The sequence below is a fragment of the Microtus oregoni genome, unplaced genomic scaffold (assembly GCF_018167655.1).
Source record: "Microtus oregoni isolate MIOR12 unplaced genomic scaffold, Mior012 000001F_ref0000356, whole genome shotgun sequence".
Classification (NCBI taxonomy): domain Eukaryota; kingdom Metazoa; phylum Chordata; class Mammalia; order Rodentia; family Cricetidae; genus Microtus; species Microtus oregoni.
The window spans coordinates 8,876,192-8,999,185 of record NW_024543060.1 but is presented as its reverse complement, the minus strand read 5'-3'; the positions used below and the strand labels follow the sequence as shown (position 1 = coordinate 8,999,185).

General features: G+C 47.6%; 3 protein-coding genes across 5 annotated transcripts; 2 read left to right on the top strand and 1 right to left on the bottom strand.

Annotated features, from left to right (window-relative positions):
* Positions 1–9,669: 9,669 nt before the first annotated feature.
* Chmp7 (charged multivesicular body protein 7) lies at positions 9,670–22,998 on the top strand. The gene is made up of 10 exons (XM_041668951.1): positions 9,670–10,041; positions 11,849–12,020; positions 18,555–18,740; positions 18,912–19,045; positions 19,818–19,866; positions 20,103–20,222; positions 20,485–20,583; positions 20,796–20,856; positions 21,246–21,425; positions 21,641–22,998. The coding sequence occupies exons 1-10, from the start codon at positions 9,743–9,745 to the stop codon at positions 21,691–21,693; spliced, it is 1,353 nt and encodes a 450-aa protein (XP_041524885.1). The 5' UTR covers positions 9,670–9,742; the 3' UTR covers positions 21,694–22,998.
* A 3,880-nt stretch (positions 22,999–26,878) lies between these two features.
* R3hcc1 (R3H domain and coiled-coil containing 1) lies at positions 26,879–34,457 on the top strand. Its single transcript, XM_041668934.1, has 8 exons — positions 26,879–26,916; positions 27,230–27,357; positions 27,748–27,885; positions 28,503–29,196; positions 30,051–30,223; positions 31,570–31,640; positions 33,234–33,329; positions 34,169–34,457. The coding sequence occupies exons 1-8, from the start codon at positions 26,908–26,910 to the stop codon at positions 34,300–34,302; spliced, it is 1,443 nt and encodes a 480-aa protein (XP_041524868.1). The 5' UTR covers positions 26,879–26,907; the 3' UTR covers positions 34,303–34,457.
* Positions 34,458–36,032: 1,575 nt separating this feature from the next.
* On the bottom strand, positions 36,033–119,234 carry Loxl2 (lysyl oxidase like 2). 3 transcript variants are annotated; one of them, XM_041675280.1, is made up of 14 exons: positions 119,099–119,234; positions 94,638–95,047; positions 83,672–83,847; positions 67,627–67,838; positions 64,678–64,900; positions 61,076–61,280; positions 56,672–56,823; positions 54,490–54,657; positions 51,720–51,882; positions 48,911–49,154; positions 42,424–42,539; positions 41,361–41,497; positions 39,122–39,233; positions 36,033–38,522 (listed from the first exon to the last, which is right to left on the bottom strand). In XM_041675280.1, the coding sequence occupies exons 2-14, from the start codon at positions 94,999–95,001 to the stop codon at positions 38,443–38,445; spliced, it is 2,352 nt and encodes a 783-aa protein (XP_041531214.1). In that variant the 5' UTR covers positions 95,002–95,047; positions 119,099–119,234; the 3' UTR covers positions 36,033–38,442. The 3 variants fall into 3 exon arrangements, with proteins under 3 accessions (XP_041531214.1, XP_041531222.1, XP_041531230.1); XM_041675288.1 differs by having other exon boundaries at positions 61,076–61,277; XM_041675296.1 differs by having other exon boundaries at positions 61,076–61,259.
* Positions 119,235–122,994: the final 3,760 nt, after the last annotated feature.

Here is a 122,994-nt window from a genome sequence, read left to right as displayed (position 1 = left end):
TCAAAAGTCTTCCAATAAAAAAAAAGCCCAGGACCAGATGGTTTCAGCTCAGAATTATACAAGATTTTTAAAGAAAAACTAATCCCAATACTCCTCAAATTGTTCCACACAATAGAAACAGAAGGAACATTGCCAATCTTTTTAAGAGGCTACAATTACCCTGATACCCAAACCATATAAGACATTACTAAGAAAGAGAATTACAAACCAATCTCATTCATGATCATCGATGCAAAAACACTAAATAAATTACTGGCAAATGGAATCCAAGAACACATCAGAACTATCATTACCATGATCAAGTCGGCTTCATCCCAGAGATGCAGAGATGGTTCAACATATGAAAACCTGTCATTGTAATCCACCATATAAACAAACTGAAAAATAAAAACCACACGATCATCTCATTAGATGCTGAAAAGGCTTTCGACAAAATACAACATCAATTCATGATAAGGTCTTGTAGAGAGTAGGGATACAAGGAGCATGCCTAAACATAATAAGGGCAATAAACAACAAGCCAACATCAAACTAAATGAAGAGAAACTCACAGTGATCCCACTGAAATCAGGAACAAGACAATATTATCCACTCTTTCCATATCTATTCAATATCATTCTTGAGGTGCTAACTTGAGCAATAAGAAAACAAAAGGAGATCAAGGGGATACAAATCAGAAAAAAGTCAAACACTCACTATTTGCTGATGATATGATAGTTTATATAAGTGGCCCCAAAAATTCTACAAAGGAACTTCTACAACTCATAAACACTTTCAGTAATGTACCAGGATAAAAGATTAACTAAAAAAAAAATCAGTAGCTCTCCTTTACACAGATGATAAATGGGCTGAGAAAGAAATCAGAGAAATGTTACCCTTCACAATAGCCACAAATAACATAAAATGTCTTGGAGTAACTCTAACCAAACAAGTAGAAGACTTGTATGACAAGAACTTTAAATCTCTGAAGAAAGAAATTGAAGAAAACACCAGAAAGTGGAAAGATCTCCCATGCTCTTGGGCAGGTAGAATTAACATAGTAAAAATGGCAATTTTACCAAAAGCAATCTACAGATTCAATGCAATGTCCATCAAAATCCCAGAAAATTTCTTCACAGACTTTGAAAGAATGGTACTCAACTTCATATGAAAAAGCAAAAAACCTAGGATAGTCAAAACAATCCTGGAACAATAAAGGAACTTCTGGAGACATCACAATCCCTGACTTCAAACTCTACTACAGAGCTACATTACTGAAAACAGCCTGGTATTGGCATAAAAAGATACAGGAGGACCAATGGAACCCTAAGAGAGACATACATGGATCTAATCTACATGGGAAGTAGAAAAAGACAAGATCTGAATAAATTGGGAGCCTGGGAACCATGGGAGAGGATTGAAGAGGAGGGGAGAGGAAGGGAGGGGAGTAGAGAAAAAATGTATAGTTCAATAAAATCAATAAAAAAGAGAAAAAAAAGAAAAACGAGAAAAAAGAAAAAAGAGAGAAGGGAGGGAGGGAGGGAGAGAGAGAGAGGAAAATAAAAGAATAAAAAAACAAAAAGCCAATGGGAAACTACAACAGTCTAATCCAGGCGGGGTAAAAGAGGGCACAAACCCATTAGGAAGGCATGAGTCACTCTGCCAGAACAAGAGCCAAGAGCTGCTGAGGTTCTTGCTGACGGTGGAGAAAGTACAGAACATGTAATAGAGGAAGGTAGTTACAAACACTAGATAAGGTCAAGGCACCAGTTGCAGAGAAGAGAATTATAATTGACATGAGTGTGTCTGCCATATTCTGTTAAGATTGTGTTTGTACAGATAGTTATGTTTTCTTTCCTCAATTTCTTTATCATGAGATGTAATATCAATTACGAGAATATCAATGGTTGTCATATTTTAAGTTTGAGATACTAAAATATCCCTGAAGGGACATTGCCACCTATTCTAAAATTATAATGCATTTGTGGTTGTACAAGGGATAATTCTGTCATGTTAGGCATAATTATGGCCTGGTTTAATATGTAATGAATTGTAACTGTTTATGAGATACTTATATTATGTTTAGGCATTTTTATTACCTGGCTTCTGTTTTCATTTGAAAATTAATCATGACATGAGGAGATATGATTGTTTGTTAACAAGAGGTGGACTTATGATGTCTATTCTTGGTCGTCTATTTGGATACTCTTGAAATTAATTAAAACCCCAAAATAGAGGGCACACCTGTGAGGGATTTATGCTTATTTTGAAGTGGGAAGATCTGCTTGTAATCCAGATCTTTGAGGTGGGAAGACACACCTTTAATCCGAATTGAATCTGGACCACACCTCTGCTGAAAGCCTATATAAGGACATAGAAAAAGGAAGCTTTTGCTCTTCACCTGTTTGACCTCATTTGCTAGTAAGTTCGTTCCTTCACTAGCATTAGAACCCATTTCTTCAGGATTCTGGCACCTACTGAAGACCAGTGGAGACATCCAGCCATGGACTGAGCAACTACTGGATCCTTGGACTTCCATTCATAGCCAGCCATTGTTGGACTAGCTGGGCTTCAGCCTGTTAAGTCATTCTAATAAATTCCTTTTATATGTAATATATGTTATATATGCTAAGAACTCTTAGCACATGATGGTTCCTACCCCAGGGCCCTGAAAATTATAATGAAACTACTAATAAAAGCTCACTGGAAAAGTTGGGGGAAATGAGGTAGAGAGCTATTGAGGAAGACATCCACTGTCAACCTCTGGCCTCATAAGTATGTATCCACACATGCATGCATGCTTCCACATGTGCACATATGGACATGTACACACACATACACATGTGCACATATGGACATGTACACACATACACATGTGCACATATGGACATGTACACACACATACACATGTGCACATATGGACATGTACACACATACACATGTGCACATATGGACATGTACACACATACACATGTGCACATATGGACATGTACACACATACACATGTACACATATGGACATGTACACGCACATACACATGTGCACATATGGACATGTAACACATACACATGTGCACATATGGACATGTACACACATACACTTGTGCACATATGGACATGTACACACATACACATGTGCACATATGGACGTGTTCACACACATACACATGTGCACATATGGACATGTACATACACATACACATGTGCACATATGGACGTGTTCACACACATACACATGTGCACATATGGACATGTACATACACATACACATGTGCACATATGGACATGTACATACACATACACATGTGCACATATGGACATGTACATACACATACACATGTACACATATGGACATGTACACACACATACACATGGGCACATATGGACATGTACACACATGTGCACATATGGACATGTACACACATACACATGTACACATATGGACATGTTCACACACACATACACATGTGCACATATGGACCTGTACACACATACACATGTGCACATATGGACGTGTTCACACACACATACACATGGGCACATATGGACATGTACACACATACACATGTGCACATATGGACGTGTTCACACATACATACACATGGGCACATATGGACATGTACACACATACACATGTGCACATATGGACGTGTTCACACACACATACACATGTGCACATATGGACATGTACATACACATACACATGTGCACATATGGACATGTACACACATACACATGTGCACATATGGACATGTACACGCATACACATGTACACATATGGACATGTACACACACACATGCACACAAAGAAAACTGCAAAGAATCATCATCATCAGGGCAAAACTGGCACCAGTAATGGGTTATAACAAAGTTTCAGGATATGATTTTTTAAAATAATTTATTTAACTTTATTTTATGTGCATTGTGCGAAGGTGTCATATAAGATACCCTGGACCTGGAGTTACAGACAGTTGTGAGCTGCCATGTGGGTGCTGGGAATTGAACCCAGGTCCTCTGGAAGAACAGCCAGTGCTCTTAACCACTGAGCCATCTCTCTAGCCCTCCCCCCCCTTTTTTTAAAGAGAAGCAATTTCTTTTTTAAAAGATTTATTTATTTATTTATTTATTATGTGTACAGTATTCTACCTGCATACCAGAAGAGGTCACCAGATCTTGCTATAGATGGTTGTGAGCCACCGTGTTGTTGCTGGGAATTGAACTCAGGACCTCTGGAAGAGCAGCCAGTGCTCTTAACCTCTGAGCCATCTCTCCAGCCCGGATAAGATATATATATTGCCTATATATCAACAGTGATTCTAAATAATCATTTCTCTTTCTTAAGAATATCTTTTATTTATTCTTTGACAATTTCTCGTATGTAAACAACGCATCTTGATCATGTGCACCCCAACTCCGTTTTCCTCTGTCTTCTCCCCCAAGACACTTCCAACACATTCCCCCTCCCCATTCAATGTCCTCTCCTTTTTGGTTAATAACCCATTGATTCCAGTTAGTGCTACCTGTTGGAATGTTGGCTTGATCTTGTGCAGGAAATTAGAGCTGCAGGGTGTTCATGGATGCAATGGCCATGCCATGTCCTGAAGACAGCATTCCTTCCCATCCTCTGGGTCTTACATTCTTTCCACCTCTCTGTCAGATCTCTGTGTATAGAAACCAGAGAATGTTAATACATAAGCAAAATGGATCCAGGGCAATAGCCACCCCAAGTGTTTAGCTTCTTAACAAAGTTTACAGAGAGCTGTGAATTGTTTTATTTTTATTTGTTTTTTGTTATTTGTAGCTGTTTTGTATATGTGTGTCTGTGGGTGTGTGTTCACGTGGGTACATGTGTGTATGTGGCTGTGTGTAATGTTACATGTGTGTTCATGTGGATCAAGGACAGAGGCCAATTGTGGTGTCATTTCTCAAGAGCAGTCTACCTTGGGATTTTCCTGTTTTGTTTTGTTTTTTTGTTTTTTGAGACAGGGTCTCTCATCAGCTTAGAGCTTGCCAAGTTGCCTAAGTCACCAGCAAGCCCTGGTATTTACATGTTTCTGTCTCCCTGGTGATAAGATTGTAAGCCTGTGCCACTCACTGCACCTGGATATTTTATGTGGGTTCTGGGACTCAACTCATAATATTACGCTTGCCTGGCACCCATTCTACCAATTGGGCTGCCTCTCCATTGCCTGCAAATATTGTTTTACTTTGTTCTTTTTTAGATTTATTTGTTTTACATGTCTGACTTTTGGCTGTCAAGGCATGCATGCCTGGTACCCTTGAAGGTTAGAAGAGGGTATCAGATCCCACGGAACTAGAATTATGGATAGTTGTGAGCCACCATATGGGTGCTAGGAACTGATTCCAGGTTGCAAGAGCAACAAGTGCTTTTAACCACAGAGTCAACTCTCTAGCCCGGTTTGTTCAGTTTTTAACTTAAGATGAATGATGGTTTCGAAGGCCCTTGTAGTAAAGAATGATTTGAAAGAGAGGAGGGAGAGGGAAGATAGTGATCTTTTATTTGTGTAATTATCAATGATAAATTATTTTAATTTCTTGTGTGTATGAGTGTACAACCATGGTTGTTTATGTGGGCATATGCATGCCATGATGTAAGTAAGTATGGAAGCCGGAGAACAACTCTGGTGTCGGCTCACCTTCTCCCTGGTCTGTCTTTATGTGGGAATTTGAACTTAGGTCCTCATGCTTGTGTGGCAAATGCTTTTACACCAGTTTACCTCCCCAGACCCATACTGAGATTTTAAAAGGCTAATCTGGACAGTCAGCTTCCCAAACGGAACGGCTGCTGTGTCATTCGAAGAAGTCATGGTCATAAGTGGGTGGGCAGTAATAGTGGTTTGAACACTGAATAAAAGAAGCAAGACATTTATTCCAGCTAAGATTTTCCTAACTGTCCAAGCATAAAGACAAGTAAATTTAGAGACATTTAGCTCAAAATGGCTGGTGGAGAAATAATCTATTCATAGAAATAAAAAATGCAACTGTTATATCAACATATTATACCTAAATGAATAGTCTTAATGTTATAAAGTATAGGCTTTGATAGAATTTTAAACTAATCATTTCATTAAATTCATCCATTTATCCATTCCATAGTCCCTACCATGTGCCTAGCAGTCTGCTGGAAACATACAATTAAGATCACCATCCCATCAGCAAAGACACATAAACTAGTCAGAGATACAACACATGAACAGAGATTTAGAAAACAGTGTTGGAAAGATAAACACAGAACAAAAAGCACAGGACATGACAGAACCAGGGTAGAAAAAGCTTCCAGAATACCATTCTATTCTGGCACCTGAACAGAAGGTTAACAAGCCTGGTTTCTTTCTCTGTAAATCCCATAGATGATGAGTATTCTATTTTTTGCTTTTTTCATTTGGCTAATCCTACACACTGCAAATCTCAGAGCAAGGTACTATTATTAGGGACAAGTGGACCTCAGGGCTGCTGATTTCTATGAAGATGAGGAGGACTTGCTGATGAGTGGGAGCGGTGGCCTGGAACATCATTAGAGAGGAGTGAAAAATCCCGGAGAAGCCTCAGGGCTGTTTATAGATCATGGCTGGAACAGGAAACATCTAGGTGTCTGTGACATTGATACATGTTACTATCACAGTAGGGTACATGAAGGTGAAACTGTGTTCTTCAGTCTCAGAATAGAAGGCCCCTACAGGCCTTGTACCTGTGGTAGATTCACAAGAAAGAATCAGAATGAATGTGTGTCCTAGGAAAAGCCTTATGGTTGCAGCGTAGAGACTTATTTACCAGAGGCTGAGGCTGAGAGGAAAGCAGCCTGCCTGGAGTCAGGCTGCTATTTACTAAGAGAGACAAAAAAGAAAGAAAGAAAGAAAGAGAGAGAGAGAGAGAGAGAGAGAGAAGAAAAAGAAAACAATTCTAGAAGAAACCAGTTCGGAGAGGATGTATTTAAGGCCAGGCCAGCTCTACTGATTCTGCTAGCAGGCAGCCTCCAGATACAGCAGTGTTCTCTCCTGCAAATGTTTTGGCTTAATCGGACCCTTAGCCGGGTTTAGAAAATCTAGTTTCTTTCAGGATACCGTTGATTTACGGGGCATGACAAATGGCATGGTACAAATTTGTTTCCTAGTGAACAACAATTGCTCACCTTCCACACAAATATTTTCTCTACTAGAGTCCATATTTATAACTCCCCCCCCCCTCTCTTTCAGAGAGTTGCTCTCTGTAGCCCTGGCGGCTGTCTTGGAACTCTGTAGACCAAGCTGGCCTCCAACTCTGCCATCCATCTGCTTCTGCCTCCTGAGTGCTGAGATTAAAGGCAAAGGCCAGCACACCCTGCTCAGCTTCCTCGGTAGAAACAGGGAAAGTGGGAAAACTCACCTCACAAACTTACTATGAGCATCAAATGAGATATTTTAAATACAGAGAACTACAACAATACATAGATATCAGTCGATGCACACACAACTAAACACTCTTGTCCACCTTTAAAAATGCTTAATACAATTCATTAAAACTTGGTGCTTGTGAAAATTCGCTTACACTGTTTCAACAACTGTAAACCCTGAAATGCATCACATTTCATCCAAGCAATCCTTTAGGAAATATTACTTTATAACAGTGACTGTTTAACAGAAATTACTTTTTCCTAAGCCAAAACTAACTTTTGCTTTACTTTTTATAACTTTTACACAAACTGCTCCTTTTAGATTATTTGTTTGCTTGCTTGCTTGATGGTTCTTTTTAAATCAGCATATTTCCAGGCTGGATCTGTAGTTTAGAGGACTTAGGTTATGTCACCCACAGTGTGTATATGTGTGTGTGTGTGTGTGTGTTCCCAAATGTAACTACAATTCTAAGGGATCCAACTCCCTCTTATGGCCTCTGCGGATCCTGCATGTACACGGTGCACTTGCACACAAGCAGGCGAAACACAAACATAAAAATTAAAAAAATATTTAAAAATCAGTATATTTCAGTGGCAGAGTGTTTGTTTGTTCAGCACGCAGGAGGTGCCCCAGCTCAGGAAAAATCACCGCTAATAAAATGAAAAGGATATGTTCACTAATTCCTGAAGGGACCTCAGGCTGATCCTTAGGCTTCTGTGCTTCTTAAGGGGACCATTATGAACCTGCATTGTTCTTGTAGGAGCCAGCCACAATAAGCTGAATAGAAACAGTCCACCCAAAGGAAGTTCTTTACTTCCAACCATTATCACCTGCCAGAGTAGGACTCAGACATCCATAATTTTAATGGAGACCCGAGTCTCAGTAATTTACCCTGAAGCGATACCTGGTTTCAGGAAGAACACAAACTGAGAATTCCCCGAGCACCTCCGAACAGACCTTCCAAAGGAAATGACTAACTTCCAACTATTGTAGTAGGATCTCCTGCCAGCACACTCACTAGTGCACCCCTAGACAAATGTCAGTCAATCAGGGGTCCTGAGCCTCAGAAACCCTTCACCCCCACCTTTACTACTATAAAAACCCAACTCTAACTGAGCTCGGGGCTCTCCGTTTATTCCAGTAAGTTGAGCTTGCGGAGAGACCGAGTTTGAAAACTTTCATAAAATACTCTTTCCTTTTACATACGGGAGTCGGTCTCCTTGTTGGTTTTGGGGGAGACTTCGCGCATCTGGGCATAACAGTTCTGCTTCTGTAATTCCAAGACTTTCTGCTCCCCGGGCAAACCGAGAAGCCATGGCAATACACCTGTGCCCCATTTTCGTTAAAAGTTCATATCCCGTTGTGCTTTCCAACAGCCACCGCGTCAACGGAAGTACTGAACCCATAGTTTATTTACCCTTATAATCCCGTCTATTCCGAGTCGGGGCCGCCTTTCTAGACTGGCTCCGTGTGGCTCAATAAAAACTTTAAATTCATAACGAGCTCGTCCAGGGTTCCTTTTGGGTGAAAACAACCCGGCTACAACACTACCACTATTACCATAACAATTTATTCTCAAGACCTAAGAGACCTTCAAGATTGCAAAGTAATTAAAGGGTATAGTTTAAGGAACTTTCCGTAAAATGTATTTTTCTGCTGCACCGCCGTCACTCCAAGATACTTGCATAGCTATCTCCTTGTGCGAAGGAGAGGAGTTGGAGATAGAAGCAGTACTGGAAGCCCGGACAACCCGGGGCTTCAGGGGAGAGTCGGAATGGTGCTGGCGGGATGCGGACTTTCGGAAGAAAACCGACACGGCAGAAAGTGCGCAGAAGCATATGTAGCCCTAAAACTGTGTGCGCTGTCACGGAGCTTTGGGGACCATTTCTGTTTATCGATTGATAGTCTAGTGAAAAGAAGGTCTCTTGAACATTTGTTTAATGTAAAAGTTCCTGGGCTAGGAACGGTAGACCAGATCCAAGGTTTAAGATCCACTTGCACGTCCCGCAGCTGCAGTTCCGCTACCTTAAACCCAAACCACCTGGGAAGACGCAATCGGTCGCCTCTCTAGGGCGCACCGCAGCGAAGCGCAAAATCCTTCCCGTCGCACAAAGGCCGGGGAAAAGGAAGGTTCTGCGCCTGCGTACTGCGTCTCTCCGGCGGGAACGCCCACATCTCCTGCTCCAGGCCAAAGGAATGCAGCGCTACGCCTGCGCCCTGAGGACTTGCGGGACTTTTGTCACACTGGCGGCGGCGGTGACGTAGAGGCTGAGGAGGAGGGCGTGAAGGAGCGACGGAAGCCGAGAGGGACCTGGGGCGGAAGGGGACCCGGGCCAGGCTTGTGTTCGGTTCCTTGGCGGGGCTGGGGTTCCGATGTGGTCCCCGGAGCGGGAGGCCCAGGCCCCGACCGGGGGAGACCCGGCGGGCCTCCTGCCGCCCGAGTGGGAGGAGGATGAGGAGCGCATGTCTTTCCTGTTCTCCGCCTTTAAGAGGAGTCGCGAGGTGAACAGCACCGACTGGGACAGCAAGATGGGCTTCTGGGCACCGTTGGTGCTGAGCCACAGCCGCCGCCAAGGGGTGGTGCGCCTGCGTCTGCGGGACTTGCAGGAGGCCTTCCAGCGGAAGGGCAGTGTCCCGCTGGGTCTGGCTACGGTGCTGCAGGACCTGCTGCGGTGAGGACCGGGGCGTGCGGGCCAAGCCGGGGGGCGGCTCCCCAGGGCTGACTTCAGACCTGCCCTTTGACAGCCCGGACTCAGAGTCCAGGGTTTGTTCAATGGGTGGAGGAGGAGGGCGGGGAGGCGGCTCCATGGATGTGTGGAGAAAGAGAAAGAGGGATCGCTGTAAAATGACCGTAGTCATGAATGGTCCGGACGAGAACCATCGTGGCAGCGGTGGCAGCGGCACACTTGGGCTGGGATCCCGAAGTGCAGTTATTTCAGCAGTTCCTCAGGATTTGGATTACCTCTGCAGCAGATCTCTGAGATGGGTACTTTGAACTGAGGAAGGAGGGAGTTCTTGTCGGGTTATAGACATCTTGACAAGAGAACTCTGGCACAGGTCATACAACTGGCATGCCCAGGACTGAGACTGGATCAGAGGACAGGGGAGTTTAACTGGTATCTGGGGCCCCGGAAAGGGCTTTAGGTGGTGAGTGTGTGAGGTGCAGTGTTCAGGCCATGCTTGAAGAGGTGACATATCTAACAGATGAGCAATACTTCATAGTTTCAGATACTTTCATACTCTAGTTTCTGGCCTTTTCAGTAATCCAAGGCAAGATAATACAGTTATCCTCATTAAAAATAAGAAACCGAGCCCCTCAGAGAGCAAGTAACCTATGCCCAGGTTACACAGCAAGAGTCATCCCAACACTGGTCCCTGGTCTTTGGATTCTAAATCATTTGTGTTTCACACTGGATGTATTATGCCCAGCCCAGCCCAGCCTAGCATCGTGCCTCTTTCAATGAATACAGAGAAAGTCAGGGCTGTTGTATTTAGCGTAATGCTTTCTCACTAATGGTCACACTTCTTTACTTCTGTTCCCAGTGCCTTTCATTGCCTGACCTTGACCTAAGAAACCTTTCTAAAATTGTCCTCTGAGAAAGTGTGCTGTGGAAAAAGTTTTACCTGTTGCCTGAAGTGAAAAGTAGTTGAGTCAATGAGGGACTAAACCAAAATAAGCCCCTTAATACAGGATAGTCATGACCCATGTCCAAATCCAGAGACCTTTAACACCTTGAAACCTCCTGTCCCGGCTGCTGAATCTTGAAGCTTCCTGGTACTTCTCCAGGTTTGCCATCCACACATCAACAGCTTTGCTTGAGGGCTGCACAGTTATGCCTGGGTCCCGGCATTACCTCTTTCTAAGCAGTGGCCCTGCATAGCTGACATGCCATCCGTAAGCCTTTGACCAATTAGCAAATTACAGTGATGGCATTATATAGGTTGGTTGTTAAATCTTGAGGATCTTTATATAACCCTTAACACAGTGATTACCTGTGCCAAGCATTTAGTAGACTTGGCCCCTGTTGTTACCACTACTAGGAAATATATTTCACGTCCAGCCCGGCTTAGAGACAGTATAAGACCCTGCTGTGTGTAGTTTTGCTTCCTTCCTTAGGTCCAACCTATTGCACAGGGTTTCATTTGATTGTTCCCAGGCCCATAGGTAGAAGGAAACCTCAGCTTGGGCCCAGTGAAGCCTTTTGTGCCTCTATTGTCTTAGTGGGACACTTGCAATTTTGGAGCCAGATGAATTTGGTGTCATCTGGCCGCCTTTACTGTCTTAGATCCTCAGTCTCCTACTTAGTTAACATACTGGTGACACCACCTATTGTGTGAAGTACTTAGGAGGCTGAACATGGAGTGCAGGTGGCCCTGCTCCAATAAGTGATGATGATGATGAAGATGATGATATGCCTCTGAGGGTAAAGGTCATTGCATTACATATCCCTACATGCCTTTGTCTCTCTTTCTGTGCAGTCGAGGCGAGCTGCAGCGAGAATCAGACTTCATGGCCAGTGTGGACAGCAGCTGGATCTCCTGGGGGGTTGGAGTCTTCCTGCTGAAGCCCCTCAAGTGGACTCTTTCTAACATGCTGGGGGATAACAAAGTTCCAGCTGAGGAGGTGCTCGTGGCTGTGGAGCTGCTTAAGGTGGTCATGCAGAATGGGGGCGGGGAGCTGGGTGGCATCAGGTGTGACAGGGTCACCACAAGCATCCTTAGGAAAATACTGTCTCTTTGCCAAGTCATGGGACTAAGACTGAGTCTGCATGATGTCTTTTGCCATGTACTTTGTCGGGCTATATACTCGTTGGGTTATTTTTACATTTCAAGAGTAAGCTTTGTCTGGAATTGTTGGTAACAGATAGTTGATCACGTCCTGGCAGTTGAGGGAATTAATGAGAAGCTATAGTTTAGGGTGTCCTCTGCCTTCTCCAGTTTACTGCAAGAAATTCCCAGTATTTAATGAATTCAATTAACTGGTATATTTATGATTGTACTTGCGATTGAACCTTGGCCCTTGAGTGCATTGGGCAAGCGCTCTGCTACCAAGCTCCAGCTTACTGAGCTATAATTTTCTTCCCTCCAATCTCTCTTCTCCGTCTAGCTCACCAGTGACTTGCTTCTCACTGTCCCCACTCTGCCTGGGTGAGGCCAGAGGCACCATCCCTTCCTACCCTGCTGCCCACTCACCTTCACAGCTACCTTTTCCTCCTAGCCCAGGCCATGTGCTGACTGCAGGACAGATGTGATCTCAGAGCCCTGAGCAGTCACACTTCTCAGCTGCTCCTCACTAGGAGTTGGGTGGGAACCAGCAGTCACTTTCTAAAGCAGTGTAGTCAGTCTGATCCTGTGCAGTAGAGAAGTGGGCCTAGAGCTTGACAGGGCACAGTAGTGATTCTGCCACCTCCTGTTACTACACGTTCCATTTGATGACATCTGATTTCAAATATGTGGTGAGTCCTGTTTTCTCACAAGTAATGGCTCATCATGTTGGGTTTTTTATTTATTTATTTTTATTTTTTTTATTTATTTATTAAAGATTTCTGCCTCCTCCCCACCACCGCCTCCCATTTCCCTCACCCTCTCACACTCAAGTCCCCCTCCCTCATCAGCCCAAAGAGCAATCAGGGTTCCCTGCCCTTTGGGAAGTCCAAGGACCACCCACCTCCATCCAGGTCTAGTAAGGTGAACATCCAAACTGCCTAGGCTCCCACAAAGCCAGTACGTGCAATAGGATCAGAAACCCATTGCCATTGTTCTTGAGTTCTCAGTAGTCCTCATTGTCCGCTATGTTCAGCGAGTCCGGTTTTATACCATGCTTTTTCAGACCCAGGATACATTGAGCCTATAATTCGTGATCCTAGAGAAGCTAAATAAGAAGGTGAACCCAAAGAAAAACATATTGGCATCCTCCTGAATATTAACCTCCATCAGGCGATTAAAGGAGACAGAGACAGAGACCCACATTGGAGCACCAGACAGAAATCTCAAGGTCCAAATCAGGAGCAGAAGGAGAGAGAGCACGAGCAAGGAACTCAGGACCGTGAGGGGTACACCCACACACTGAGACAATGGGGATGTTCTATTAAGAAGAAGGTGTTTATAGGGAGGAACATGTAAGGAACACGGATTTTTTTTTCTTAAGACTAGACAAAAAAATCAAGCAAAAACAAAATTTTCTTTTCACTCAGTAGAACATAGGTGTCCTGAAATCCACATTTTGACCTCTTGATGTGTTAGTAAAATATAGAGAATATATTTTTGATCAAACTGAATGCCTTTGACAGTTCCCAGTTCATGTTCAGTTTTTTCCACCCTGTACTGGGATGATGCCCTTTCTTCCAACCTTTCATTGTTCTTTCTGGTTTCCGTGGATTAGCATCTTTTCTGGATCTCCGAGCATGCTTTGGCAGGAGAGTATACCATGCCAGTAATAGTACCATTAGTGGTGTTTGCCTGGCCGCGGTTTCTCTCTCTCATCTGGGATGAGTTGACTGTAACACTTTCACCTTTGAATCAACTGACTTTGTAACAGTTACATTACTCTTTGTTACTTTTGAATCAACTGACTTTGTAACAGTTACATTACTCTTTGTTACTTTTGAATCAACTGACTTTGTAACAGTTACATTACTCTTTGTTACTTTGGGACTTCTAACTGTTCAATTACCACTGTTCTTCACTTTGGCCTCATTGTAATGACTTCAGCATGAATGTCCTTATATGTTGAGCATTAAGACTCAGACAGCTGTACCAAATTTCCTATCTATGGTATAAGCCCAAGTGAGATGAAGGGCAAGTTTCCAGACACTGGTCTTACCTGGGGAAGGACTATGGGAAGTTGAAGTGTTTCTGGTACATACAGTGTGGCAGGCCGTCAGAGGTAAAAGGGAAAAACAAATTTTTCTTATTAACCTTGCTACTCTTTCAATTTTTAAAATATTATTTAATGTACAAAATTTTCTTTATTGTTGGTATGTGTGTGTTTGCAGATATCTATCTGTCATGGTGCATATATGGCGATCAGAAGACATCTTTTGAGAGTTGATTCTCTTCTTGCACTTTGTTTTGAAGCAGGATTCTTTTGTTCCTGCTTTACTGTGAAGTTTAAGCTGGCTGACCCGTTAGCTTCCAGGCGGTTCTCTGGGAAGTGTGTGTGATCAGTTCTGGAAGTGTGTTCATATATCTACTCAATACGGAGTGCTGGGATTGCAGGCGCAGGCCAACAGATCTGGCTTTTCACTTGGGTTCCTGATGTCAAACTCAGGTCATCAAGCTTGGATTCAACCACTTTAACTTGCTGAGTCATCTCTCCAGACCATTGTGTTTTCTTGTTAGCACTTACTACTAACTGAAAAGCCTATATGTTTACTAATTTATTGTCTGGCTGTCCTACTAAAAGGGATTCCACGAACTTCAGGACCCTGAAAGATGTCTAGTAAATAGTAATCAGTAAATATTTGTTGAATGAATGAATATATATATATATATGTATATGTTTGTATACACATCTATTCTATTGTTTTTCTAGAAATAGAATGGCTCCATAGCTTGTTTCTCTTTCCACTTTAATGTGTTGGGAGTATCTTTCTGGGTCCTACGCAATCTAGTTCATTCTTTTTGACAGCTGTACAGTAATCTGTATCCCTGCCACTATGTGTCACTGGTTGTCCCGCAAGTGGACTTTAAGTTATTACAGTTTCTCTTGTTTTCCATCTTTACTAGGCTTGTGCATATACATCTGTGTAGTTTTGTTCCTTTCATATTCTTGACAAAAATAATTGCCCCGTTAGGGGCTGGGGAAACAGCCCAGTTGGTTAAGGGTGGACCTGAGTTTGGATTCATAGTATGAACATAAAAAGCCGTGTGCAAAGACTAGCACCTAGAATGCCAGTGCTGGGGAGCAGAGACGGGAGGGTCCCTGGGGCCTGCTGGCCAGCCAGTCTAGCAGAATTATACACCTGTCTTGAAAATATAAGGTAGAGAGTGATTGTGGAATATACCTATGTTACCTCTGGGCACCACATGCATTCCACACACATGTGAACACATTAACACACATACAAAATTATTACCTGATATTTTGTGGTGTTGACAGGTTTTCACAATGTTGTCTAAGTTGGTCTCAGTTTGTGGCAATCCTACCTCAGCTTCTTAAGTGCTGGAATCACAGACATGAGCCCTTACAGCACCGTTACTTTTCAGGAGCTGTACTAATTTTACTTTAATCAATACTGTCTTAAGGGAGCTGGAGAGATGGCTCAGTGGTTAAGAGCACCGTTTGCTCTTCCAGAGGACCCAGGTTCAATTCCCAGCACCTCATGTCAGCTCACAACTGTCTGTAACTCCAGCTTCTGGGGATTTGATACCCTCACATAGACATACATGCAGGCAAAACACCAATGAACATAAAATAAAAATAGTCTGTGTTGTGTATGCTCGCACATGTGCACATGGAGTGCCAGAGGAGGACGTCGGGGGCCCTGTTACTCTCTGCCTTATTCCCTTGAGACAGGGTCTCTCGCTGAACCTGTTGCTAGCCTGGCATCCAGCAGACCCCAGTGATCCTTCTGTCTCTGCCCTGCACAGCACTGGGGTTACAGGTGTTGGTTCTAGTCTGCTTTCTCTGTAAGTGCAAAGGGTCAAACTCAGGTCCTCATGCTTGAGCAGCAAACACTCTTACCCACTAAGCCATCTTCCCACCCCCAAAGATAGAAATATTACTTCTTAGATTGTTGCTTAATTTTTATTTATGATGTCCTTAAAACAAAAACGTTTGTTTTTGTGTGCGTGAATCTGTGTGCATGTGTATGGATGTGCTCATTGTGGGACACATGGAAGTCAGGGGACAACTTGCAGGAGTCACTTCTCCCTCCACCATATGGCACTGGAGGTTGAACTCCTGTGGGCAGGCTTGGCAGCAAATGCCTTTACCTGCCGAGACACCTCGCCAACTGTCATAACGTCTTTTACAGAAGTTTTCAAATGTCTGCAGTGAGAGCATCCAGTTTCCTTTGAAATACTAATTGCTGGTTTAGGGATACATCTTATGCCTCAAGCATACCAAAAATTGATTCTCTCTCTTTGCTACTAGGGAGTGAACTTGGGGCTTGTGTGTACTAAGCAAGTGCTATACCAATGTACTATACTTCTAGCTTCTTTTTTATTTTAAATACTGTACACTTTTACTTTTTTCCATTTCAATTTCTGTTCTTGGGTATTTGTGTACATGTGACGAGGGAAACCCCTGTTTTCCCTAGCCAGTCAGCCAGCCTGCCAGTTTTCCCCACCCCTTTTACTAATGCTGTGTGCTGAGTCTCATGTGTGCCGTCACACTGCTCTTAAGTATTCTCGATAGGAATGGCTGCTAATTCGGGGTGGGGCAGTCAGGTCTGACTGTAGTCTCTGTCTTGCCAGACTCCTGTGCGCTGTCTTGGATGTGATTGACTGCTTGCTTCTTGGTTCCTTCCCCTGGATTTGTTCACAGTGAACTGTGGGTTCTCCTTGGTACCCCCAAACAGTCGTGTGGGTCTCTTGTGGGTGACTTCACTGTTTCACCATTGGTCTTCCTTTCTGCTGCCTTCCCTTGAATCCCCTTGTGTTCTCTCACTCACACTTGGATCCTGACTGCCCTCTGTGTGCTGGGGACTTGAGGGCTCTCCTTGCTCTTCTGCAGTCTCCTTTGAACTTCAGGCTTGTACATCTGAGGTCTAGCTTGTCCAAAGTGGAACTTTGGTGTTTGAGATAGGCTTCTCCTGCATTCTTCTATATGAGTCATCCCAGCCATAGCCAAGTCCCCTTTCTCCATGAGTCTTTGTTCAGACACCTGGGGCTGCTGCTTTTATCCTCTAAGTTTTTCTGGGATCTAGCCCATCTCTCTGTTTCCTAAGTGTTCTCTTCAGAGAGGTAGTATGTCTCTTCTTGCATAAATGGCCTCCTGGTTTCTAATCCTAACTCTTCAGTCCATCCTTTCCAGCTGTTTGCTGACTCTCTGACAGCCTAGCCATGCAGTTCCTCCAACGATTGCTCATCCTCTGCAAGACAAAGAACAGGAGGTGAGATGTTCATTTTATACAATATTGAAGTGCTTCTCTTCTTGTACCCCCCCCCAGGGAAACACACACACACACATGTACACATGAGAACTCACACTTCTGTGCCCGGATTGCCTGTTGTTTTTAGACACCTCTCTCCATCTCTTTCCCTTAGTAATGATTGACCCTTCAACATTGTGATCAATGGCCCTTTGTTTTGCTTCTAAGAACCCTCTGAGGGACAGTGGCGTTGTGTCTTGGCCCTTCTGTTTCTTAGTCTTCTCATGGGTGCAGCCTGCCTATTCCTGCTGTCTATCACATGCTTTTCCTCCTGACTCTTATCCAGGCATAATAACATTCACTCTGCACTTTTGCCTGTGGAGATCCAGGACAGAAAAGGGACTAAGCATCATCTACTCAGTTCATGTGCAAGAAGCTGAGGATCTGTGAGACTGGCAGCTGCAGGGTCATGGGTTAAGTTGAAAGTAAAGTTTGGCTCTAGATTATGGCCAGTTCCACTCCACTTCCTTTGCCTTATTCCTCCTGTGAGGAGCCTCGGGCCAGGCAGATGCAGCAATGCGCAGCCCAGGTGGACATGCCAACATGGAGCTGCCACTTTCTATATCTTGTTTTATACAGTCACCCACTCTCCCAAAGTTTAAGAAGTATACAAATCCGTGTGTGTGTGTGTGTGTGTGTGTGTGTACACCATGGTGTGCCTGTAGGGGTCAGAAGACAATCTGTGGAACTCAGTTCTCTGCTCCACCTTGTGATTCCCAGTTGTCAGCCTTGGTGTCAAGTGCCCTTACCTGCTCAGCCTCTCACTGGCCCCACCTTATTTTTTGAGACAGTCTTTCACTGAATGCAGAGCTCACTGTCTGTCTAAGCTGGCTAGCCAGTGAGCTGTGGGTTTCTGCCTGTCTTGGCCACAGTGATAGAGTTACAGGCATGTGCTGCCATGCCTGGGTGCTGGGCATCCAAACTCCAGTGTTTGTGCTTGCCCAAAGGCTGCTCTTTATGCTGCCACTGGGTACCGGTTCAGTACTCTCAGGCCTTTCCTGTGGGCGCATGGCCTTGAAGCTCAGGGTCAAGGCTCTTGTGTCCTGAGTTGGTAACCAGGACATTGAATCTCTATGCCTTTCCTGCAGGAAAAGGCTGAGGAGGTGTATCGCCTATACCAGAACTCACCCCTCTCCTCCCATCCTGTGGTGGCCCTGTCAGAGCTGAGTACTCTGTGTGCCAATTCCTGCCCAGATGAGAGGACCTTCTATCTGGTGCTGCTGCAGCTGCAGAAGGAGAAGAGAGTCACGGTCTTGGAACAGAATGGAGAGAAGGTGTGGAAGCATGCCTCTTTATAGGTGTGTGCCTGCATAAATGAATGTGCATGTTTGTGTGTGCATGGACTCACAGGGACTTAGTCTGCTCTCATATGCCCACCCCAGGCCTGGTTGTGAATTTCTCAGCGTGTGTGGTAGAGACAGTATTAATTTGTCCCTTCCCCCTAGATTGTGAAGTTTGCCAGGGGGCCACACGCCAAAGTGTCTCCTGTGAATGATGTGGATGTTGGGGTCTACCAGCTGATGCAGAGTGAACAGCTTCTCTCTCGAAAGGTTGAGTCTTTATCCCAAGAATCTGAAAGGTAATCTCCTTTCTTACCTAGCTGCCATGGAGCCCCAGCATGGGTGGGTCTCTTCAAAAGACAAAAACAAAAAAAACACTTGGACTATATCTCCATTTGTAGAGTGCTTATCTAGATGCATGAAGTCATGGGTTTGTCCCCAGATCTGCCAAAAAAAAAAAAAAGGCTATGTATTAATTACACACGCGCTAGGTACTCCACGTGGAAAACAGAAAATAAAGGAGAAAAACGGCCTCTTGTCCCTCCCGTGATAACAGCTGCTAACATCTTATTTATGTTCTTCTGAAGCCTGGTGTTGTCCACAGGTGGGGAGATAGTAAGGTGGGTCCACGCCTTCACAGGGCCTTTTTAAGGATCTCTTGCTCCTTCCTTAGGGTGCTTCTGCAAGAGTCCACTTCCCTGAATGGAAGACTAGCACACTGAATTAGAGTTCTTTACTCTGTATCTCAGAGAAATAGAGGAGCGTTGGGAGACTCAGAGACATGGCCAAGGGCTTTAATGTGAAGGGCTCAATCCCATGTCTTAGAGTGGGAAAATGTGTATAATTCTCTCATCTTCAGGACAAGATCACCTTGACTTGCCACGTACAGAGGCTCAAGCCTCTGTTGAGACCCACTTCCAGAAACTGGCAGTGGGTAGCTGGCCCTCACTGTGGCTGTGGGCTTTAGGGAGTTACTGACCTCAGTCTGAAGCTACTTTCACTAAGTGCTCTCAAGCATACTCAGAGACCCTGCCACTGTACAGCCTTCTTCACCTGTCCTTCATTCCTCAGGTACAAAGAGGAAGCCCGCCGGGCATGCCGAGCTGGAAAGAAGCAGTTGGTAGGTTCTCTTCTCCTGCAGCCTAGGAGTGACATCCACAACTGTTGGATACAGGGACCCAGCAGTTCAGAGAGCAGCCTGACTGGGGTGCAGGGAGCAGCATCTGCAGGTTCTCAGAAACCACAGCTTAATTTATAGGACGAAGGCTGGGATGCTCTCGTGGTTTGAGCAGGGCTGTCTTGCTTATGCCCTGTGGCCTACCATGTCCTACTCTGATCTGTTTCCATACCCGCCAGGCACTGAGGTCTCTCAAGGCCAAGCAGAGGACAGAGAAACGCATTGAGGCCCTGCACGCCAAGCTGGACACTGTTCAAGGCATCCTGGATCGCATCTATGCCTCCCAGACGGACCAGATGGTAGCCACGCCCCTCCGTGCCCTGTGGTCCCAGGCTCCCACACTGCATCTCCCTCCCTTGTGACCTACTGTTTAAATGAGTCCTGGGTTCTTCCAGGATGTGGCTGGGTTCCCTTCCCTATTGGGAAGTATAGCTTCTCTGGGTATAAAGTGAATTCATTTGCCTTGGGTGGCCAAAGAAAGCCTGAAGTTAGCTTTGGAGATGGAATATGGTTGTCTGTATTTTGGCAAGTGTTGCACAGGTAACTTGATCTTCTCTTTAGGTTTTTAATGCATACCAAGCTGGTGTGGGAGCCTTGAAACTCTCGATGAAGGATGTCACAGTGGAGAAGGCAGAGAGCCTTGTGGATCAGATCCAGGAGGTACAGGGGCCTGGGAGAGTCCATGAGAGTTGTAGCGAACATGGTAGAGACGTGCTGCGGGCCAGTTTTCCAGACTTGACTCGGCCTTGTGCCTGAGAGGAACTGTTCCTTGATTGTCAGGTCTCTGTAACCAACCCTGAACATTTTCCTTAAAGGCTTCAAGCTGCCCAGAGCCAGCATTCCCTTCAGAGCTTTGTGTTTGTGTCTTACAGCTGTGTGACACGCAGGATGAAGTTTCTCAAACCCTGGCTGGTGGGGTAACCAATGGTTTAGGTGAGTTGGCAAGGACACTCCCCCCTCCTTTCTGAGAGACCTCACTTCTTGGGCCAGAATAGGACTGATCATGAGCTTGGTCCTCTCTGGGGCTCATCTGCAGTGGTGGTTGGTGGGAGTTAAGGTGACCTCTCAGACAGCTGTCCGTACTGGCAGAGTGTCTGACTGGCAGTCCTTTCCCAGGGCCAGGGCAAAGGGAAGCAGGTCCAGGTTCCTGGGCTCAGTGAACTATACCCATCTGACAGTCCAGCTCTCCCTATAGAGAAAGAATATGTGCCCGAGGGTACCCTTTCCCTCATGAGTCATGTGACTGCAACCTGCAGAGGGCCTGCTGGGCACATCGGTTCATTCCTTTCTTTCCTGGGGTTGACATGGCATCTCTCTCCCAGATTTCGACAGTGAGGAACTGGAGAAGGAGTTGGACATCCTCCTTCAGGACACCACCAAAGAACCTTTGGACCTGCCTGACAACCCCCATGAGACGCTTTATACCAACAGTGTGCCTAAGCCTAGGATCTTGGATGCTGAACTTGAAGCTGAACTTGAGAAACTGTCCTTATCAGAAGGAGGTAAGGAGCAGCTTCCCATAGACCCTGGACATGTGACTCTGGCTGACAGAGGAGCCAGGCACACAACAGATAGGTTCCGTCTCAAGAACTTGGTTTGCCTGCATTCCAAAGCCCTGCTGAGGGGAGTGGTTATGTACATTGAGATCCAGTTACTTAAACTTTGGGACACTTTGGTCATAGGCCTTCCTATTGAATATTGTCATTTCTTTTCGCAGGTTTGGTCCCAAGCAGTAAATCTCCAAAAAGGCAATTGGAACCGACTCTCTAAAGCCATTGCAGGAACTCAAGTGAAGGACCCTCATGTCACAGAGGGACAGCCTTGTGTGTGTACATAGTTATTTAATGAGAAACACTGAGAAGTTGTTGAAAGAGGAGGAAAGAAGCACTTGGATCTCTCTGGAGGGTACCACTCATGACAAGACAGGTACAGCTCCTGGAAGCCATGCTGTGAAGGTGTGCTCCAAGCTGATGTCATGGACCTACCTTCTCGTCTCTATAGTGCCACAGTTTATCCAGTTCTGTGTGTGACCGTCGTCTCTGATAGCCTGCAGTTCTTGCCATTGGCTCCGTTAGGTTTGTCTTCACCCACCAGCTTCGTTGCAGCCAGTGAAGGTGAAAGGTGTGCAGCTTTTTCCATCAAAGCCATCCCTGTCTTCCACTCCTAAGGTTTTTAAAACAAAGTTTGTTATCTGCAATGCCAGTTAAATTGCTCCCCTGTCCTCTGCTTTATTGGAATTAAGAATGAGAGTCAAACAAGTTTTACTCAGAGAGACCTAACAGCTGAGTGTCTGGAGAAACATTGTCCACAAGATGTTTCTCTACCTGTTTTGTCAAATTCTCTGAATGGTTCAGGGTCATGGCAGTTGCAGGGGTGGCTTATGTCATTCAGCGCCACAACCTCTTCCATCTTAGGCAGAAGCAGATCTGCTGATGGGGGTGGGGAAGGGGTTAATCTGAGCAGGAGAAACCCGAGTCAACTACAGGCCTCACGGTGTAAAAGAAGCTAAGTTTTTGCTTTGGCCCCATCATAAATTATGTGTGTTTTCTGGAGCAAGCCACATGGTGCCACATTCCCTGTTTCTTGAGCCTGACACTCACTGTTAGGATCTGGAAAGCGTCTCACCATGTATCCACCACTCAGGGCAGGGGCCTGAGCCAGGATGTGCAATAGGAGGAGGTGGCCCTGGCCTGCTGCATCTGTATGGGCTGCCCTCTGCTCTGCCCTGCACCTGCCTCCCGTGGGTGCATCTTCTCTCCATGAACTGTGGGGCAGGCAGGAGAGGGTAGGTCTGAATGTTGAGGTGGCAGCGTGGAGAGGAAAAATGACAGCCACACTGCCAATCTGCCGTCCAGGACGATGTCTGCCTGGATCTCTTTGCACTGCCCCTCCTGCTTGCGGTGGCACAAAGCAGAGGGGAGGACTTTGCTTCCGACCAGGAGCACGAATCACTGTTCAACGAGTCTCTCCCTCCCACTCAGCTTTGGCAAACGGAAATATTGGGGGTGAAGGAAAAACAATCACTATTTTTTCTTTTTTAATCTGGTAAATAACTATTAAAAGAGAAAACCACCAGGTTTTGTTGTTGTCTGTTCTTTAGGTTGTGCCAATTTTTTTTTTAAAGCTAGGTCTCATGTAGCTGAGACCGTCCTTGAGTTTTATCCTCCAGCTTCCCCTAAGAGCTGGGACCACAGCTGTGTAGCCGTACACACCAGACCATGTCATTGTGTTAGTGCTTGTTCCTTCCCGTCTCTCAGAGTCACACACATATCCACACTTAGGCGCTGTTCATCCAGGGCCTCTGGAAAATGTGGAGTAGCTGAATAACAGGCCCTGAGCTGCAGGGAGTCCTGCCTGCCTGAGAGAACTCTCCCTCCAGCCCTGAGCCATATACTGCGATGTTTCCCAGGCCCTGTTCTCCACACCGAGAACGACCCTGCCCATGTGGTGGCTCCACACTAGTCCGGCGCCTCTGGTTCTTGGCCTGTGCTGTGCATGCTGTCCGCTGTACCTGTGGAGGAAGGAGGCTTTGAGGCCGAGTGCAGTCTGCAACAGGCCAGGTCTGCTGCGCACTGGGCCTGCAGCTCCGGCTGTGTGGGCAGGCGAGCCAGCCGGAAAAAGGTGTAAGGAGCATCAGCCCAGGAGGCCTCAGGACCAGTTGGGCACCCACCATTTGTTGTGTGAAACTGTCTCAGGAGAACCTGCAACCCCACAGTGGGTCTGGATGGCTGGCTCTGATGGACAAGGGATGCAGAGGGGAGAGTGGAGCAGATGGAGCTGCAGGAAGGGCCGGCTTTTGAGGAGCCCGTTACCTGGTTTTGTGTTGCTGTCTGAACGACTAAGCAGTCCTCACCCAGCTCCTCCGTCAGGAAGGCCGGAGCACTAAGACAGTTTATCTCCACTCTGCTCAGAGTGCTGCTGTCTCTCCTCATTCTCTCTCTCTCTCTCTCTCTCTCTCTCCGAACCTTGGCCCTCCCCTCACTCCAGCGTGGTGAAACTAGAGCGAGACAAGTTACTAGTTGTGTGGCACTGGCCAGTTAGTCTTCTGTGTACTTTAGCCTTGTAACCGTGTGAGTGAGTGGGTATGTACATGAGTATGGGTGCCCATTGAGGCCAGAAACATTTGATCCCCTGAAACTGGAGTTAGAGCTAGTTGTGAAGCCGCCTGACATGGGTTACTGGGAACTGGACTCAGGTCCTCTGCGAGAGCAGTACACACTTCTAACTGCCGAGCCATCCCTCAGCTCCTGCTTTAGTCTCTACATCTGCAGAGTAGACATCAGAAACACCAACCTCCACCTAGCATTGTGTCCAGGAGATGAGATAAATGAAGCAGGGTACAGGGAGTTGGGTACTGGGAAAAGGAGTTCAGTATGTGAGCTCACACAGTCTGTGACTGGCCTTACATCAGAGATCCTCCTACCTACCTCCTAAGTGTTGGAATTGCACCACACACTGTTTGCTCTGGTCCTTTAAGAAGGTCTAGAACTCAGGCTAGGCTGGGGCAGTGGTCTCCTAGAAACTGAGGGACAACAGAAAACCGCCTGGGATTTTGATGACACCCACAGAGGATAGTCAGGTAGAAAGGGGAAGGGTGGACTCTTCATTGGCTTCTCCCTTTGGCCCCTCTGTCTTTCCCAGCCCTTCCTTTCCTACTCTTACTCTTTCCCTTACAGCCTTCCTTATCTCTGCTGTTGTATTCTGAATGTGAAGTGACCCCCCTCCTGCTCCTGCATGCGCGCGCACGCGCGCGCGCACACACACACACACACACACACACACACACACACACGTTCCTCCTGTGTTTGAACAGTTGGTGCCCAGCTGACAGTGCTGGTTTGATAGACTATGTAACCTATAGGAGTCGGAGTCGTCCTGGAGGAAATGGGTCTCTAAGGGTGGGCCTTGTGGTTGTTTTAGTTCAGCCACTTCCTGTTTTCTGTCTGCTATCCAACTGTGACCAGTTTCCCACACTTCTGCCACCATGCCTTCCGTGCCGAGACAAACGTGTCCCTTCTTAAAGCACAAACCCTTCCTCCCTAAGCTTTGTGCTGATACACAGAGGCACTCGACACAGCAAAGGGAAAATAGTAAATAATCTCCCCCCTTCCCATTTCTGGGGGACATCTCGTGCTTACAAGTATTCATAACTGATTTTCTTGGATTCGGAGGTTTAAAAAGTATTCTACAATCAGTAATTATTTTTAAGATTGATTTTGTGTATGTGTGTATGTACATGTCACAGTCCACAGGTGGAGAGCAGAAGACAATTTGGGGGAGTTCTTTCCTTTGGTGGTGTGAGTCCCAGTGATCAAACTGGGGTTTCTCACACTCTCTCTCTCTCTCTCTCTCTCTCTCTCTCTCTCTCTCTCTCTCTCACACACACACACACACACATACACACACACGAACACCATGCACACATACCACTTCACAGCCCTTCCACACCCCACCCCCCAAATATATCATACAAACACTGTAAAGCCCCTGGATGAACAGGTACACACACCACACCCAATTTTGATCTTATCAAAATTTTCAAGCTGTTTCTATTCCCATTGTGTGTGTGTGTGTGTATGTGTGTGTGTGTGAACCTGCAGAGAACAAAGGTGAAACAAGTTCTTCTACAATCACTCTATTTTTTTTATTGGAGATTTATTCAAAGCCAGGTGGTGGTGGCACCTTTAATCCCAGCACTTGAGGCAGAGACGGGAGGATCTCAGTGAGTTCAAGGCCGGCCTAGTCTATAGAGTAAGTTCCAGGACAGGTAGGGATACATAGAAAGACCCTGTCTCAAAAACTTTTTTTTTCATTATTCATTTTGTTATATGCCTAAATGTTTTGTCAGCATGACTGCCTGTGCATCACGTTCATGCCGTATGGTGTTACGGTGGTTCTAAACCACCATGTGGGCACTGAGAACTGAACCTGGGTCTCCTCAAGAGCAATAAGTGCTCTCTCAGCAGCTCAGTCAGCTTTCCAGCCCTTTGAAAAGAAAGATTTATTTACTTATTTATATGTGTGCCACGTGCATGTCCATGTGCTGGTGTCTTCAGAAACTAGAGCCGGAGAGCAGCGCACCCTCTTAACCCCTGAGCCATCTCCCCAGCTCCAGCCTCCCCTTTCCTTCCTTCTACCTCCGTTAGGTACCAGGTCAAGGGACTCTAGAATTAGAAATACATAATGCCACCACTATCTAACATGTAGTAGTTGTTCACGAGTGTCTAGTGAACTTAATTGGTTCTAGAAGAAAAAAGAAATAATAACTATAGTGGTGTATTATATGTATTTTAATAAATAAATCTTTCCTGATGACCAGAGGCAACGCTAAAGCTAAAGGTCAGGTAATGGTGACACATACCTTTAATCCCAGGATTTGGGAGGCAGAGGCAGAAGGATCTCTGTGAGTTCAAAGCCACCCTGGGCTACACAAGATCAACGCAGAAACAAATGCAGGTAGTGGTGGCTCACACCTTTAATCCTAGTTCTAGGGAGTCACACGCCTTTAATCCCAGCACTAGAGAGTATGAAATGAGGAAAGAGAGGCTTAGGATGCTTAGTCTGCAGTCGCACAGCCTTGGCAGAGGGTAAGACTTCTCTAGCAGCTTGGCTGCCTTGCTTTTCTGGTTTTCGGGTTGAAAGATTTATTTATTAAAATACAAATAATATACCGCTATAAATGATTTTGGAATCAGAACCACTTTTGACATGTGTAACTCTAGAAAAGTCATTTCACCCTTTTGGGCCTCCATTTTCTCAAGAGTCTAATTAATCACTTAGTCGCGTCTTTACGGGAGAAACCCTATGACTTTCGGGTTAGCGCAGTGCTCCAGCCCCACCTCTGAACAGGACAGGAACACGCCCCTCTGCGGCAAGTGGGTGCGATACCTCCTCCCGGCCGCACGATGGCGCAGAGCCCGCTGTGGAGCAGGGGGGCGGGGGACTCAGCGCAGCGGCCACTTTCCGGGCTGCCGCGGTGAGTGGATGCTGCAGGTATCGGAGGCTCCCCTCCTGGGCCCCCTGATCGCTCCTGGGAAGGGCGGCTGGGTGTCGCGGGGCGGTTTCAGCGGGCTGCACCGTAAATTGGAAAACCCTTGTAGCGCTAGGCAGAGCGGCGCTGGGAGCGGAGGACCCAGTCCGGCTCCGGACGTGAGCGCTCTCGGGCCCGCACTCACGCGCCTCCCGTCGGACTCCACGAAGGCCAGGGATTCAAAAGTCACCGAAGACCTTTCCGCACGGACACGTGGGATTGTGGGCGCTCTCCGGGCCTATATTCTTATCCCGATCTTGTCTACCGCCCCTACAGGCTCTGCCATCTGTCACCCTGGCCCTTCTCTGTTTGGACGGTGTCTTCCTCTCCTCAGCCGAAAATGACTTTGTCCACCGGGTCCAGGAGGAGCTGGATCGCTTCCTGTTGCAGAAACAGCTATCCAAGTACGGGGAACTAGGGGGCGACGTTAATGCTAGGAAGGGCAGGGTAAGGGCAGGGTTTGCCCCTCTCCCAGGTTCTGTGCCCAGGTAACTGACTGGACCACCGGCCAGGCCCCGTCTGACTTGAGACTTTAGCCCCTGCCGCCTTATCCAGCCACATCTTTCCTTTGTATCCGAGCGTCATCCCACTCAAGCAAAAGTACCCACCCTCTTAGGAATGATGGGAACTGTAGCTCCCTGTGATCTACTTTGCAATTAGCCAGGGACCGGCTTGGTCAGAGTGTTAAGCCACCACAAACCTGGGAGTGGCCTCCGTGGGAATCAAGTCCAGAAACTGGACCTGCAGCCTTGGCAAAATACTCCGACTTAATACTTGGTTTGGTTCCTTCCCAGGGTCCTCCTTTTCCCCCCAGTCTCCAGCCGCCTGCGGTACCTGATCCATAGAACAGCAGAGACTTTTGATCTCTTGAGCAGCTTCTCTGTTGGGGAGGGCTGGAAGAGGAGGACCGTCGTCTGTCACCTGGACATTAGGTGTGTTTTCCTACCGCATGGAGGGCTCTCAGCAATTGATTTTTTTTTTTTTGTGATGGTTGGGCTAGCTGGCTAGCCAGGGAGGGTAGATCTTGGCAGGAACCAGGGCCAGGAACCCCCCAGTCGTGTGAAGTTGGGGTTGTCTTTTGCTCCATCGGGGATGCAGCTGACTTGGCTACACCAGCCATTCGTGTTGGGCCAGAGTGCACACTAAAAGTAGCTGGACTAGTAAGGGTACATCTGCACCTCTTTGAGAGCGCGTGCTGCAGAGAGACCTTGGTTCAGGGGAAGAGTCTGTCAACCTGTAGTCATCCCTAGTCCCGTGTGTATCTCACCACACGGACGTCTTATCCTAATAACAGCTCCTAAATGCAAGCATTAGCCGTCTTTCGTGTGTAACCAAAAATTCAGCACCCACTAATCTGATTGTAGTGTTCATGAGGGAGCCCCTTTGGGTGTGTCAGGATTTTTGCCTTTGCCACAGTGCCTTTGTAAGAGATTCTTTTGAGGGTCATTTTGGTTGTGACCTTTGCTTAATGCTGACTTGGCAGTGTCGTGGCTCCAGTAAGTCATGCTGTAGACTCAGACATGCTCTGAATCTTCTGTTCCTACTCCAGGGTACCCAGTTCAGATGGCCCCTCTGGTCCCTGCTGCCCTCCTGCCTCCCATCCCAGCAAGTACCGTGGTCCCCGGAACACCTCACATCAGGGAGGAGCTGCTGGTTCTCGAGGTGTTCTTCCTGGCCGGTGGCATCGTGGATGGAAGCCGAAGCCGGATCAACCTTTGTATGTGCCCCCCGTGCGACGCAGGCAAGATGAACCGGTAGCACCCTCCATCCGAGGCCTCAGGGGAGAGGCCCCAGCTGGTGGAGTTTCAGAAGAGCCTAGGGGGGCTGGGGACCCTGAAGCTGACCAGGCAGTTCCCACGTTGGTGACTCTGGGAACCGCGAAGAGCGCTGATTCAGGCTATGCAAATCATTCACAGCTGGAGCTGGCTGACCCTGAGCCCTCCCAGAATCCTTCTGAGAAGGAACAAGGGGTGGAGAGAGCCTTGCAGCAGGGGTCCAGCCCACAGCTGGCATTGGAGGAGGAAAGTAGGAGTCGTCTGGTACAGAGTCTGGTGGATCAAGAGGAGGAAAAGGGAGAGGGAAAGGAGAAAGAGAAGGTGGGTCAGGAAGAAGAGAATGTAGGCAAGCAGAAGGGGAAGGTGGACGAGGAGGAAGAGAAGGTGGATGAAGAAGAAGAAAAGATACATGAGGAGGAAGAGGATGATGACACCCATCATGACTGTTTCAGCGAGCTACTGCAGGAGGTGATGAGGCTCTTGAATCCAGAAAAGGGAGGGCGGAGGTGAGGTGGGTGTGGCCTCAGGGGTATGGGAGAAGGGCCTTGGGCTGGAGGTGAGGGAGGGGCTGTGCTAATGGGATGTATGAAAAATGGCTCAGGCCTGGGTGTTAGGTAATGGAAGGCTGGGAACCTGGAGAAGGAACGGTGTAGTTGGGTCTCAGTCCGACCGTTTAGGAGATGGTCAGCCCTGAGCAAGTCATTTGCTTTTTAAAGTCGTTTCCTCCTATGAAGAAAAGTAGTGCATACATCACAAGGTGGTGGAAACATAGTCCTCACAGGCACGTTGCTCTCTGTTCGAGAAAATCACCCTCCTGCCTGGAGCTCTGCCTTAGAAATTGTGTTTTCTTGAGACCATGTGCCTGCCCCTAACATTGACTTTGGACCAATGGAGAGGCTGGGTATCTTTGATTGCTGTTTTATGCACAGTCTTTGAGAATATCATATTTGTAGTAAGAAAAATAAAGATACTGGCTTTGTCCAGCTTTTTTTTTTCTATAGACTATGCAATTTGGGGCAAACTACTTAACTCATTGCCCCTCCATCTGTAAAAAGGGTATATAGTATATAGGATGCACTTTTCAAGTTCAGGTGAAACACAGTGGTTGCAGTTGGGAGTCATCTAGTGGGGACTCCATAGAACCAAGCACCCTCCGCTAAAACACCCACGTTCTAAGAAATTAAGCTGCCATAATCAGATTCCGACTGAACAGACTTCTCCCCCAGAACTATCAGATTGGAAAGCATGACAGGGCTGGGGGGGGGCGTGGAATCACAGCTGGGTCACAGCTCTCCCTTGCCAAAGGGTCTGTTTGCTCCCAGATCACAGCCAACCTGACTGAAAAGGAGATTGAGGTAGAGAAGATCCACCTGGACACATCCTCCTTTGCAGAAGAGCTACCTGGGGAGAGGGACTTGGCCCACGTGGTGGAGATCTATGACTTTAAGCCAACGCTCAAGACTGAGGACCTGCTGGCCATCTTCTCTGAGTTCCAGTGAGTAGGAAAGGTGGGAGGCCTGGGAGATGCTAGGGTAGCCCTTCCCTGCTTGCCCCAGAACGGAAGGCTGAGGGAGGGGTTGATGTCTGGGCTACTTGCTCTGAGGCAGGTCAGCCTGATGACTCTGACTAAGGGAGGGGAAGGGTTGGTGTTTGAGCACCCGCCTAGACGTGGGCCAGGGTCTGCGTGTGCACACCCTTGCTGGGACCACAAGGCCTTCTATCCATCTCAGGACATAGCTGTCCGGATGCCAGTGGGTCAGTGGGCTTCTCGTAGCCTGAGGGCCATCCTGTACGACGATTATGTATGGGGGTGCCTGGCTGGAGCAGGTCCGATGTAGCCTGGAGGGAGACACTCAAGAGACAGGACTCCTTGGCTTCTCCCAGATTCCCATGGATGCAACCATTTGCCATTTCTTCTTTTTTTTTTCTAATTTGCATTTTTTTCCATTTGTCTTTGCTTTACCTATGTGGGCTTTTTCAAACCCCTTTCTGGGGCAGGAGAGATGGCTCAAAGGTTAAGAGCACTTGCTGTTCTTGTAGAGGACCGGGGCTTGGGATCCAACACTCACATGGTAGCTAAAATCATTGGTAACTACAGTTCCAGGAGATCTTTGGGCACCAGGCATGCATGTGGTACACATTTAACCTAAACACTAATACACATAAAAATAAAATAAATCTAATAAAAATAAAACAAAACCCCTTTATTCCTGGCCCTCCTCTCTGACACTGTTTTCCATACATCTGTGTCTTGTCCTCTGCACCCGTGCTGAGGGGACAGTCGAGAGGGTGGCAGTTTACTTTTTCAGCTGTCTCTAACTATATGGCCCCACAGGGCCACCACTGATCCCTTGTCGAGCGGGCTGTGCCACTAGAGGAGTAGGGCCATTCTGAAACTGCTTCTAGTTCTCCCTAGGCACAGAGTTTGTGATGGCTTCCTGAGGAACAGGGAGAGGGCCAGCCAGAGCCATGTCCTTGATATGCCTGTTTGGACCTCTCTCCTCTCCTACCACATAAACCTTTTAGCTTTCTTACTCAGAGCCCATGCTCAGCCTGGCTATGACAGTATCTGGGGAGTTGTCGTCATTCTTTGCTTTGGGCTATATGAGCCTTCCAGTTCTGTCTCATTCTGTCCCAGATGCTGACCTGTTTGCAGGGTGGCAGTGGGTCTTTCTGCAGCTGACTTAATGCTCTAGTGAGAAAGTGTGCCAGTGATCGCTTCTAACAGAGGAGATAGCTTGGTCTCGGGGCTTGAGTTGAGAGGGATCTGGTCTGCAGGATCCAAGGGGAAGGGTCTTGAGCACTGGCTTTTGTGAGCTCCCGTGTCCTCTCCCCACACAGAGAGAAGGGGTTCAAGATCCAGTGGGTGGATGACACTCACGCCATCGGCATCTTTCCCTGCCAGGCCTCAGGTAAGGTGGCTTCCTGTTGGGCTCTGCTCCTTCTCTGGCCTCCATTGAGAGCAGAGGTGCCTGGGTCCCCTAGGTGGAGGGCCACCTATATCCAGGTCTAGACTACCTTCAACCCATGGGCTCGACTCTCAGCAAGCCCGAACCACAGTCTGGGTGCCGGGGGCTGTGGCCTGGGGAACGCTTTAGCCTTTCCTCTTTCTATTGGCACTTTCAGTACAGAAGTGTTAGGATCAGTGACATTTACTGAACAGGTGGCATGGGCCAAGCCTTAGGTCCTTCTCCAAACTGAAGAAAGGCATCAGGTGCTGTTGCCCTGGCTCACAGGCATTTGGCACAGGATGCAAGCAGGTGCCTTATCATTCATTCAGTCTTTATGTCAGCCTCAGTTGTGGGGTCCATTCCCCCTGCCCCCCAGAATGCTGGGGTTTAGGGTGGATTACAGGCCTCTCACTGTGGAAGCTAGAGCACCATGCAGCCTCCCCTTCAGCCATTGTCCCAAGCTGTCCCTGTCATTTCACTTAAATAAGACTCTCCCACCCATAACTGTGTGCACATCAGAGCTGGGAGTACCCTGCTTGGGTTTGGCCTGGCCCTTGTAAAGTCTGAAGCTGAGGATGGGGAGGAGCAGGGGGAGTGATGGGGAGGGAGGCCCTGGAAGGGAGGTAGGAAGAAAGGTCAAGTGGCCCCCGAGGACTACGGAAGAATAAGCTCTGACTAGGTATCTTAGATAAGGTTTTTATCGCCGCGATGGAACATCATCACCAAAAAGCAAGCTGGGGAGGAAAGGATTTATTTGGCTTACACTTCCACACTGCTGTTCATCACTGAAGAAAGTCAGGACAGGAACTCAAACAGGGCAGGAACCTGGAGGCAGGAGCTGGTGCAGAGGCCATGGGGGGGGGGGTGCTCCTTATTGGCTTGATCAGCCTGCTTTCTTATAGAAGCCAGGACCACCAGCCCAGGGATGGCACCACCCACCATGGGCTGGACCCTCCCCCGATGATCACTAATTCAGAAAATGCCTTACAGCTGGATCTCAGGGAGGCATTTCCTCAGCTGAGGTTCCTTCCTCTCTGACTCTAGCTTGTGTCAAGCTGATGCAGAACCAGCCAGTACACTGGGGTACTGCCTCCTGGGCCTGCCATAAATAGTATAGCAAGAGCTTATCATGCCCTGGCCTCGGTTTCTTTGTCCAGATCACACATCTGCTATGTCCTGGTGTCAGATGCGCCTTAGCTCAGTGTGGTGGTGCAGGGGGTACTGGAGTCCCTGGGGGTCTTGGGGGATAGAAGGAGAGTCTGCTCTAAGTTCTGACTTTCGTAGGTAGAGCCTGCATATCTTGCTGTGAGTATCTGAACACTGGGCTGGGACATCATCTGTCAGCACAGACAGTGCCCACTGTGCAGTTCCTTAGGGATCTGGGCACAAGGTGACACTGTCGTCACCTTTACTGAGGTAGATCGGGCCGAGCAGCTGGGACTGGGATGTATAGAGTGGCTGTGGCAGTTTGGGACAATGCTAGTACTCCAGACCCCTGGGGTGGGCGGTTCACATAGCACAAGCATCACCCCAGATCTCCTCTTCTTTCTCCAGCTGCTGAGGCCCTGGCCAAGGATTTCTCCATGCTCAAGATCCGGCCGCTCACACAGGGAACCAAGCAGTCGAAGCTCAAAGCCTTGCAGAGGCCAAGTAAGGGAAGCCTGTCCCTCCACGGGGAGGCTGTGTGTGCATTTGTGTTTGGTTTGTTTTCCCTTCTTTATTTCCCTGCTCTTCAAGAGCCTGGGCTATAGTAGCTAACAGGGCTCAGCATCCCTTAGGCCCGGAGAAGGCCTAGGGTCAGGTACCATGTGTGTTTGTCCTCCCACTCATGCCTTCCTATGGTCACTGATCTAGGAAAAGCCCCACTTCCTTCCAGAGGGCCATGAAGACTGTCCTCCGGAAGGGTAAAAAGTTCTTGGGCCTTGGGATGAGCCCTAGATGGGACCTTGGTTCTGTGACTTACCTCACCTGTACAGGAGCCGGATGCCAACTGTGAGCTCCCTCCATTTCCTCTTCCAGAAAGCATGGTGCTCGAAGAGGAGCAAAGTTGGAACCAGCAGAATGGGCCCAAGGGAGGTCTACCAAAGCTATTCATGCCATTGTGAATGCTGACATGGCCTTGTCCTAGGCTTCTTAGAAACAATATCCCGTTTTTATGTCCAATGATCCAGGTGTCCTCTCCTGAGTGTTTCCTTCCTAAGGGCCTCACAGAGCAAGGAGATGCTGGGGTAGTTCCTCCTCATCCCTACCGTATGATGAACCAGGTTGACAGGAAGGGTCAGTTTGTGTCAGGTCCCACAGGGAGGCAGAAATACAGGCGTGGGGCCCTCTCACAGGCACCCCTGGCTGCTGTAGGGCTCCAGTTCTGCTCCATACCATTAGACATGGGCTGACCCTCATCTGGCTTTCAAGGCTGCTCTGTCTGTCACCCAGAGGAGAGACATCCCTGGCCTCGAATCCAAGTCCCACCCCCTGACTCTTCCTTTCAGAGCTCCTGCAGCTAGCGAAGGAGAGGCCACAGACAGATTCGGCGGTGGCCCGCAGGCTGGTGGCCCGGGCCTTGGGACTCCAACACAACAGAAGGAAAGAGCTGCCTGCTGCCCCGAGTCTCCTGCCATCTTGAGGCCCCACAGCCAGCTGTCCAGACTAGGCTGGGCCCCAACCATGCTTTCAATGACCCAAGGACAGCCCTTTGCCCCCGCTGGAGCTGCTGTAGGGCACGGTAGGCTTTTGTTGAGCTGGTCCCAGAAATTGAGAAGAAATAAAAATTTAATGTTGTGTTGATTGCATCCAAGTGTGGTCTTGAGGGACACTAGAGGGTGCTGTTCCATCTCTTACCGTGGGCCCGTAGTTACTGAGCATCAGGTCACCTTGCCTAGAGGTCCCATCTTCACTTCAGGGGCATTTGTGCACAGGTGGCCGTGTTTGGGGAGTACGTGGTACTTGCTCCATGTCACTTGCCCAGTATCCCCGTTTCAGCAACCCCAGCTTGCCATCTTCTGTGGGCAACTGTGCACAGCTGTGCACAGCTGTGGGTGTAGCAGTGCTGAGGCGTTATTTGCAGATGTGGATCACAAAAGGGCTCCTTCTAAGTAAGCTCGAACAAAGCCAAGAGGTGCGACTTGAGTGCATGCCAGGTGTCCCCTCAGAAATGGACCCAGGGCATCCTTGTAGGATGGGAGAGTGCTCGCCTCTCTGAGTCTTGGGTGTAGTATTGGAAGCCCACTCTGGAGATTGGGGTCCCTGTTGATCTCAGGTTTGCTGGGGTCAACACACTCATAACACAGGATTGCTTATGGAGGACAGGAGCCCTGCTCTGCCAGTGCCCACTCTCCCCTGGGAAGCTGCCCTGTGGCTAGCTGTCCTGCCTGTTTCTGACACACTGCTGTGTCCTTCCCCAAGTTCCAGTGAGTAGCAGCTGTTGAAGACAGGCCACAGCTGACCTCAGCTGCTGCTCGGGTCTCTCCAATTGCTTCTCAGAGCTGCAGCCTGTACTGATAGAGCCCTCCAGATCACAGGGAACTTTGGAAGGACATAGGGACCATTCCTGAAAGTGTAAGATGAAATATGTATGGCACTCCTAGAAGTAGGAAGCTTTGGGCCCAAGGGCAGTGGTTGGAAGGAAACCTAGGTACAAAGAAGAAACTTTCACTCCAACCTACAAGTATGTATGTGTGGTGAGGTAGGTTTGATGGGTATCACCTAGAATCCAGTTGATAGCAGAATTGATAATTTAGGACCGACATTGTCTCACTAGCCCAGGAACATGGAGCCAGCTGACAGTGGACTGAACCATGAGCCCAACTGAACACTTTCCTTCCTTGTACATTGTTTCTCTCGGGTACGATCACAGCAACAATAGTTACAGAGGTATAGAAAAGAAAAAAATGGTATTATATATATTAGGGCTGTGTGATGGCTATCTTTTAGCATCAACTTGACTGGATCTAGAGTCCCATGGGAGACACATTTCCAAATGAGGAGGGAAGACCCACCCTGAACACAGGTAACACCATCCCCTGCCTTGGGGTCCTAGGCTGAAGGGGGAAACTCATGTGAGTGTTGGCCTTCTCTTTTCCTGGCCCACTGAGATGTGAGCAAGCAGCTCCCTGCGCCTCTTGTCATAGCTTCAAACTGCACCTGCCCTGAAACCACGCGCCTAAATCCTTGCTCCCCTAAGTCCCTCTTGTTGGGTATATGGTTGCAGCAACAAGCAGGGTACCACAAGTCGGATCTGTCATTAGCGGTGCTGCAGGAGACTGCACCATCTACAGCAGCCCTGAGGTCCCCTTCCCCCTTAGAGACCTCTGGGTCCTTGACTTTGCTGCAGAGAAGAAACTTCAGACGAGCCAGAAAGAAGCAGAGTTAAAGTTTATTTAAAATATTTTAAATATAAATTTAAGTTACAGGGAATAAGAGGTGCTCAGGGAAAGAGTAAGGCCCACCTGAGAGCTGGGTGGGGGCTTCTCAAAGGGCAGTGGTTCCTACGTGTCTTAGGAACTAGCTCTACACAGGGGTTTGGAAGCCTTTGGTATTATCGATGGGTTTCTAAGTCCCACTCCTAACCTCTTCCCCTCTTGATAATGAGATTATAGGGTAGCTCCAGAGGTGTCTTGGGATAGGACTGTACCCTGATAAGGTGAAACCATGGGTCGTGAGGCCAGCACAAGGGTCTTGAGATTTCTGGTAAAGTTCTTGGGAATTGTAGGTTTACAGCTGAGACAGGAGAAAGGCCATTTATACGTCATAATTCCTTGCTATTTTAACGTTCCTACTTGAAAGATCTCTATGTAAAATGTATATTGTTTCTATACTAGCACCAGTCACAATGTTATCTGTGCCAGCACTGTCAGCTGGCAAGAGCTTCAGCCAGACTTGGAGGTGAAGGGCCCCTCCCATGTCCCCACGATTTTCTCTTCCTGTCCTGTGGCAGAACCATCCAAATCTTCAGTCATCCCCCTTGGAGTCTTGGAATGCATGTCTTGCTACTGTACTTTAAAGTGTGGCTTTAACTGCCTGGAATACAGAAGTTGGTTTAACTGGAAGAGGTCGTGATTGGTAACCTCGATAGTCACCTGGACGGGATTACAACCACCTGGGAAACACCTTTGGGTGGGTCTCTGAGCGTGCTTCCCGAAGAGGTTTAGTGGAAGAGGGAAGGCCCATGTTAACACTAGTAGCACCATTCCTCGGGCCCGGGTTGGAGGCGGAATACTAAGGCGAAAGCAAATGAAGCACCAGCATTCACCAATCTGCTTCCTGACCGTGGCCACCGTGTGACCCCTGCCCTCTGCACCTGCCACCATGCCTCTCCAACTAGGATGGACTGTACTCTGAACTCTAAGCCCACAGTGACCCTCCCTTAGCTTGCTCTTGTCAAGCATTTTGTCGCAGTAATGAGAAAAGTGACGAATACAAGATTAGTATTGGCCACGGAGTTCTTGGGCTTTGAGAATAGGTTTTAGGGAGGAATCTGGAAGAGTTTGGAATTCTGGGCCCAAAAAGCCTTAGAGTGCTGAGAACAGAGCTGAATGGGCTATTCTGGTGGGAGTTTGGAAGACCAGAATGCCAAGAGAAAGGTGGACATTGGAGGCCTGGTGCCTGAGGTTTCAGTGGGGCCCTGGAGTATTGGGCTATCTGGAACTGAGTTATACCCTGGCAATAATCCAGCTGTATCCTGCCTGTTTTCTGAGCACTCGAGTGGGTTTTAAGAGCAATGGACTAATTTCTTTGGCAGGGGACGTTTTAAGACGGGCTAGCATTCAGGCTGTGGTATGTATGGTTCTGCCCACTGCTCTTATTTAGGCCCACAGTTAAAAAAAAAAGATGAGCAGGTGGAGCAGAAAGATACAGAAAAATGTGCAGTTTGGCAAGGAGAAGAACACGCTCATGTTTAAAGCAGCTGAGAAAGGTGGGTGCTGAAAACGCAGCTCTAATTGTTAAAGAGCACATTGCCTTACATGTATGAAGTCCTGGGTTTCATCCCCAGCACTCTGGGGGTAGAAACAGGAGGATCAGAAGTTCAAGGTCATCCTCAGCTAGATAGTGAGTTTGAAACCAGACACTGTAAGCTTCCCTGCAGTGCCCTTTCTGCCACGACAACGCACTGGGTCCTCAAACCACGAGCCCAAATAGAGCCTTCCTTCCTCAAGTTGATTTGGTCAAGAAGTTTGTACAATGAGAGAAAAAAAAAAAACACTTAATACAGAGGTCTTCATATTCAAGTTTTCCAGAAATGACCTAAGAAGGGGAAAATGGAAGCCGGCTTGACCACCTCCGCAGTTACGTGGTTCACACCTGCCACATCTCCAGAAGAAAATGGGCCATCTATGCAGAGCGTGGTGATGTCACACTATGGATATGCCAAAACTTGGATGGGATAACCTGCTCATAGCTTGCCTTCCAGTTCCCATAGCCACGTGCCAAAGCCCCTGCCCCTGAGGCCTCAGGACAGGGACACGCAGCCGTGCCTGGTGAATGAAGGAGCACCTTTCTTCTCAGCCGGAGCTGGCTAGTCGGGAGATGGCAACTGGTAATCCGGCCAGGAGACACTGTCACCTGAACTCAGTAGGTGACCATGAAGTCATTTTTCTTTTCTTCCTTTCTTTTGTCTTTTTTCTTTTCTTTCTTTTTTTTTTTCTTTTTTTGTTGAGACTGAAGTTCGATCTAATGTCCGGAGTGGAAATCTCGTGGCAATCCTCCCGCCTTGACCTGAGTGCAGGGATAGCAGGCATGAGCCGTCATGCCTGGCCCAGGGTCTTCTTTACTGCACAGATAGCTGATTATTTAGAAGTCCACTGAAGTGTTCAAACTTCTGTTCCGTCTCCTCACTGAAGGCGCCACCTGGAGAGCAGGCGTCAAGGAGACAGAATTAGGTACAGGCTCAGTGGTGACCCCAGTGAGCCTCCCCCAGGGTGGCACTAGTGAGCTCTCGAGCCAGGAACTCGGCAGGTACTGTGCCAAACTTAGGGTGTTTAAACAGACATTGCCACCAGGACTGAGGCCTGACGTATGCCAACAGAGGCAAAAACTGCTTTCCTTCTTGTTCCCCAAGAGAAAAACTCATCATTGGTGACAAGGCAGGAGAGTGCTTAGCAGCAAAACCCAATACACAGAGCCCATGAACTGAGGCCTACATAGTTGAGGTCACAGGAACAGTGGACTGATGGCCTTAGCTCCAGCCCTCATATAGACCTAGGCTCTGCTCTTGCTAGGCCGGCCCGTTCTGCACCAGCCTCTCTCCTTGGCCAGGACTGGCTGTGAATACCCAATCCCCACCCAGGGCTTCCTGCATCTCTGGCTTTCTTTCTGAATGAGGAATCTGAACTGGGAGACTCTCAGTGTCTCCCAGATTAGCTGCCTCTGGTTCCTGGGGAAAGTAGGGCAGCTGTGTCCTGTGTCTTCAGCACCCTGAGGAGGGCGGGGCCACCGAGGGAACGTACCCACGTGACAGTTGTACATCCAGATGCGGTAGCCATCGTAGCGGCTCCTGCACTTCATGATGTTGTTGGAGAAATCCGATTCTGGCACCTCATAGTTGGGGTTAATGACAACCTGGAGGGAATCAAGTCAGAGAACATTGCAACTCCCTTGCTGGCCATCCTCCACGCCAGAGCAGAGTCTGCGTGCCTTTAATAATATGGCTGGGTCTTCCCTAAGAGACGCTGTGCAAACTGAGGTCATCTGGGTCTGATGCTGTATCCTGGCGTGGTAGGGGCTACTCTGGAAAGCCTGTGTCTGGCCTGCTAACCACAACCTACCCAGGCCATGTGCCGTGTGGCTCTGTCCATCCAGACAAACTGGTAAATGTCCCTCTCTGGGGTGGCCTGATTTTTCTTTGATTTCTCTTCTCCCTAAGTCCTGCTGTCCCCTCAGCCCCACTCACTCAACATGGGGATGGATAGCACTTCCTACACTAAGGTCCAGACAGTTCCCTGCCCATTCTAGTATCCCTGAAGCATGAACATGAGTGCATCCAATTGCAACCTGGGCTCAAGTCAGGTTCTCAGGGTGGGTGTGGCCCACACAGGAGCAAGGCTAGGATGAATTGTGTGGTCTCCACAGTCCTCCCCACCCTCACAACCAAGCTTCCAAAACATAGGAGCATATAAGGGAAGTGGATTGAGGTCTCTGTATCTGGAGGGGACAAAGCAAGGACCCCCGAAACCCATCTGCCCACCCATCCCTGCCTCTGAGTCTGTGCACCCCTGGTCACTTCCTCCCTTTGGGAGTCCTCTTCCGATCTCTGTTGTCTGTCACACAGTAAGCTCTGTTGTCTGTCACAGAGTCTAGCTCTTGCGTATTGGTGACTTACAGTCCAGGGCATCCAGAGTTATGTGTCATTAGAATCACTGGCATAGTCCCAACTCTACCCATCTGTTGATTGTACCGCTTAGGGGACAAGAACACCACACAGAGACCTGTGTGGCCTGCATTTGCCTAGCTATGACATAAGGATACTAATAGTGTCCCTTTACTGAGAGAGTCAATGGGTTGATACACTTCCTGGCTAGAGGCCAGTCTGGGCCACCAGAGACCTTTAAACACTTTTAGCAGATATGATGATACACACATTCACTCTGCTGAATAACAGCAAGTCGCCAGTATGAGCCACCAGGCACTGCATACATGTCCACAGCCATGAAAGTCCACCTTTAAATAAGAGCGCTCAGCTCTCAGGCCCGTTGTGGTTCTGGGCTTGGCTTGTGGCTAGAAAGTGCTTGGCTGTCTCCTTTTCAAAGCTGAAAGGGCCCAGGGACCCTTTCAAAGCACCCTGCGGTTACTTCTCTGCAGGTGTTGGCTCTTCAAGGGAGTGTCTAGCAGTAGAGACTGTGGGCTAGACCGTGGGCTGGCTGAATTCCCCACGAGGAATGGAGGAATGCTTTCAAGGCAGCAGAATCCATTTCTGGTCACACAGTTTGCCATCCCACTGGGCAAGCTGGGACACGCAACACCATGGGGCTATGTGGAAGCGAAGTCTCTGGAGGCAGGAATGCAGCCAGGTGCCAGGAGAAAACTGGGAGACAGTGTTTCTCTCCCCTGCCACGTGGGCCTGGCTGGAGTACACCATAACTGTCTGCAGGAAGGCGGAAGCCAAGGCTCCCTGGCTCTTCCTCGGGGCAGGGTTGTTGGGAGCCCTCACAAAGCAGTTCCCTGGCCAGGCTGTCCTTAGATTGACTTTCTAGCCTGACGGATTCGCTGATGGGCATGGAGATGGCCCTTTTGCAGATCCTCCTGAGGAAGGAACATCGCAAAGTTGCAGCATAACGCAGCTGCTTTCGACCTCAGTAGAACACACCAAAGCAAGGTGTGAAAAGCAGAGGAAATCGGGATGGTGGCTGAGGGGGAGCTGGAGATGTGGGTTGCCTCAGAGTTCATGGAACTGATTCCTGACTCACCATCTAAATTAGCTCAGAGATAGGTTTTGATTTCAAGCTCCGGAGGTTAACTGAATTATATATGACTGTCTCTACATCTTGGGTTGCACTATGGGCTCCCAACATGCCCTGCAGACCCAGTATCCCTCAGGCCCATGTGCCTCAGGTATGATGCTTGTCGGATAGGATGGCCTCTGATTGTGGCACCCTGCCTGGACTCATGAGTTTTGCTTCTGGACACCCACAGGAAGGAGACCGAGGAATTCGCTTCTCTTCAAGCAGCCCTGGGTTTTCCCCACCTCACCTGGAAGAGGTAGTCTCCAGGGGGCACGTCGGTGATGTCTATCCACTGGCAGTCAATGTCATGACGGTACATATCCCAGCAGCCCATGGTGATGCCTTGTTCCCCGAAGTTGGCACACTCGTAACTCTTTTGAATGTCTGTGGGTGGGCAGAGAAGAGCATCGCCATGCACCTATGGTCCCCACCTCACCCATTCCAGCCAACCAAGCCTCCCAGCCTCGTTCCATTCCATCCTTCCCATGGGGGTTTCCAATGCCTTTTCATTTCAACAGAACCCTCTCGCTCAATTTCCTGTCTACACACCAGCCTTCCCTCCAAGCCAGGCTCAAGGTCCTCTCTGCCACAAAGTGCTCCCTGGCCAATCTGGATGAGGCTGGCATTCCTGTAAACTCCTCAGCCTGGGGTAGGGATGAGTGTCGTGGTGATCTGAGACATTGGTCCCTCACAGATGGTCTGCTCACAGTACTCATTCACAACCTCTTTTCTATGTGATTTTATGATGTCAAGAGTGGGCTACGCCAGGGTCTAGAACCTCATGTGGGCCATAGGCAGAGGACGGATATCTGTCCTGAAAAGGTCCTTCGTGGGTCAGAGTGGCAGGTGTCCTGTCAGGCCATCACAGAAAGGTGTGATGACCTACCCGAGGTAGAAGCAGAATATGTGCATGAGGGTCAGAGAGAAAAGATGGGAACATCTCAGGGCCCTATAGCCTGAAAGGGGAGAGTTTGATATTGGGATACCAGGAGGCATGGCCTGTGACAAGCAGAGAGGCAGAGGCATGAGTCAGGCTCAAGTGACCAGACCTCACCTGGAAGCCATGCAGCCCTCTGTCCACCAGTTAGAACAGCCCTGGGGACAGACAACTTGAGAACCACTTTCCCCAGCCCCAATGTGTACCCATCGAAGGCCCCAAGAGTTGGCTAATAAAGGCCACATGGATACCCAGCAGTGGCCAGAGTAACATGGAGAGGTACCTGGCCTAGCCTCCATCCACCCGGACTGGGTTCAATCCGGTGGGAGTGTTTGAAGTTCCGTGAAGCCCCAACCTCCCCCTGCAAACATACCTCCCTCACACTCTGTGTCCTCCAAGCAGAAGCTGGCTTTGTGACCCTCAGCCACCTTGGTGCCGTTGAGGCTCAGCAGGTCATAGTAGGTGAACACTTCCATGCTGTGGTAGTGCCTGGGAGCCAGAAACAGGGCCCAATGTCAGTGTCTAGAACCATGGCTGCCTGGAAGCAGCTTCCTAGCTGGTGATTGGCTCCTGGGAGAACCTTGAGGCAGCGGGGGCCAAGGGTGGCGGGGAGAGAAATGAAGAAAGAACTAAGAGAGAAGGGAAGACTGTGACTTGGAGCAGAGGTGTCAGATGTCTTGCCACGCCTTGATCCCCTCATCAGGAGTGGGGGTGACATAACTTAATGGGTAGGATGTTGGGGGTATCGGTGTGTCCAGCTGACAGCAGAGTGTCTGGCAATTTAATCAGCCCAATACAACAAGCTTTTTAATAGGTAGGGTCCTTCCTGAGTGCCCAGTTGGCTCTCAGCCCACTCTCACATGGAGTCTTTCTCCAGATTCGAAATAGGTCTAACAAACACCCATGTTATTAAAAGCTTCTTTGCTGGGGGGGGGGCGCCATTGGGGCATTATAGACTATTTGGAGGCGAAGCCTGTGAGAATCTTAGGTGATGGGGAACAACAGGCCCTAAAAGGGATTTCAGGACCATAGTCCCTTTCTTTCTCTGCTTCCTGGTTTCGGGTGTGTTTGCTCCTATGCACATCCCCACACAGAGGTGCTACCATTTGCTACCCTTGGATACCATGGCTTTGAACCTTCCAAACTATGAGCTAAACAAACCTTCATAAATTAGTTTTTTTATTGGCATTTTTTAAATATTTATTTATTTATCATGAATACAATATTCTGTTTGTGTGTATGCTAGCAGACGAGAAGAGGGCACCAGGCCCCATTACAGATGGTTGTGAGCCACCATGTAGTTGCTGGGAATTGAACTCAGGACCATTGGAAGAGCAGGCAATGCTCTTAACCTCTGAGCCACCTCTCCAGCCCCTTATTGGCATTTTTTAAAACTAGTATAAACCTATTACAACAGACTAATTTTTAAGATTAGGAATAGAGAAGGAAAAATGACAAAGGGCAGCAATCACAGGGAAATAAGAGTCACTAAGAAATAGGGTGTGTGCCAGAGAAGGACACACATGTACCCTAGTGACGTGTGAGCACTCTGGTGTGGGAGAGGAGGCCTGGGCTTGGCCCGAGAGCCCTGGGAAAGGAGCAGCAAGCCCGTGGTCCTCAAACTGAGCAAATCAGACAGGAAGGGGAAGGATAAGGGGCTAGAAGGTTTCCAGGATGGAGAGTGGGTGGTCCGCGGGGAGGGACATGAGAGCAGCTCAGGAAAGAGCATCGCTAGAGCTCTGGAAGGGAGTCAGCTGAGGCAGTGCGCGCACAAGCCGGGTGCAGTTCCCTTGGCTGATTGTTTACAACGGTCCACGCCATCACTTGAGAGAAATTGAGAACAGATGTGCTAAAGAGTGACGCATTCTGGTTCAGGAATAACAAGGGAAGCTGTGCTACTGAGGGTGGCCGAGGGGCTTTCAAAAGCATCCATTATGCAGGCCTAGGACAAAAGAGACCAGGCTGGCTTTAGCCTCATCTCCACCTGCCGTGTGTGTGTGTGTGTGTGTGTGTGTGTGTGTGTGTGTGTGCGTGCGCGCGCGCGTGTGTGCGTGTGTGTGTGTGTGTGTGTGTGTGTGTGTGTGGTACCTTCAACTATTCTATTACACTCATCTCCTATTCTGGGGACATTTAGTGTAGGAAGCCTCTTAAGACCACTGTGGGGGGAAGCCCTAACTTTGTTCATGCCCAGCCCAAGCTTCCTCTTTGGTAGAGCAAGAATATCATTGCCAACTTCTGGGTGATGTAAGGTCCAAATAAGATAAATGGCGTAGAGCTGGGGATGCTGCTCAGTTGTTAGAGCGCTGGCCTAGCACGCAGGTTGGGTCCCCAGTACCACATAAACAGGCATGGTGGCCTGTGAACCCGGCACGGAGGAAGTGGAGGTAAGGGCATCGGAAGCTAATGGTCATCCTCAGTCAGATAAGTGAGTTTGAGCCAACACAGGTACAGGAGAACCCGTCTCAAAATAAATAAATAAATAAATAAATAAAAGGACAGCCAAATGAAGCTGTAACAAAGGATGTTTTCAGTATTGGCCGAAGGCCTTATCGTGGCTCCGCCTATCCGCAGTCACAGCTGCGGTATTCAGGGCTCCTGGGGTCCTGTCACCAGCTGGCCCATTGGTGTAGCAGTCTGGAGCTTCCTCCACCATGTGAGCAGGAGAGGAGAGGGCAATGGAAAGGGTTTCCAGAGAGGAAATTAGAGGCTCTTTTCTTCCTCCCGAGTTTGTTCACGCTATATAAATAATGTCAGAAGTTGCTAACTTGGGCTCCCCCAGGTCATTCATGTTTCTGGGTAAAATGGAACTGGGCCAGGGCCAGCGGACAGCCCTTACAAGGAACATTTTGTAGCAGATGAAGTGATGACTCCGAGGGAGTCTATTTTGGCTCCCTGCAGGGAGCGGATGAGACATGAGGTCTGACTCACGGAATGAAAAATGTCTGCTCCCTCAGAGAGGGGCTTATGTGACTTGCCGACCGGCTGGAAAGATCGCAGGGAAGTACACTGATGTCCCGTTGTCTAAACAGAATTCAGACGGTGCCACAGACGGGCTGTTGTGAAGTGGCCTCCCGGAGTCAGAGCTGCTTCAGTCTAGATTTTAGTCTACTTTAGCTTCGGTTTTCTTCCTGGGAATGCGTACTGGGAGGAAGCCTGGGCTTTGTGCTTTTCTGCTTCTTGCTGATCTCTGTCCTGGAGCGTGTCTGCTTTATCTCTTAGATACGATACTCTTAGAGGCCACAGGTCTCTCCTAGCTGGTCTGAGGTAGAAATGAGAGCCATCTAACCTCCCATAGGCCTCCACCCAGGAGACACTGATGGGTACTGGGAAGGCAAGAGGGAAAGTCTTGGGCAACACAGTGGTCCTCTTAGCAGCTCATAGTCTAAGGGTGGACTGAACCCTGGGGTGGGCACCGGAAATTGCAGGCTTGAGAAGAGATAGCAGAATACTAAAAACGGGAGCGTGGCATTGTGCTTTATAGCATTCTTATATTTGTATGTTTGATTTCCCCTCCTGTGGTGCTGGGAATACTAACAGCTCTACTGAGCTACACCACTGGCCCTCGTTTCCCTTGAGACAGGGACAGAGTGGTTCAGGTTGGCCGCAGACTCACTATGTGGCCCCAAATTCATTATCCTGCCTACGGAACACTGAGATTACAGGCAAAGGCTGCCAATACAGCTTTTTGAAGTCCTTGTAATCTGGATAAAAAGAAAGTTGACCATTACTGTGGGGTTCCAGGGCTGTGTGTCCTGAGACCTGGCACTCCCCCGGAGATGTCCTGCTGGATGGCAGTGTAGACGGAAGACAGACACAGTGTGTTCAGAGGAAACTGTACATGTCTTGATGGACTGTCACTATAGATCGAAGAAGATGTACTTGGGTGTTTTGCAGTCCTATTAAGGACAGCCATAAAAGACAGGTGTCCTTCTGCGGAATCTAGCTCATCATCCTACTGAATGGAGAGATGAGGGCCTCTAGATGGTTCAGGGGGCATCATTACATCTGTGAGTTCTGACCCTGTAGGAACTGCTAGGCACATGATGGAGGCAGGCTGGAGGGGCTGACACTCCCCTCTTTGCAACTGTGCCATTCCTGAATCCAGGGGCTATCACCTGCGCAGGGACCCATGCCCCTGCTCCCCCAGCTCTCTCCACTCCATCCCACTGCGCCCTGAGATTCCCCAAGCAGGGAAGAGCAAGCCCCCAGGATACAGCTGACTGCAATGAGGGTCCTGAGGTCAACCAAGGGCACCATAAGTGCATCTACAAGCACAAATCTTTATGTTTCAGCTTCGTGTCTTCAAGAGCATCACTCTGCTCCCCATTGGAGCATTAATGAATGCATAAGTGGCCATTTTCCCATTCACATTAACCTGGCCAGGGCTCTCTCTCTCCTGCATGGCTCCACTCACGGCTTCAGAATGTTTGTAAACTGCTGAAATGGAATGTCAGTTCTTTCAGAAACAAGTTTCTTGAGTTGAGGAAGGGCCAGGCCAACTTTCAGAAGCCTCTGCAAGGGACCTAACAGAGCTAACGTCAGCTCCCCTGGAAGGTCTTCCCAAAGAGCCTGAAGAGTACCAGATATAGTCTCACATTTGTGCTCCAGCACTTTGGAATTGGGTCAGGAAGAATGGGAGTTCAAGGGCAGCTTTGGCTAGACAGGGAACCCAGGGTGGGCACTGTCTCAGGAAATGCAGTAAAACAAAACCAGGGAACCTGAAGCCATCACCTGGAGCTCTGGAAACTGAGAGAATGTGCGCAGGTCTCACGAGGATCCTTGGATCTTGCAGTCATAATTATATACACCTGTGCCTACGCTGTCCATCCCTCATTGAAACTGCAGCATGCTACATTAGTTACGAAGATGTGGGGCCAGTCCCTGGGCACAAGGACAGGAGAGGGACTATGCCATGGTCACTGACCAAGGGCACATTGCAAGTGAGAATACAACCTTGAGGGCGTTACCTCCATGCCCAGTTGACAAGAAAAAGGGTCGTATGATTTGCTCGTGTTTTTTTCCCCTCCCCCCTCTCTCCCCCAAACATTTGTAGGCCAAGGAGAAAAGAAGCCACAGGAAAAGTGGGGAAGGAGGGTCAGAGTCCCTGGAACTCCAGATCACAATGCTGCCATGGTGACACCATACGACTGTTCTTAGAGAGGAGACTGAGGCTCTGAGAGCAAGCAGATGGCACTTGGAGGTTCCCACCATGTAATCTTGGGTGGGCCACCATATGCAGGGCTGGGATGCAATTACCTCCCACTTATAGATCCATAGGCAGAGTCAGCCCCTGGTTCCCCGCCACATGGTCTCTAAGGGAAACCAGGCACGGAGACTGTCAAGACTTTAATTCTACTTCAGTTTATACCCTGGCGAAGACAAAGCGATTCCTTGGGCCTTTTCAACAATCAGCCAGTTGTTTCAAAGGAAAATCAGAGGCTTAACTGGGACTGTAGCATTTTCTTTTGGGATAGGTTGTACAACTCTATCCTCAAACGGATTTAAACGTGAGTGGGTCATGATTTATGACATGAGAAAGAAGCAAACCATAGGGAGACATCTGATGAAACTTTGGAGGAGCTAATAGGGAGAGCAGCACAGACCCCTGAAATGGTAACTCCTTAGGCTATCTGCGGTAGTTACATGGAATTCAGTGGTCTGTTACTTGGAATGGCCAAATGTCAGTGCATCTGCCTCTGATGTAATTGTAACCTCAGAGCTGGAGGGAAGCCTGGAAGGAGCTTCCAGGCTCTGTTATGCAGACCTGTGGGGGTCCTCAGCCAGTTCTGGCATTCACCATGCTCAGATCTTGCTGTAATGGGCCTCACTTTGAAAGACAAATGTTTCCTGTCATAGATGGAATACTTGAGCCCAGAGAAGAGATCTACCAGGAGTTCATGGGCCTCTGGGGGAGGGATTCCCGGTGGGAAGAACAGCAGCTACTTTTCCAACAGTGTGCCTGCAGTGTCCTCTATCTGCCCAGACTGAGGACAAAATGTGACCACGCAGTGACAGTGGAGTCTGAATTCGATTACAAGCCAAGAAGAGCAAAGGAAAAATAGGAGGAGGAAGAGGTCCTGGTGGCTTCCACAGGCCCCGGTGGGCACTGGCTGTAGGATTTCCCACTGTTCTTCTGTCCTGACCCAGTCTTTGCAGCACCTGGATCATAGCCACAGACGAACTGGAAGGGGGCCCAGAAGTCCCAGCAGCGTGGCCCACTTGGCCTAATGTCAGGCTGCTGGTCAGGGACTTGAGCTTAGCAGGCTAAGACCAGTTCTCATGACTCTGAGACCTGGAGCTCCTATCTCCATACCCCTCACCCTGTCTTCCTAGAGATATTAAAAATACTGAGTCAGGAGGATGACCAGGACAGATTTGAAATGGCAGTGGTTGAGCAGAATCATTAAAAGTATAACCATATGTATGCAAATGCCATAAGAAAACCCATTCTTTTGTAGGTTGACTTTAAAATTTAATTCAAAATAAACCTCACTCTGGTATGCAAAATATATTTCTAACGAACGGAGGGTCCAAGGCTCCAGACCCGAAAGTTCTCTGTAGAGAACAAATGTATTGCGCATGCCCTTGGACACTGTGGACTGAAAGTCCTTGGAGGGCCCCGACATTCAAATCAGCATGTCTCCTAGGGTCAAAAGCGCTCTAGCCAAAATGCAGGGACTCAGCAGAAGGGGAGCAGCCCGTGAACTGGGAGTGGAGAATGGCTTCTGGAGAAACAGATTACTCTTCTACCTAGATCTTGGATCGTTGGCCTTCTTAGGGTGACTCTGGCATTCTAGATCCCTAGTCTGGGTCCTGAAGAACACCGGGCTGGGTAGCTGACCAACGGAGGCATGGCTTACCTGTGGCAGTCATGCCAGATCCATGCGTGGCGGCCATTCTTGGGGCGGAAGTCGGACTGGCCATTGTTGTGGATCTGGGAGGAGAAGCGCAGGAGGCGGCGGTAGCCTGTGGTGGGGTTGGTGTGGACGGCAGAGGCTGAGAGGCAGTTCTCCTCCATGGCGCACTGCAGCAAGAACATGGGCCTGTCCTCCAGGTAGGCAGTTTGCTGCACAATCTCTGCGTTAAGCACCAGGTCAGGCGCAGCTGGGGAAGACCGACATGGGTCACAGACAGGAAACCCTTCCAAGGGCACCCCTGAGAAAAGTGCCATCATCCTGCACGTCCTGGAGCTGGCCTGGGCTCCTCCTTGTTACCTTTTTGTCACTCGCAATGATACTTTCTCTTTTCCAGAAGTCTGCTGGACACCCCCCTTCAGCTACCAGAAATATGAGTGATGGACACAAGGGCTCCTCCTTAGATCATTTTCTCTACTTTCAAGTCCCTCAGGCTCCCCATAATAAAAAGCAGAACGATAATAAAGGAGACCCCACTCACCCTTGGTGTGACTCTCTCTCCCCAAGCATGCATGCGGATTTATGGCCTACTAATGCCCTTCCCCTAAAACACATCTTGACTGTCGATGTCTAAACACTACCATGAACATTCATTTCATGGTTCTGTAATATTTAATTCACCCCCTGCTTCTACCTTTTAGGGAGGCAATACCTTGGCTGCTTAGAAGTTTTCAATGAAAGGCAAGACTGTGATCCTATAGTCAGCCTGCTCCTAAATTGTGTGGTGTGTGCGTGTGTGCGTGTGTGTTCTTTAGAATATGTCTCTGACAGAGAGATTTCTGTGCGTGTGTACGCGTGTGTGTTCTTTAGAATATGTCTCTGACAGAGAGATTTCTGTGCGTGTGTACGCGTGTGTGTTCTTTAGAATATGTCTCTGACAGAGAGATTTCTAGGAGAAAGAACAGCATGATTTAAGCCTTTGAGGCATATGGCCGAACTTGCCTTCTCACAAGCTTTTCCTGTTTCCCTTCATCACAGCATGGCACAGAGCTTGTACGGGAAGGATGCTGTCCATGTTGTTGGGGATGGAGGATGGAGGCCTCTTTCCACCCATGTGAACTGAGGCCACCTGAGAAACACGGCCTTGAAGCACGCGTTTCAGAGAACAATTCACGACAACCTCCTAGGCCTGGCTTCATAAACTGCGGGTTGAGAACCCCATATGAAGTTGTGTAAATGAATGTGGCGGTCTTAAAAATTCGGGGAACAGTAAAACATTTCTGAATATACAATGACTGAAAATTGACTTGACAATCAAATGCATAGGGAGGCTGAGGTGCCTCTGGCCGTGCTTGCCCATGTTGCATCGCGTGACTTCACCACAGCCTTCGTTCTGAACACTCAGCGCACACACTTTCCATTGTGGATGTCACATAGGCAACACCCACGAACACTGCATTAACAATTATACTGTCGAAGTACTTATCAACTCTTATTCATCAAGATTTATTTCTTTGTGCAATAGGCATGTTGGAGACTGCATGGGAGAGTGGAAGCAGAGACAGCATTAGCCTGGCTAGCGGGAAGGAGATCAAAGAGCCGTGTGCCTTCCCCCATCCCACACGCGAGTCTGCATAATACATACAGTACTGAAGGAAGGTGGTCATGTGGATACATACAGCAATGGTGGGGTAGAGGGAAATGCAGCTGAGAAAATGCTGAAAGGTAGAGATGAAGATAGATTGTATGTGTAGGGCAGTGAGAGTCCACTACCTAGAAACCAGGTATTCAATTACGTGAGTCGACAGGGGCCATTCTTATGCGAACCGCCATAGGTGGGAAGACCTACCCTAAACACAGGTGATACCATTCCATGGACAAGAGTCTCCAACTGCTTGGAAAGGAGAACTCGAGCATTCGTCTCTCTCTGCTTCCAGATTGTGGATAGAATGTGACCAGCTTGCCTCCTTCTCCCCGCTCCTGATGGACTCTAATCCTCGAACTATTAGCCAAAATAAACTGCTCCTTTCTTAAGCTGCTTTTTGTTTGTTTGTTTTTTGAAATAGGGTTTCTCTGTAGCTTTGGAGCCTGTCCTGAAACTCACTCTGTAGACCAGGCTGGCCTCGAACTCACAGAGATCTGCGGGCTTCTGCCTCCTGAGTGCTGGGATTGAAGGTGTGGACCACCACAGCCCAGCCTCTTAAATTGCTTTTATCAGGCATTTAGTACTTGTGGTAGTTTGAATATAATTGTCCTCCATAAACTCATAGGGAGTGGCACTACTAGGAAGTTGTTGGGGTAGGTGTGATCTTGTTGGAGGAAGTGTGTCACTGTGGGGGTGGGCTTTGAGAGCTCATATATGCTCAAGCCACGCCCAACAGCTCAGTACATTTCCTGTTGCTTGCATAGCAAGATGTAAAACTCTCAGCTCCTTCTCAGCATCATGCTGGCTTGCATGGCACCATGTTCCACCATGATGATAATGGGCTGACCCCTGAACTGTAAGCAAGCCCCAATTAAAGGCTTTCCTTTGTAAGAATTACTGTGGTCATAAGAGTTACTGTTTTTTCATAGCAACAGAAATTCTAACTAAGACAATACTAACTGATATACATTCCTTAAACTAATCCTCCCTTTTTCCCTCTTTACCATGCCATCAGCCAGGACCTGTGGTTGGGGAATAGGACCCATAATCCACTGTGCTGTCCTCTTCTGAGCTCACACTGTGGGAAGAGTAACTGATGGTGCCTTCAACTCCAGAGAACCTGGGACAGGAGGGAAGCCGGAGAGGCAGGCAGCCCTTGGGAAGCCTTACTTTCTGAGCAGGCGACTCCAGCGCCGAACCGCACTCCACCCTCAGGGCAGGCCACTTCCTCGTCATGGCGGCAGTGTGCCAGGGACAGCTCTGTCCCCGAGCACTTCACTCCACTCATGACCACTTTGTTGGCAAAGACGTTCCCGTGCCAGTACCAGGTCTCCTGAAGAAATCAACCAAAGAGGACACAGTATGTCAACTTCTGGCTCGACAAAACCCTCAAGGCTTTACGATCCCATTTTCTAGGTGGAGACAGATGAGGCACAGAGAGCCGTTTATTCCAGCTGGTGACGGAATGAGGGGGCATCTATGACTAACCCTGGGTTTGCATGAGAGAAGAAGACCATTCACATATGACAATAATTGGCTGTCTTACAAAATTCAGCTCCTGGATTTAATTCTAGGAAAAGCACTTTATGGGATGCTGGCTGAGGAGCCCCCAGGTTTATGATGCTGAGATTGATTAAGATCCTTCTAGCTATGGAACTTCAAAACACTGTTAGCATACACTCTTATAGTTCAAAAACTTCCCAGTAGAGAAAATGGGTGTGTGGGGGAGGGGCAAGTAAAGAGCTTACAAGGGAACGTAAAAACCTGCGTGCTCTGAAGTTTCCAGGGTTTATTTATGCATCAACTTGGCTCAGTGACAACAGCCAGATAGTTGTTTAAACACTATTCTAGATGTTTCTGTGGAGGAGATTTTAAGTAAGATTAATATTTAAATCGTTGATTTGAGTATGACAAGTTGTATTGCATCATGGGGGATAGGTCTCATTCAGTCAGTTGAAAAATCTTACAAGGCAAAAAAAATGAGGTCCCTTTGTGAACAGGGCAGAATGAATGCCTTTGGACTTGAAACACAATCTGAGCTGTTCTTTGGGGCCACAGCCTTGTACAGTTTAGACTTGTCAGCTTCCCAAATCATGGGAGCTCATCTGTCAAATCAATCTCTGTCTATTGACTGATGGTTAGATACACAGTTTCAGATAGGCTATAGAGATAAAGAGTTGGCCCTCTTTCCTTGACTTCTATAACTATGGGTTCACAGCCTTGGACTGAAAAAATAAAAAAAAATATTTTAAAATATCAACTATGCTAACCACGTGTAGACTTTTTGTTGTTTTTCCTGTTCCCCAAGAATTACAATACCAAAACCATAAGCATAACATTTACACTATATTAGAGATGACAAGCCATGGAAAGACAAGGACCTTCAGGGAAGAACATGTGTAGATTCTAAAGGAACACTGTACCATTTCATAGGAGGATTGGAGCATTATGGAGAGATTGGTACCTGGGGGGGGGGGGGTCCCCGAATGTATCTACATCCTATTGGTTCTGTTTCCCAAAGAATCTGAAAAGAATCCCTCTAATCCTCCACAGGAAAAACCTAGGGCTCTAAGCAAAGACAGGGCTTGTCTTAGGTGGCTGTTTAGAACCCCAAGCCGAGGCCCAAGTATCTTGGGAATGAGCTGACAGAGAAGAAAGACAGCCAGACAGCCGATCTGTCACTTGGAGAATCAAGTGTTGTGTGTGTCCAGCTTGCTCTAGGGGGTTAAGTTCCTAGATGGTGTCTCTCCTGGATACTAGAATGATAAGCTGCAGATAGAGAACACAAGGATCCCTGGCTCACGACTCAGCCCAGGTCAGACCATAGGAGACAGACAAGCTCAGCAGGGATGCTGAGCTCCTTCCTCAGAAGGAAGAGGCTATATGGGACCAGGAGGGAGAGTCAGGCCAGCAGACAAGATGGACCACAAAGTCTTGTCCTGCTTCATGGCAATACTCAGAGCTGGGACACTGAGGAATACGGATCCTTCGTTCACAGGTGGGGAAAGCGGGGCACAGAGGAGTGGGAACTTTGCCCCAGACTATCATGCAGGAATGGTACTGGGAGTAACCAGGGCCTCTAGTCCTGTGCTGTCTATGACTGGGAAGCAGAAATGAAGACCAGAATGACCTTACTGGATCTCTTGAGTCACTAGGTCATTTGAGAGTGGTTCTGGCAGGAAGGTGCAGCCAATGTGACAAGAGTTCAGGACACAGCCTGGAGATTTGCTAGCATATCAGTAAAAAATGAGACAAGGAGGAAAGGGTTCCTTCACAGAGGGCTTCGAGGAAACAAACTAAGTCATTTGGAGTGTTGATCCTCATGCTGGGTGCTCCCCATGTTCCTCGAAGACCAAAGGTCCTTCTAAAAACAACATACAGGACACTTCAGGCTCAGCCTGCGGAGAACCCCAACATGGAGTGGTCCAAGGCAGCAGTAAGTGACTCAGAGATGTCCAACCTGCAACCAGTAGGCACCAGGCAATCTCAAAAAACCACTATAACCATGGATGTTGCAACCAGTGGGCAACAGGGGATCACAAAAAGCGTCCCCCCCCCCGTAACTATGGATGCTGTTCAACACAAAGTCAAAGACCCACTTAAAACAGTATGAGTTTTCTCTGTAACGTTTTCATAACTTACAGGCACAGCGTGAACTTTGTAGGTGACAACATTGTGTCATGACGTCAAAGGGCTGGGCACACCTGGAGCCCCTTATTCTGTAGCTAGATACTGAGACTGGGATAGGAGAGACTTGGCCTGAGCCTTGGAGCTGTCAGGCAAGGGGCTATGTCTAGAATGAGATCTCTTGCCTTGGTCCAGGGTTTGCTTGGTTGTGTCCTTTCTTAGCGACAGGGGAAAGTTAGCTGACGCTGACTAATGATGGGAAAGGCCAGGCTGAATGGAGGGTGGGCGAGGCTGTTAGGCCTGGGTCACTTACCTGGAAGGCATTGCTGGCAAAGCCCAGGCCGAGCTGCCGGCAGACCACCATGGCCTCCACAATGCCCCAGTTCTGGCCGCATACAGTTCCCCACACAAGGGACCCATTTCTCTCTGTTAGTACCTCCACTCGGCCCTCATAGGGGTTGCGGCCTCCGTTCAGGCGTAGCTGTGGATAGCAAGAAACATGGTCATGAGGATGGATGGAAGAGTCTCCCCATATTACCATTAGCTCCAAGCCAGGCGGTCCTACTTGGCCACCTTTGGATCCAGAACATCCTTAAGAGTCCCCCCGTGTGTCAAATTATGCCAGCATGAAGTCAGTGAGGTCTCACCTAGGTGTCTGGACCCCATGCTGAACACCACTCTGTTGGTAATGTAAGCGCCTTCTAAGAGGTGCAAGAATTACGTGTATAGCATCAGGATTCTGCCGGATCTGTACACTCCCTCCTAGGTACTAGGTACCACTGACCTCTCACGGAGCCTCTCACTGTCCCAGTGACCGAAGGAATGAAGGTTCACTGTAGCTGGACAAACAGAACCCAGAGCCTTGTGCATGCTAGGCAAACACTCTACCAACTAAACCACATCCGGATCCCATTCCCTAACACTTATGCATAAACCCCAATGCTATCCACTCTGCTTGGAGGTGTGGTCTCAAAGGGGACAATTAAGGTTACTTAAGACCATATAAGAATGCTATAATTCAGACAGACTGATGCCTTTAGAAGGAGAAAAGAGACCCTGGGGATGTAGCAGGCACAAAAAGAGGTTACATAAGGACAGTAAGAAGGAGGCTGGAAACAGGGCAGACCAAGACCAGAGAAACCCCAGAAGACACCAAAGCCTGCAATACCTTGGCTTGGCTGTATTCTCCTGGCAGACCCAGGAAGAAACCAATCTTACTGGTGAAGCTGGCAGTATTTTATTTTGTCACCAGAAGCAGACCTATAGTGATGAAACTCGGATGCTTTGGTTCTTTCTCCTAGCATGGATGCTGGCACACTTGGGAGTCCCATGCCTGGCTATGCCATGCCTGGCTGGCCGTTACAACTGAGGTTGAGCTCAGACAGTATAGCCTCGAACCTGGGCCTTTGGAAATATGAGAGCTGTTGGCAGCGAGGATTCAACACTTCTGTGGCAACAAGCAGGCATCTGCTCTGGCACGGCTCTATCTACAGACCACCAAAAGCTTCTGGAAAGCCTTGTTTCTTTGCCTGAGGTCTCTCACGTCCCTGAGCTTTGACTCATCTGGAGAATGACTCAGCACATGGGGATGTAGGGCTGGCCATGGGTTGCAGCATTAACAGGGTTCCCGTTGCAAACTTCTAGCAGCTCCAGATGGCAGGTTTCCCCGTGTGTGCATTCCTGTTACCCGAGAGGAATGCACAGCCCAACTGCCTGTTGCTGGCAGGCACCTAGGGCACAGTTAAGGACGGAGAGTTCTATTAGGAGTGCCTTGGCGCTCTGGTGTCAGGGAAGGACTGCTGTCTTATCAGGAACCTGCCACATCTGGTGCCATAATGTGTCTATTTAAATATGCATACAATATTTGCTCTATGGCATATGTCACGTAGCACCCAACAAACTTAAGGCACAGTGGGGAGCCTCATGTAGGAAATCATGGGTGTTTTGTAGCACTGATTAGACTTCCTGTAAGACAAGGAGGTGGAGGATTCTTCTCTGTGAGCAAGGTCGACAAGCATTGCACCCTGCCTCGGGAAGGGTGGTGCCTGTGTCTCCGGTTGCAAGTCCGCTGACTTCCTTCAATTCCTGTTTATACACCGCTGCCGGTATTATGTTCACACAGTGCTCTGCAGACCCGCCATCTGTGCATGCGGTGCCTCTGAGTCTTCACAGAGGATCTATGCCAAAGGTGTCAGGTGTGGTAAATTCTGAGCTGCCCCTGTACCACATGCCTAGTCCCAAAGCAAGGGATCATCCACAGGGAGATGTCGGATACCTGCCACACCAAGAGCGGCATTTATGTGTTTGTTCACTTGGCACACTTAGAAATGCTGACTGGCAATGACATTGACAGTTGACAGCGGCAGAGCAGGTGTCAAGAGTTCACCTTAGAGCACCCTTGCATACCTAGGAGAGTCCTTCAGAGTGAGGCCACCTGCTCTGCATTCTTTGGGGCCTCAGCATCGCAGGTGCCTCTGGGCATGCCACCTCCTCACCTTTTTCTGGAAGCCCATGATGGGGATGTTGCATCGCACACCAGCGTCTTCCTCATGGCTGCAGCCCTGCGACTCCGTGTTGAGTTTGCAGTCTATGATGGACTTCTCGGTCCCTGTGCACTGGACCTCGTTGAGGTGGATGGGCCCAATCCCTAGGAAGGGAAGCAGGATGCATGCTATAAAATCACCTGGAGGACGTTTCCTGGAACAGGCAGGAAAGGCCCTAGAAACCAGACTCTGTCTATTCCACCTTCAAAACTCCCAACTGTGGCCCCTTCTCCCTGGAAAAAAGTGGTGTGTGTGTGTGTGTGTGTGTGTGTGTGTGTGTGTGTATTTTGCCTTAAGTGCAATACTAAATTGCCAGGTGACCTTGGTCAGATCACTTAGTGTTATGGTTTGAATGTAAACTGCTGCCCATGAGCTCATGGGGTCTGGTCACTAGCTGGGGGCGCTGTTTTGGAAAGCGTGTGAAAACTTTAGGAGATGGTGCCTTGCTGGAAGAAGTGGGTCATCTGGGAGTGGGCTTCGGGGGGGGGGGGGGGGTTGAAGGCCCGGCACCACTTCCTGTCTTATTTCCTTTCTGACTTCAGATGGATGCCACGTGACCAGCTGTCGCATGCTCTGGCCGCCATGCCTTTCCTACCATGATGGATTATATCCTTTCTTAAATAAACTAAGCCCAAATAAATCCTCTTTTTCTTAAGTCCCCCCCCCCCCAGGTATTTGGTCACATCAATGGGAACAGTAACTCATACACCCAGCCTCCCTGGTCACTGGGTCTCTTTAATAAAGGAGTCAGATTAGATGCTGGCGCCTTTACCCTGCAGCTACCATAGTCTAGGCACTTAAGAGTCTGAGAATATGACTGCATCTGTAAAAGTCCCTGCAGGAAACACGTAGCCTACACAAACTAGGAGGTCTGAGTTAGAAAGGGGGCCATTTTAAAATCCAGTCAAGAATGGGGTGTAGGGAGTATACATCACAGGGTAGTTAAGAACTCAAGGCTAATAACACTAGGGCTTGAACACAACCCTCTGAGTGAGAGAAGAGCCAATAACTCACTCAGGAGAGGGATGAAGAGGTGAAGACCCCTGAAGAGAGCTGTCTCCCTCCGTGGAGAGACATAGTGCCCATGGGGACTGTCTAAGCTTCTCCCCTCTGGTCACCTCCAGTTTTCACCAGTATCCCGTGTTGGCCAAACCCAACTATGCCTTGAGGCACTGGGCATCGTGGTGAGGGTGGAGAGTGGACCTGGAAAGGCAGACAGGAGTCATGGGGCAGTCGACATGGAGATGATGCTAGGAAGCTTGTCTTTCTGGGGCTGGGATAATGAGAGTGAGCCTCAGCCATGAGAGGAAGGGTACTCGGGCCCCTCAACTCACACCCAGAACTTTCCTTTTCAAGCATGATGAACTTCCCAAAGAGTCATCTGCTTTGTCTCTCGCCCCTTTTCCATATGGCTACTAGAAAATTCAAAACTACCCATGTGGCTATGTTTCTGCTGGAAAGCACTCGTTTGCAGAGCTGGAATGTTTTGTCAAGTGTTTGTCCAGTAGACCATACCTGTTCAACTGGAGTGTGTCTCCCTTTTCCTGGAGTGCCTCCCTCCCTTGATCACTCCTTGGACATCTCTGGGCATAGACTCTAAGGACAGAAGCTAAGGCATGATGCAGGACAATTGTCTATATTCTGTCAATCATGTTTTAAATAAACGCTGATTGGCCAGTAGCCAGGCAGGAAATATAGGTGGGATAACTGGACAGGAAATAGAGGTGGGTCAATGAGAACAGAAGAATTCTGGGAAGGAGGAAGCCCCCTCCCCAGTTCTGTTCAGACACTGAAGAAGCAGGATGTGACCTGCCCCACTGAAAAAGGTACTGAGCCATGCGGCTAACATATAGTAGAATAATGGGCTAATATAAGTTACAAGAGTTAATAAGAAGCCTGAGCTAATGGGCTAATCAGTTTTATAACTTATGTAGACCTTCTGTGTGATTCTTTCGGACATAACAACTGTGAGAACTGGGCAGGACAGAAACCCCAACAAGCAGGCCCTGATACAACAAAAGCACACAGGCCTATGTCTCACACTTGGTTCACTTGTTGGGGAAGGTTCATGTGTCAGCAGACAGCTGGGAACTGGGTGGGGGGTAGTCCTGAAGTACAGAGGGAAGAGCCTGTCATTATATGAATATCCACCCTGGTGATGCAGAAGCCAGACAGAGCCCCACACATCACCTATCCAGCTACCTTGTTTTACAGTGAAGAAGCTCAGGACTAGAAGGTTCTTCAAGGTCACAGACAAGCAAGTAGCCAGGCCAGGGTGAGGACTCAGCCTCTGCCCTTTCCCTACCCATGGGTTTAGGTGTGGTTTCTTGTTCCATCAGCTAGAGCCAGGACTCAGGAGCTGACCCTATCTGCTCTGGGGCATGTCTTTTAATGAGACTTTTCCTTTCCTGGCGACTATCGTCATCCACCCAACGTGGCAGAAGGCAGATAAATCTCCCACAGTGCCTTGACAGCCGACATCAAAGGCACTCAAGCCATCTTCTTCCTAGAATTCCTCAGGCAACTTGTAAACCTTTGGCTGCTCTGGGCGGGGCAAAGAATTAGGTCACACAGTCCCTGCTCATGACACATGGAATGTCCGTGTCATCGAGGGCTTGTTTATGCCTCGGGAGGAGTGGCTGTGGTCCTGAGGACCTTAGGAAAGCTCAGACCATGTGGATCAACCAACAGAGGGGACCATAGAAACACTGAGGCACCTGACTTCTTCACTGGGACCTAAGGGGAATGGGTTGCTGTGTGGCATAGCAGGGACTGCCAGGTGACACCATATGCTGATGCTGCACCTGTCCCCAGCCACCTACCCTTTAATACACATTTGGTACAAGAAAGGAGTAAATGTCATTAAGACTAGTCAGGGAGGGAGGCAGTGTCAAAAAAGGAAGCCAAAACCATAAGAGTTAGGCAACTGGCCAACTCTTAGGTTCCCATGAGCCTCATAGTCCTCCTACGTGGGACCAGAGAAACTATGTTTCCCTCCAGCAGGGCAGGTCTATGACCCCACGACTTTCCTCAGTTCATTCCCGGGGCAGCTGGGGGTGGGGTCTGATGCAGGACAGTCAAACAGATGAACTAGAGTGGATAAGCTGCGCTGCTAGGCTATGAGAGTTCTGGGTTCTCTAATTGAGCGGGAGGTGAAGGTCAGCTGAGATGCTGGAATCCTAGCAGAGAAAGCCACTGTTGTGGTGTTCAGGGCCTGGGTGAGCAGGAGCTATCACCTCCTTCAGGCTGCAATTGGTGACCTCACCAGACTCCTTTCTTTGGCATGATGGCTCCATTTGCAAGAGTATAGGTTACCTCTTGGAGCCCAGGACAGCGGTCCTCAACCTTCCTAATGCTGTGACCCTTTAATGCAGTTCTGCATGTTATTTGGTTGCTATTTCATAACTGTAATTTTACTACTGTTGTGAATTGTAATATAAATATCTTATATGCAGGATATCTGATATACTACCCCCAAGGGGGTTGTGACCCACAAGTTGAGAACCACTGGCCTAGGACATCCCATACCTGTCTGTAGTCCAAGCCCCATCCTCCCTGCCATAGCAGTCTGTCTATGTACTGATCAGTGCTGAACAGAGTCCCAGAAAGACCAAACCTTCTTTCCCTTGAACACAGTTCTGCAGGGGTAGACTAGGCACTCACAAGGCTACTGGTCTTGTGGAAGGCTCCTGATGGATCGGGGCTTTCTAGGCTGAGTGGTTTCCATGGACTCACCCAATAGGGGGTTCTAGTTTGTTCTGTGGCCAAGGAGACAGCACTGCTCCCAGTTTCCCTACCAAATGCCTCCTGTACTTTTGTTCTTTCCTCACATAAACGACCTGCTTAGGACACTTGATGAAAGCAAGCTCCCTTATCATAACTGTCTCCTGACATCAGAGAGGGCTGCCCTGTTTCCTTTCTCTGCTCTCAGGAGCCCAGTATTGGCGAGGCTGCACCAGGATGGACAGGCAAGGTGACAGTTGGTTCTTTTGTGTGCAACTATGCTTGATGGATCCTGAGGTCCTTTCCTGGAGGAAGGACCTGGGATTCTGGCCTTCCCACTGGAGCAGCTGAGAGTACGGAGCAGGGAGCTGGAGACCTGGAGACCTGGTGTGTCCACTAGGTGCTGTTCTATTGTCTCAGTTTACCCATTCATCCTTCTCTAGGTGGCAGCTCCAAATCTGTCAGAAGGGGATTTGGTGGGGAGGAGTGTTCCAGGGTCCCCTAATGGATGGGCAAGGGAGAAGCGGAGTAAGTTGAGTTTGAGGGGATCATGGCCACCAGTTGGGCCCAGGTTCCTAGGACCATGTTTTCCCCTGAAGAGAGATTCCTACCTTCAGCTACGTCATTCCTTACCTTGCCCCAGCCGGGAGCCCGTGACAGCCTCTTTAGCAGTCCCGAAGCCCAGCTCTCGGCAGACCACACTGGCAGACACCAGGTCCCACTTGTCGTCGCAGACGGTTCCCCATTCTCCATTCTTGAGCACCTCCACTCGGCCCTCCCCGACCTGGGCTCCACCTCGCAGCCGCACCAAGGGTTGCTGGAGAGACACACGGTCCTGCTGAGTGCAGAAGTGACATGCAGCCTTCGAGTCGACGCTGCCCGGCTCCTTTTTGTCTCCCGTAGCCATGACCCCGCCAGATCCCCATAGCTCAGAGTCTGAAAACGCTCCAGCAGGTTCTCAGTAGCTTCTCATGGGCCTCTGTGCTGGACCACTAGGAAGGCCATCCAAGACCCCCATCAGCTCATCACCCCTTCCCAGACTTGGTTCCTAGATTCCACCATCAGTCACATCCTTCTGCCCCAGCTCCAAAGCTTCACAACATTTAGATCTACAGAGAAAAGCTTCTACCATCCAATTTCACAGATTCCAAGTGAATTTTTATTTTCTACTGCTTATATAATAGAGCTGTACAATCTAGCCCTGCAGGGAGGTCCCTGGGTGAGGAGCCAAACACAAGCGGTAATTCTCATAGAGGGAGACGCAAGAGGGAGACTACAGGAAGTGGCAAGACAGAGAGTGGAAACATGGGGCTCTATCAGGAAAGACAGACCAAATCAGGAGATGTTTGCGAGGCTGCAGGCACAGGGAGTCCTCCTAGCTAAGACTAACCACCGCCCAAGCCCAGAAGATACAGCCTATCTAAACATCAACCAGGCAGAGAGGGTGGAGATGGTAGTTTCCCTGCCCCTAATCTTACTCACTGTCTGGAAACCTCAGTCCCTTCTCGGCCTTCTGGAATTACACGGGAATAAGATCCATTCCCTGCCAGTTTCATGAAGTCTGTGGATCATATTTTAAAGAATGGGGGTTGGCTTCATCTCTCTGCACAGGCTGCTGTGCCTCAGTTTCCATGTATGTGTACAAACCTATGTTTGCATGCCCGATGTCTGCATGTGTGCACATGTTTGTGCATGCGCATGTGTGTGTGTGTGTGTGTATGAGTATGTATGTGTAAGTTTGCAAGGCTGAGTCACTGCTGATATTCATCAGAGGGCTGTGAAGCCATTGTAGTCAGACCAGACCAGAGCCTTGGTTCTACTATGACTTAGGTAGTCCTCAGCCTGTGACTTCGTTCAGACCGTGATGAGGCAGGCTTGCCCGAAGGTGACATATTTCAAGCATTCAAGCCCTCTGCCACCTTGAGAAACAAGGTACCAAGGAAGAGCCCCCCCCCCACTCTGCAGTCATCTCTTGCTTCCCCACAATGACACCTTGGGGCTAGCCACACTTAGAGAGTCCCCCAGGGACTGCTGAGCCTGGCACTGGCAGGACGAGTAAAGGAGGGCGGGTGAGTGCGAGACACTCAGTGGCTCCCAAAACTTCCTTCCTTCAGAAAATAGAGCACAGTGAGGAAAATCACAGGCTCTAACCTCAGTTCTCAAGAGAAACGTGGTCTCCTTCCCAAGCTCGTGAGTGGGATACAAGGGGCCCCTCACACTCACATGGAGTCGCCATCCTGATCACAGCTGGACGGAGATAGACTATCAGCCTAGCCACAGGGACCAGACAGCCATCCAGCTGGCCGTGCAGCGAGGACAGAAACCAAGGAAAATATGAGGTCAGCCTCTCGCTTGGTTTATTGCTTTGGTATGAACTTGACTGCTTTGCTCCACACAGCACAGCAGAGGAATTCCAAAACAGTAGGATCTGGAACTCTGGATGACAGGGAGAGCTGGGGAGAGGGTAGGGGGAGGAGGCAGGATGGGGCCAGCTGGACAAAGGACAGGGGACGTGAGAGTTCAGGGCAGGGGCAGTTTGGGGCCCAGGAATAGCTGAGCCTGTGCCACAGGGCGACAGGTGCCTGGTAAAGGCACATCTCTGCACTCCCAAGGCACCTTGAAGAGACCAGGAAGGCCAGGCTTATTGTTTCCCAGAAGAGCCAGGAAGTTAAGAGGTCCCTCTAAATCATCCCACTGGGCTAGGCTCCCAGCATACATCTCACGCCTCACACACTACTAGGACTTTCATTCAAACACCTCCGCCTTCCCTGATTTCTTCTCTCTGTGGGGCATCGCAGAAGTAGGAGGGGAAAAGTATAAGACAGGAGGAAGAGAAGGGAGAGGAGACTTCTGCTGTTCCACCACTGCCTCCCTCTGCAGGTTCCTTCCTCCCCAGCTCCTTTCCCCTGGCATGAACTCACTCTGCTAACACGATGTTTTAAATGGCCCAGAGCCTCAAGTCACGATGGAGGCTTTATCGGACCTGTGATTCAACATCTAGTCTATGATCATGCCTTCTCTTCTTTTCATGTGCTGTTCCTACCTAGTGGCCCTGTGTTAGCAATTTCCAGAACACACACATACACACACACCCCAAACATCCAATACCCAACAACACATATGCATTCCAAACACACAGATAGACACAGCTCCAGTACATACTGGAAAGAGGGATAAAGAGAGAAAAAACAGGACCATTTGGTGGTGGTATGGTGGTGGTGGTGGTGGTGGTGGTGGTGGTGGTGGTGGTGTGTGTCTTGTGGAAGGAAGACAGAATTGAGATTCTTTCTTTTTCAGAGGGTCAGTCTGCCCTGACTGGTCATTCACCTGTTCTGGGGAATCAGTCCATTGAAATGGAGGATCTAATTCACATGGGAAGACCCTCTCTCCCCAAGCCCAATTACTCTCACAGTGGTTCTCAACCTTCCTAATGCTGTGATCTCTTAACACAGCTCCTCTACTGGATGATGGTGGGGCACATCTTTATTCCCAGCACTTAGGAGGCAGAGGCAGGCAGATCTCTGTGAGTTCAAGGCCAGCCTGGTTTACAGAGCAAGTTCTAGGACAGCCAGGGCTACACAGAGAAACCTTGACTCAAAAAAACAAACAAACGAAAAATAATTAACATGAAAAATACAGTTCCTCATGTTGTGGTGACCATAAAATTATTTCATTGCTACTTTGTAATTGTAGATTTGCTAGGTAATGTAATTATCTGATATGAAGGATATCTGCTATGACCTTTGGGGGTCGAAACCCACAGGTTGAGAACCTCTGCTCTATACAAACCAATGAGTGACTCCTGTAGCAATAGTGTGACCAGTGGATAGATGACTTAGGAATGGCAACGGCAGGTTTTCTAAACAGGGAAAGCTTTTGCAGTTAGCTTTTCTTTTGTGAAATAAGCCATAATGAGTAGAAACAGCACAGTCGATGTCATGTGCCTTGGAGAATTGCATCCTCCCTCCTACAGTTCCAGAATCCTGGATGCTTTCTCGTTCAGGAACTTAGCAGAAGCACAAGGTCCCTGGCTGGCTATGCCATATCACTTGCTCATGCTGGGCTAAAGAACAGAGTACAAGAAGCCCGTGCTGGCCCACAATGGGGTGCTTGCCTTGTGTGAAGAGCCACAGAGGGGGCTCTGATTTTGACTGGAGGCCAGCTCTCTCCTGTTCCCTTTCTAATCATGACCCCTGCCAGTGACCAAGCGCCCATACCTTTTGCTGAGTCCTTACCTCTGGCTTGTAGGCTTTCCGGAACCTTGAGGGCCCGTCGGGGCTGAAGATCTGGCTAGGCACACAACTGACCACGGCTGGCTGTCCCCCCTCACAGGTAGCATTCTTCACAAGGTCCCGGGACATGGGAGGGCCCAGTTTGCAGCTGGAGATGTGAGCTTCAGTGCCCGTGCAGTTCATAGAAAACTTCCAGTAGCGCAGCTTCCTCTTCAAGGCAAAGGTTCTGCAGGGAAAGAGAAGAGCTGGGCAACCAGGGCATCCCAGCAGATACCTGCTTCCTTCCTTTTGTAGCCAGCAGATCCAGCTCCCAGATCCCAGTCTCCCCCCTGCTGCATGATAGGCATGCACTACTACTCCAGGCTTCGTTTTTCTCTTAAAAGTCTAAGGGATCATGGTTTATAAAATGGCTAATTTGGGGGGAGGGAGCTACAAAAGGAAGGATCCTTCGGTTCAGCAGTTAAGAGCACCGGCTGCTCTTCTAGAGAACCCAGGTTCAATTCCCAGCACCCATATAGCAGCTCACAACTGTCTGCAACTCCAGTTCCTGGGGATCCGACACCCTCACACAGACCATACCTATAGGCAAAACACCAATGCATATAATATAAAAATAAATACAATCTTTAAATTACATTTAAAAAACAAAGAGAGTGAATGGATCCTTGCTGAGGTGATGAGGACCATGTGATGGAAGATTAGGCTATAAAAAATAGTGGTGTTCAGAGAGGGTATGTGGGGAGGGCACCCCATCCTCTGAAGTTGTCCAGATTTTTAGAGCCTCTGTACTTGCCCCTGCTTGGCAGGACTCGGTGAGATGCTTGAGGAAGACAACAGCATAGCTGCCTGCTACCCTGGGGGAGGAGGCTCTCAGGGCAGGGACCCTGGGAGGGACAGATGTGAAGTCTTGTCCTTATTGGTCCAGTCCAGCATCCTCAGAAATGTCTGCTTTGTCTTGGGGTGAATGGTATGTGAACACAGAGGAAGGACAAATTCTTCAGATGTCATTATTGTCTCCCCTTTACCAAAATTTGCGTCTTGGAACATTTCTAGTATAGCTGTGGCTACCAACACCCGGATATCTAAAACACAGACTATATCGGGATGTGTGCTCACCACAGTGACATCATACAGTAGAGAGGTCCATGAAGGGGCTGTTATGAATTCCAGAGCATCTGCCCCTCCCCATTTCCTGTAAGGTCCCTTCCTCTAAGAAACCTAACCCTCCTTCCACACATGGGCAGAATACACTCAGGGGAACATGAGTGTAACTGGACCCCCCCCCCCCCCCCCCCCCGCTGGCTTAGGAAAGTCCCTCTGTGTCCAGCTGTTGGAGAGCACCACCCTCCCTCACAACTCACTCAGCTTATGGGACTGCCTCAGACCTGCTCCAGGCTTCCCCAGACAGCCCGCTTCTGTCTTACATCAGCTCTCCGGAATGTGCCGCCCACCATGACCCTCCACAGGCTTCCAGCAGCCAGAGTACCACCCCACCCCCATCCTCATTTACGCTCATGGTAGCTGAGCCAGCCCAGGAGAATCCGAGAAGAGGTGAGAGGGAAAAGAAGCATAGCCGCCCCCAGGCCTGGACATGAGACGGATGACTGAGGTTGGGGACGGGCTTATGCCAAGACGGAAGTCAGCAGGGCTGTAACAGTTAATGTGCTGGAGTCCCAGAGGCTGTTCCCAGCTAAGGGAAAGCTAGATTTTGTGAGAGCCTGCCAGGGGCTCAGTGTCTATTCTAACTACACTTTCTAAACCTGGGAAAGGATTGGAGTTTATTGGGTCCGTGTGAGAAGAACGTCAGTCAAAGCTCCTCCTCGGACTGGTAAGCCACATACACACTATACTCTCGGATCAGTCAGAGCTAGCCCAGCACTCCACAGAATATCCGATTACTCCTTCCTTCCTGACACACAGCCGTCCAGGTAAGGGGTCCCTTTGCAGGGAGCTGGGAGAAAAGCAGAAGGTTGGCAAGGTACCCAGGTCTTTCCTTTTGTTCTGGGGTTCTGGGCCTGCCAACTGACCCAAGACTTAGAATTGATTAGGAGAGTGTGATAGCCCATTGCTATCATTTGGGTTAGACCTTTCACTTGGCCTGATGTTGGAACAACCAAAGAAGAATGTAGTCAGCCTCTGGCCTGCCTTCCAGAAGCATCATAACCAATGGAGTAAACTCTGAAACTTGTGAGTGCCCACTGGCCTGTCAGCCCAGCAGCTTAGCAAGGGGAGCAGGCACCACAGGAACCATGGAGAGCTTCTGAGAAGGGTCTTGGGTGAAGGCGGCAGGTCCACGAGGGAACTCAGATTATACAGGGACAGATTATACAGACGGACTGAGGACAACTTTGACAATTTTTTTTCCTTAGAGCCTCAGGCCTGCACAGGACCCATTTGTAAGAAGATTGATGAGAGACAGGAAAAAAGGCTACTGAGAGCTATTAATCCAGGGACCAGGCTCATCTGTGTAATCAGCTCTGATCAGGACCCACAGATAAGTCTGCCTGGGGCCAGCCCCGTTCTAGTCCCACTGAGCTAGTACTAGTCCTAGAAGGTCACAGCTGCCTGGTGAAGACTGGGTGAGAAGCTGGATGGGGAAACTGTCCCTGGAGCCAAGAGACCCTGAACCATAACCCTGGCTTGCCAAACATTTCTTAACTCAGTGCTGTCCTTGCCAAACCTATATATTACCCTTATACAACCTATGTGTTCTCCAGTGGCTGCTGGAACTGACGGTGGTATTTCCCTGGACTGGAGAACTGTGTTCCTTATTGGGTAAGCCTTCCTATGTGGCTATTGTAGTTCCCTCATCTAGCTTGTTTCCCATAGGAATGTGAGTTACTCAAAAGCAAGGCTAAGCAGTCAGTGAAACAGTCTGTCACTAGGGCTGGCATTGACCCCACAAGAATAGGAGCCCAGGAAACTCTGCCCCCGCTGGCCCTGCCCACTTACTTGTAGGCTTTGGGGTTGTAGGTCTTCTCTGCAGGGAAGCCAAACATGCCGCAGACCACGTGGGAATTCTTGGCTGTCCAGTGCTTGTCACAGATCTGCTTCCAGGTCTTGCCCTCCTTCACCTCCACGTAGCCCTCTGTCACAGGCTTGCGATGGCGGAAGGCGGAAAGGATAGGCCGAATCCGGATGTCTTCCACCTGTATATTTAGGCTCTGTGAAGAGGGAGATGTAGAAGGAAGACAGAGGTTATGATAGGAGCCTAGCCCTGGACAGGTACCAAACAGCAATTACGTCCTCAGGGATCACAGGCTGAGTTCTGCTGGCCTGCCTCTCTCCAGGCTCTGCAAAAGGCCCCAAGCACTCCCAGTGGGCACATAGCACTGTTACTAACTGCTATATATCGGGAGGTAGTGTGGCAACAGGCACCAAGGACGACTTGGAGTGCTCAGAGTAGTCTTGAGGGGCCCCCAAAAACTCCTCTTTTTCCTACAAGAAACCAGAGAACTGCAGGCAGTAGATTCTTCCTACATGGGCTTTAAATATAAAAGCATAGGAAAGAAAGTATTCTTTGACTCTTCTGAAATTCAAACTCCTCTGGATTTTTTGCATTTCACTCCAAAGTGTGTGCAAACATACCAACGAGTATATATGTGTACAGTGTACATGTCTGTGTGTGCTTGTCAGACTGGAGCCCCACGCAGGGGACCTTTAAGCTACCGATGTCACCAGGAGCACCACCTCACATCATTCCTCCCGTGAAAGCCCCCAGAGGCCCTGCTTGCAGGAAAAGAAACAAAGCCACCCAGTGTTGAGCATGTCATGTGCAGGAGAGCCTCGAACCTGGGGAGCTGTGAGCTAAATAGGGCTGGGGATGATTATTTGGCCATGGCCAGGCAAGATTCTGAATGTCTTAGAAAGCCCTACCTTCTAGGAAGGGAGCAGAGAAAAACATATAGCTCAATAAAAACAATTAAAAAAAAAAAGAAAAAAGCCACCTTCTAATCTTTTGGGTCAGTGGGAATAGAGGTTTGGGTTTGGGTTGAGAGGGACTCACCCTCTCACTGGCAGGACTCTGATAAAGGAAGAAGAAGAAGGCTAGAGGAGAGGGTGGGGGGAGGTGCCTACTCCTGGATGTGCTCCTCTGTCCCTGACACTCTGCTGGAATGCCTTTGTGTGCACAAGTGAGGCCTTTAGGGAGCACGCTGAACGCTGAACGAGGAAGGGGCCCCAGGGTTATGTTGACACGTTTCATGCTTCTCCAAGGCACAGCCCATCCAGAAACTCAGAAACTCTCTCTTCCTGCCCCCCTCCCTGGAGACATTGCCATATCTTGGCAGCAGTCCCTAAAGGAGTCCCTGCCATCACCCATCTGCCACAGGACTGGCCGCCGAGAGTCCTTTTTAAAGCCTGATCTGTGCTTGATCCTCAGCTGGCTCCTTTTCGTCTCTAACACACAGATGTCTTCGTCAGAGATGCCCATGCGCTTCCCTGTCTGATTCCAGCCAGTCCTCCCTCCCTAATGATGTCCCTGGATCCAAATTTACCCTCAGATACTATGAAATACGGCGTATAATAGCAACAGCTGCTAACAGTGCTTCGCAGCGAGGAACTCTATGTCAAGCACTTAGCATGCAGCCTCTTACCTAATCCCTAAGCAGAATAATGTGGTTTACCGCTACTGTCTACAAATTTACGGAGGAAAAAGCTAGTAAGTCGATTTTCTTCCTCAGACCACCCTGGGGTGCTGTGTAAGACACACCCTGAGCAAGGGCAGGGACGGAGAGATGGGGCCAGTAAGGGCCAAGCTGGAAGGAAGACTCCAATGACCCAAGAGCCCTGTCTGTCCAGCCAGGATGCAAATGAATCAGAGATTGAACAGAGCCATTATTTGGGTGCCCAGGGATTACTGTCTCCAGCCACAGGCTTCAGAGTCCAAAGCCAGGCTTCAGAGTCCACAGGTCCTGCAAGGCAGTGGAAAGTATGTGGCTGAGAATAATGACGTTTGGCCCCAGTTCCCTCCAAGCGAAGCGGAAGGAAAGCTACCGGGGCAGCGTTATGTGCTCCAGACTGGATCCTTTACAGCCCTCATTAGCCCACAGGACTCGTGCCACCTGGACACATGGGCAGTGATGAGCCAAGAAGTGGCCTGAGGTTTAATCCAAGCCCATGGGCCAGCCCCCTCCTGCCTCTTCCCCCAGCAGGAGGCCCCTGGCATCCAGCGTGGCTACATCATGCCCAGAAGGAAAGTTACAGCTGTCCTCATCCACCGCAGACACGGCTGACATAATTCCATTCACAGATTTTCCATTGACTATCAGCAGTTGCATGAGCTTATGGATGGGAGCTGTGACCCCTAGCATGGTACTATAGAGAGAGAAGAGCTGCCTGGGAAGCTTGGCAGCTGCCCTGAGAAGGGACATGCACAGGGCCTGAGGCCACAAACTGCCAAACTGCCCAAACTCTTGCATTGATGTAGGACAAGATATGGCCCATTGGCAGATCTGTGAGCTTCAGGATGGGGATAGAGAGCCCTAGGGTTGGCCTTAGCTATCACTGTCTTCATTGCTCTCCCAGTTCAGTTCATACATGTATTTCTACGATGCCTGCATATATGCATAGTGGTACATGTATATGCGTGTGTGGTATGCATATCTCTCTGTGCTTCTATGTACCCATGAATTTGAATCTGTCTTTGTGTATTAGGGAATGAGTACTGTGTCTATGCATGTGTGTAGAAGACATGTATATGGTGGTCAGCCTGTGTGTGTGCCATGTGGGTCTTTGCTCACATATGTTCATGGTGGTATATGATGGCCCATGTGTGTCTTTGTATGTGTGGAATGTGCATCTGAGGCATGGAGGGGGAGAAATGGATTCAATCCCTACAACACTTAAGGAGAGGAAGCAGACAGAATGGGCTTTGCTCTCCTTCTTCTGAGGTAAAACATCTTGTTGACAGGGGTTTCTGTCCTGCCGGATCCCACAGCTGTTCAACCCCAATAAAACACACTGAGATCTATATTCGTTACACACTGGCTGGTCTATTAGCTCAGGCTTCTTATTAACTCTAACATCCTAAAGTAGCCCATAATTTTTGACTGTGTTAGCCATGTGGCTTGGTACCTTTTATCAGTGGGACATTCTCATCTTGCTTCCTCTCTGTGTGGCTTCCTCTGTGACGACGGCAGACTGACTTTTTCCTCTTCTCAGAATTCTCCTGTTCTCCTTGCCCCACCTCTACTTTCTGCCTGGCCACCCTGCCTATATGTCCTGCATGGCTACTGGCCAATCAGCGTTTTATTAAAACAATACAATACAAGTGACAGGGTACAAGACCATTGTCCCATAGCAACACCTATCTTTACCTGTACAAACAAGTCCTTCTTCTGGGTGGTACTGGGGTGGTTTGAAAGAGAAAGGCCTCACAGGCTCATGTTTGGGTACTTGGTCCTCTGTTGGTGGAAGCAGCTGGGAAGGATTAGGGAAAATGGCCACCTTGGAGGAGGCGTGTCACTGGGGGCAGGTTCTGAGGTTTCAAAAGACTCTTGCCCTTCCCATTGAGCCTCCTGCTGGTGGATCAAGGTGTGAGTTGATTCTGCTCTCAGTTGTCCCTGCTGTCACACCGCAGCTCTGCCACCATAGACTAAGCCTCTGAAACCATGAGCCAAACTAAGTGCTTTCTTTTCAAAGGTGCCTTGGTATGGTGCTTTGTCGGAGTAATTCAGGAGGAACTAAGATGGGAACTGTCCATTTCGTTCACTCGTTTGCTTTTTCACTCAACAAAATACAGGCCGTTGTTCATGGGCCTTGCCAGACTTCTGCGCACCTCTGTGCCCCGTTTCTTCTTTCCCGGCAACTACTGTGGAAAGCCACAGCTGGTCAAGTGTCGGTCAGCTGCCCTTAAGGCTCTGTCAACAGAACCTTACGTCTATTCCCTTCTTCAGCTACCACACCACCTACAGGACGGCTAATGGTACAGCCCTGCTTATAGGTAAACACATGAGGAAACTTGGTGAGGTTGGGTAACTTGTTCAAGTTCACAGACTTATTAATAAGCAGGCCAAAATGAAAAGAGAACTGTCTCTAAGGCAGGTTCCATGCAGTGACCACTCGCCCTTGCGGGGTCTCTGCTTTCACGCCACTTTCTTGCCCAATATTGACGTGACTCTAATGTAGAGGATCCTCTGACTCTGACTTCTGGGTGATCCCCTCAGGGCTGCCTGGCACTGCGCATGTTAGAAGTTCAAGATGGTCCCCAGCAGGACTGTGAGTCAGAGGTCAGTGGACGTGAGGGGTGAGCTGCTCTTGTCCTCGGGCCAGTAGGAAGCGGCAGGCCAGCTTTGGTGGCATGTACTCAGGGCTCGTGCAAGCTCAGCAACACTCCAGGTCCTGGGAGACCTCAGGCTTAGGAAGCACATGCCTACAAGCACCGCCTCCCCCATCTCACTGCTGTGGAATCCCTCAATGACCACAAGTGCTTGGATTTCCTTTTTCCCAGAACTTGGGTTCCCAAAGAGATTTGTTTGAAATACCAAAGTAAGCAGACTTTTTTTTTTAATGTAGGCTTGTTAAAGTTTTGTTGCATGTACTTGTGTGTATGAACATGTGTGTGAATGACAGTGAATGCCACAGCACAACTGTAGAGGACAGAGGATAGTCCTAAGGACTGAGCTCAGGTCGCCAACCTTTGGGGCAAGCCACTTTGCCACTGAGCCATCTCGATGATCCAGGTTTGTACATTAAAATGAAGCCCTGGAACCCAGAAGCCCATCAATCACCTGAAATGTCTTCAATTCTAACTAATGTTTATCTGAATGCTGGTCCTCTTGCCAAAAACAATTATGTCCCAGTACTCCAAATGAACTGTCCTTCCAGGGTCCTGCCCTTGTCCCACACAGAACGATTCTCCTACCTCTTAGGGAGGCCCCGTGAGTGACCAACAGGCACTCTCAGGAGAGGAAACCCAGATACAATGAGCTCAGGGACCTGCCATGCTGTAGCTGCTGGGCTTGTGGAAGGAGAGTAAATGCTAGGAAGGGGACGCCCAGGCTCATGCCACAAGGCTATTTAACAAACACAGCATCTGTTGGTGACTTGTAAATTGTGGAATATGGCAGTCTGGGATCTCTGCCTATGAGGAATCATCCATTTTGAAAGGCTGGTTAGAAATTGCCTCAGGGTACGATGCGAGGAGAGACACAGTGAGGTGACAAACAACTTGCAGCCAACACCTTTCTGGAGTAACCAGAGACCCTGCAGAGAGCAAATGGCCTCTCTGTAGGCATCAGAACCAGGCATATCTTAGCCGGGTGCCTTGTCTCTTCCTTCTGTTCCAGAAGCCATAATTTAAGCTCTTACTGGAAGTCACACTGCAGATGGAGTGGAAGAAATGTCATTTACATCGACATCCTCCTGGGATGCACCTTTGGTTGGTAAACCCATCACTTGGTCTGTCCTCCACTGCTAACAAGCGTCTGCATCTTGCTCAGAAGGCCCACAGCATGCCATATTTGACTATTCTTTTGGAAGTGGGCTGTCGCGTTCAGACTCATCTTCCCGACCTTTCTCGACATCGCAAACCACACAACCCAGATGCCCACAATCCTTCCTTATACAGACAGAGCGAGCCATCAAGTGAGTCCCACCCGTCCAACTCTGCAGACCACGGTTTCTTCGTCCTTCCTTCTACTCTCTCTTCTTCACTCCTACGGCCCCTTTAGCCCCAGCCACACCTCTTCTTGTCTATTGATTTCCCATCTACACTTCTGTAGCCGAAACAGGTATAGCAATTGTGGCTATTTAAACAGGCCGTTCAAATTCTACCACCTCAGTCCCCTAGACGTCTTCTCAGATCTGATCCAGTCCATGCCCCATCTCTGGTCCCGTGCATGGCCACATTCATTCACAATGACCACAGTATAGTTGTCATACCTTCCTGTGTCTCCCCAGGTCACTGGCTTCAGCCAGTCCCTGCAATTCTCCCCAGCCAATGTTCAGGGTCAAAGAGTCATCAATTGCTTGATTGATTCATAGATACACTTATTGCTTCGCATGTGTTTATAGAGTATTACTATGTACGAGGCCCTGTATAAGACCCTAAGATGCACAGGTCAACCAGTCATACAAGCTGTTTGCTGTCATAAGATTCTAGTAGAGACAGAGGTGTTATTACATTCATGAAGCACCGTCTCAACCCTACGCATCTCTTCAGCCTTTAAGAAAATCTATTTACATGAGTGTGTGTGTGTGTGTGTGTGTGTGTGTGTCAGCTGCCGGGTGTGTGAAAGCCAGAGGTTGATGCCTGATATTTTCATACTCTATCTTATTTTTTGGGACAGTCTCTCACTGAACCTAAAACCTGCTGATTTGCTGTAGGAAGTCTTACAGCCAGTGGTTTCCCGCCCACTGGGGCGTGGCCTCTTATACTATATATACTGATGTAGAGATAGCATTCGGCCTCTTTTCTGGCCGCTCTTTCTGGTTGCTGGATTCAGTGTCCTCCATTCAAACAGAGGATTCCGATTTGTGAGTTTACCCCTAAATATTAACCATCAATTTCTCAATTCTGAGCTAGTGTGGGATTTCATTTAAGCATCGTTCCACACTGATTCAGCTAGAACAATTGTCTAACAAGATTCAGGGACCCTTCTGTCTCCACCCCCCAGCATGGGATTGTAAATACGGGCTGCCTTGTCTTTTTTTTTTTTTTTTTTTTTTACGTGGGTGCTGGGGAATCAAGCCCGGTTCTTCACGTTTGTGAGGCAAGTACTTGCTGGCTGAGCCATCTCTCCAGCATGACCCAAATATCTCACATCTGCTTTCTGATGCCCTCATGTAGTCCTTGGTTTGTATTGATTTCTCTCTTTCCACATGATTTTTTATCACCCAACTGGATCACAGTGGTGCCTCAACCCGTTGACAGATCTGGTGGCATAGGCCTGTGATCCTAATACCCAGGAGACTGAGGCAAGGTGAATGTAAGTTCAAGGCCTGTTTGGGTTTTAGAGAGAGGTCAAAAGCAGCCTGAGCAATTGACCCTGTCTCAAAATAAAGATTTTAACCCAGAAGGGCAGGAGGCAGGATCTGCAGCAGTAGCCAGGCACGTTGTTTAGAGTTACAGCAATTGTTTTGATGCATGAGGTTCTTAGTAGTAGCAAACATAGAAAAACATTTTTTGGAATTAGTCAATGGTAGGTTTTAAAAAAAATGCAACAAGGGTGCAACTTAGCAAAATGTGTTGGGCACTAAAGCCAAGAAAATAATTTGACTCTTTTTAGTCTTTGTATAATGCAAAATAAGCAGGCAAGCAGTTCTTGCCTCTTGTCTGTCACAACACAAACATTTCTTGTGGGAACCTGTGGACAGACATAGATCTCAGGTTGTCCTCCATCCTCCACATGCACGTACACACACACATACACACACACACACACACACACACACACACACACACACACATACACACACACCTTCATTCCCTTCCCCTTTCAGGATCTGACACACAGTTACCGAGCTGAATTACCCCACAAAACCTGACCCTCGGCACCGGCTTATAGAGACTGGGGAGGTGGGTGCTGTCTGTGAGTGCTTCTAGACATTGCTACAGTAGAAGAATCTGCCTAGATTAAAATTATCCAGTGCTCACGATCGAATCAGAAACTCAGAGGTTAAGAAGTTGCCAGTAACATTATCTAGTTTTATCACTGACTTCTGACTGGGACCGTGGAACAAAGAGAAAGAAGAAAGGTGCTTCCGTGGTACGTAAGTACGTATGATCTGTCTGTCTGTCTGTCTGTTTGTCTGTCTGTAGGCAGAATCTCTCTTGCTCTATGGACCAGGCTGGTCTTGAACTCGCCATCCTCCTGTGTCAGTTCACTGAGGATTACAGGTGTGCACCATCTTGCCTGGTTTCACTTCTGTGATTTCCTTTCTCATTTTGCGGGGCTGGGGATTTAACCTAGGGCCTCAGACCTGCTGAGCAAATGCTTTACCACTACTAACCTACACCTTTAGTCTTCTTTTTACTTCTTGTTATGAATCAGGGTATCACTAAGTTGCCTAGGTCAGCTTTTGATTTACCCTGTAGATCCACGAAGACTTTGAACTTGCAATCCTCCTACCTCAGCCTGCCAAGGAGCTGGGCTCCAAGGCCTGAACCAGTAGGCCCTGCTCATGTCTGTGGTTTCCACTGTTCAGCTCGGCTCCAGGCTGCCCTGGGAGGGAAGGCGGTGCAGTGGGGATGGTGCCGAGAGCTGAACTCACACGGACGCCACTCGAGGAACAAGCCGGCTGTCTGTCTGGACCTCCTATAAATCAGGAGCTCTGCACCGCTGCTGGAAAAAGCTTTCATTTTCCAGCCTGGAAGGATGTGAGCAGGTAACAGAGGCTTCTTTAGAGTCTAGGCCAGCCCTGCTGTGGGCAGGAAGCCGGCGAGACACCTGCTCCAGCCACCAAACCCTTGTGGCCCAGGAGCTTCTCTGGCCTTGCCTGGGTTCCGAGGCCACAGGCTCAGCAAGTCCTAGGCTGGGCCAGACTATACACTACATGTCTTTGATTGTACATAGCAATCGTCGCCATGGCAACAAAACAACACATTTTGAAATCATCTTTCTCCACCGCTAGATGTTGAGCTCAAGACGGGCATGACTCTATCCATCATTTCCTTCCATCCTCGTGCCCAGCCTAGGGCTCAGTGGCCACGCACACGGAGAATGAATGAACAGATTCTTCTTACAACAGCCTTGTGAGGACGTGGGAGAGATTCGGTGTTCATTTTCCAGCATGGCGTTTGTACCTGAACTCTAGGGCAGGTGGCAGAGCCAGCTGAGACTCCACAGGCCTGCCATGCTCATGTCACCAGACTGTCCTCCAGGCCCAGACAGCAGCGCTGCATACCCAGAGTGGCTGTCCTCACTCAACTTAGCCCATTCCCGGATGTTAACTTGCCACTTACCTCCCCCATTAATCTTCTCTCCAGACCACTGTTCTGTGGACCAGCCCAACCCACCATGTTCAAAGCTGGAACACATACTGCTCATTTGTTCCATCCGAAGCAAAGTATAATGCTTGCACGCTCTAACAACAGCAATGCTGTATGCGTTTGTTTCGTCTCACCTCTTTCTAAGGTATCTGTGCTTTGCAAAGGGCTGCATGGACAGCTAGCCAGAACCAGCTTTCCAGATTTGCTGGGATCTGTGCTATTTCAAATATTTGCTTCTGTTTTTGCCACATAAATACTCTCTGCTTTTCAGACATGATGACCTATTTTCGGCTGAGAAAGCAAGGTACCTTAGAGCTTATTCTCTTGGGTACCTTATGATGGCCAATAGTCCCCGCTACATAGAGATGCTCTCAGGGGACAGAGCACAGACTATGAGCACAGAGTAAAGCCCTATACATCTTCCTATGCATGTTGCCAGAGTGGGAAAGAAAAATAACTCTGGAACACCCAGCTCCAGAGCTCAGCCATCAGAGGGTGCCCTACTCAGTCTTTTCCACTCCTCTCCTGAGAGTTAGGTACAAAGCGTCATTGTCACCTTTTCTTTTCCAGCAGGGGAGTGGTTCAGCTCTCCTGCAATTAGCTGGGGAGCCTGGTTTATATGGAATCCCCCAAAGTATAGCAAGATGGAAATGGACCCCTTTCTTAAACCACCCAGCACATTCTGCTCCTCTGCACGGTGCTGGGATCTGAGACAATGAAACCGCCCAGCTGGGAAGTGCCCACCGTGCTGGAAGCCTCTCTAGAGGCCTTTCCCCTGGTTTCCAGATGTAGGCAGATAAGGCTGCTGCTGGGAGGGAGACATGGAAACATCTGGCGGCGACAGTGACTAATAAAAACCTGGATTCTTTGCCCAGGCGCTGTGGTTAAAGGAAAGAGGGTTTTTTCAGGCCCCGCCATCTTTCCAGAAGAAAGTGAGCCTGTAGAGTCGGGGGACATAAATGGCCTTCTCTTGGCTTTGCAGCATCCCCCTGTTGACCACTCACGATGTCCTGGGCTACCATTGTTTTAGTGGTGATACCGAGGCTCAGGGAATCCCTCACAGAATAGACTCCACTCTGGGGATTTTTAGTCCATCCTGCTGACTTAGTTGCCACCACACCTAGTTTTATGTAGTGCTTGGGATTGAACCCTAGGCTTTGAGCATCCTAGGCAAGCACACTACCAACTGAGCTACACCTCCAACCCCTTATTTGCTTTTTGTAAAAGAGCCCTTAGGAAATGTGTAAGGCAGACTCACACACTTCTTGACCCACAGGCCCCAGCAGATGCCTTGGAGGTACAAGCATGTGACCTAGGGATTTGCACCAGTCGCGGGGTTGCACTGAAAGATGTCTGGATTTGTCATCCTTCCTTATCTAATGCTTTTTCCACCCACCACAGACAGGAAACAAAGTGTCCAGGTTCAAGAGGCTCTGAGGTCCTGGGAGGTTTGCTGGGAGCCCTGTTTTCTGGATTTAAAAATATCTGTATTGCATATGTCAGCTTTTGTTCCTGTAAAATGTTTTACTTAAAAATTATTTCAATGACTGACCCAAGGTGCATTTGTCTCTACACACTGAGCTACATGGATGTTTTATTATAGTACGATATCAGGGGATTCGAGAAGAATCAGCCACTCTGGACACAATCCCAAGTCTGTCACCACAAGACTAAAACCCATGCCTTCAGCTACAGGGTCTGACGCGGAGGGCCAACAGCAAGACGAGATGGTACAGCCTACATCAGAAAGAATAGATACCTGTTCAGTGGGTTTCTATAGTAGAAAGGTTGTACAGTCATACATTGCCCCAGAGGGTGTCTAGAGTGCACAAAGGTGTCCAAGGATGTTGTCGGGACAATTGAAATTCTAACAATTGCACCTGGCGTAATGACTTAGGCCTTTGGAATCCTCCATGAACTAGGTCAGTTCAATAATGATAACAACACCCAACAACCTATCATAAGTCCTTCACAGTCTACAAAGCCTCTCACCCAGCTCATCCGATTCTTCTCCTCTGCAGAGTACTTAGAAAACCCTTGTCAAGGACAGAGAGGCCACTGCTACCATGGTTACTGACTGTTGCCTAGTATACTGGTTGCAGTCATCAGGAGCCTTGGCATCAAATCTGCGGACTCAACTTTCTTGTGAGGAAGGGGCTATTTTCCCTCCTCTGGAAAGGGGATTCAGTATCAAAGAGTCCCAAAGATGTCTCAAGCAAACAGAGAAGTCTGGGGAAGACTAATAAGTAAGATCCCATTAGCCACTTTCCTAACTTAAGAACTACATTTTTCTAACCCTAACCCTAAACCTAAACCTAATCCCTAACCCCTAAACCTAATCCTAACCCCTAGCCCCTAAACATAACCCTAACACTAACCCTGAGTGCTTAGGGTAGGGTTAGCAAATCCTGGTTCTAAGAACTAGACATGCTTCTGGCATTCATTGCTGAGAAGATTTCGTCCAGACTGGGACAGTTTTCCTCCACTCTCTTCTTGAGGATATCTGGAGCACTCTAGTGGAGATGCAAGCCTTTGGGGGGATCATCTGGAATATTGTGATCTGCCCTGACCTCCAGACAACCAGTGAGGATGCAGAGTCAATACCTAGCTTCCAGGTCAAGGTTGTGAGAGGCCAGGAGAGGGCCTGGGCGCACAGCACACATCCTCTTTGGCATCACATCTCTGTACATGTGTGACACACATCCACCTCAGTGACTCCCATTTGGCTGCTAGATGCCTCTAACACGAGATGAATGCTTTTCCATAGCTTCTGAGTGAAAGGAGCTTAGAGTTCGGCAATCAGAGAATCCCGCTTCTTTCTCCATATAGGAAACTCATTGCAATGCTTCTGGCCAGAGGTCATCCGGTTCCTGCTTGAACTCCTCCATCAGCAAGAAGCTCACTACACACAAGGGCAGATGAATCTGTGGAGGGACTCTGTCTCAGCTGAAGCCTGCATCTTGTTCATCACCTGCCTCTCTGTCTTAGCTCTCTCTAGGAGCTGGAATAAATGATAAACATTTGTCTCCATGGTAGCACTCCAAATATTTGAAAAGAACCGACAGTGCCTCTCCCCCAGTATCTCTTCTTGACAAAAAAAGCTTCATTCTCTCATAAGATATGGTTTCCAGACTTGCCTCTGTCCTGATGGCCCTTCCTGTGGGTGACCTAGTTAAGAGATGGACCCAGAACCGAACCAGTGACACAGAAAGTCTGTGTTGTAGTTCATAGTCACCAGATAGCACTACTGCTTTACAGTGAGCTTTTAGTCAATCAGCATTTGCAGAAATTAAAAAAAAATAGCAGTGCCTTTCACTCACCCCCTCCACCCCGTGACTGCGCTCTTGAGCCTGATATCGTTCCCCATATTGGATATCGTATTGTTCAATTGGATATTGAATTGTATAGTGAAAATCCCTGACCCCTAAATAGAACACAACCTTACATTTTGAGTAGATAACTGTCATATCTGAGACCAATTACTTCAAGTTAATATAGCTTTCCTAAATCTACATTTTATAATTTTATATTCCAGCAGCTCCTCCTAGTTTGATATTTTTCAATCATTTTTTCGGTCTACATGTTTTTGCTTTCAGGCACGTTGCTCAGGCAGGATGCACAGACAGGAACAGCGAGGCGTGGAGCACACCACTAGAGACTGTCCACTGCGTTCACACAAAACTAGTCACCATCTCAGCTCGGGCATAGTGTCCAATAATACCTAATCTAACTGCGTTTCCACCAAAGCTATGTCTCATCCACTCACCCACAATGATTTAATAGGGGCTATTTCTTTAGTCAAGAGGAATGCTTCCATGACTTCAACTATTGACATGAGGCATTTGGAGAAACTTCCCAGCATCCCACAGGCATCCCATGTAGGTGGTCTGGGCAGTTCCTGGTCAGGCCAGAGCTATGTGTAAGCATGAGCTGTAACCATGAAACCCAGCGTGCAGGAATCTTCTTGCAACTCAAGGGCTCTCCTAAGGCATCTTGTAGGGCCGACATGACCTACTTTCAGTGGGTATGGAAGGGAGGTCCCAGAAGACAGCTCATTAACTGAAGGTTCCTGTGTGCCTGTGGCTGGACAAGGAAGCCTCACCCTGGCTTATGTCACCGAGCTGGTCTGCCCAAGGGGAGGCCTTTTAGGAAACGTGCAGTTCAAAGCCTGTGCCTGTCATCTAGTCTTTCGTGTCAGATGTCTGCTCGGTAGCCCTCTGGGTGACTGAATTCACCAGGATCTGTGCCCTTGGCTTTGGCATGATGCTCTGGCTGTTCTCGTGACACACACGTGGTCCTGTTCAGCCACTAAGGATTATATTTTCTTTCCGATGGGAGTCCTCAGATCATGGTGGATACGACTTCCCCCAACAAATGTCAAAGGTGAACACTGCGCTGCTCATCTTAGACTCTCAGCATTTCCAGAATAAAAAAGTACTTCCCAACATATTTTCTTTTTTGTCAGACTGTTTACCCCTGTTCCATTTCATTGGGGCTTCTGCTTTGGATGTAACACGTTTAATGGCTGGGAGTGGATCTCAGCTGGTAAAATGACTAGCGCTGTGAAGCCCTGGGGTTGGGTCTCTAGCATCATATAAACCCAATATGGTAGTGCGTGCCTGGGATCCTAACACCAGGAGATGGAGGAAGGAGAATCCGAAATGGAAGGTTCTCATTCTTGGCTACACTTTGAGTTTCGGGTCAATTCTGGATACCTGAGATCTTGCACACACCCCAAATTAAGTAAAATAAATAAATAAGTGAATAAAGTATGTTACATCTTAGCTGCCCTCCATATACTAAATATTGTAACTAGTACACTGTAGGAAGTCAGCGAGCATTACTTATGGAAGTGCTGCTCACATGGTCCCCTTTCCAGGATTATTTATTGTTGTTATTGTTATTATTATGTTGTTATTTTGCTAGCAGGAGATGAATCTTATTCTCTCACAACCCCAAATTGACTGATATTTTGCTCTTTTTCCCTTCGCTGGCAATATCTTCTTAGCCACAGATTCCGGGCCTTTCTTCTCTCAACACTCCAAGTGGATAGTCTTGATTCTAGCTGAGTGCAAGGCCACAGAAGATGCCATAAATAAGCTCAGTGTCTACAGAAGCAGGGCAATGCCATGGAGGACTGAATGGCTGCTCTGTGTGCTTCTCTTCACAGTATAGTTTAATACTTGATCTTGGAGGCATCTCTGCCTAAGGGAACAGCAATCTCTGGTATCCATTGCTAGGAATAAGGACATTCAGAAGTGGGAAATTTGTTCACATTTGGTGCATCCGTGTGTCAGATACAACGATGATTAAGACGTAGCTTCTGCCTTCCAGGAGCTTCTGGTCTTGTCAGAGAGCAGAGCCACATACAAGTGGGTGCTGTTTCCTTAGGGATGTAGAGTAGTGGGCATGGAGATTTCTGGGACTCTGGGTTGCACAAGCCCATTCTCTTCTACGTCAATCCCATGAGAAAACAAAAGTTCGTGACTGGTATTCAGTCCCTGAACTGCACTGTCTCCGTGGCACTCTTGTTATGAATGAATGACCATGTTTGAAGATGACCACTAAAAGTGGCCTCACACTCTAGCCAAGGGGAGGACGGGAACTCATTCACTCTCCATGCAGGTTGGGCCAGGACCCAGTGTGTATTGTATACCATGTGCTTTCAGGGCACAGGAAAGAGGAGCAGGGCAGTGGGAGTCATGGAAAGGTAACATCTAGGGCACAGTCTGGGGCCATCACCTGGAGCCTAAGTGGGAGTGATTTCACGTCTTTTTTTCTTTTTAAGATGGCTCAGCTGTTAAGAGCACTTGCTGCTCTTTCAGAAGACTGAGTCAACCCCCAGAACCTACATGGCAGCTCACAACCATTTGTGCTCTCTTCTGGCCTCCTTGAGCACCAGGTACATATGTGGTACAGAGACATACATGTAAGCAAAACACCCATACACATCATGGTATCTGCTTTCCAAAAATCCTTCAACTTTCCCTGACGTCAAATCTAGCTGGTAGTAATCCCCGTATATACCTAGTACTCAACAAATAGGCAAGACATATTATATGCAAAAAAAAGAAAGAAAATACGTCACTATTTGAGAGCACGCAGAGGCTGAGAATACACAGTTGTTTGTGTTTTAACAAAAAAAGCTTGCCTGAAGATCAGAGTGTTGAACTAAACCCCCTAGAGGCCAGGCAGTGGTGGCACACACCTTTAATCCCAGGACTTGGGAGAGAGAGGCAGATGGATCTGTCAGTTCAAGGCCACCCTGGGCTACACAAAATTGTTCCAGTGTAAAAGAGAAACAGAGCTCACACAAAGGTCATCCCAGCACTTGGGATCCCATGCCTTTAATCCCAGTACAAGGGAGGTGGAGACAGGAGTGATATGGCTGGGTGGAGAGAGGAATATAAGGCAGGAGGAGACAGGATCATTGTAGTCTAAGTAGCAATTCAGTCTGAGGCAGTCATGCTAGTGGTGTGGGACAATTGTCTATATTCTGTCAATTATGTTTTAAATAAATGCTGATTGGCCAGTAGCCCGGCAGGAAGTATAGACGGGACAACCAGATAGGAAATAGAGACGGGTCAATGAGAACAGAGAATTCTGGGAAGGAGGAAGCCCATTCCTCCAGCAGTCCTGTCCCCACCACAGAAGGAAGATGTGATTGCCCCGCTGAAAAAGGTACCGATCCATGTGGCTAACATAAATAAGAATAATGGACTAATCTAAGAGTTAATAAGAAGCCTGAGCTAATGGGCCAATCAGCTTATCATTAATATAGACCTCTGTGTGATTTCTTTGGGGCTAAATGGCTGTGGGACCTGGTGGGAGGACAGAAACCCAGACAACAGACTGGGGATGCAGTCTGAAGACAGGATTGCCCCTTTAGTTTCAACATTGGTAGAGGTACTCTCTAGTGGTTGGCTGCTCTGTTTCTCTGATCCTTCAGCTTTCACCTCCTATAGATAATTCTGAGATTTTATTATTAGACCAATTAGAATTCATGCTACAGGTTCCGGATTCCATGCTCACAACAGTACAAAAAGAAAAGAACATAGAGCTTACCTCTATTTGGTTGATCAATGAGTTGTCAAATTTGAACCCAGGGATCCTCTTGTCACTACACACCACGCCCACATCCTCTGTGTGTTTGCAGTCTGTCACACCCCAGCCATTGGAGGAGCAGGCTGCCAGGGTTGCTTCTTTGCCAGTGCAGTGGACATTGTCCAGCCAGATGGGCCCTGAAGGAAGCAGAGGTTGTTAATGTGCTTCCAGGTGGCAAGGGTACTAGCGCCTTACACAGAATTCCACCCCAAATTTGGCAAGTGTGTGTAGCTGTCAATTAATTTTTGTTACATGAGATTGTCACACCTAATCTTAGATCACTGGGATTCCCTTGCTAGGACAGGCAGTTGATGTGATCTGAGGAGGTGGTGGTTTGAGCACAATTAGGACAGAAATCATATTCAATCCTGGAAGTCGTGTGGTATATCAGTTACCTTTCTCAATGTGTGATAAAACGCCCGACAGAGACATAAAGAAGAAGGGTTTACATTGGCTCGTGGTTGACAAAGGGACACAGCCGATCATGGCGGGATGACATCAAGAAGTGAGGCCAGGCAGTAGTGGTGCATGTCTTTAATCTCAGCACTCAGGAGGCAGAGGTAGGCGGATCTCTGTGAGTTCAAGGCCAACCTGGTCTACAGAGTGAGCTCCAAGACAGTCAGGACTACACAGAGAAACCCTGTCTTGAAAAACCAAAAAGAAGGAGGAGTAGGAGGAAGAAGGAAGAAGAGAAGAAGAAGAAGAAGAAGAAGAAGAAGAAGAAGAAGAGGAGGAGGAGGAGGACGAGGAAGAAGAAGAAGAAGAAGAAGAAGAAGAAGAAGAAGAAGAAGAAGAAGAAGAAGAAGAAGAAGAGATAACATACTGTGTCCCACAGTCAGGACGCAGAGAGGGGTGAATTCTAGCACTTAGCTGGCTTCCTTGTTTTCCTCCTTTTTGTTCAGTTTGGGACTCTAGATGGTACCACCCACACTCAGGGTGGGTCTTCCTTCCTCAGTTAAGTCTCTATGGCAACCTCTTGATAGGCACACACAGAAGTGAGTCTCCTAGAAGATTTCAAATCAGGTCAACTTGACATGAAGTTTAGCTTTATTTATTAATTATTATTATTATTGTGTGTACATGATGGGTGTGTGGGGGTGGGGCACAAGCCACAGCGAGAAAGTGCGGAGGTCAGAGAGCAATTCGGTGGAGCTGGATCTCTCCTTCCTGGTTGATACGAGCCTCAGGGGTCCAGTTCACGTGACCTTTACCCACTGAGCTACCTCACCAGTCTGACCATGTAATTTAGCCACCCTGAGCGGTACAAAAGAACAGGGGCTTTTGTGGAGAGCAGAGGAAGCCCTGGGTTAATGTGTGAGGAGTTGTCTAAATTACTTTTCGATTGCTGTGACAAAACACCAATAACCAAGGCCACTTAGGAAAGAAAGCGTTTAATTAGGGCTCATGGATCCAGAGGGTTGGAGTCCGCAACTACCACGGTAGGAGCACGGTGGCAGGCAGGCGTGACGCTGGAGCGGTAACTGAGAGATCACATCTAAAGACACAGCCACAAGGCAGGGTGAGTGGGGTGGCAAGTGCTTTGGAAACCACAAAGCCGGCCCCCAGTGACACAGTTCCTCCGACAAGGCCACACCTCCCCCATCCTTCGCAAATAATTTCTTCCCAAGAAGTTCCACCAACAAGCATTCAAATATATGAGCCTTCGGGGGGGGGGGGGGAGATGGGACAGGGGCCACACCACCATAGAAGCAGAGGAAAGCCTCAGACCCCGTGAGAACCAGCGAAGCCTTCCTCTGGTTTACAAGTGACTGTTAACAGGATGCGCATGCGCAAAAACTAGCACCAGCAGCTTCCCTCTCCCAGATGATTGTAATCTGAGACTGATTGCTCTCCTGCAGAGACCTCCTACCAAGACTGCCTAACCCTTCCTTTTGGACTGTACGTAACGCAGGGTCAGGAGTTCTGGGTTGCTGCTGTAATTGGTGCTGCTCCACAGAACCAGCACAGCCCACCCAATCTCAGCTTTTCCGTCTGTGTGTCTGTGCGTCTTCTGTCCTCTCCTTCATTCCCTTGAAACCCCAACCAGGTTTCCCCGGGGACCAAGCCATGCTGGATGCAATAGGCTTTGGAGACTAACCTGAGTTGGAATTCTGGTTCAGTCTCTATTAGCTTTGAACCCCCTGTCAAAGCCCTGTTCCCATCAGCAAAATGGAGACAGCAAGTGAGACAAATAGAGACAACATGCGAACCGCAGAGGAGTGGGGTGGCTAGAGGCAGCTCATGGCTGCTCTATAGTGAAAACGGGGGCAATGACAAGGATGTGGGTTCAGTTATACCCGTAACACAAGTCAGCCTCGCCTGCCTCTGCAAAAGGGGCAGCTGTCATCCCATCCACTCTGTCAGCAAGGGTTTGCTGGCTTTAGGGCACCTCCACATGTATCACCACCTGGGGGAGACCGAAGTAACACTCTTCCCAGACAGAGAAGCCTGGTTCAGAGAGGTCAGCCTCTGGGCACCAAGTCATAGCCTATGAGTCGGTTCCCCAATTAGCGCCTTCTCAAGTCCTCTTTTTCTCCATACCTGGTCAGGGACAGGCCATCACACACGTACTTCTGCCTCCTAAGTGCTGGTTTTAAAGACGTGCACTACCAGTCTGGCTTATGCCTTTGTATCTCGACAGACAGAAGACAGGGAATTGACTGGAAGTGTGGTTACACTATATAATGTTAAGGCCCTCCCCCAGCGACTCTCTTCCTCCCGTCAAGGCCCCACCTCCAAAAAATTTCCCAGCCTTCTAAAGCAGTGCCATCAGCTGGAGAACCAAGTGTTCAAATACAGGAGCCTGCTGAGGACATCTCACCACCACCCCGATGGCATGAGATGGCATCTCATGGTTAACCCTCTGGTATTTTGCACTCAGAATTTTCTCCTAGTGCAAAGAACAGGAGGCTGGCCACGTTCCACAATGACCTTGCTGTAGTGGGGGTCAGTGCTGGATAGGACCCTGAGCCCTATACATGCTAGACAACTGCTCTACCACAAGCTATGTCCTCAGCCTCCAAACTTTGAAGATATCCTAGGATTCAGAATTCCAAAACTGAAGTCAGATGTAGTGGGATACAGCTGTAATTAAAGCTACTGAGGAGACCGAGGCGAGGGAATCACAAGTTTGAGCCAACTAGGTTGCACAGTGAGATCCACCAAGTCAGTCTGCACAATTTATTGAGACCCTGTCTCTAAATCTAGAAGAAACAAAAATTACAGATGTACTCAGACCTGTGTCTGAAATCATAGCACTCCAAAGACTAAGAACAACTGCCTGGAGTTTGAGGCTAGACTGGGCTACACAGTGAGTTCCAGTCTAGCCTGGGCTCAGAATGAGACCTTGTCTCAACAAAGAAATAAATAAATTTAAAAGGCTGGGGCAGTAGCTCAGTGACAAGGTGCTTGTCTAGTATCTACAAGGCCTCAGCACAAGAAAGGAAGGAAGGGACAGAAGGAGAGACAGAGGGAGGGGAAGGAAGGAGGGACAGACATTGAAAATAAGGCCTTGGGGGAGGTGTTTGCACACCCACATTTACAGAAGCGTAATTCACAAATGCCAAGAGATCGAAGCAGCGGACATCTGTTGACAAACTGCATACATATAAGGGAAAACTGTAGGAGGGAAAACTCTGACACATACTGCAACATACTTCAGGCCTTGAGAACATTCTGCTAAGTGGGAAAAGCTGGTCACAAAAGACCAAATACGGAAAGATTTCTACCTAGACTTCTGAAATTCTGAGAAACCGAGTAGAATAGGAATTGCCAGGGGTGGTGAGGAGGATGGGAGGTGGTTATTTAATGGGCCCAGAGTTTCTGTTTTGCAAGATGTTTAGGGACTTGGTCGCATGACAATGGGAAAATACTTAACACTACTGAAGTGTATATGCACTTCAAAAGGTTAGGGTATAAATGGTCTTATGTATATTTTACTGCAATAAACAATAAAACTCTAAAAAAGATGCCAGATGGTTTCAAATAGCATGTGTGTGTGTGTGTGGGGGGGGTATATCTACATAGACAGGCATCAAATGGCACATATGTGTGCATATACATGCCTGGAAGCCAAACTTGGTATTAGCATGCCTTCCTCTATTGATCTCTACCTCAATTTTTGAGACAGGGTCACTTCCCTGAACCTGGACAGTTGAGCTAGGCTGACTTGGCCCAACACCTTAATGGATGGGACTGTCCCTGTGCCCCTGCATAGGGGTTACATAAGCACAGCCTTCATGTTTGGATGGGAGTGGCCCTGCTCCCCTGTGCCGGGGGTACATAGACACAGCCTTCATGTGTATGCTGGGGATTCTCAGGCTTGCACAGCAAGCACTTTGTCCCCCAAACATTACAAAACCAAACAACCACATCTGTTATTTTCCCACAGGTCCTTTTAGAGGCCTACGAAACAGAAGAGGCGAACAAACCTGTGTTTATGTCCTATCTGCCACGGGCTTGGGGGACCTGTGACTGAGTCAGCGATTGAAACAAACCTTGTCCCCGTTTCTAAAGTCAAAGTGATATCCAACAGACAGGCTGCCATGAAAATCCAGCAAGCTAATGAACAGGGCTGCAGATATATTCCATCCCCTTTTCCTTGTTCTAAATAAACAAGCCAATGTATTATATGGCTCCCATAGTGGGTGAAGGAGCCGATGAAAACACTCCCATTATAGATTAGAAAATCGATGTGTGAAGCTGAGGTTGTTCAAGGCCAAGGAGAACGTGGGGCCCGTCTCCTGACTTGCGAGCCTGGCTACAACATGTGTACTCTGATGCCTGGCTGGTTGGGGCTCAAAGGACAGAGCTCTGGACTCATTGTGGGAACAATGAGTTGATTGAAAACATCTGGACGGAGGTTTTCCAACCACTTTCTCAATCTGGGCTGGTTTCCAAGCCGTCAGGCTCCACTGAAACGCATGCTTACTAATAGACGGCTGTTTCTACAGCAAGCTCGTATTTGTTTTACCACGTACTAGCAACGGAAGGGCCCCTCCATCTTGCCAGCGAGGCTTCTCCCTCAGAACATTCCGAACTGAGCTGCTGAAGGGCAGATTGTGAAAAGAGGCAGTGCCCTCATTCCTTCTGTAGCCAAAGAAGCCACCCTCACTTGGGCGTGGAGGCTGACCAGAAACGTTTTGTTTCCCACCTAGTATATGTATGTATGTGAATATATATATATATATATATATATATATATATATGTATATGTAGATATTATATATTGCACAAAATAATGGGTTTCAGCCAAGTGTGGTGGCACATGCCTGTAATTGCAGTACTAGCGAGGCAGAATCAGAATCACCCATGAGTTTGAGGACAGTCAATAACCAGTCTCAAAGCGTGAGTTCATTAAGACATTCTGGTGCAAGCATATCGTGAACTTAGGCATTCTTCACCCCACCATCTTCTCCTGCCCTTCAGCTCTGCTGATTCCCTCCTCTTCCCAAAGAGCCTTCTGCTTCCAAGCCATTGTTAATGTTGTTTGTTTTGTTTTTTCCAGACAGAGTTTCTCTGTGGAGCCCTGGCTGTCTTGGCACTCACTATATAGACCAGGCTAGCCTCAGATTCAAAGACCCACCTGCTTCTGCTTCCTGAACGCTGGAATTAAAGGCATCTGCCATCACTGCCTGGCACAAGTTCTTTTTTTTTTAAGTCTAGATTTTATGTACAAGAGGAAACATGATATTTTTCTAGTTGGCCCCATCTTGCTTCACTTTATATGATGGTCTCCAGTTCCATCCATTTTCCCAAAAATGATACAATTTTGTTTTTGTGATGGTTGACAAGTATTTCATTATATATACATATATATATATATATATGCATTTCCCTTATTCAATCACATCTATCTATCTATCATCTATCTATATCAATCTATCATCTATCTATCATCTATCTATCTATCTATCTATCAATCATCTATCTATCTAAGACAGGGTCTCACTATGTAACTTTGGCTATAGTTTTTTGACAACCTGTAGACCAGGTTGGCCTAGAACTTATAAAGATCTACTTTCCCCTGCCTCCCAAGTGCTAGGATTAAAGGCATGTGCCACTATGTCCAGCTTTCGGTCATCTCTTGATGGATGTCCAGTTTCATTCCACTACATGGCTACTGTGAAAATTTCAGAGTATCTTTGCATGGAGCAGCACAGCGTGTGACATCAGCACCCTGGGGGTCCCAAGAAAGCTGTTGCTCAGCAGAACCTCTCTGTCCTGTACCGTTCATGCTCCCTTCTAGGAGGCTTGCTCTCTGCTAAGCTTGACCCTGACGTTTTCTGCTAGATGGAGGATACTCAGATCTACACTTTGCTTAAGATAGTATCAGCACCCACGGTTTGCTGTTTGGTTTGGTTTCACATCAACGTTTTCTCCCATATATCTAGTACCTATCAGCTAAATTGTCCTGCTTCCAACACACCCTGCTTCCATGTCTGCCTGTGGGAAAGTGAGGCAGTTCTAGGCACCTAGGGGACATCTGGATGCAGGGGAAGTGGTACTTGGGATGAGGCTCTTACTGGGGACACAAACAAAAGCCATCCGATCAGAAGCAAAATTGTGTTTTTCTCTTTCCACTCACTCACGGAAACCCAGCTCCTGATGAAAGAAGAAGCATGTAAACAATTCACAAATGTCTTGGAAGGGGCGGGACATAAATGAAACGGGGTTTGGATGCTGTGTCCTTGGTTTGATCAGGCAGTGGAAATTATCCCAAGCTAGAACATGCAGGGCCCTTGTCCTTGTCAGTGTTGGTAGAGTTGAGTGGAGAGTCCCCACCCTGCTTCAGGTTACTGTGAAAGCCCATCAGAGGGTATGAAATGGGCCAGCTGCCCTCTTTGGAACTTTCTGAAAGGGTCATGGCTTGCCTGGGCTTGGGGAGGTTGTGGGTTAGGCTGAAAAATCAAGGGGATCCCTTGCAATTGCGCTACTTTTGTTATGACAACTTGAACCTTGGAGGTGCCTGGAGACTCTAGGAGGGCAGCCTGTTATGGGGTCAGCTACATCTTTCCTAGCCCATCCACAGAGTGTGACTCCAGGTCAGACTCCACTGGGTACCACTACCAGCAGCAGCAGCAGCTCCGGCCAGGACACTGGCCAGATTCTGATCATCAAACCCTGTACTGTTTAATCAACATTGTTTTCTCCCACACCAAAGCAGACCAGCCAGCTCATATTTACTGAGTGCATGCCATGCACCCAGGGCTATATTAAATCTCCGCTGAGAGGGGGCTGGAGAGATGGTTCAGAGGTTAAGAGCATTGCTTGCTCTTCCAGAGGTCCTGAGTTCAATTCCCAGCAACCACACGGTGGCTCACAACCATCTGTAATGAGGTCTGGTGCCCTCTTCTGGCCTTCAGGCATACACACAGACAGAATATTGTATACATAATAAATAAATATAAAAAAAAATAAATCTCCGCTGAGACTGATGAAACTTAAATACACTTATATTTAGAAGTTCTCTCATGGTGCAAACCAAGTGCCACTTTCTATGCAAATGGATGAACTCTGTGTGTGTGTGTGTGTGTGTGTGTGTGTGTGTGTATACAAGAGTGTGCACATGTGTTTGTGTGTATGTGCACATTTGTATATGTGCATGTTGAGACCAGGGAACAACCTCAGGTGTCATTCCTCAGGTTCTGACTACCTGATTTTGAGAGACAGGTTTTCTTATTGGCCTGAAACTCTCCAAGGAGGCTAGAGTGCCAAGCCAGTGAGCTCCATGATCTGCTTGTCTCTACCTCCTAGGGCTGGGATTGCAAGTACATCCCGCTATGCTCAGCTGCCACCTCCACTTCCTGTGTGTGTGTGTGTGTGTGTGTGTGTGTGTGCGCGTGTGTGTGCGTGTATGTGTGTGTGTCGGAGGGGGTCAAACTTGGGTCTTCGTAAGTTCTTTATGGACTGAACCATCTTCTCATCTCTCAGACAGCTCAAGTCTTAATCCCTTGGCATCACAATGTTCAGTTTGTCTAGGATTTGTTTCTCCCCATCCTTTCCTTAAACTGCAGCTGTCAAGCCCTCGATGGCCTTTAGAAGTTCGGAACTCGGTTACCACACATCCTCCTTATGGAGACCTTCTTGCCCTTGGCTCCTAATGCTCTTCAAGGTCATGGCTCAGCCCTGATTGTAATCAATGACTGAACCCTCCTCAATCTCCATCTCAACCATCACATTCTGCAGCTGTATCTCCCACCATTTTTCCAGCACATTCTTGTTAGTGTTAACTCATCCGGGATCCCTACCCATGGGTTTGAATAGTTTTGCAGGATCCTTACTTCCTCCTCATGACTCCCTTCCTTATTCAGCAAGGACTCTGTAAACCATCATTTTATTAGCTTCCTTTCAAGTCTTCTCCACTCTCCTGAGCCCTTGGATTCTTTTTATCCTCTGATAGCAAAGTCCTATCCAGCAGGCCCACTTGTCCTGCTACTCCTGCGGGCTTCTGTAGGCAAAGATCCACAGATATCTCATCTGATGATAGGTTTGCTCCAAATTTGATTAAAAAATAATAAATCTGTCACTGGGGGAAAGCCACCATTGTTGGAGAATATTTGTCATAAAAATTTGAGGGTACAATAATCAGAATGGAAAGTATAAATTTGACGTAATCCCTAGATCACTCAGATAGCAAAATAAACAGAGATGTAGACATATGGATGAACATTGGAAGTTTAGTCAGAGACAGGAAGTGGTTCTAAAGGCTCCAGCTAATTGGTCTTGGCTGCTTTGACTTTCATTGCTGCCAAGTGAACCAGAACAAGCTTTCGGGACATGTAACTCTAAGCATGGGGTCTTAGGCCAGTTCTTCCATCAGGAAACTCCCCACTGGCTGGAGGTGAGGGGTGCAGAGAATGGTACACGTTTCTTCCCATCGTTTCTGGAATAACTGAGAGGAGGGAGGGTTGAAGGGAGTTTAACTTGTCGATCTCACTGTCCCCTCAACCCGCTGCAGATCCAGTCCCACCCAGAACTTTGAGATCAGAATGTCCTGGGTAGAGTCTGAAATGTTCTGTGTTTTTATGCTCACTCAAGAGAGTTTTTGTATAGTCATCATGGCATTGAACCTTTGGGTCCAGAGAGTGTGGACAGCTCACTCTAGTCCAAGAGTCTGATTAATGCCAAGCCCTGTGGGCAGCTCAGTAGGGGAAAAGGTACTTGATTTGTCAACCTGGAGTAGAGGTGCAGCTCTTGGAAGAACATTGTGTGTGTGTGTGTGTGTGTGTGTGTGTGTGTGTGTGTGGTGTGTGTGCACACACACACGCATAAGCATATGTGGATACCAGAGAGGTCAGGTTATCTTCTTCCAGAGATGGAGTTTTTCACTAAACCTGGTGCCCACCAATTGACTAGGTTAGCTGGCCAGCAAGCTCCAGGAATCCACCTGTCTCCACACCCTCAGCACTGAGGCTTCCTACACATGCCACCATGCCCAGTGTTTGTGTAGGTGCTAGATAGCCAAACTCAGGTCTACTTGCTTGCATAGAAAGTTCTTTACCCACAGAGCTGTCTCCTAGCCCCAAGAAGAGCATTTATTTGCAAATGATACCTTTTGCCCACACTGGCATTCCTAACTAGGGATGCCGACTACTGGGGCACACCAATTCTTAAAGAGTCCATCTTCCAGATGTCGATCACATGCCATGTGACATTTTGCTTAATGATGTACCACGTGTATACAAGAGGTTCTCAGATACCACCCTGTCGCCTGGGGACCTCATAGTTGTTTTTGTAAGAATCCTCTATGGTGCTGAGATTGCTAGCGACTCTTTTTCAGAGCACATCCACATTGTAAAGCTACATACACAGCTCAGCATGGCCTTGAGCTAGGAGTCTGAGTCATGAAGACCGACCTTCCCTCAAAACTCCCATAACTTCCCTTTTGTGTGCTTTAGAAATTGTATTTAATTCTGTATATGTGTGTTTATCCATGTGTTGGCACATGCATGGGACAGCAGGGACCCTCAGAGTCCTTCAGGGGACTCAGAGCCCCCTGGAGCTAGTTGTAAACTATTGTGAGTCACCTGGTGCGGGTGCTGGGAATCAAACTCAGGCCCCTGAGAGAAGCAGCACATTCTGCGGCATCTCTCCAGCCTCGTTATTTTGTTTTGTTATTGTTGCTTCTGGACAAATGTATTTGACTCTAACAAGGAAGGAAGCAAGAGGCCAACTCAAGGTTAACAATTCAATGTGACTCTGGTCTTAGGACAACCAATGCCATAACAGCATGTTAAAGTTGAAATAGCATGTTGAAGATAAGTGTGATCATTTGTAGTCCCAATGGCAGGGAGGCAGAACCAGGGGAATTCTAACAGCTTAGCCTACTAGGTGAGTTCCAGGCCATCAAGAGAAGTTGTCTCAAAAAAAAAAAAAAAAAAGAAGAAGAAGAAGGATAACATCACACCTGAGGTTGTCCTCAGGATGCCATAGACACACACCTGTGTAAGGTCACAAGCGCACACATGTATGTACACACATGTAGACACAATAAAATAATGATGATGATCTTCATGTGTGTAGAAATCTAGCCTGTAAAGTTCTTTTGAGAAAGAGTGAGAGCCCTATTTGGAAGGAGAAATCTGGATGCAGGCAAGACACTACAACCCTTAGAGTGTGGCTTAGTAAGATGGGCGCAAGCTCACTTCACCTACTGACCGAGGCCACCAACCATCTTGTCTCGCCTCAGATATTTCCTGCTCAAAGCAGGAAGAGCCTGGACAGTTTCTGATGTTTGATCCCTCCCTCATTCCCTGGAGGGGCCGCCCATCAGCCTTCCAGCAAGACACAGCCTGCAGGGCAGATAGGAAACTCTTGGAAAGCCAGGCTTAATAACAATTCCATCTTTCTTCGCAGGCTCATCAGGGCGTGTCCTGGCCTTGCTGTGTGACAGACACTCATCTCCTCAGCACCATCAGCCTCTTACCTTCCCCTGGGCCGTAGGAGGAGCTGGCTGCCCAGGACTTAGCTTCCACATAACCCACTTCCCGGCAGACAACGTGGGCAGCGTGGATGGAGAAGTCATCATCACACACAGTGCCCCACTGGCCTTCATAATAGACCTCCACGCGGCCTTCATTATGCTTCCTCTTCTGGCCCGCCAGGCGGACCTGGATCTTGACCACATCGGAGGGTACCTGGTGCTGATGGTACTCGGGAGCGGGCTGCTGGAAGTACTCGGGGTACTGGAGTTGGTAGGGCCAGCTCTCATACTGTGCTAGGCTCAGGGAGGGCAGGAAGACAAACATAGCCAAACAACCATAGAAGCGGGAGCCGAAAGGTATCTCCATCCTTGTCCTATGCTGAGAAGAGGTCAGGGGTGGCAGCAGGAACTTTCTGGAACAAATAAAAATGAGTGGGAGAGCCATTAGTCTAAAATAAAGGTTGTAGGTTTCTGTAAAGAGTTCTGTGACATTACCTTCCTGGCTTAGCATGCAAAGCTCTTCCGGGTTACATTCCAGCTCAGTTCTGTTCCCATTTCAGTTTTGGCAACACCAGTCTGAGTTCCCAAAGTCTATCACCCATCTTCCTCATCTTTGGAATGCTGTCATCCATACTCGTAACTAAATTTAAAGAAAACCTTTGCTTTTCTTCTTTAAATTTATTCGATTTTATGTATATGCATATATGTATGTATGTGGGCAGGCATACCACTGTATGGGTGTGGAGGTCACAGGACAACTTGTGGGAGTCGATTTTCTTATTTCACCAGGTGGGTCCTAGGGATTGGACTTAGCTCATCAGTCTTGGCCACAAGCTCTTTTACCTGCTGAGTCATTTCTCCAGCCCCCCTTCTTTCTGTCTTTCTCCTTCCCCAATGGAGAAGTTAGCAAAGTTCAAGTGAACTGATAAAGAATGAAGGAAGCACCCCGGTTGTCAACAAAGGCTAGCCATGACCTCTCGGTGTTTGCTGAGTCTCCCTGAGACACCAGTGTCTTGCAGAACTGAGCATAGCTGAGTGGGAAAGGCTCTCTGCTGGCATCTTGGTTCTTTACTGAAGGGTCTCAGAGCCACCCATAGCAACCAGCAGAGAGGAGCCATGTAACACATATAGGATGCTAGTCTTCCACTGGCTTCTAATCTCTTCCTGATACCTCTAATGAGAAAACCCAACTTAGCACAACCAGGAAACAAGGTTGGGAGAGCTGATGGAGAAGTCTGTACTGGCTGGCCTCCTGGACACAAGGCTGGTAGAGAAGGAGAATAGTGGGTCCCATGGGCTGACCTGTATACAAGGCTGGCAGAGAGGGATAACGGTGGGTCCCAAAAGGCAAATGCAAGCTTCCCAGAACAGCTCTACACTCTGCACTTCTTCCATCTCCTCACAGTTGAAACCCAGCTCAACCTCAGCCACTCTCCCTAGTCATCCCCTGCCGAGGAAGATTTAGGATCTGCTGGTAATTTCTCAGAGATTTTCAACATGTCCAATTGGATGGCAAACTTTTTAGGGCAAAGCTTATATCTTAGTCTTCTCTGGTCTCTCCATGACAGATTTTATAGATTTATAGACACATTTACTAAACAGGAAGGTGATCTGGCTGCAGGGACTGAGCCATAAGTGGGCCATGGGGTCTGAGTGGTCCCCAAAGAGCACTGAATCAGAAAGTCTGACAGGATCCTCTGGGAGCCTGCACAATCCTCCAGAACTATCTGGCCTTGTTCCCACTAGAAGTGCGGAAAACCCTGCACTGTACCGTCAGTGTCAACATCTGAGGTGATCATGGTGACCTTGGCCTTGGCAGGTATTCTGTAGATTGGAGACCTAGTGCTCTGTTGGCAGAGGGCTGCTGTCACTTCCTTTGAAAATGGTGGAGCAAGCTGGGCATAGTGGCACATGCCTTTAATCCCAGAACTTGGAAGGCAGAGGCAGTCACGTCTCTGTGAGTTTGTTGCCTGCCTGGTCTACATAGCAAGTTCAAGTTCCAGAAGAACCTACTCTGTCAAAAAGAAGAAGAAAAAGGAGAAGGAGGAGGAGGAGAAGGAGGAGGAGAAGGAGGAGAAGGAGAAGAAGAAGGAGGAGGAGGAGGAGGAGGAGGAAGAAGAAGAAGAAGAAGAAGAAGAAGAAAAGAAAGAAAGGAAGGAAGGAAGAAAGAAAAGAAAAAGAGAAAAAGATGGAGCAAAGAAGGGGGATAAAGTCTGTAGGCAAGTGGAATGAACTCTCAGAGAAGTTACAAGGGCCTATGGCAATTTCTTTCCTATTTATAGTATCTCTCCATAGGGGCAGCAGGAGTTTGAGACCAGACTGCTCCTAACTCACAGAAGAGGGGCTAAGCTCTTTGTGTTGAAGTAGAAGAGGGGTTGAGGAAGCCAGCATCAAGGAGGGCACATCTGTAGTGGAAAGAGAACATGCTAGAAATGGATGAACTGAGTTTGAATCCTCATTCTGATATTGATCAGTTGTGGGACCTTGGGCAAAAACATTGAATTTCTCTGCACACCAATTTCCTCATCTACTGAACATAGATCATAATCCTATGCAGCCCACAGAACCGTCTGAGAGCTCAATGAATGGCACCCCAGAAGCACTGCAGTCGGGGTACCCTTTAAATGGAAAATCACATTCTTCAAGGTCGTGGGCATCACAGCCAGCTGGAATCTATGTGGAACTCCAGAGTGAGGTGGTGTATAGAGACCTCATGTGTCTTGGTCCTCAGATAACTCAGAGACTGGGAGATGATGAGAAAAGGACTGTGGGCGTGTCTCAAGGAGGAAGCAGATTGAGATGTGAGAGTCCAAAAGGAAAAGCAGGGGGGGCGGGGCTGGAGAGATGGCTCAGTGGTTAAGAGCGTTGCCTGCTCTTCCAAAGGTCCTGAGTTCAATTCCCAGCAACCACATGGTGGCTCACAACCATCTGGAAAGAGGTCTGGTGCCCTCTTCTGGCCTTCAGGCATACACGCAGAAAGAATATTGTATACATAATAAATAAATAAATAAATAAGTTTAAAAAAAACAAAAGGAAAAGCAGGAATTGCAGCTGGAAACCGCAGAGGCAAACACACTTCATTTCAGCCACACACAAAGGGGCAGAGAGAGCACAGTCCTCGGTTCAGGATGTTACTATCAAGGAAGGGCTGGCTAACTTACCTTGGGCTGAAGCCATCCGGAGCCACCTGTGCTGTGCCTGGAAGAGACACAACCCTTTGCATGTTGGTACTCTGTGTGTTTGCTAAGAGAACACACCCTCTGTTATCGCCAGAGACTCAGCAATTCTCATCCTATGACACTCAAACAGGCCCAGAGAGTGATGGGGTTCCTGCAGTGGGGTCCACAGTCTGCGCCCGGCTTATGTTTTGTGACACTTACAGCAGAGAGCCTCTAACCCTGCCCTCCAAAGACCGCATGCCTCAAGGAGACCTAGCCAGGTCCCGTTAGACAAACGAAGGTGCCCTCTGGCTGCTTTAAAACCAACATTGCTTGTGCTTTGCTCTGTTGTCCACCGAGCTTTGTGACCAGAAACTCAACCCTGAGGGCTCCCACAAAGCCACGTATCTGTTTCTGATAGGTAGACTCATTTGTATTAGAAAAGTCTTACCACGAACAACCACAAACAGTAAATAAGCCTACTAAGAACACGCACTACATGACGTTTTGCTCAACAAAAGACCCTGCCTATGAAAATGATCCCGTAAGTTTATACTGGAGATGAAAATTCCCATCACCTGGTAACACGGTAGCCAGCCTAACATCACAGCACAACGCACTGCGGCATTCCTCCTGTTTGCTGGGGTGGTGGTGGGAACAAACCCACTGCGTCGCCTTTGTCTCAAAGAGCAGTAATGGTCCAGCCCAGCACACGGGTATGACCGCGACTTGACTGCTTTATGCCTTTGTCATATTGGTTTTTTGTTTGTTTTGGCTTTTTTTGTTTTGTTTGAGACATGGTCTCACTCTGTAGCCCGGGCTGAATCAGACTCACAGGGCTCCTACTGCCTCCGCCTCCACGTGCTGGGATTACAGGAACGAGCCACCACACCTGCAATCATAGCTTGTTTCATCACTGCTCGGCCATTGCTCCTTCTGCTTGGGAACAACGCTGAATGCAAAATGTCATGCTGTGTCACACCCACAGCGGCCTTCCACAGCTTGTTTATTATAAGTCTCCTGATCGCATTAGGAGGCCACATGGAGGGACTGGTGTCCAACCATTCAGGTTTGTGAGGGAACATTCTAGGATGTTTAAACAATGCCTGAGTATCCTGTCCCTTCTGTGTCGTTCCTCCCCATCTCTACCCTCCCCACCCCAACCCTCGTCATTGGGTGAAACTTGCTGCTGGAAGGCTACCGAGGCTACATGGGCTCAAAGAGCCAAGGATGCAGAGAGAAAGGATGTGCACAGAGATGGGCTTCCATAGGTCTCTGCCTTTCCCAAGTGAGTGCCCAGTAGGTTGGAGAGCTGAGGGACATTTTCAGTGGCCTTCAAGGACTGACAAGATAGACATCAGAGGCCATGGGAAAGGGACTGGTGAGACAAATTAGGACACAGAGTGTAAGCGATGTTCCTGGAAACCCAAAGAAGGTGCAGAGGAAGCATTTGAAGGGCAGCGGTGGGGAATTATTCACACCGATGCACAGTAGAAGAGCAAGCAGTGCACACATGGAGGAAACCACCTCCAGGCACACGGACTGTGGACAGTCAGGAAAGGAGGAAATCTCACATACAGCCAGAGGGAGATGGGCATGCTACATCTGAAGAACATCAGGCAGCCTCTCCTCAAAAATAAGAAGAACAGCATAACATTTTCCAAGGGCTGGCACAGTAACAGCGGTCTATGGATTGGGGAAAAAATGAAGATGAAATGGGGACACTGAGACAAACAAAAACGGAGGCCCTAGAAGGAGATCTTTAAGCCAAAGGAAAAGTAATGCCAGAAATGGTGTGGAGGTTTAGGAAGGAATGAAGGACGGAATAGGAAACGACGTGAGCATACCTAAATGCAAACCCACTGTATAAAACAATAACAATGTCCTGTGTCCTCAAATATCTGTACTATGGACTGGAGAGGTAGCTCAGAGTTAGGGCACTTGCCTTTCAAGAGTGAGACCCTGGGTTTGGTACTCAGAGTTGCATCATGACGGTGATAAAAAAAAAAAACCCAGCAACAACTCTGTGTGTGTGTATGTGTGTGTGTCTGTGTGCGTGTTTCACTACTTCCCAATAGTGGCACAGATTGGAAACAAAATATAGCCTTTGCAAGACAGTATAAAAGCACAATAGATGCTCCAATTAAAAGACAAACGTCACCAACACAGACTGAACAATATAATCAAACGACATATTCTTACAAAAGACCACGAAAAAATAGATGATACACTGTGTGCAGCTCAGTCAAAAGAAAGCTGATCCAAAGTGAGATTACACTGACTCCAGAACAAAAAAACCCTATCAGAGCCCAAAGGGAAAAGCTAACGAAAGAGTCAATCTGTCAGGAAGCTACAACTGTGTGGTGTGTATGGGTCATTTCAGGATGCATGAGATAAATACTGACGGAATGAAGGGGAAATCAGATCCACAGCCGATTCTTAACTGCAGTGGAGACTCTCCACACAGACGGCCCAGGCACTGAGTACAGAAACAAGGAGATCAACCACATGACAATTCACGGAGTTCCTGGAAGCTGTACTCAACAACTCCATAGGACAGATGCCCTTCAAGGACACACAGACTTGCCTAAATGAACCCCAAGGTGAGTCAACAAGCAAGTCTCAACACAATCAATGAAAGCACACAGAGCGTACTGTCTGACCGCAGGAGAATTTAGCCAGGTGCCAAGGCTGAAAACCTAATGAGCATTTGTTGGTTTTGTTTCTAAAAACAGAGACTGTGGTCTTGGTAAATTCTGACAAAGCTGGAGATGCTGGTAGAGCACTTCATAGCAAGCACAAAGCCTGGGATTCAATCCTCAGCATTACCTCTGCACGTGGGAAATAAAGATAAGAGAATTTCGAGTTCAAGACCATCCTAAACTACACAGTAAGCGAGAAGCTAGCCTGGGCTGTATAAGACACTCTCAAAACAAGCAAACAACGAAAACAGAAACATAAGGTGTGTGTGGGGGGGGGGGGGTGAGGTGTTTTAGATGCTGCCTCTGTCGGCTCAATTCAAGGTCACCTTGAAGTGACCTTCCACTGTCAAAGTTCAAAGGCTATCTTGGCACATCACATGGCCAAGGACATGAGCATACATGTGTCTCTTCTCGCCTCATGCCTCCTTCTTACAAAGTCACCAGGATTCAAACAGGGTCCCTACTGTGACGATTAGTCTAATTCTGGTCACTTCCCCAAGGCCTCACCTCCGAGGGAACAAATCCTTGGGCAGACACTTCTAACCATGAAGCTAGAGAATCCCCAACATTATGACAATGACGTACTATTCATCTCCTTCCAGTGCGTGAGGCCATATGCATTTGCTTGTTGGGCTACCTCTCAGACATCCTTCTCAGGTGAGGCCGGGCTCTGAGTGAACAGAACTGTCCTAGGCTGTGACAGACGTGACTCTGACAGCCTAGTTGTGCCCCTAGGACATCGGTGAATGTTCAAGGGCTGAACTCTGGGAGCCTAGGTGACCTGACTCCGAATTCTGGAGTTTTGCTTTGTCTTGTCTTGTTTTTGTCTTTGACTCTTCCTGTTTGGTTTTCTGAGATGGCTCTGTGTAGCCCAGGCTGGCCTAGAACTAGAAGCCCTCTTACCACCACCTCCTGAACACTGGCATAAATCCCTATACCCAGCTCGCTGTGCTTTCTCTCTTTTTTTTTTTTTTTTTTGAAAATTAAGAAAGTCAGTGGCCTGACAAAGGTCAAGCTGAGCGATTTGTTGTTACTGCATTAAAACACATACACACACGCAACACACACACACACACACACACACACACACACAATGACTCCTATGTTTCTCAATATAGGAGTTATCTCCTCATTCATAATTTCAGCTACCCATCCTCAGTTTCATGGGAAAACAGTAAGTGGAAAATTGTAAGAATCAACAACTCATTTGTTTTAAATTCTACAGCTATCTCAAGTAATGGGATGCAATCTCATGCTGACCTATGCCACGCCCCCTCTAGCCAGGATGATAATCAGCTCTTGATACACTGTACCTTGTGTACCTTGTATCGTGGCCGTCTACCCCACCCACCCATTCATGAATCAGTCAGTAGCTAGTCTCATCGTGCTCTGATATGGGACCCCTCGTAGCAGGCAGTACCTGTGTTCAGGTAACCATTGTTTTAGTACCGATGACCTCAAAGCACAAGAGCACAGAGGCCGAACGCTCAGATAGGAAAAAACAAAAGCCACAAAGTGTTTCCTCAGTAAAGAGAAGACTCACAAGCTGGGGTGCTAAAAATCTTTCCCAAAATGTGAAGACCGAAAAAAGTTGAACCAGAACCGTGAACACCAGCATGGTAAGACGCTTGGAGAAAGAGTGTCCTAGGTTAGGTTTCTTTCTATGGCTGTGACCAAAAGCAACTTGGGGAGAAAAGGTTTTATTTGGCTTACACCTTCCAGGTCATCATTGAGGCAGGAGTCAAAGCTGAATCCATGGAGGGGTGCTGCTTACTGGCTTGCTTCTCATGGCTTGCTCAGTCTGTCCCAGGACCGCCAGCCCAGGGGTGGGACTGCCCACAGTGAGCTGGGCTCCGGCTATAGCAGTCACTAATCAGGAAAATGCCACAGGGCAATCATACAGAGGTGATTCCTCAATAGATTCCCTCATTCCAGATGAGTCTAGCTTGTGTCAAGTTGGCCAAAACCAACCCCCACAAAGAGAAAAGCAGAGGATCCATTGAAGTTGTATTTCAGCGTACTGTTATACGTTTTATTTCATTATATGCTGTGAATCTCTTACCAGGTGTGGTAGTTTGACTGGAATTGGCCCCCATGAGCTCACAGGGGAGTGGCACTATTGGGAAGTGTGTCACTGGGGGCAGACTTTGAGGTCTCCTTTGCTCAAGCTTCACTCAGTATGACACCTAAGATTCCACTTCCTGTTGCCTGCAAGCCGTAGGACTCACAGTCCACTTCCTGTTGCCTTCTGACCAAGATGTAGCCAACACCATGTCTGCCCACATGCCGCCATGATGATAATGGACTGAAATGGTAAGTAAGCCACCTGAAATAAATGTTTTCTTTAGAAGAGTTGCCGTGGTCAACGGTGTCTCTTCACAACAACAAAAACCCTAAGACACCAGGCTTAATTTACAAATTGAATTTCATCATTAGAATACATCTAAAGGGGAAGAGAGCATGATCTATGTAGGAATCTGTGCTATCTCTGGCTTTGCAAACCCACTGAGGGTCGTCTTCATCTGAAGGCGAGCTGGCACTCTCTAGGCAGGGCTGTCCAACCTTTTGATACTGTCTTCTCCAAACAGTCTGGGCTGCTCATAGCTCTAATGGGATGCACGCGGCCTGTGGGCTGCAGGTCAGACAGGCACTGGTGTGAAATCATCAACGATGGCTTTATCCCAAGGAGGAAATCAAGGGACAGAGGCTCAGTAAGTTAGGCTGTCCTGGTGGGAAGTAGAAGGCAGGGATCCAAATGTGTGTGACCAGGTGGCCAAGGCTATGCCCTGCCCTTTGCTCTGTGGCCCTTGTCCCCACCCCAAGGGTTTCAGATCCTCTAATCTTGTTCCAAAAAGAGATGGGGGAAAATGTGATCTTGTAATTTAAAAAAGAAAACTCTTAATTTCTGGCTTTGGGTGTCTATAGACAGCTACACCCGGTTCCCCAGACTTCATGGGTGTGTCCCTGTGCAGTGCCACATCTTCCCTAGAAGGAGGGCTCTCGGCTCTCGGCTCCTTCACTTCCAAGTGGGTCTCTATAAAATCAAGATCAGCCTGGTCTACATAGAGGGTGAGAGACAGAGAGAAATCTCATTTTCCAAGGCAATATGTAGGCAATATCACCTTTATATGTCCAATTCGGCTACTTTTCTTTCCTCTTAAAAATAATCTTAATGCGCTTTTCCCTCTCTGTTGGGACAGTTATTCATATTGATGATAAAGATCTGAGCAAATGACAACTGGTGAAAGGAAAAGAAAATAAGTAATACAGCTGTTGGGTCCATCGCCATCAAATCTGCAATGCTCGCTCTTCCGTCTTTCCTCTGTATCTATCGCCTTGGAAAAATTTGAATCACTGAGCATGCCTATAGCCCCCATACTAGAGGAAGGAGAAGGAATACCATGAGTCTGAAAAACACTGGGCTGCATAACAAGTCCAAGACCAAGCTGAGGTATATAGTGAAATGCTGTGTCAAAAAGCCAAGGGTTGGGGACATAGCCCAGTGGTAGAGCGTTTGCCTGGCATGTGCAGGTCACTGGGTTCAATCCCAGCACTGGGGACTGAAAACCAATGGGAATCCTTTCCTACATATTGCCTTGGAAAATGAGATTTCTCTCTGTCTCTGTCTCTCTCTCTCTCTCTCTCTCTCTCTCTCTCTCTCTCTCTCTCTCACCCTCTATGTAGACCAGGCTGATCTTGATTTTATAGAGACCCACTTGGTTTTATTTCCCAAGTGCTGGGATAAGGTGTGCGCCACCATGCCCAGCTTGAAAAGTGCTTTTTAAGGCAGGGAGTGGTCTATATAGAGTTCTATGATAGCCAAGGCTACATAGAGAGACCTTGTCTCAAAAATACACACACACACACACACACACACACACACACACACAAAACTCTGTCTTTTGATTTAATAGTATATAGCAGACATTATAATTAATTTTTCTGTTATATAGTTATTATTTATTATGATGATTAATCTTGATGGTGAACTGGACTGGATTGAGAGGCACCTAAGAATTTAGTAAAGACCACTTTTGCATGTGTGTATGTGGGGGTGTACAGAAAGGATGACTGTAAGTGGGGGAGATGAGTGGCACCAGTCGGTAGGCTGTCCCCTGGATGAAGGACAGGTACTATCTGCTTCCTGGCCACAATGTATGATGGTCTTCTCTGCCATACCCTCATCACCATGATTAACTGATGCCTCTGAAACCATGAACCAAAACAAATCTTTCTTCTCTAAAGTTGTTCTTCATGGCTAGAAAGATGGCTCAGTGGTTAAGAGCACTGACTGGGGTTCAATTTCCAGCACCCACGCAGCAACTCAAAACTTTCTGTAATTCCAGGGGACCCAACACCATGGCAAAACACCAATGTACATAAAATAAAAATAAATAAAGTTGATTTTCTCTAGTATATTTCCAGAGTGACACAAAATTACAATTATAGAGCACTGAGTCATGCAGAAAGACTATAATTCTGCTTCTAAATCTCTCTGCCACTGTATACATTGTTGAAATGAAAACCCATATTGCTAAAATGTTACACAACCTTGGGATGCATTCCTAAAAATAAACTAGGGAGGCAGAAAAGTCTATAAAAAAGCCAACACTTCTGCAAAATACACTAAGGATTCGGTGAGTTTCCAGTGTGGTCAGCAGTATGGAGGTTTCCCTGAACTGATATGCAAACATAATATTTTGCTTTAGTTGGCATTGCTTTGGCTACCCAGACTCTTTCTTTGGAGATATCTTTGTGCCTTTTTCCCCCTTTCCCGTTTTCTCATTGCTTTGTATGATTCATCTCTAAGCTGGCATCCAGCCAACCCACAAGAGGGTGAAGTTCCAGGCATCCCAGAAGACCAGACACCCAAAGTAGTGGGGCTATGGGGACCCTATGAATCTAGGCTTCTCTTTACTCCAAACAGAAGTGATTGTTTCTTGCCTTTTCTGACACCTGAACATAAACCAACATGGCAAATTCCCCATCCACTACTCCAGATATATGGAGCCATCTGGAAGGATGGGGGCACCTCCGTCTTCTTCAGACCTGCTCCATCAGTTCCCGCCAGAGGAGGTCAGGAAAGGACTTAAGGGGTGGCTGGGCAGGTAAGAGCACTTGCTGCTCTTGCTGAAGACCCAAGTTCAATTCCTAGCACCCACATCAGGTGGCTCATAACCATGTGTAACTCAGCTCCAATGGATTTGATGTCCTCTTCTGGCCTCTGAAGATACACACAAACACACACACACACACACACACACACACACACACACACAGAGAGAGAGAGAGAGAGAGAGAGAGAGAGAGAGAGAGAGAGAGAGAGACAGACAGAGACAGAGAGAAAGGGAAAGAGAGGGAGAGGGAGAAAGAAAGAGAGAAACTAAAATAAAAAATTAATTAAAAGAAAAAAAGAGCTAGGGAGATGGTACAGGCGCTAAAAGTGCTTTCTGTGTCCTACAGCTGATAAACACCTTCAGTAATGTAGCAGGATACAAGATTAACTGAAAAAAAAATCAGTAGCCCTTCTATATACAGATGATATGCAGGCCGAAAAAGAAATTAGAGAAACATCATCCTTTACAATAGCCACAAATAATATAGAATATCTTGGGGCAACTCTAACCAAACAAGTGAAGGGCCTTTAATCTTTAAATCTTTGAAGAAAGAAATCGAAGAAGACATCAGAAAATGGAAAGATATTCCATGCTCTTAGACAGGAAGGATTAGCACAGTAAAAATGGCAATCTTACCAAAAGCAATCTACAGATTCAATGTAATACCCATCAAAATTCTAGCAAAATTCTTCACAGACCTTGAAAGAACAATATTAAACTTCATTTGGAAAACCAAAAAACTCAGGATAGCAAAACCAATTCTGTACAATAAAGGAATTTCTGGAGGCATCATCATCCCTGACTTCAAACTCTACTGCAGAGCTACAGTATTGAAAACAACTTGGTATCCGCATAAAAACAAACAGTAGTGCCAAGAGAATCAAATCAAAGACTCGAATATTAATTCACACACCTTCAAACACCTGATTTTTGACAAAGAAGCTAAAAATGTAAAATGGTAAAAAGAAAGCATATTATACAAGTGGTGCTGGAGAGATGGCTCAGTGGTTAAGAGTATTGCCTGCTCTTCCAAAGGTCCTGAGTTCAATTCCCGGCAACCACATGGTGGCTCACAACCATCTGGAATGAGGTCTGGTGCCCTCTTCTGGCCTGCAGACACACACACAGACAGAATATTGTATACAAAATAAATAAATAAATATTTAAAAATAATAATAAATGGGACCTCCTGAAACTGAGAAGCTTCTGTAAAGCAAAGGGCATAGTCAACGAGACAAAATGGCAGCCTACAGAATGGAAAAAGATCTTCATCAACCCCACATTTGACAGAGGACTGATCTCCAAAATACACAAAGAACTCAAGAAACTAGTCATCAAAAGAACAAACAATCCAATAAAAAAAATGGGGTACAGACCTAAACAGAGAGCTCTCAACAGAAGACTCTCAAATGGTCAAAAGACACTTAAGAAAATGTTCAACTTTCTTAGCCATCAGAGAAACGCAATTCAAAACAACTCTGAGATACCATTTTATACCTGTGAGAATGGCCAAGATCAAAAACACTGATGACACCTTATGCTGGAGAGGATGTGGAGTAAGGGGAACACTCCTCTACTGTTGGTGGAAGTGCAAACTTGTACAGCTACTTTGGAAATCAGTATGGTTTCTCAGAAAATTAGAAATCAATCTACCTCAAGACCCAGCAATACCATGCTTGGACATATACCCAAAGGATGCTCAATCATGCCATAAGGACATGTACTCAACTATGTTCATAGCAGCATTGTTTGTAATAGCCAAAATCTATAAACACCCTAGATGCCCCTCAACTGAAGAATAAATAAGGAAAATGCGGTACATTTACACAATATAGTACTACTCAACTGCAAAAAATAATGATATCTTAAAATTTGCAGGCAAATGGGTGGAACTAGGAAAAAAAATCATACTGAATAAGGTAAACCAGATCCAGAAAGACAAATATAATATGTACTCACTCATAAGCAGATATTAGACATAAAGCAAAGGATAACCAGTCCACAACCCCAGAGAGCCTAGACAATAAAGAAAACCCTGAGAGAGACATATATGGACCCACCTGGAAGGAGAACAAGACAAGATCTTCTGAGGAAACTGGGAGAGTGGGGAGCAGTGCGGAGGGTGGGAGGGGAGAGGGGAGGAAGGAAGGGGAGTGGAGAAAAATGTATAGCTCAATAAAAACAGTAACAATAGTGCTTGCCGTGAAAGCAAGAGGAGTTGAGTTCCCATCCTGAGTAGCCACATAAAAGCTGGGCATGGCCATGTGTGATTGTAAGCCAAGAATTAGATATGGAGATGGGTGGATCCTGGATCCCCGCTGACCAACCAGCCTAGCCTAGACAGAAGACTTCAAGTTCAGCTACAGACTCTGTCTCCAAAGAACAAAGCAATAGAAGGAGACATCCAACATCTTCCGCTGATCTCATCATCAATATGTATGGGCATTTTGTAGCACAACATATACCATGGGGTGGGAGAGAAGGGAGAGGGAAGAGAGACAAAGAAGAGAGAGGCGGGAGAGGGAGCCTCATCTCTACACTACTACTGGACGAATACAGGGCGAGTGGTCAGACAACAGAAGCACTATTCTCAACATCCCTCTGAATCCTGAGGTGTCTCTTCATAGCCAGAGTCTCAGAACACTCCACAGCAGAGAAGTTGCATCATAGACATGGTGGAAATTCTGGAATCTCTGAACTGTGAGCAGAGGGTGTTCGCCAACTGTGTCAGCCGGCCACAGCAGATGATTGCAGAGACTCCGCAGCTCAGTCCACACATCCTGAGGTTGTGCAGGCTGGGGCGGGTGGGAGGGGGGGACTGTCCCATACGTCCTTCTTTGAAGAATATCCTACTGACTAAAGCTTGAGTGACATCTGGGAACTTTGCAACAGAGGCTCTTAATGACTCATCCGATGGAGCTCAGGAAAAGGTCAACACCAGAGGGCTGCGAGCAACATGACTAAGGACTGGGGTAGCTGTCTGGCAGAGTCAAAAATACTGTTGCTTACCAGAAAGTGATACATTTTGTCCCCAGTATTTTCTCACTGGCTTGCAATTAAGCAGTTAAGGATATTCCTACATTATATTTAATCTATTTGAGAATATAATGTCCACTAAGCCCCCTGACGTGAGGTGCTGGGCTACAAGGGCCGTCTCACTCTCATTTATATGTCTAGTAATATTTGTTTTGAAAAGACTAAGTGCTCCAATGCTTGGTGCATATAAATTTATTGCTATATTTTTCGTGACAAATGGTTCCTTTGGTCAAAACATAGGAGCCCTCTTTGTCTAAGCTATTCTGTTTCTATGTCTGTTTATTTAATCTACTCATGCTTTTGGGATCTATTTGCTTGAACTGTCATTTTATCTTTCCATTCTGTCTGTGTCCTCATAGGCTAAGGATATTTATTATGGATATGATTTTATTGGGTCTTCTTTTTAAATCAGCCAGCCTGTGTTTAATTAGAGAATTAAGGCTATTTACATCCAGGGCTGCGAGTGAGACACACGTCCACCTACACACTTGATCCTCACATTTTGTTGACATTTTTCTTAGTAGTTTTGGTCTATGTTGTTTATTTCTTTCTCTTTTATTTCAAAGATTTGAGGATTTGTTCCATTGGTAATGTCTGAGCCTTTCCTACTTCTCACTTGTAGATTTGGTGTTTTTAGTGGAATTTATACATAATTTTTTGGTCTATTAAAGCAGAAGCAAACTTTATTCCAGAAAAAGAAAGAGAAATTACTATAGAGCACACAAAGCTTATCAGCTATAGCTGTGACCGCAGTCAGAGATCAGACTTCTGTAGCTGTGGCAATGGGTGGTTTCTGAACTACCCTCCCCCTTCTTTTGGCCATTTTTTAAAAATTGAGATATACATTTTTCTCTGCTCCCATCCCTTCCTGCCCCTCCCCTTCTACCCTCCCCCATTACCCTTATGCTCCCAATTTACTCAGGAGATCTTGTCTTTTTCTCCTTCCTATATAGATTCAAGTATGTCTCTCTTTAAAGGATGTGGGGTACAGGGGACATTCTTCCATTGCTGGTGGGAGCGCAAAATTGTACAGACATTTTAGAAATCAGTATGGTGATTTCTCAGAAAATTAGGAAACAATCTACCTCAAGACACGGCAATACCACTGTTGGGTATATACCCAAAGGGTTTTCAATCATACCATAAGGACATGTGTTCAACTATGTTCACAGCAGCATTATTTGTAATAGCAAGAACCTAGAAACAACCTAGATGCCCCTCAACTGAAGAATGGATAAAGAAAATGTGGTACATTTACACAATGGAGTACTACTCAGCAGAAAAAATAATAACATCTTGAAATCTGCAGGCAAATGGATGGATCTAGAAAAAAACATACTGAGTGAGATAACCCAGGCTCATAAAAACAAATATAATAATATGTACTCACTATAAGTGACTTCTAGACATTAAGTAAAGAAAATCCAACCTACAGTCCACAACCCCAGACAACCTAGACAACAAAGAGGACCCGAAAAATTTATACATATTTTCTAATGATGGTGTTTATCATATTTCTCTCTTCTTGGTATAGAATTCTTTCTACCATATTCTATAATTGTGGTCTACTAGTTATGAATGCCTTTAACTTAGCCTTGTCATAAAAGATCCTTACCTCTCCCTTGACTGTGATGGACAGTCTTGCTGGGTATAATAGTCTTGGTAGTCATTTTCTTTCAGTGCCTAAATATCTCATTACATGCCCTCTTGGTATTCTGAGAAACTGTTCATCTAGGAAGTCTGCCTTTCTCTGTTACTTGGCATTTCTGCTGAATATACTGCTGAGTATAAAAAGTCTTCCTTTGTTTTGTCCTTTTGACAATTTTACTATAATTTGTCACAGCGAAGTATCAGGGGTTTGAATGTTTCCTGTACTTAGGTGCTTATGTTTTCACCAAGATTTGGAAACTGTTCTGCTTTTATTTTTATTGTAACTCTTCTTCAGGCATACCAGCAAGCCAAATATTTGATCTTTTAAGGGTACCCCCAAATCTCTCACATGGTCTCTTATTTTTCTTTCTTTCCATCTGTTACTAACTTATTTAAAGTCTTGTCTTCAAGTGTGTTATTTTTTCTTCTATCTGATCTAGTCTGTCGCTAAAGACATCAACTGATTTTTCTGATTTTTTTTTTAGTTTCTCATTCCTGACTTTCTATCTTGTTCTCTTTTTATTTCCTCTGTCTTGACTACGCATATGGTCAAATGTCTTCTTCAGACCCTCCAGTGCCTTCTTACATCACAAACCTGCTAATCACATTATCTCTCAAAGCACTGAGCACTTTTGAATTCGTTGTTCCATGTTTCATCTTATTTGAAATCTTTGGAATCAGTTACTAAAAGGTTGTGAACATTGAAGGCATCATTTTTTCTTGTATTATTTCTAGGTTAATCTGTTAATCTGTTGGGATGGGTATCTTTTTTACGTTTATGTGATAGCTTTCTTAATGACTTTCTTTTGGCAATGTGTCTTGAGGACCCTATCCTGGGCTTCATCCAAGTAGGATTTCTTGCTCATGCCATAATCCAAGGCTACCCTTCCAGCATGTTTTTTCCCATATACACTGACCTGGCAGCTGAGCTAAAGCCAGAAAGTGGAATGATATATTTTCCTGTGCGTGGGACCATGTGGGCCAGATCCAACTTTATACAGACATCAAGAGATACACCCCACTGGTAAAGGTGCCCAAAAGGTGAGTCAAAGGATGGAAAGCAGAAACCAAATAAATAAATAAATAAATAAATAAATAAATAAGCTGGACAAAGCAGGCACAAAATTAATCAGAAGAGAAAAAGAAGGGTACAATATATGAATAAAGGGAATAATTAATAATTAAGTCGTTTTACTGTTTTTAACTGTCTGGAGTTACAGACAGTTGTGAGCTTCCATGTGGGTGGTTGCTGGAAACTAGACCCGGCTTCTTAGGAAGAGAAGGAAGTGCTCTTAATCGCTGAGCCATTTCCCCAGCCCATATCTGTACGTCTGTGTTCTCGAGCACCCATTCTTCCCCTGCTGCCCCCATGCATGGTCTAGACCATCATGGGAGACAAGCTCACCACAGGAGAGCACATGGCCTATGCTGCTGCTGAACAGCAGGGTTGGACCTCAGCAGAACTCTGTCACCAATCAGAATATTTTATTTGACATCTCTAGAGATTAGATTAGGGACTGAGGTGAGGACTGTCTCCTTCACTGGACTGGGATTCCTGCTGAGGCCAACAGGAGTGATGAATGGTCTTGGCTCAGGGCCAAGACTGCATTTCCGAGTGGTGGTCTGGGGCTGTTTCTGGCTACCCTTCCAGGAGGGAGGCTGTCTTGGACAGATGAGGTACCTTCAGAGCATGAGGGAAGTCCTTGTGAATCCCTCAGACACAGATGGAGGCTTTTAGACACCAGACTGGTTCAGGCCTGATTCATTTTGCCCCTGGCCTGGCCCTGAATTCCACCTCAGTCCCGTCTATTTCTGGTCATACAGATGGAATGCTCGGTGCTCGGAGAGGTGGTGGGAAGGTAGTTATACAGAGGTGAATATTTTTCAGCCTTCAAAATGAAAGCTTTGTTGGCATAATTTGTTGTGACTAGTCAGGGTTCCCCACAGCCCACCTTGGGCTTGGGGTGAACTCTAACTTTGACCAGGATGTTCCCTGGGGAGGCTGAAGGAACAATTTCAAACACTTTCAAATGTGCTTACTGGAAACTTGTAGACTGGATGAAAAGGAAAAACCTCCTATCAACCACTACTAACATGGAGGGGCCAGGGAGACGGCTCCGTGGGTAAAGTGCTTCTTATGCAAGCATGAGAATCAGAATTCAGATCCTCGGTGCCCACGGGCACAGCAGCCTGGGTCTGTAACCATGGCATTTGGGGCAGGAGCCAGGGCCCTGTGCTCAATCAGCCTAGCTGACACTGTGAACTACAGGCTCGGTAAGATACACTGTCTGAAAAAAATAAGGCATAGAAGCAATTGAGGAAGGCATTCCAACGTCAACTTCTGGCTTCCACATTGCAGCTGCATTGGTGAGCACTCCTGCACACGTGTGTGCATACATGTATAACACACATGTAACAATGAAGTGTCACACCTCATCTGTCCAGTATGTCCTCCATAGTGAAGGGACAGGGAAACTCACAATCAGATGTAAAGGCCATAGAGAAACTCACAAGGCAAGGATGCACACTGAGTTCAAATAGCCAACCTGCATCACTCAAGGAAAAGGGATGCATGGCTTGCACATAAGACAATACTAAGAAGAACAGAATGTTGGCACCCAAGAGTAGCCTCGGATTCTGCAAATAGAGAAGAGTAATAGGGTCCTTGGAATGACATAAAAAGTCCAAAGTATCCAGAGTAGTGACTGGCTCATACATAGCCAATGCTCTAAGGGTGATGACTAATATAATCTCAAATTGGGAGGAATCTGGGCAAAACCCAGGAGGGGTATCATTCCATTTGTATTACATTTTTAAAATTAGTATATATATATATATATATATATATATATATATATATATATATGTTGAGGTCAGACGTCAACCTTGAGTATTGTTTCTCAAGGTTCCATCCATATTGGGTTTTGAGATACAATTTCCCACTGGCCTGTAGCTGCTTTTCAAGTAGCCTAAAGTGGCTGGTCAGTGAGTCCCAGACATCCACCTGTCTCTGTCAGCATATCACTGTGCCTAACTTAAAATACCCAACTTTGTACATGGTTTCACAAGATTATGGGATCTATAGAGGTCTTATTATTCATGTGGCCTCCTATCAACCACTAACATGCCACAAGGGAAACAGGTTTTTACCATCCTACACACACACTTTCAGACACACCATATCTTAGAACTCATCTTGAAACTAATCAGACTGGTCTGGCTTTCCATGCCTCTTGGAAGGAGATGGAAGTTCATAAAAAATAGTCAGGGAGAGAGGAGACTGGGGGCCAGGATGATATACAAACTTAGGAAGTAATCCAGGCTTGTTGGGAATCAACAAGCCTGGTGTCCCCAGGGATGAAACTGACTGCAGACTTCGAGCTAATCCCTTAGCGTGGAGTGCTCAGGGTTAGTCTAGGTGGACATACAATTATGGAGGGGATCAGAGACTTGGGGTGAGCTGAGTGTGTTAGGTGGGAGATAGTGGGTGTCCTAGCATGGGGAGTATACAAGTCAATTTTTTTCTGAGTTGACCCATCAGAAGTGGTGAGGTGGACAGCCCATTGACTCATCCCTAAGTGACAGCTTCTCAAGGCTCTTTCTCTAAGAGAAGGCCTGACCATCAGCCTGAGACTCAGACTCTGCTTTGTACACTTTGGGCATCTCCAGGAGCTTTTGTCTGCAGGGTCTGGGAGGCACAACTTGGTCCAACGGTCCATTGTTTCAGCCTTGGGCTCTTTACATGACAACCAAGCCCAGAGGGACCAATCACAGGCCTCACAGCAGAGGCCACAGCCACATCTTCGGCTCTCCTGGACGTGACTGGGTACGCTAGAGCAGCGTACTGTGCTGAAAATGGTTAAAAAGTCGCAGACCTGGGATTGTGCTGCCCACGGCAGCCTTGGCTCCTATGAGAGAGAACCCAGGGAGCATCAGCAGCAGGCAACAACTGCCACATCAGCGAAGCTGGCTGGGCTCGGCTGCACAAAGCCAGCTGGTACCAAGACTCAAGCGCTCACTCGGGATAATGGCATCTACAGGGTAGTGGCGTGTACCCAGAGTCCGGAAAGTTCTCGTTTGTACTGAGCAGGACAGACTTTCTCAGCTACCACCATTAGCGCTAAGCAGAAGTCTTCTCCTAAGCTGGATTCTGGTATCCTCCTGTATTTTAAGTCACAGCCAGGCTCCCAGTGCCAGCTTTAGCAAGCCTCTACCCTCTAGCATAAAAACTAGCACCAGCTTGCTGCCCAGAGCTCTGGCCATAGGGAATTGCATTCATCTGTTCCTACCTGCTTTCACAATCACCCGCCTCTGGTCCCGCCATTCCCTAGAAGACCACACATCGTCCATCTCATGAACACCACACTCCTGTTGAAGGATGTACTCACCTATGCACATTTTCAAAACTCCTGAGAAACCAGGTCAGCAAAATGGCTCAGCAGGTGAAAGCGCTTGCCGGCAACAAGGTTCGTGACCTTGGTTTCAATCCCCAGCACCCACAGGGTGGAAGAAGAGACCGGACTCCTAAAAGTTGTCCTCTGATGTTCACATGTGTACAGTGGCAAGTGCGTGCACACACATACATAAAATATAATACTTTTTAATTCCTAAGAAAGTTACTAAAAATACTGGAATCCATGAATGAGTTCATCAAGGTCATGCAAGATCAACATCCAAAACAATGTTATTTGTTTATACTTTCTTTAAATTTTTATTTATTTTTAATTGTGTGTCTCTGTGTCTGTATGTGCACATGAGTAAAGTCACCGTGAAGGTCAAAGGAAGGAGTCAGGTCCCCCAGAGGTAGTGTTATAGGCAACTGTGAACCATGTGGGTATTAGGAACCAAATTCTTATTCTCTACAAGCACACAACAAGGTCTTAACTGCTGAGTCTTCTCTCCAGCCCCTTCTACCTGCTTTTCATGAGCAAACTAAAAATAAAATGGAGAAGAAATCCGTTACAGCAGCATCCAAAGGAATAAAATTCTAGAAATAAATTCAACAAAAGAAGCACAGACATTATGCCCTGAAAATAGAAGATGCTGTTGAAAGACGTGTAAGAGCACCTCAATAAATGGCAGAACATCCGTGCTCATGGACTGGAAGGCTTACTTTTTAAAATTGAGCCTACTCCCCTTGTTGACCTATACATCTGACTCAGTGCTGATCTTAGCTGACTTCTTTGTGAACATTGACGAGTTAACCAATTCTAGAACACATATGGAGTGGCAAGAGATCCATAATCGTCGAGACAACTCCAAATAAAAAGCAGTTAAAGACACATGGACACTCTCTAGTTTCAAACACACTAGCAGTCAAGATGTGGGGCTTAAAGACAGACACAGGTCAACAGCACAGAACTGAGAATCCCTGAACACATGTGCTCATCTATAGTCAATCGGCTGGGATGAGAGTGCTAAGACTATTGGATGCCTTTTCAAAGAGTCATGCTGGTGGTAGGGATGCAGAATGCCCGAAATGAGAAGTCCTTTCTTCCCACACTGTTTGCCGAGCAAGGAGAATCCCAATCTATAGTAATAAGATGTACAATGACTTAACCCTGCATTTAAGAAGCAAATAAAGCCGGGCGGTGGTGGCGCACGCCTTTAATCCCAGCACTCGGGAGGCAGAGGCAGGCGGATCTCTGTGAGTTCGAGACCAGCCTGGTCTACAAGAGCTAGTTCCAGGACAGGCACAAAAGCTACAGAGAAACCCTGTCTCGAAAAACCAAAAAAAAAAAAAAAAAGAAGCAAATAAACCTAAGTGATAAAACCCAAATACCAAAACAGTCTGGTGCTACCAACCCTCATTAGACAAAAGCAAAATAAACTAAGATGTCTTGAAACTGGAGACTCTAGTGGGGAGGCAGAGTCCTCTTCCTTTTTCTGTCATAGGAGTTAGGGACATTAGTATGAAAGATGCCAGCACTCAAAACACCCATGTGATGCTCAAACTCAAAAACCAGTGATTGTCCTCTCCCAAATTCTCCTCTGATGCCTTTGATTTTTCTAGAAACCAGATACGGTCATTTCCTTCATCCTACTTTTAGACCAAGAAGCCAGAGAGGGTAAGGAGGGCGCTGCCTGGCTGAACGAGGCATGTGTCTTCAGCCTGGAGAAGAACACTGCTTTCCTGCAGCAAATTCATGCTTCCTCCCTTGGTAGTTCATCATCTCAAGCTCCAAAAGGTCAATTCCCAAATGATTCCAAAGGGTCTTTTGACAAAAAGTGACAAACTCCAGGGGCCAAGGGGTCTTCTTCAGGGAGCTGCTGGCACACCATGCTGATATTCTCGACGACTGTTCAGTTTTATCCAAGGCATTGCCCAGCAACCAGCTACATTGCAAAGACAATGTCTGCAAGTTTCCTTAGGGGTAAAATGAATCAAACACTACCGTACATCTTTAGTGGGACTTTGTAGAGAGTAGATGGAAAGTAACTAGAAAGCTGTACCATACAATAGGAGTACAGCCCATCATACAAAGCAAGAGGATACAGTTCAACTCCAGATAGACATTAGGAGAAAGCTGGGGGGAAAATCTAACATAGACTGGGTCATAGATGGTAGGAAAGACCCTTTGTTCACTTTCTTGAGAGTAATAATAGCGTCACAGTGATCTAACGTTTCCAGGATTGTGCTGATCTATGGACATACATGGATAAAATCATATGATGTCAAGATTTACTTTTAAAAACTGAGAAAAGGGGCTGGAGAGATGGGTCAGAGGTTAAGAGCACTGATAGTTCTTCCAGAGGTCCTAAATTCAATTCCCAGCAACCACATGGTGGCTCACAACCATCAGTAATGAAATCTGGTGCCCTCTTCTGGCCTGCAGGCATACATGCAGAGAGAACACACTGTATAAAAAATAAATAAATAAATCTTTAAAAAAAAACTGAGAAAAGACAAAAGGGACATAATGTAGCTGGGACAAAATGTTGGAACTAATGAGAAGAGCATAATTAGTCGTAATTCTCTCAAGGGCATATCCGAACTCCTTCGGCATGAAAGAACTTAAATAAGCAATGTAGAATTTTCTAGACATCCGTCAACTTTCTGAGGATCACATCCACAGCCCAGAAAATCCACTTCCCTCACAAAGCTCTTTCCAACCAGTCATCCAGGGGTCAGAGGGTTAGGAAAGACTCCAGGAGAGGCTCCGAGCTGGGAAGAAGAGAAATAAATGGAAGAATCCTAGAAGAACATTCAGGGAAGCTTCAAGCTGTCAGGCTCTCGTGTGGGCCTCGTCCTTAGAGCTGTATTTTATCCTCTGTGTTGCCACTGAATGTATAAGTGATTTTATTCTTGAACACAAAGGTTACAGGGACTAAAAAAATACAAACATAGGCCACTGAGACCCAGTTCCCTTAGGGACAGCCAGGAGTCCATCAGGGACTCCGGGGCTTCACACATTTTGTCATGGGTTTATCAGATGTCCCAAGGACTAAAGGGTAGGATAGTGGAAAAGTAAAGACTAGAAAGAAGTAGAAGTTAAAACTCTCCGAGGGAAGATCAGTCCAGTGAATCAAGCTCTTATGTGTGAAGAGACCCAGGAAATGGAGGCACCCTGGCCAATTAAGTACACAAGTCACCATGCCTTACTGATTCTCCCAAGGTGACAAATGGGCTTACCCACAGAATGTGGTGATGTAAGGGAGGGCTCCAGCTAAGAGATGGAGGCTCAAGTCCTCAACACTAAACCAGAACTTCTGAACTTCAACACTTGGATGTGTTTGGGGGGGGGGCGGCGGGGGGAGTATCCACTGAGCATCTCTTCAACACCAAGGATTTGGGAGATTAAAATCTGGGCGTGTCTGGCATGGTGCGTCTCTGTTGGAACCTGTGGTTTCCTAACCACTTTAGGTAACTCAGTTCCCCTCCAGGCAGCTGCACCCCTCCACCATGCATTCCGTTTTGTTGTGATTGGTTGGTTGGTGGTTAGTTGGTTGGGAGGTTCTTAGTATTCTTTGTCGCAGCAGGACAGGGAGGGATGGGGAGAAAGGAATGTTTCGTTCCATTATTTCTGTCGGGGCTGAATAGAGTCACTTTAGCCTGGTCACTACACCCTAGGGCTCCAAGACTTGGGGAAGGGGGAGAACGACGACACCAGTAGGGAATTCGGGTAGGACAGAGGTACCAAAAATAGATCTGCGTGTTTGTGGTGCGGGATTTTTCCTACTGCTCAGTCTTTCCTAAATAACAGTGGTAGAGGTTCCCAAGAAGACTTGGGAATGAAAATTTGGCGCGGGGACCTTTCTCCTACTCTGTTCCCGAAGATCAGGCTCTCTCGTTAGAGTCTTTCTGGTAGGCTGGGTAGAGAATCCAGTTGCAAGCTGTGCGCTCTACAGTTGCTGGGCACTAGGTCCCACGATGCCCAAAACCAAAGTAACAGTCAAACTTTAGTATCTTCCCTGCCCCCTCCCCACCACAAGCTCCGTATCTCAAAACCAGAACTGTGGCCACTGGCCCAGCTTCCAGATGCCCCTTCCCCACTCTGTACCCTCCAAGGCTTCCAGTGTGCACCCCAAGGCTCCACGCTCTGTCCGGGAGCGCCCAGGGTTCCCAGGAGCCAAGCATCCAGCTCCTGGGGTAAATCGACTGCCTCCCGGGACCCTCCTAAGGTGGGACTGGGCGAGGCTGCTGATATGGGGTGGGGGTAGGGGGACCTGTCAGCCCGCACGTCCTCCTGCATTCCTGGCGGGAGCTGGCCCAAGGGAGGAGGAAGAGAGGGGATGGAGCCTGCGTGCTCGCCTTAGCCTGGGAACAGCGACAGAAAGAGGGTGAAAGTTAGCTCTCTTACTTGGCAGCAGGGCTCTGTGGTGGTCAGGCTGGGACTGGGCTTTCTGTTGTAGCCCCTCTCTACGCCGATCGCCCGAGGACCCCTCCGAGAAGTAAGGCGAAGTGTGGGCAGGAGCGGGCTACAGTTCTGGGCAGGATTTCGCCCGCCCGGAGCTTTTAAAGAGAAACTCTCCGCAAACCCCTCCCCCGACCCCAGCTCGCCCCGAAGGCGGCCTCCAATTTAGCCCGGCCTCCAGCCTTTGTTGAACTTCCTAGGCTTATCCCGGGAAGGAGGGGTTGTGGCTGTGGGAATTGGGGGGTAGGACAGCGCGGGTTGGAGCTGGCTGCTCTGGGGACCGCGCGTTCCAGAAAGCGCACTTTTCTCCTGAAGATTCCGCATCCTCTAGCATCTCAGCTCCGCACTCAATTCCTCCAGGGTACGGTTTACCAGGTTTAAGGCCGGCGTTGAATCCAGCCCCTTAACTGAAAACTGAAAGTTGAAATCAGAAGCTCTCATTCATCTCACTCTGGTTTCGCGTCCCTTCTCTGGTAGACGATTCTGAACAGCAAACCCTAACATCCGTGCGCTGAGGAAAGACAGAAAAATTGAGCGGGAAAAGAAGCCAGTTGCTGGAATCTGGCTGAAGTTTAAAACTTTATCACAACTGATCAAATTGAAATTGCCAACGGGAATAGTGCTGGGCTTCCTAAAGGTTTCTCAAGCAAGCAAGAGGTTAAAGATAAACTAAAGGTAAATCAAGCTACTCTAGAGCCCTGTATCTAAATACCGTCCTTCACAAACCACCTAGCAGTTCTGTTGACACACGGAAATTCTTTCAAGGTAAGGACTGTACTCAAACCAACTCATAGAGTTTCAATTTGTCAACTAAACGCTAAATTTTCCTTAGTTTCTAAATCTTGTAAATGGCATCCTTTGAGAGCAATGCAGTTTAGAGAGCCCCAGGATCATCTATGGGGCCATGGTGAAGGTGCCTAAAGAACACACCTAAAGTGTGTGTGTGTGTTGGAGGCCAGAGGTTAACATTTGGAGTCTTACTAAATCTCCATATGTTTTCTTTTTTTAAAAAATAAAGTTCATTTTCTTTTTCTCTCTTCAACCACTCACATGTTACCCCCACTTATAATGTATCAAATTTATGTTTTTTCTTTAATCATTTCACAGATGTACATATTTATTCCCAAATATATAAATAGAATCTGAAAAAAAATCAAGTTCTTTGAGAAGTTCATGCACACATACAATGTACTTCCATTGCATTGTCTCCCTGCTCTTCTCCCTAACTCCTCCCAGATCCATCCCCCATCTCCCCAGCTTCATTTTCTCTTTGACAAATAAAATTTAACCCAATGAGCTCAGTTGATGCTGCCCATATATGCATGGGCATGGGGTGACCCCACTGGAGCATGGCTGACCTACCCCCCCCCCAAAAATTGACCCTCCCTTCCTGGAAGCCACCAACTCTCCCAATAGGTCCTCAGCTAGGGTTAGGGCTTAATGGAGACTACCTTGTTCTTATGTAGGTCTCGTGCAAGCTAACACAGCTGCTGCAGTGGTCCTGTAGTGTCCTGAAGAAGACCTTGCTCCACCCAGCCCTTCCTGCCCTCTGACTCATAACCTTTCCACCCTCTCTTTTTAGATGTTCCCTGAGCTTTGAAGAGGAGGGTGTGAGATAGATATCCCACGTAAGACTGAGCACTCCACAGATCTTATTCTCTGCACTCTGACCAATTGTGAGTTTCTGGGTTAACCACCACCCAGCCCACAAAGAAGGTTCTCTTATGAGGCCAAAGAGTTATACTAATCTATGAGTCCTCCAGCAAAATGATAGTAGTAGGTTCACCCCTGGGGCCTATGAGCTCCCCAATTCTGGGTTCTTAGCAACATTTACAGTACCAGATATGAGTTTTCTACTGCGGAATGGGCCATAGATCCAATCAAAAGCAGTTGGTTTCCCCAGAACATTTGTGCCACTTTACCCACACCCATAGACATATCTTACCAGACCTTGCCATTGTAGCTTTCAGGGTTCACAGCTGGATAGGACTGTTGTTGACTTTTCTCCCTGGGTAGCCCGCATAGACACCAGGCCATCAGGGAGGAAACTTCATAGTCAGTACCAGCTTGACTCTTACGGGTCTCCTGACTAAAGTGTGTGGTGTCTTCAGCAACAAGGCCTTGTCACTTCACTGGGGTTCATATGAGAGTCATTTCCTGGGGAGATAAGACACGCACAATACTTGGTGCCCAAACAGTCCCCAACAGAACCAAGGATAAGTTGAAGAGTTGATGTACCACCCCTTCAGTGGTTGCTAGGACACCAGCTGAAGTGGTCCCACTGAGAGTGGAGCATCCCAGGAGTCAGGGCCGTCTTTCTCTGTGTGGCTGAATGACTGGCTGCAACTCAGGCCAAGAGGGTATACCCGGGCAGGGTACAGTCAGGCAGGTCACAGCTAAACCAAACAGCTTGGACTGATCCAAGCTCATTGGAGTGAAGACATGTACAAGGCCCCAGGGAGATGTCTCAGGAAGAGGAAGCCTGACGACTGATACAAATGCTGGGCTCTCTTCCTGCTCTCTCAGACCTTGATAACACACTTTTTTTTGGTATTCCCTTAGTGTTCCAAGACCAGTTCACATTCACTTGGAACGGGCCCTTAGAATGCTGTTCCAAGGTTACTTTCACAGTCTCACTGTTTGTCATGGAATGACAGCCCAGGGCCTTGTTCTACTATCCTGCTTGACCTCTGTAAAATGGTTCCGTTTCATAGATGACGTGAGAACGCTAACTTCTGGGTGTTTTACGGATTTTAGAAAACATCTAATGTTTGGGGAGTAATTGACACTTTGCCTTCAAAGTTCAGTGTGTTGATGCTCTGTCTCCTCCACGGATCTCCTTCTCGGCCTGTCTCCCTGTTGCCAAAGCAGTAGGTGCTTGATGTAGTATTTAGAGAAAATAAAACAGATTTTTCAGGGAGCATCTAAGAGACATGCAGGTACACCTGAAGGAATCAAGATGGAGAATAGCCACACAAGATGCAAGGGCCTGCCGCCCTTGTAAAGTTCTCGAGAGCATGATGGCCCGATAAGCCACATGGAATACCGGACCGTGTTAAGACTTCTACAACAGCAGTGTCTGTAAATGTAAAAGAACTTCAGGTCTATTGGGATTCCTGGGAGGTTGGTATATTTCCGTACCCCACCTTATACCCATGTTGTCTGTCCTTTGTATAACTTGACCACGATGGGTTCTATGTGGGATCAGGACAGAAAGTGTCCAGAGATGTTTGAGCCAGCTAAGGTCCTTGTAAGACAGGCCAAATAGTCATGTGCCCCATTACTCCAGCAGGGACAACAGATCCGAAAATGACACATACATAGTTCAACATGGCCCGTAAGGGACTAGCAAACAGACTGTCTGGGGTCTACGCCTATCAGTGAGGGATGCAACTATGCCCTCACCTGTGAGGCCTCTCGCTAGCATTTCTAGGCAAGCAAGCAACAGGTAAAGCCACCAGCAAAGGACTCACCGACTGAGTGTTAAGTATGGGGACCCACAGTGTTACCAATGACTTGGATAAGCAATCATTTCACCAACACTGGTGTTCAGAACGGGGCTGAGGACAAAGAGCAATGGTTCCTCCACCTACCTTACAATCAGACTAGCACTGAGTTAACCGAAAAGAAAGATGTGTTATTAAAACGTCAACAAGGGAGCTGGAGAGGACTGAGCAGGTAAGAGTGCTTGCTGCTCTCCTGGGATCAGGGTTCGGTTCTCAGCACCCTCAGCTCATAAGCACCTGTAACCCCAGCTCTAGGGAATTCCTCTGACCTCCACTGGCACCTGCACACACATGTGCATAGCACATACAAACATACAAACACATACTTGATATTAA

What these genes read in the sequence shown, in the direction of transcription:
- Chmp7 (XM_041668951.1), top strand. Translation starts at nt 9,743, where the DNA reads ATGTGGTCCCCGGAGCGGGAGGCCCAGGCCCCGACCGGGGGAGACCCG. An exon ending in TGGGGTAACCAATGGTTTAG is followed by an intron (nt 20,857 to 21,245) that starts GTGAGTTGGCAA and finishes TCTCTCTCCCAG; the next exon opens with ATTTCGACAGTGAGGAACTG. An exon ending in ACTGTCCTTATCAGAAGGAG is followed by an intron (nt 21,426 to 21,640) that starts GTAAGGAGCAGC and finishes TTCTTTTCGCAG; the next exon opens with GTTTGGTCCCAAGCAGTAAA.
- R3hcc1 (XM_041668934.1), top strand. An exon ending in CTTTCCCTGCCAGGCCTCAG is followed by an intron (nt 31,641 to 33,233) that starts GTAAGGTGGCTT and finishes TTCTTTCTCCAG; the next exon opens with CTGCTGAGGCCCTGGCCAAG. An exon ending in CAAAGCCTTGCAGAGGCCAA is followed by an intron (nt 33,330 to 34,168) that starts GTAAGGGAAGCC and finishes TCTTCCTTTCAG; the next exon opens with AGCTCCTGCAGCTAGCGAAG.
- Loxl2 (XM_041675280.1), bottom strand. Translation starts at nt 95,001, where the DNA reads ATGGAGATACCTTTCGGCTCCCGCTTCTATGGTTGTTTGGCTATGTTT. An exon ending in GGGCTCCCGGCTGGGGCAAG is followed by an intron (nt 56,824 to 61,075) that starts GTAAGGAATGAC and finishes TTCCCTTCCTAG; the next exon opens with GGATTGGGCCCATCCACCTC. An exon ending in GGACACAGAGTGTGAGGGAG is followed by an intron (nt 41,498 to 42,423) that starts GTATGTTTGCAG and finishes GCCCACCCACAG; the next exon opens with ACATTCAAAAGAGTTACGAG.